The sequence below is a fragment of the Pipistrellus kuhlii genome, unplaced genomic scaffold (assembly GCF_014108245.1).
Source record: "Pipistrellus kuhlii isolate mPipKuh1 unplaced genomic scaffold, mPipKuh1.p scaffold_m20_p_18, whole genome shotgun sequence".
Lineage (NCBI taxonomy): Eukaryota > Metazoa > Chordata > Mammalia > Chiroptera > Vespertilionidae > Pipistrellus > Pipistrellus kuhlii.
Genome location: NW_023425493.1, coordinates 4,336,220 through 4,475,897, shown reverse-complemented (window position 1 = coordinate 4,475,897; position 139,678 = coordinate 4,336,220). Strand labels below are relative to the sequence as shown.

Genomic DNA, 139,678 nt, shown 5'->3' with positions numbered 1-139,678 from the left:
TCTTAAAGAAAGACGGTTCTCCTAACGGCCATTTTGTATGGAGGACGCTGGACATCACAAACCCTGGCAAATTTTTCATACCAACACGTACTCACGCTTACAATGAAGAGTATGTTTAGGGCATGCAGATTCACTCAGTATTTACTGAGACACACACACGTGGATTCAAGTTCCAAATCTAACACTTTCCAACTATGTTGCCATAGACAAGCCACTTACCCTCTCTGAACTTCAGTTTTCCCATCTCAAGTAATATATTCAAGTTGCACAGTAAACATTTACAAATACTAATTTCCCAAAGCCTTTATCATTGATTCCCTATTGAGATCCTGGTGACTACACTAGGACTTCTCTTTTGTAGAAAGACCTAAACATTAAGAACTGACATTTGATATGCACAAAGGAATATACATGACAGATCTATGTATATTTGTTATAAAACATAATTTAAGAACAAAAACTCAAATCAATCTTTTTAAACAGATATCTTCTTATTGATTTCAGAGAGGAAGGGAAAAGGAGAGAGAATCATTGACCAGCTGCCTCCTGCACACCCCACACTGGGGATTGAGGCTGCAACCAGGGCATATGCCCTGATAGGGAACCAAATCGTGAGCTCCTGGTTCACAGGCCAACACTCCACCACTGAGCCATGCTGGCCAGGCTTAATCACTCTTTTTACATGAGAGCATTTCAGTGCCATCCAATCTATCTGCGAACTTTTCACAACTGTACACCCCTGCTGTTCTAGAACATCTAAACTCTTTCTAATTGCCCAGTCCATCCCCACCTTGAGTTTTAATAAATGACAGCTCTGCTCTACAGAAAAACTAAAAAACCATTTGAAATGAAATTCCCCAGAGAATTCTACTTCACTATAAGCCACCTCTTTCAGCTCCATATTCTCTCCCCTCTCCGAGGAGAACCCTAAGTCTTGAGCTAAGGACTTTGAACCGTGACCAGTAAGCAAGGGGCATTTAGGGTTTTGATACAAAGGTATAGGGGCTGACATGATGAATACAGGTTGCCTCTTCCTTTGAGACCCGTATGAAGGGTGAAGGGTGGGGTTAGGTTCCTGGGTTGCTAGTGACCTTCCAGACCCTGATAGTAATCTTGGTGAGAAGTGATGGTGTTCTGGACCATAGTCACGATGATGAGATAGAGAGAAGGGAGCAGGATTTAGGTGATTTAGAAAGTAGATGCAATGATTAGATAAGGGAGATGAGGTGAGGAAGGTTGAAGGAGCGAGGATTACTGCCACATTTCCCCTTGATCAAACCATCTTGCTCATTTCCTGATTAATCTTTCTGTAATTCTGCCATGGCTTTGTCTCTCCCTCCCATCCCCAAGAACCTGCCATTGCTCTCCACCGCCTTCAGGAGCTTAGAGCTGACCATGAACTGTCACCACTCTGTATTCACTGCAGGTCTTCCCCCATACACTCGCCTGGGCCCATACCTGTAGCCCATAGCTTCTTCCCTTCCTTAGGGGCTATTTGAAATGTACATTTACTTATCACATGGCTTTTAGAGGCTGAACTGAGCTAAAATGTGAAGTTTCTTTGTTGTTGTTTTTTTCCAATATGTGTATCAACTCAATATGGTAATATCGGTTACTGATTAGTAGTTAAATATCTATGATGAATGAAAATGGGGAGATAATTATTTTGGGGCATTGTAAATAAAAACCTCTCAAAACATGAATCCAGGGGTGGCAAGGTGAAGAAAAAAAAACACAAAAACTCGCAGACACAGACACTAAACAATACAGGGATGACCAGAAGGAGAGGAGGGAGGGGCAGGTAGAAGTGGGTAAAGGAGGGGTACGTGGTGATGGAAGGAGACTTGACTTTGGGTGGTGAACATAGAATACAATTATTATACAGAGGATGTGGTATAGAATGGTACACTTGAAACCTACATAATTTTATTAAGCAATGTCACCTCAATAAACTCCATAAAAACAAACAAACAAAAAAAAAAAAAAGAAAAGAAAACAAAGCAAAACCCACACAGGAAAAAGCCATGAATCCAGGTGAAGAAAGAAGTTGGAGATGAAAAGGTTGAGCACCACCACTCTGTCTAGTCCAACGGGCTGGCCGGTTGCTGCATTATCCCAAGCAGACTTGCATTCCGCTGTCCCCCCAGGGTTTTGTGAATGCAGTTCCCTCCGCTCTAAACGCCATCACCTCCTAGTCTTCCGCGTTCTTTAGTTGTCACCGGGTCCTCTTAGGTCTGTTGGGACCCCTAAGTGGAGTGATCTCTCTCCCTGTCTGCCGCCTCCAGCGCCTCATCTCTCTGCCCTGCCCCAGCTGCTGCAGGTGGGAGGTGTTCTGTGCATCGGCATCCAGGACCACACCCGGTGCTCAGAGGCAACGAGCGGCCTGGACCCTGAGCAGAAATCCCGGTAACCCGGGATCCCCGGCGCACAGCCCCCGTCCGCCCCTCCGGGCAGCCCTGAATTCATTTCCAGCTCAACAACCCGGCCCGGCTCGCCCCGCCGGCTGGCGCTCCGGTCCCCGCTCGGACACCACCGCCTCCTTCCTTCCCTCTCGCTGTCACCTTGCCAGCGCCGCCTCTATCACCGGGCGGATCGTCTCCGTCTCCCCTTCCCCCGGGCCTGTCTGGCTCTCCGGCTTTGGGTGCTGCGCTCCGCTCCGGCGTCTGGGCTCTGGCTCCCTCCGCCCCGCCCCTCCCCGCGCTCCTCCAATCCCGGCGGCGCGGGCCTGGCGCTCCACGCTCCCATTGGCCCGGCTGCAGCCCCCTCCCGCCCGGCCCACCCGGTCCCGCTCCGGGCCCTCCATTCACACCAAGTTTGGCTCCCGAGCTGCGGAGGGAGGGGGCGGCCCGGACCGGCCCAGCTCTGCCCCCAGCGGCCCGACCCCGGCCCCGGCCCCCAGACCAGCCCTTATCTGATCCGGGCTCCGGTTAAGAGTCCGGCCCTGCCGTCGCGCGGCTCCGTCCTCACTCCCGCCCGCCCGCCCCGTCTGTCCGTCTGTCCGTCCGTCCTGCTGCGCATCTGAAGGATCACTCAGCACGGACCCAAGGTAAGCCGCTGGCCCTGAGGAGGGAGGGATGCTGCCCACCTCCCTCTCCATAGATGTGGGGGGCGGAGGGGGCAAGACCCTGGCTGGTCTCCATGGTATGGCCCTGCTCCTCAGCCCCCCCCCCCTTTTTAGGCGGCCATATAGGGGACCCCCCTGGAAGATAAGCTAAGGTGGTCACCTCAGCCCTTCAGGCTAAGGAAGGGGCTTTCCTGGTGCCCCTTCCCATTGGGCAGACCTGCAGTTACATCACAGCTCCTCTAACAAGTATAGCCATGCACCTCCACCCGGGCCCTCCAGACAGCGCCCCCTCTTCCCAGGATCCTCAGGTTACTCCCACTCCCGTGCCCAGCCCTGCCCCTGCCCCCTACCCGCTTCCCACACAGTGACACCCACTTAGCAGGATGGGAAGAAAGACACATAAGGCTTAGGTGGGGGGACCTCAGGAACCGGGTCTGCCTGGGGCCCCTACCCCACCCGTCCATTCTGACTTGCAGTCCACTTCAGACACAACCTCCTTTGCTGCTCCTCTCCCCCAGCGCTTCCCACGGAGACCCCAGGAGGGAAGCCGAAAGGAGGGGGAAGGGCAGGCAGGGCTCTGGTTCACCTTCAGATGGAGACGCCCATCCATCCCTTCTCCGCCGGCACTCACCAAGGGCACCGGTGCTGGGAAAGAAGTGAGGGAACTTCCTGGTCCGGGGGAGGAGAGCCAAGGCCTGGGATGGACAGAAGGACAAAACGGGAAGCGGGGCCGCTCTGATGGTGAGGTTTCATTCTTGGCAATGAAGCGCCCAGGTGGAGTGAGGGAGATGGGGAGCTGGGGGCGCGGAAGAAGGTCAAAGCTTAGGGCAGACCAATGCAAATTGTGGCTGAAGCTTTTTGGCCGGCCTGCCTTAGTTGTGGGGTTTGAGTCTCCCCTCCTACCCTCCCCCCCACACACACACCAGGGACGCTTTTAGGCTGTTCTGGATGAGGGAGATGGTGATGGGAGATGCGGGCGCTTCTGTGAGGACAGCTGCTTGCTGAGGGTGCTGAGGAGGGCTGGAGCGGGTGTCCAGACCAGCCTGCCGAGGGGCCTGCAGCCAGGGCTGAGTTTCATTTAGTTTCATCCCCAAACCCTTTTCCAATCTCCAAGGATTTCTGAACACGTTCCTGGCAGGATGGAGGGCGCCATCCTGTGCTGAGGGGCAGGCTTCTCCATTCCTAAGGGAATAGGCCGGGTACGGGGGACCAAGTGCAGAGGGAAGCAGGTGTCCTGGCTCAGAGCTGGTTTTCCTGGGAGGAGGAAATGAGGAAGGAGAGGGAGGGAAGGCACTACCCCAGGCAGAAGGGCCGGGGCTGGTCTTCCGAGGCAGTAGGCATGGCCTAGGCAGTGCCAACCCCCCACCCCCTCAGCCCTTTGGTGGTGGTGGCGAGGGAGGGAGAGAGGGGGTGTTGGGGGGGTGATCTGGGCCAGTCCAGCCTCCCAAAGCCCTTGCCAACCTGGGTCCTGAAAGGAGCTGCTGTTTTCTGAGCCATCCCCAGCCCCCACCCGGAGCCCAGCAGCCAACTTGTCTCAGTGGATATCAAATGGCAATGACTCCACTGCGTGGAGGGGGGAGGCTGGACGATGGTTCCACTCCTCCTGTGGTTCTAACGCCGAGTCCCACTGCTGACCCCTGCCCCGAGGAAAAGCTTTGTCTCCCGCATCACCCCCGCGTCCAGTCCATGGACACATATGTTTGTGTGGGAGGATCGTTGTCTGCCCTCTGGCATCCCCTTCTCCACCCTGTGACCTGTTGAATGCCATCCATGCCATCCATGCCCCTCTGAGCGCGTTTATAGAGCTAGCTTCGTTGGATTGGGCTATGAGGGAAGCGTCTGGCAGAAGACCCAGGGGCCTTTCCCCCAGGGACCAGAGAGGCTGGGTCAGCAGGGTCTGAGTGGGCTCAGATGTCCCCTGGGGTCACCCAGGGGGCGGTGGCGGGGTAAGGGGTTCGGGGCTCTTTCTCCGAAGAAAAGGGCCTTCTGGGTCTCCTAGCGAAATGTGCACAAGATGGAAGATAGGCTGGGCCCCAGGCATCGGTGGGAGGAACAGAGACATCGGGCAATGGAGCACCTCAACTTTCCTGCCAAGAGCTATTTAGGACGGAAGAAAAAACCTCCCTCTCCCTCCCCTCCCTGGCCTAGATTCTCCTCTCGCCTGACTGGTCCGTGTTACTGTCCGGCGAGGCCAAGCTGTCCAGGACAGTGGTGAGGCCCTGGGAGGGGCAGAGAGAAGGGATCGTACGAGGCACACCGTTGAGTTGAGGCAGCAGGAAGGCTGGAGAGAAGGAGGGGACTGGAATCCTAGTGTTTTAGCGCCCGGCGAAGGGAGGTTGCTGGGGCGGGCGCCCGGGAAGCAGAGCTTCTGGTGTTTACACGTCACCTCGCTCTGCCACAGGCCGAGTTCAATGCTGATCTTCCTTCATGCGAGCTGAATATGTGTGTTGCCACCGTTCTTCATGGAGATGGTGCATCTAGGTGGCCCCCCGCCATCCCCTCCCCCATCAGAACCTTGAAAGGGCAGAGAGAAAGGGATTGTGGGAAAAACTCTCCCGTGGGTGTCTGCTAGCGTGGAGCTGAATTTGAGGTGGTGGGCAGGCGGGAGGGGCTGGCTCTGGAATGTGGGAGAGAAGTGGGAACTGAATGGACTGTGTGGTTTGCAGAAAGAGGTCGGAGAAGCAGGACCCTGGGAGACACGTCGGGCCTCCAAAACGGAGTAACGTAGGAAGGGGGTGTGTGTAAGGCCACCTGCTCCCCTTCCAATGGCAGGAGACCTGGGAATGGCGTGAGGCTGGACGTAGGTTAGAGTTCAAGAAGCACGTCTCACACAAAGAAAGAAATCTAATTAAAGATTGGGAAAGAAAGAGAGACCACCTTCTGGACCAAAACCAACCAACCAACCAACACACCAAAAAACCCCAAACGAGAAAGCCCGTGGTGAGGACTTCTGAGCCGCTCTGTGAAGCCCAGATAGGCCCAGGGGTTTATGATGCAGCTAAGGGGATGGCAGCCCATGCCCAGGGCGGCTCCCTCTCTGTCCTGGCTGTGCCCTGCAGACAGTCCGCATTGCTTAAGAGCACAGCCTTGGGGTCAGACTTCCTGGGTTTGGATCCTGGCTTCAGCACTTAGCTACACAAGTGTCCGCATCCTTGCGATGGGCTAATATAATAGGTGAGGGGTGAAGGAGTCAGAATTTGTAAAGGGCCTGGAATGGCGCTTAGCCTGGGGAAAAGGGTTCTGGCTCTTTCTCTCTGTCCTTTTTTGCTGGCTCTCTGTCCTTTTTTGTTGCCCCAGCCCTTGACTGTGGGTTTTCTGCAGTCCTATCAATAGATCCCCATCCCTCCACCCTTCTAGAGTTTGGAAAGGAGCATTTTCATGTAGTCTAACATGGGAGAATTTTCATGTAGTCCCTGAACACGCCTGATCTAAGATGAGGTTCCTGTCATTCCAAGAGGTTGACCGGCACCAGGGCCTGGGTCCCCACACCCACAGCCCCTTCCCCCCAATGTTTTCACCAAGCTGATGTCCTGTCCTCAACTCAGATCTAATGACAGCTGTTGAACTTCTTCCTGAGTCTCTTCCCCCATTCTGAGCAACTTCTCTCCCCCAACTTCTCTCTATCCCACCTCTCACCCCTGACCCCGCTTGACCTGGCTTGTTCCTCTCCCTGCCTACGTCTGCCCCGCACCTTCTCTTTGGTGTGTGCTCACTCCTCTTCTTCTGTCAGCCTCTCCCCCTCATCAGCCCGATGCCCATGCAATGACCTCCCTACCTTCAGCCAGGCCCTCTCCTGACTCCCTCTCCCACAGAACTGCCACTGACGTCATCACCGGGAAGCATCCGTTTGATCTTGCTCCTTTCCTCCTGGATATCGCTGTTGATTCTCAGATGAAAACTCCCAATCAGAGCCTTTAAGATATTTTAGTAAGCCTTTACCCACAGTCCCCTCCGGCACCCCCATTTCTGGGGACTGCTCCATTCAGACCTTGTTCTAGGGCAGTGGTCTGCAAACTCATTAGTCCACAGAGCCAAATATCAACAGTACAACAATTGAAATTTCTTTTGAGAGCCACATTTTTAAAACCTAAACTTCTTCTAATGCCACTTCTTCAACATACACTCACTCAGGCTGTGGTATTTTGTGGAAGAGCCACACTCAAGAGGCCAAAGAGTCGCAAGTGGCTCACGAGTCGCAGTTTGCCGACCACAGTTCTAGGGGAATATACTGGTACTCAATGGCAATTCTGAGCCATGCTCCTTCTTCCACTCTGGGCCTTCACATGGGCCACTCCGAGTCTCAGCCCTCCTGCCAACCTCCATTCCCCTGTGTCCCTATCGGCTCTGTCATCAGGTACCCCCGCCTCCTCAGCATCCTGCTTGTCCCTTGTCCCTTGTTTCTGTAACTTTGCCCAGGACACCCAATGCAGGGGTGATGTCGGAGGGGACATCCTGTCCCCCTCATTACACGGGGGCTCCTCTAGGGTTAGGCCTCTGTCTGTGTCAGGTAGCAGGCTCCCCGAAACAAAGGCCTCTCTTTCTGCCTCAGACCCTCGGCCCCAGCGTGCCTGCTGACCAGCGTGGCTCTCACGAGGAAACCTTTCTGATTGCTGATTCCGAGGGGAGGGCCCTGGCCTTAGAGGCCACAGAGTTTTGGAGTAGGGCATATGTAAGACCCTCTTACCAACTCTCAAGGGAACCTCGAGAGAAGTCCCTCTCTCATCAACCACTGGCCCCGTGGAGACACGAGATGATAAGCATCAGACCCGAGAACCCCCAATGTCCAGCCCTTTCAGCACTGTGGGCCCCAATGCAAACACCCGTGTGGGTGTTCAGGCCCCTCAGAGCCTTTGTCTCCTCACCAGGGAGGTGAGCTCTGCCTGATGCTGGGCTTGTCAGCAGGTTTACAAAGTGGAGTAAGGGCCAAGGTCAGAGCCCCATTGTCTTGAGCATCCTTCTGAGCAGGGGCTTGCAAGCTGGGAGACACTCAGGGAAGTGGGATGTAGCCCTGACATCTTAGTCTTATATTACGCCTGGGACTGTCTCCTCATCTCTACCTTTACCTCGGGACCCCAGCACATACCTCCTCCCCACATCCAAATCTCCCTGTTTGACCCTCTAATAAAAAAGAAAAAAGAAAAAAAAAGACACAGCCTGGCAGCCTGGCTCAGTGGTTGAGCGTCGACCTATGAACCAGGAGGTCATGGTTCAATTCCCAGTCAGGGCACAGGCCTGGGTTGTGGGCTCCATCCCCAGTGCAGCCAATCAATGATTCTCTCTCATCATTGGTGTTTCTGTCTCTCTCTCTCTCCCTCCCCCTTCCTCTCTGAAATCAATTATGTGAAAGTCACAGGCAACTGTCAGGCAGAGAGGGTCAGTATGTCTGAGTCCAAGCTGTGCTTCTCAAACTTTTTGACCTCAGGACCCTTTCACACTCTTAAAACCTATCGAAGATATCAAAGGGCTTTTGCTTATGTGGGTGATAGCCATTGATATATTAGAAATAAGAAGTGAGGCTGTAGCTGGTTTGGCTCAGTGGATAGAGCATCGGTATGCAGACTGAAGGGTCACGGGTTTGATTCCCCCTCATGACCGGGGGTGCGGGCTTGTCCCCAGGAGGGGAAATGTAGGAAGCAGCCACTCAACGATTCTCTCTCCATGACTGGTGTTTCTATCGCTCTCTCCCTTTCCCTTCCTCTCTGAAATCAATAAAAATATATATTAAAATAAAGTAAAAAATAAAAAGCATGTTGTAAAAAACTAAGAACGGAGGAGACTTAAATAGCTATTAATTTAAAAATAACAACAAAACCATTGCATGCCAATGTAAATGCCGTTTTTAATGAAAATAGCCATATTTAAAAAAAAAAAAGTTTAGCCAGACTGGCATTGTTTCACATTTTCACAACTCCTTTTAAGGTCTGGCTTAATAGAAGACAGTTGACTTCTCATGTCTGCATCTTAATTCAACATGTTGCAGATCACATGCCATGTAGCTTCTGGAAAACTCTGAACACGCATGAGAGAATAAGTGAAGGAAGCAAACATCACATCAACATTGTTGTGAAGACAGGTTTGACCTCCGAGAGCCTTTGAAAGGGTATCAGGAACCTCCAGGGGCTGCAGACCACTCTTGAGAATGACTAGTCGAGAGGCCCCTTGGCCAGCCTGGCTGTCCGGGCTGGTCTCCCCCCCGCTGCCCATGGCCTTTTGAACGTGTCACTGGGGATGGGTCACGAGGCCATGGTTAGTCACGTGGGTTCCGGAGTCAGGCTATCTTCCTGAGCTTGCATCTCAATTTTGCCACCCACTCACTGTGTGACCTTGGGCAAATTATTAACATCTCTGTGCTTCCGTTTTCTTATCTTTAAAGAAGCGCCTGCTTTGTAGAGCTACCAAGAACTAAATGACGGAACACTAAAAAAGAGCTTAGCAGAGAGTGGAATGAGGTGAGCTCTTCGTCAACCCTTACCCCCGGGGGCACTGCCCGTCGGCCCAGAGAGCAGGATGAGGAGATTCTCTCTACATCCCAGATGGGGCTTCTTGGCCCAGAGAGGGGACGTGCCTGTGCCAGGCCCCAGGGAGAGGCACCAGGGTTCTAACTCTGAGCCCTGTGCTCTTCCGCCAGACTTTTCCGGGGGCAGGGGGAAACCCCGGTTCCTGAGACAGGAAAGAAGCAGGCCTTACCTTTCCCCAGCAATTCAGGAGAGCCAGCCAGGGCCCATGGGGTACATAGGGGAGCCTTGAGGGCAGAGAGCAGAGGGCTTCCTGACCTCCCAGCAACCTGAAGGGGAGAAAGCCGGAGACAAGCTCACACCCAGGGATCTTGCTGTCTTGCCTGCAGGAACAGTTCTGCGAAGTGGCCCCGCCCTCTCTCCTGGGGTCCCTGGCCCTGGGGACAGAGGAGTCTGGGATTGGGCGACACTACCTCTCCTGTGGTGCCCCCAGCTCCTCCAGGGCATCATCTGCTCTCAGCGCCCCCCCCCCCTCCAGACCCCCTCCCTTTCCCAGGCTCCCCTGCACCGGGGAGAGGCAGCTGGTGGGGCTGAGGTGATCCTGGGGTGCGGAGGGATTGGGCGTCCCAGGCAGAGAGGAGGAGCCTCCCCCATGGCGTAGAGAAGGGGTTGAGGCAGATGGGGAGACAGACAGATGGACACGGAGGAAGAGCTAGTCCTGGCTCTCTCGCCCTACGCTGGGCTGCAGGCACCCCACCTTCCTTAGAAACCCAGGACCCCCGCATCACGCACACACTTTCTGGAGGCTCAGCTCCCACCCAAAGCCCCCAAGCTGACAACTCTGAGACAAGGTGGCCTTAGGCTTAAGGTCTTGCTGTCTGTGGCTCGTTTTTTCCCCTGCCCACAGAATTCCCTTGGATAAAGGGTAAAACTGAGGCAGAAAGTGGGTGGCCTAGATGCCCACCGCTTCTCTCCGGAGCCTGCCTGGAACCCGGGGGCCTCCCCCGGCCCGCCCCCACCCCGCCAGTCCCCGCAGCTTTTTCCACTTGGAAGGTCCTTCCTGGCCGGTGGCAGGTTTGGGGACTCGGGTCCAGTCTCCCTGCCCTGTCTCCTGGGTAGCGCCCCCGCCTCCCCCCCTCCCACCCCCTGCGGGCTAAGACCAGTTCAGACCCAGCCCTGCCCCCCCCCCCGCCCCCCCTGGCGTGGCCAGCAGCCCCTACCTCCCGCCCTGGGCTGTGGGACAGGGAGAGGGCCGAGGGGCTGGCTCTGCATACTAATGTCCTGCCCATTGTCAAAGCCCCTTTGTGCCAGCCAGCTCCATTGAGGCGGCTCAGGGGCGGGCACAATGGGGGCTCTGTCCCCAAGTTCCCCCCGAACAGTCACCTGCTTTCAGAGCCTCCCCGCCCCGCCACCCCCCACACGCCCCAGTGTCCGGAGGGCCCGGAGAGCCTGGGGGAGTGGGCCCGGGGCTGGTGGGGGGAAGGGTAGGAAGTCCCCGCCCCACCCCCTGGCTGGGGAAATGGGCACTTGGAGGGGAGAGGCCCGGCTGGCAGGGCCAGGGCAGCTTGTGGATGGAGCTGGAATGCAGGTTCAGTGCAGCCAGCGTCGGGGAGGAGAAGGGACACAGCCTGCCCGCACCTCGCTCCTCGGTTCGCAGTGCCCAGCTGGGCCTGGCCGCTGCCTCTCCCCCTCCACCCACCGCGGGGCTCATATATGCAGAGGCACACAGGCACACACTCATCTATGCAGCCCCACACATGGCACGGGGCAGGGGAGGTGGGGGGGGATGTGCCCAGACACAGCAGCTGCCCCAGGCCCACAGACCTGCCTCCTGCCACCATCCACTCGCAGATGCCCCTGCACACCCCCACCCACCCCTCCTTTCCTCCTGTACCCCCTCCACCAGCCTCAGCCAGCTCAGCAACCACTCCACCCCCACCCCCCCATGCCCTCTCTGGCCCCTGCTGCTCCAACACAGGTTATAACAAGTTTTCACTTGTTGTGACCTCAAGAATGTGGCCCTGGGGCGGGGAATGTCCCGTTGCCCCAAACCCACTTGCTTATTCGTTAACTACAGACGCCGCCTCTGCTGAGCTCTGAGCACAGTGCCCCCGTCTGACCACGGAGGAGCTGGGTGGGCCAGGGCCCCGTCCCCCACCCCCAGCTGAGCTAAGCATTCAGGAGGCGCTCTGCAGGCCTGACCGGACCCTGGCTGCCACAGCACAGGCCCAGGGGGACCACCCTCGCACGGGCCCTGTGCGTGTGCCTATGTCACAGCCCCTCATGGCCTGTGAGGTGGCTGGACAGTTGTCACGTCCCCTGTGAGAGATGACATGATATGTCCAGGTGGAAAGCCTGGAATGAGAGAGGAAATTTCTTGCCTCCAGGTGGTTTTTGGTGATTTGTGAGGGCCCTTTTGGGCCCCCGCACAGTGTGGTGCAAGCAGCCTTCAAATCTTGGGGTCCTGGTCAGCCCTCCATCTAGCTCCCTTTCTAGGGCACCTGCTCTGGGCTTCCAGAAGATGCCCCAGACCAGAATGGTGGGAGAGGCACAGACAGCCCCACAGAACCTTGCACAGAGCTTCTTGGCTTCACTCAGATGACCCTCCGTGGAGTTTTCATGCAGCTTTCTTGGGAAGGAGTGGGGGTATGGCGGGGTGGTGGGATGGGAGAACAGGTACAGGAGCCTTAACTAGGATTCTGGGTCTAGAAAGAACCTCGAAAGGTCACCTTGACCCTCCCACTGTCTGTAGGTAGGGTAAGCCTAGATCTCCGCTCCTGATTTCCCCTCTAGCCCACTCCTCTCCAGACTCGGGGTGGCTGGGGAGAAAGCCCCACTGCCTTCTTGCCGGGGCTGAAGAGCCTGCGATCTCTATTGAGTACACGGCCTTCGTGATGCCGGCTCTGACCCTCCCTGCCAACATCCTATCTCTGTGCAAGGTTCTGTGGGGCTGTCTGTGCCTCTCCCACCATTCTGGTCTGGGGCATCTTCTGGAAGCCCAGAGCAGGTGCCCTAGAAAGGGAGCTAGATGGAGGGCTGACCAAGACCCCAAGATTTGAAGGCTGCTTGCACTACACTGTGCAGGGACCTGGGGTGGTGGATGGGGTCACAGCTGCAGAAACTCCGCCAGGGATGGGGGTGGGGGTGGGGGAGAGCTAAGCAGATATTGGTTTGCTTATCTGCTAACACTATCGAACATTGAGCTGCAGCTCCGGGGTGTTTTCCTCACATCAGAATGGCACACACCCTGGCAGGGCCTTCCACTCCTTAGCCCTGCTCCTCACCTGGCATGCTCCCTCTGTGGCTGCAGGACTTTGCTGGAGGCACCTCACCCAGAACGCACTGCCCCCACCGCCATGCCCTGGTGTGGTTCTTCTGCCTCCAGTTGCCCCTTCCAATGCCCCCTGTTGGAGAAAGAGCCCGCCTGATACATAACTCCTACCTCTCCAGCTGCACTCAGGCATTGGCTGCCGAGAGAGGGAGGGCAGGGATAGAGTCACCTCTGAGTCACTTCTGCATCTAGTCAGTGTCTTCATGCCACTCCTATCCCATCCTTCTCTTAAAACAAGGAAACCGGATAAGGAACATGTAGAAAGGTGGGGAGGGGGTAGATTCCTACCAGGATGACCCCTTAGAATACTCTGTGTGAGGGTCAGAGGTTGTTCCCCACACATGAACCAGGAGCCCTGAGAAAGAAAGGAAGTTGAGAGAACCCCTATTGGGGAGGGTGGCTCAGTTTCCTGACCATGCACCTGAGTATGAGGTCCCTATGGGTCTCTAGCTCCACCAAGGTCAAAATTAGGCAGCAGCAGGTAGTTTTTGACTTAAGAGGAAGCGTGTCCAGAGTGTCAGATATTACTAGGCAAAGGGGAAGGATGGAAAGAGAACTCACACATCCTGAACAAAGGCTGGTGGCGAGGCAGGGGGATAGTTCCAAGGCTCAGAGCGCCTGGAGGCCGTGGGATCTCCAGCTGTTTCCAAGAAGTCTCCTGCCCATTTCCACACTCTCAGGCGAGAGCATCATTCAATCTGCCCCCTCTCTATGGGTCAGCTCCTTGCCATTTTTTCATGATCTAGATGGTGTGTTTCTGGGCCAGTTGCTACCAGGGTGAGGAGGATTCCTGATACCTGCCGGTGGGTGGGGCACACTGGACACCACCTGGGCTGTAGCTGTGGCTGGACAGGGGAAGAGTTCCATGGATAATGTTCCAAGGTTGGCTCCCCACCGCCTGGCTCTTCAACTCCACAGGGCCAACAAAGGATCTTGTGGGAAGAGGGAGGTTGGGACGAGGAAGAAGGCCAAGGTTATTGCCCTGATCCTGATTGAAGTCACATGTGCTACCAGCTGGCTGTGTGGTCAGGGGCAAGTTACCCAGCTTTTCAGACCTGGGCTTCTTCTTCAGTGAAGGGAGGGACTGAATGGGATCACCACAGGTGCCTCCCAGCATGGATGTTCTGTGACAGTGTGTTGGCTAGGTGAAAAGCATGGGCTTCTGTTGAAGCAGACCCGGGTTCAACTTCCTATGGTCTTTCTGTAGTTTCTGAGTCTGGTCTCCACACCAACAATATGAGGGGAATGGCACTACCCACCTCTCAGGGAGGATAGGATGATGTGGTGCACACACTCCCAGCACAAGGACTTTGTAGGTGGAAGTCCCTGGCACTGTGGCAACACAGAGGAGGGGCCTCACATCCTACTGGGGGGGGGGGCACCCAAAAGGGCTTCCCAAAGGAAGTGACATCGAAGCTGAGGCCTAAAGTGGGGGTAGAAATTAACCAAGCAAGGTGAGAAGAGGAAGAGAGCTCCATGGAAGAGGCCCTGTCATTTGCCAAGAACTGTTGTTGGTAAGAGAAAGCAGAGCCTAGTCGAGAGCTGAGAGAAGCTTAGTGAGGCCGGAAGACAGCGTTGTGAGGGGCAGGCAGAGGATGGACAACACGGGCACTGGAGAGGCAGTGGAGGTCAGGTGATTATGGCCTCTGTCCCACCCACAATCCTAGGGGCTTCAGAGCTGGTGCCCCTTTACTTCCCCTCCATCTGCCTTTGCCTACTCCTCTTTCTCCTTTTCTCCCAAGTCTCAGTCCTCCTGTCCTTGATCACTGGGTATGAAGAACCACGGGGCTCCTCAGAAGGACCTCATCGGTCCAGGGAGAAGCTCAATCCAAAGCTGTCCTACTCTGGAACAGTTTTGGGCCCCTGCCTAAAGTTTCTGCCCCTCTGACACTATGAAAGAGGGATTTATCTCCCACAGAAGACTGGATTTCTGGCATTGAGGCCCTACTGTTAAGTATTGTGCCTTGGTTTTCCCATCTGGACCCCTCATTACAGAGAACTGGGAGAGGGCAGTGTGGAGTGAGGACTGAGGGAAACTAGAGAAAAGATGGCTCTTCAGCTTGGAATAAAGGCTGATGGAGAGACCAAATTGGTGACCCCAACTGTTGGGAGGTTGACACTTCAATTGGACACTAAAAAGGGATGCAGACCAACTCTACAGGTTCTTTTAGTCAAATATATATATAAAATAAAATTATCTAAAGCTCTGTATTAGGCACCAAAGAGGATACAAAGATGAACAAAACATAGGTTAAGAATCAGTTCAGCCAAAACTGGTTTGGCTTAGTGGATAGAGCATCGACCTGCGGACTCAAGGGTCCCTGGTTCGATTCCAGTCAAGGGCATGTATCTTGGTTGCGGGCGCATCCCCAATGAGGGGTGTGCAGGAGGCAGCTGATTGGTGTTTCTCTTTCATCTATGTTTCTAGCTCTCTCTTTCCCTTCTTCTCTGTAAAAAATCAATTTATATATAAATATATATATATATATATATATATATGTATATATATATATATATATATATATATATATATATATATATATATATATATTTTTTTTAAGAACCAGTTCAGAAAATATTCTATTTGGGAAGATGGGCAAGATTCTTTTTGGAAGGAGTGGGAAGATTACTCCTATGGGAGCTGCTCCTGAGCGTCCTTCCACACTGGGGAGTGACTCTCCTGCCTCCCCACTACACTATGTCTTGGACCCCCACCAATGGCCCAAGCCCTCCCTCCCCACGAACCAGTGCAACCTATAGGATCACAGAGAAGAAAGTGTAGAGAGGAGAGGTCTTGAGCTGGGATATAGTCTTCCTGCCTCTCCTCTCACAGGTAAGGAACCCCACTAGTCCCAGGACCCTAAGGAGCAGGTCCCATCAGCTTGGCCCCTCTCTGGTTTCTCAGATTCTGGTAGCATATCTGGTGACAGCTCAGTGGCTCACTGGCCTCCACCCCAAAAACCTTATCTCCTGAGGCCTGGCCATACAGGGCTTTGAGAAGCCTGCCAGCTGCCTGGAGCCACTGAGGCTGGGGACAAGAAGGAGGGCAAGGGGCCAAAGGGCAGGGGCCGAGGAACTTAGCTCCAGGCAGCTCCCCTCACTGTGTACCACTCAGCAGGGGGCGGGGAGAGTTTTGAAGGGGGCCTCCTCTTGGGAATTACAGGGAGGTGGGATGAAGCATAGGGGTTGGAAGCCTCCTCCAATTCCGGGGCTATGGTAAATCCTACCCCACAAATCACTGGTCCCCTAGAGAAAGGAGAAAGAAGGCATTATCAATCCCACCAGGGTGTGGAAAAGCACGTGACGAAGTCCCTGGGACTTGAGACAGAGGTTCCGGCTCAGCTGTTAACTGTGACTGTCAGCAGGTGACTTTACCTGTCGGAGCCCTTGTTTCTCTAATTTAGTAGATACTTTCCTTCATGTGCAAAGTAGGATAAGAGTAATATCATATATTTGTCTAAGGGCCTTGCAGATTTCACCTACTTTATCTCCTGTAACCCGGACCACAATGGAAGGTTTTATGGCCTCCTTAGGTGAGGAAACTGAGCCCCAGAGAGATTAAGAGATTGACTGAAGTTCCCAGAGCTGGTAAATGACACAGACCAGGATTGCAAATAGTGGGAAAGAAAAATAGATAGGGACTTTGGCTGTGACCCAGACATGCCAGGATAACAAATAGGTTTCATCTGTTAGGCCAACTCCATTTGATTGAAAATGGCTCTCGGTATCACCACGTTGAGAAAGATTCTGGGGCTCAGTGAGAAAGAGCACTGTGATGAACTAGCGATAGCTGTAAAGGACAAGGGGAAGGGTTAGTGGTGGCCCATATGCTGTCTGTTAGACATTCCTAGCCCATAACCAGAGCAAGGATTTCAAATTCAAGTCTTTTTTCTTTTCTTTTCTTTTTTAAATATGTTTTTATTGATTTTAGAGAGAGCAGAAGGGGGAGGGGTAGAGAAATAGAAACGGCGATGAGAGAGAGACATTGACTGGCTGCCTCCTGCCTGGCTCCTACTAGGGATGGAGCCCGCAACCCTACATGTGTCCTGACCGGGAACCGAATCAGGGACCTCTTAGTTCATAGGTTGACATGGGTTGACACGGCACTCAACCACTGAGCCACAGCGGCTGGGCCTAAGTCCTTTTTTTAGTACTAATCAATTAGGCTAAATTAAAAGGTATCAGCTTAAAAAGAAAACTAAGATGTAGTCTCTGCCCTCTAAGAGCTCACAGTCTTTTGAGAAGGACAAAGGTGCTACTTGGTGATGTGGCAAAATGTCCTAGCAACATAGAGGAAGAGGAAGTCCTTATGGCGGGCATTCCGGGCAAAGGGAACTGCATAAGCAAAGGCCTGGGACACCAAGTGGAGTGCAGCCATGTTGGAAGAACAAATGGAAGTACCAAAGGAGAGGCTGTGAAAATTAGGGTGGGATCAGATGATGGAGGGTTCTATGCCAAGAGTTTGGGCTTCATTACAAAAGCTGTGGAACTCATTAAAGGATTTAAAACGAGAGCAGTGGGAAAGGCCCCCTGGCAGCTGAGGTGGGTGGAGATGAGGAGGAAAGGGAGGCAAGAGCAGGAAGAGCAGATATTGCAACATTTCAGGGGACAGAGAATATATGCTGCCACAAGGGAAGCCTCCAAGGAGGTGGAGAGGAGCCCTTAGAGGCAGAATTGATAAGACCTAGTGACCAACTTGACGAGGGGCAAGACGGAAAGTCAGGGCACTGAATGGATGGTGATGCTGTGGACAAGAGGGAAGCAGAAGAGATCTGAGAAGACAGGACATGAGTCTGAACATTCAGCTGGAATGACTCACATAGAGGGAGCATGTCAATACTTGGACAGACAGGCAGAGATGGGGTGGAATCCACAGAAGGGGCTGAAACAGCTGAGGAAGGGAGGTAGAATGGTTAGAGAAGAGAGCCAAGGGTGGCTCCCTGAGAAATACCAACAAGTAAGCGTCAGAGCAAGAGATATTGATTAAAAAAAATAATAATAATAGAGAGGGGCTGTAGCCAGTGTGGTTCAGTTGGTTGAATGTTGTCCTGTGCAGCTGAAAGTCACTGGTTTGATTCCCATTCAGGGCACATACCCAGGTTGTAGGCTCTGCATGCAAGAGGCAGCTGATGGAGAAACATCAATGTCTGTCTGTCTGTCTCTCTCCTCCCTCCATTTCTCTTTTTCTAAAACGTCAATAAAAACATATTTGAATTAAAAAGTAATAGCAAGGGAACCTGGAGGACAAGGTCAGAGAGTACCACTGAGACTCTTCTCCTATTTAGTGCTTCACACAGCTCTTACATGTATGCTTTCTATGCATTCTCCCACTGCCATTGTGGACAAAGTATTATTAGGTCCTTCTTGCAAACAAAGGAAGTGGGAACTCAGTGATTTGCTCCAAATCATGCAGCCTAGAAGTGGCAGGGCTACGCAATGTCTATTCAAGTTCTACAAAATCGGTGGAGGCCCTGCGTCGCCGGATGAGCCAAACAAAAGTGTCACAAACACAGGTTGGTCATGAGTTTCAAATGCTATAAAGAGCCTGCTGGGACCAAGGACTGAGTAAACAACCTTGGATTTAATGACTGGAAGGTCAGCTGTGACCTTGGAGGGAGCTCTGTGCTGTTCAACTGCCACCCAACCTGGCTGTGTGCATCAAGTGGAATGATTTCCCAAGTGCTTTGTAGACTGCAGAGCCTCATGGTCCACAAGTGGCTGGCGCTCCTATTTTTACTGTCATTAAATATTGGCAGATTGAACCATGTGATACTGTTGAATGGGATGCAAGTATTTAAACTGGTGATTTCATATGGTTCAACCTAATAGTTGTAGTAAAAGGAGTAGGCTGAGGTGGGGGAGTCAATGAGAGAAGGCAAGCTACAGAGCCAAGGCCTGCCCTGTGGGGCTGGGGAGCCCTGCCCTCTGGTGGCAGGGAGGCAAATCTTCAGAGCTGGGCAGAGAGGGGCAGATACCTGATGAAGTTTCAAGTCTGTAGGAGTTCCCCTAATCTCCTGGCTACCCTTGCCCCCATCTGTAATCTTATCAGCCTCTTCTGCTGTAATAGCTGGCCGGGGATGCACTCTCTTTAGGGAGCTCTGTCGGAAGAATACTTCTAATCTATAAACTGGCATGAGCCCCTCCATCAGTATCTTCGGGAATCTGTTGGATATAGATTCCCTCTGCGGGGAGTCTCAGGAGCTGAGGCCAGAGGACGAGTGATTAGAGGGCCAGGGAAGGCTGGCACATGAACAAGAGAGCCTGAATAGACATCTTGGTCATCGCCTTGTTTCCTCCCTCACTCAGCCCAGACCCTCTGAGGTCTCCCCATGTCCTTGGGAACCTCCTCAGTGTCTCCTGTCTTACTGAGAACAATAGAATAGCAATGACAATAGGCGTTGTTACTATTCATGCCATTGCGTCCAGCTATATCATAGCACTGATACAGATTTTTCTAGCTCTTCAGTGCAGGTAAGGAGGGATAGGTTCACATCGGGTGGATGTTCTTCTGAGATGAGAACCCAGATGGGGCCAGGCCAGAGGCTCAGAATTGCCAGAGCTGGGGCTGGGGTTGGGGAGGCAGCGGTGCATCCTTTGTCCTAAGCTGAACTCTGCCCGGTGCCAAGCACCTCACACAGGACCGGATGTGCAGCCCGCTGCCCCAGACAGCCGGTAGGAGCAGACACCGTGGCCCAGGGATGACTTGGGGTGGGGTTTGCTGTGAGTGGGGTGGAGGGAGTGGGCAGTGCTCATGTGCTCATGTGCCAGGAAGTCATCCTCTCTCTCTGCTGGGGACCGGGTGGGGCAGGGGCTCCTGAGATGCCCTTCTGGTCAATCTGAAGGCACTGCCTGGGATTGGGGCAGAGGAAGGGGCAGTGGTCCTGGTCAGCCCAGACTAAGCAGGCGTGGTTTCTGGACAGAAGAGAACATCTGACATGGCCCCATCGCTGGGTCCCTCCCTCGTACGTCTGGAAAACACGCAGGGGGATCCAAAGGGCCAGATAGAGGTCACGGCTCCCAGGAAATGCTCTGAAGGCTTTTATCCTTTCTTTTGATCAGACTATGAGAACGTTCCAAACGTTGACACAAGGGAAGAAAAGCCTATTCTTCCCCGGGCCAGGGCTGTGGTGTCAGGCCGAGGCCAGAGGATGGGAGGGAAGGGGACGGAGACCTGAGGGTTGGGGGCAGAGGCTCAGTGACTCAGCCGGCCAGGCAGCCCCGGACACACACACTGCCCTGTTCCCCCGCCTCAAGATGTGTGTGTCTCTGGCTTTATTTCTGTTTGTTTACTTCTCTTCAGGGCAGGACAGGAGGGAGATTAATGAAGAAAGTCATCAAGTTTGGAAAGAACCCCAAACCCAACTCCATTCGTCTTCCAACCTGGAGGCCTTACATAATCCTGCGGGGCTTTTCTTCCTGCCCTACTCTCAGACCCTCCTTCTCATTCCTTCCTCCCTCTCTCGCTGGAAACCCCAGAAATACTTCTTTTCAGTCTGCAAGGCAAGCTGACCTCCTTCTGGAGGCTTCTAAGGTTGCTATTCAAGTTGGGCTCCATATCCAAAAAAGAGATACATGGGTGGAGAAAGGAGGCCGAGTTTCCTCTCTCCACTGAGGCCAGTGAGAAGGATGGGACCAAACTACAGAGGGCGGGACCCAGGCTGGGCAGAGAGTTTTCTTTTTCTTTTTTTTCTTTCTTTTTTTTTAAATAATTTTTTATTGATTTCAAAGAGAGGAAGGGAGAGGGAGAGAGATAGTAATACCAATGACGAGAGAGAATCATTGAGCGGCTGCCTCCTACACACCTCCCTCTGGGGATCGAGCCCATAACCCAGGCATGTGGCCTGACTGGGAATCAAACCATGATCTTCTGGTTCATGGGTCTAAACTCAACCACTGAGCCACACCAGCCCAGCTGGGCATCGAGTTTTAAAGCAGGAAGTGACCTTGATAATCCTTGAACAGTGTCTCCCAAACTGATCCAGAAACTAGTTCTGAAAGGCAGAGAAGAGAGAATTACACTCCAAAGGATATAGGAGGTATGCCATAAACTGGACATCTTTAAAATCTGTTTTGCCTTACAAATTATGCAATTTTTTATTCTACTCTATCGTATGTCATTTAATATTAAAATAACACTTCAGTAACAGCATCTTTGAGTAAAAGTGACATTTCTGAAAAACACATGAAATTGACTCCTGTGACTCTGATTATGTCCTGGCACACTAGTCGGAAGCATGTGAAACTAACACAATGCCTTTACCCACCAGGAAGGAAACAAGGACCTGTGAGGTTCAGAGACTTGCCCAAGGTCACTGCTAGCCCCCAGCAGAGTTGAGATTGGCTCCGGACTCTCGTGCTTTTTAGTCCAGCCCACTCTCGTCAGGCGATGCTGCCTCTTAGCTCCTGGCAGGGTCCTCACACATCCTTGTGCCTGATTCTGTCACTTCATCTCGAATGTCATACTGGGCATGTACCTTGCTCAGCCGTCTGAGGTGAGGGTGGGCTCAGAGACCAGTCTGGCCTCAGCTTTTGAGGCTGACAGCGCTTCAGACGCCTCTGTTTGCACACAGGGCTCTCCCAACATACAGCATTTGAGTAGGGTGGGCAGACACTGGCACAGAGAGTGAGCTGGGGCATCCCTGTTTCTATCCACCTATTCATTATCTGTACTTCACCTTGATTGGTTCAGAAATACCTTCAGCCTAAAACCATTGGACTAGCTGTGAAAACTGCCTATCTGGCCCTATTTCCAAGTTCCTAGGTTGAGAGACTGTTTGCTAGAGGGAAGAATTAGGGAGAAGAGGAGGCTGCGAGGCTTAGAATACTTCTATTGATGCAGACAACTGGATGGAGATACAGCTTGGTACAGAATCTGAAGGTCAGAGTTGTGATTAGATGGATAGCATACTATTCCTCCGTATCACCATCTTCAAAAATCAGCTCTCCAGGATGCAATACAGGAGACTGAAGAAACTATGAGAAGGCAAGTCCAGACAAATGTGTAGTAGGGAATGAAAAGACAAAGAGGAAGCTGGAAAGGAGGACAGGAGGGGGAAACACTGCAGTATCAGCATGAACTATCAGAGGGGTCGAGCTGGGCAGCACAGATGACAGGAGATATGAGGAGGGAGCTGGGAGCTGAGCCCAAGGGAGGGAAACAGGGAGGATAAAGACATGCTATGCAAACCCAGGAGAAGGAACTCGAGATAAAGCAATGGCAAAACCTCACCAAACTGTCAGACAGCCTGGCATCATTGCCGCAGAGCTTTCACACCGGGCTGGCTCCTGCTCACCTCCCCGTGCGCTGGGTGTCATCTCTGGCTGTCGAGTGCTGGATTTGCTCAGCGGAGGCAGATTCACCGTAGGATTCATGTAGTAAGGGACTTTGTTACGCAGCCAGAACCAGGTATGAATCTCAGCTCTGCTACTTAGGAATTGTGCTACGAGGGCTCTCTGAACCTCGGTTTCATCAGTAATCATGAGGAGAAAAACTGTTCTGCAATTGTTGCAGCAATGAAATAGGAAGTGCTGGTCTAAAGCAGACATCATAAACAGCACTTCCCACCTTCTCTCTCATCCCCCTGGCCGGCCCTGGATTTTCTCCATTACCCCTTTGCTCACACTGCTCCCTTCCCTGGAAGGGCCTTCTCTATGACCCCTAAGCCCCATTCTCCAAGGGTCCAAATCTTGCTTATCCTTCAGGCCCAGTCCCATGGCCACTTTTCTCTATAAAGTCTTTCCTGCTTGAGACAGTCAGATATGCAGGAAAAGCTCAACTCCCGGTAGTTACCTTGTTTCCTGGTATAGACGGTGGGTTGTTTGGGGAATTATATGAATTAGCATTAAAAAATCACCAACAATCTTGCCCAATGCCTAGCACAGAATAGGTGTTCAATGAAGGCCTGCTAATTTCCTTCCCAGCCCTGCCCCCTTAAAGCTAGATGTCGCTTTTCCGTTTGCAGACTTCCCTAGCACTTCTTCTACGGCACTTATCACTTCATGCCTCTTTTATGGTTGCCTCCCTTATTAGATTAGGTCCTCTAGGTCAGAATCTATATCTAACTCATCTCCATACTCCAGTGTCTTGTTTCAAACCTGGCACCCAGTAGGTGCTAAAAAAATTTATGAAAACACAGTTGAAACTGCATGGGTCTTTCTGGGTGGTAGGAAACATCATTACAGATGACAACCTTTGGCTCATTTGTATATCCATTAGTATTGATAATAATTATTGGGTTTCCCTGGGTATAAGGAAAAAGAGAAAACATAAGAAAAATCAAGAGAAGACACACACAAAAGGGGAATAAGAAGGCCCCAGAGTGAGAGAAGCCCTGGACTAGAGGAAGTTCAATTCGTCCTACCCAAGACAGGCACTCCCACACCTCCTTGCCCTACTGTGAAGTGAAGTCCATCCTCAATTCTCTTAGATTGGCCCCTATAGCTGGAGCCCCCTTCTTCTCATTCATTCACTCACAAAATACTTCTTGAGCACCTACTATGTGTCATACATTGTGTGACTCATACATCAGGCTAATCAAAATGGACACATGGATCCTTATTTCAATATGCTTATCTGTAGTAGAAGATGCATGATGTGCCAAATAGATGTGCCATAAACAGTGCAGCTGGATATACAGTTGACCCTTGAACTATAACTGGAAGCCTTACTGATAACATAAACAGCCAACGTACACATATTTTGTATATGTATTATACACTGTATCTTTACAATAAAATAAGCTAGGGAAAAGAAAATGTTAATATATCATAAAAGAAATTACATTTACAGTATTTACTGAAAAACATTCATGTTTAAGTAAATCTATGCAATTCAACTCCTGTTCAAGAGTCAAATGTATTTCTTCTTTTTTTCCTCACCTGAAGATATTTTTCCATTGCTTTTCAGAGAGAGTGGAAGAGAGTGAGGGAAGTGGGAGGCAGGGAGAAAAAGACATTGATGAGAAGGACACATCAACTGGTTGCCTCCTACAAGCGCCCTGACTCAGGGGTGGCAGTGAACTTGCAACCCAGGCACATGCCCTTGATCGGGAATTGAAACTGCAACCATTCAGTGCGAGGACCAATGCTCTACCCATTGAGAAACACGACCAGGGGCAGATTTCATTTTTTACAAAATCTTTATTTTGTTGAAAGTAGTACATATGTCCCTTTCCCCACATTGACCCCCTTTAGCCTGCCCCTACCCTCCACCCAGAACTTCACCATCCTATCGTCTGTGTCTATGGGTTATTCATATATGTGTACAAGTTAGTTGGTTGGTTACTTCCCACTCACCCACCCTTTCCTGCCTTCCCTCTGAGATTCCATAGACTGTTAGATTTCCTTTTTTACAGCTGAGTAGTATTCCGTTGTGTAAATGTACCACAGTTTGTTTGTTTTTTAATCTACTCATCCACCTATGCACACGGTCTGCTTCCAAACCTTTGCTATTGTAAGTAATGCTGCAATGAACACAGAGGTGCAAACACTCCTTTGAATTAGTGTTTCGTGTGTCTTTGGATGTCTTCCTAGAAGTGGAACTCTGCGTCCATGATGATGTTTTAAAATAGGAATGTGTACAAGACCTTGCTTAGTAAATCATGCTGGGCTAGAGGTGAGGAGAAAGAGAAGACAAACTCTTTCTTTGATGGTCAGGGGGAAATTCAAAGGGGCAACTAACACTTGAGTTTTGCAAGGTAAATAGGTCATCAGATAGCCATGAAACGGGCGGTGTGAAGGCAGGTCCAGAGGCAGAAAGGATGAAAGTAATGCTCTTTCAGGGCTGGAGTCCAGGGTCCGTGGAGAACAGTGGTAAAGCCAAAAAGCAGAGACTGAATCAAGAAGGCCTAGGATGCTGTGCTGAGACTTGCAGCTTGTCCTAAAAGCAGTGGAGAGCATTGGGTCACTTTTAGTCTCAAGACATCAGAGCAGACCTGTACTCAGGAAAGGTTGATAACCCATTCATTCTGGAGAACAAATGACTCACCAGCTCTCAGGTAAAGAAAGTGAGCTCTGGGTTATCCACAGGCAAAACGCAATAGGTGCAGATGGTATTTGCTGAGGGAGAAGGCTAGATATCACTGCAGGCTCGACTGGCCTTTGTTTCAGGGAGAGTCATTTTTTAGAGGAGAGAGAACTAATGTCTCTATTTCTGTCCGTCTTCAGAATTCTTCAGATCTCTCTGGCATCTGACAGGGGCCGTTTTGGGGAAACAGCACCCTCTAGAGGACAGAGTATGGGTGTTTCAGGTGGGACAGTAACCACCATTTCCCCAGCTTTGGCCTGCTCCCTTCCCAGGGGTCTGGCCAGCTGGGAGTGGAGTGTAGCTGATTGTTTATCTGCTTCTCACTCTTCTCACTGCTGAGAGCAAGGCTGCTTGGCTGTGGGTGGTGGCAAACAGCTGGCAGCTGCAGATAAAAGCCGGAGGAGGCAGATCTAAAGGCTGGCAACAGCGGGCACAAAGCTGGAGGTGGCAATCACAACAGTGTTAGCCATAGCCCAAATCTCCGTGCCCACGTCAGAAGTCTTAACACCAGCCTCTCTAGAAGCTCCGGGCTCTGTCTCCTCTGTCTCAGCTGTGATTACCCATACAGCTGTGATTACCAACAGAGGCACCTCCTAAAAACACAGACCCGTAAGAATGAACCTGGGGAACACAGAAGCAGTTGCTATGACAAAGTTCTGGACCAGGAGCCAGATCACCTCTACCATTAACCTACTTGGGGCAAACCTCTCTGAGCCTTAATTTCTTTCTTTTAAAAAAAAATATTTTTTTTTACAGAGAGGAAGGGAGAGGGACAGAGAGCTAGAAACATTGATGAGAGAGAAACATCGACCAGCTACCTCCTGCACACCCCCACTGGGGATGTGGCCGCAACCAAGGTATATGCCCTTGACCGGAATTGAACCTGGGACCTTTCAGTTCACAGACCGACGCTTTACCACTGAGCCAAACCGGTGTCGGCAACCCTCTTGATTTTTACTTGGCCGTTTAACAGCCTCTTGCACTATCACCCCTCACACATCTGAAAGGTCCCAGGTTCGATTCCGGTCAAGGGCATATACCTTGGTTTTGGCTGAGCCTTAATTTCTAATGAGGCCTTTCCTACTTACCTTATGGTGGGGGGTGGATGAAATGACATAGTTTATAAATCATAAAGTGATCTGTAATCAGAGGCTATTATTTTGGGAACGATAAGCAAGGTTTTCCTTGAGTTCCAGGAGCTTCCATTCCCCCAGATATGTAGAATCTCTGCTCAGCACAAACAAAGCTGGACTTGGATAAAGAATCTCCTAATGTCACCATAGGAAGTGTCTGGGTAGAGATGGGCAGGCATCCTGATCCTCCATGAGTGGAAGCTTAAAGACAATCTTTCAATCTCCCGACCAAAGCTTTCATCTCCTCTAAAGAATCTCTTTAAAGCACTCAGCTAATGTATCCTTGAACACCTCCAGGAATAGTGCAATCACCACCTTTTGAGAAGCTCTTTCTATATCTGGCTGCACGGATTGCTGGTGTTGTGTGTCATAGCCATATAGAATCTTTCCCCTGTGGATTGAACTCCCTGCTTCTGTTGTTTCTCTCGGAGCTCAAAGAAAAGTCCAAACCCGTTCATGTAGCTGTTCAAACAAAATATTTGCACACAGTCATCATGGTCCTCCGATAATTTATTTTCCCGATTAAACTTCCATTTCCTTCAACCATTTAATATATGATGGGTTCTGAATCCCCTCCTATTCTGATTGTCCCTTGATACTTGATAGTGCAGGTGTGGGATAAACAGAGCAGAGCAGAATCACTTCCTCATTCTAGATACTTTAATTAAAAAAGTGGCCTAAGGTTGCATTGCTTTTCTGGCAACCGAAGCACCTAGGTAGTTCATACATGATTATTTTCTGCCAAAATTTATTTCTATGGTTCTGCTTTCCAGTCCAGAACTTGCTCAGATAATTTTGGACACGAATATGTAACCCAACATTTATCCTCTTTTGTTAGATTTGGCCCATGCATCTGTCTTCTTTTGGATCCTAATTCTGCCCTCGACTTTGCAGTTGAGATCTGCCCCAGCCTTGTGTCATCTACATAATTGATGACCATGTGTAAAAGGGCAAGTGCGAAGATAAAGTGTTCTGGTATATCACCAGAAAACTGATTCTAGGCTATCATAATGCACTCACCAGTACCATTTGATTTTTTATTTTTAACTCACCTACTAGCATACTGTTCATTTTTCTCTGTCATATCCCCAAGGACATAATGAGAGATTATAGGAACTCTAAGAGTATCAAAAATCTTGCTTAGATATGCTTTACCTATCACAGTTATCTGATTTCCAATCTGGTAACCTTGCTATAGAAGGAAATTAGGTTAGCTTGATGTGACTTTTTCTTAGTAACCCATGGTTACTGAGCCTACTGATAACCACCTTTCCTCTACCCTAGCCAAGTAGTCACAATCTTAGTGCTCCATCTAGAATCTTGTCTAGGATCAGTATCTTACCTGTTTGTCTGTGTAGTCTGTGAAATGTACCTCATTTTTCTTTTTTTTAAATACAATTTTTTGTTGTTGATTTCAGAGAGGGAGGGAAAGGGAGTGACAAAAACATCAATCAGTGGCTGCCTCCTGCACACCTCCTACTGGGGGATCAAGCCTGCAATCTGGGCATGTGCCCTGACTGGGAATTGAACCGTGATCTAGTTTAGGGGTCAATGCTCAACCAATGAGCCACACTGGCCAACAACTCCCTCCCCCCCCCCCCCGTTTTCTTATTGAAAGTTAAAATTATGTTCACTCATCCACAGCTTTCCACCACTTCCTGCTAAGAGTTCCTAAAAATCTCTTATAGAGGTTTCACACCTTTTCGAGATCCTGAGGATCAAATGAGAAGGCATACTAATGTATAAACTTTAAAATATATAAATTTAAGCATTGTGGAGATTGTTTCTTTTAAAAAAAATTTTTTTTATTGATTTTTACAGAGAGGGAGGGGGAGAGTTAGAAACATTGATAAGAGAGAAACATCTGTCAGCTGCCTTCTGCATGCCCCCACTGGGGATCGAGCCTGCAACCAAGGTACAAGTCCTTAACTGGAATCAAACTTGGGACCCTTCAATCCGAGGGCCGACACTCTATCCACTGAGCCAACCCAGTTAAGAGTGTGATTGTTTACTACTACTACTAAGTATTGAATGGGACTTTACTGGGGACTCTACATAATTCTTCAAACTTCAGAATTATAAAGCTTTCTTTTTGCTCCATAGTAGCCAGGTAAGCATATTGAGGAAGTGGATGACATGCAGGTCTGGCTGAGAAGTGTCACTTGGGCAAAAGTTCTAAGTGAGTGGGGGCTGGTGAAATGGGCTCCTGATTGCCGCTGAACACTCTGGGATTCCCTCCATTGTAATCTCTAATTTAGTACCTCCTCGGGTGGATACATGAATGGACCCAAGTAATTGGTCCTCAAGGCATAAGACCATGGAGAAGATAGAGTAGTGTGAAGAATGATGAAATGCAATGGCTCAGACTCCTCAGAGAGGAGAATGTGATGAGCCCTTCTGTTCTCTAAGGACCAAACTCTGCAGAGACCACTCTCTCATTCCAGAAGATCTTCTCATCAGCTTCAGAGTCAAAGGGCTGTGATTAAAAAATTCTCTCTCCCTCTCTGAAATCAATACAATGTATTTTTTAAAAATATATATTTTATTGATTTTACACAGAGAGGGATTGAGAGGGATAGAGAGTTAGAAACGTCGATGAGAGAGAAACACCGACCAGCTGCCTCTTGCACATCCCCCGCTGGGGATATGCCCACAACTAAGGTACGTGCCTTTGACAGGAATCCGGGACCTTTCAGTCTGCAGGCCGACGCTCTATCCACTGAGCCAAATCGGTTTCGGCAATACAATGTATTTTTAAAAAATTCTTTCTATGCTGGAAAAGCATGTTAGTTTTGGGGCAGGGGTGCCAGAAGCTTTAAATTAAGTGATCTGTCTTCTATTTCAGAGCCTGTCCCACTTTCTACTATTGGGACATATAGTAATCCCGAATTTAAGCTTGTGCAGACATAGCCACTCACACACACTCTTAATCCTCCTACTTCACTCAGTCAAGGCAATTTGCCACCTCCAATCTGGCATTTCTCCCAGTCCTTGGGAAACTGGATTGTTGCTTCTCCACCATTGCTTATTTCTTCTACTCTTTCTGTCCTGCCCGTGTTCTTCCTAATACTATCCCAAACCCCAGCCCAGAACAAAGTTCACCAGATGATGCAAACAGATGATGATACTAATAACTAATACATAGTGAAATGGGCTTGGTGCTTAGAGATCATCTTAAAGGGTAGAAGAATGGGCAGTTTCTGCTATTTTCTGAGCCAGATGAATAACTTAGCATCAACATTGACTATTGACTTGTGGCTAGGAGGAAAAAATGGAGAGATTAAGGGTATGCGTGTGTTAAGGGGGATTGGCTTGCAAGGATCTCAACAGAATAGTTGTTCTTGCTGATGTTATTCATGAGGGTGAAGAGGAATTTCAAAATGAGATCTCCACAGAATTGGTTTTGTGATGGAGACCAGTAGAGGCCCCATCTTCGAGGAACTGTGAACTTACTACTCTTTCCTCTCTGCCTTTCCTAATTACAAATATTAGATTGTATTGTAATTATTTGTTTACTGAACAAATCTTCCTCACTAGACTGTGAGTTTTTGGAGAGCAAGGATGATGTTGTTTTCATCTTTGATTTACCAGCATCTGTATCTGGCATATAGCAAGTGCTCAATAAATATTTGCTAATAAGACAACAAATCAGTGGTATCAAATGAATGTTACTTCTTCCTTTCCATGGGGTGGTGGCCAGGAGTTGGCTGGATTTCTGCAATAACCTCCATTATACTGTCTTGCTTCCTCCAGATGACATCAGTTGCCAAGGTATATTACAGTCAGACCACGCAGACAGAGAGCCGGCCCCTCATGGGCCCAGGGATACGACGGCGAAGAGTGCTGACAAAAGATGGCCGCAGCAACGTGAGGATGGAGCACATTGCTGACAAGCGCTTCCTCTACCTCAAGGACCTGTGGACCACCTTCATCGACATGCAGTGGCGTTACAAGCTTCTGCTCTTCTCTGCGACTTTTGCGGGCACCTGGTTCCTCTTTGGCGTGGTGTGGTATCTGGTCGCTGTGGCCCACGGGGACCTGCTGGAGCTGGGCCCCCCGGCTAACCACACCCCCTGTGTGGTACAGGTGCACACACTCACAGGGGCCTTCCTCTTCTCCCTGGAGTCCCAGACCACCATAGGCTATGGCTTCCGCTACATCAGTGAGGAGTGCCCGCTGGCCATCGTCCTTCTGATTGCCCAGCTAGTGCTCACTACCATCCTGGAAATCTTCATCACAGGCACCTTCCTGGCGAAGATTGCTCGGCCCAAGAAGCGGGCCGAGACCATCCGTTTCAGCCAGCATGCGGTTGTAGCTGCCCACAACGGGAAGCCTTGCCTGATGATTCGAGTTGCCAACATGAGGAAGAGCCTTCTCATTGGCTGCCAGGTGACAGGCAAACTGCTTCAGACCCACCAGACCAAGGAGGGTGAGAACATCCGGCTGAACCAGGTCAACGTGACTTTCCAAGTTGACACGGCCTCGGACAGCCCCTTCCTCATCCTGCCCCTTACCTTCTACCACGTGGTAGACGAGACCAGTCCCTTAAAAGACCTCCCCCTGCGCAGCGGGGAGGGCGACTTCGAGCTGGTGCTGATCCTGAGTGGGACGGTGGAATCCACCAGTGCCACCTGCCAAGTGCGTACTTCCTACCTGCCCGAGGAGATCCTGTGGGGCTATGAGTTCACACCTGCCATCTCGCTGTCAGCCAGTGGCAAATACATAGCTGACTTCAGCCTTTTTGACCAAGTTGTGAAAGTGGCCCCTCCTAGTGGCCTGCGAGACAGCACTGTGTGCTATGGAGACCCCGAGAAGCTCAAGCTGGAGGAGTCCTTCAGGGAACAAGCCGAGAAGGAGGGCAGTGCCCTTAGTGTGCGCATCAGCAACGTCTGACATCCTCGTTTCCCAAGTCCCTGTCCCTCTAGTGTTGCTTCCTTTTTTTGCACTCTGGGTGAGGATATTACCCAGGCTTACTGAAGAGTTCCAGAAGCACCCATTCTCTACTCGCTCTCCTTCAACCTAGTGGCTGTGGGTAGTCGAGGCCAACTGGAGTCCATTTTTTCCTCCCACTGTCCCCTTTCACCTCACTCCACTTCCACTGCATTATTACCGCCCTCCCTGCCCCTCCCCGCCTTAAGCCAGGATGGGGAGAGAGGGAAGATTAAGCTGAAAGGCTTAGAGGCTTCTGGCATGCTTGGAGACTCACATTAGAAGGACCATGCAGTTGGATGGACAGATTCCCTCTAACCTACCACCACCAGCAGAAATTTTGGTCATTTGAGGCTGGAGTCCCCTCCTTCTCTAACTTTTATCTTACAAGTTCCCTAAGGCAATACTCTGATGGTCCTTTTAAGGTCTGTGTCCTCAGAAATGTAGGAATCCAGAATCAACGTATAATGGGGTCTCCACCAACCTGTTGAAAGAAGTCATGGTTTTTCCTGGTGCCTTTCTGTTGGCAACTCCTGACTTAACCTAGGATCTTGGTCACAACCGTTTTTGCTTTTTCTAGTTTCTAAAGTGAACTGTCAGGGTACCCAGCTATTTCATAGATACCTCTGCTTCCAGGGAATTGGGATGACCCAGGAAATAGAAAAAGTATAGTCACACCCACCACCTGTACCTGTCCTGGATTCTGAACTCTTCAGTGTGGAGTGACCACTGCAAGCTGTTGTCCAAATCCTTGAACCTGTCCTTCAGGCAGCCCTAAGAGGACTGGTTTCTCTGTGTCCTATGAATGGGATGCCCCTCACCAATATGTTCCCCTGAAAAAAGCCAGTGCCTGGACTCCATGGGAGGTCTGGAAATGGTGTTAAAATTACACTGTCCTTGGCTTCTCTTCTTCCCTGCCCAACCCACTCTTCCCTTAACCCCAACACTTCAGAGGGAGGGACAATGCAAGAGCCTCCCTCTCTCAACACTGATGTTTGACAAAAACTAGACTCACAGAGCAGAGTTCCCAGGAAAGTTAAACCAACCAGACCAAGCAGGATGAATAAATGATCAGATTTCCAGACAGTTGTATAGACCCTCTGGGGATTGGGGATGCTTTGTTAAGGTTTGGACAGAAGCACAACTAGGCTGGCAGAGTTACCCTTCCCAGTTCCCTTCTGAGAAGTGCCAACTATTTCATTAGGTAATGCTGGGAAAGAAGGAAATTAGACCTCCCGATTAAATAACCAAGGTCTCCCTCAGTCAGTCCTGAGACTTGTTATAAAATGAGTACCAATCTCATTTTTACTTTCCTGTGCCATGAGGCCAGTTTCAGGCAAGTTAAAAGGCATACTTTCAGAGATCAGACTCAGGCCATTCCTTGTTTCCTGCTGGGAACTGTGGCAGGGGTCAGGAAGGGCATATGGGCACCAGAACTTTTTCTGATACCCCAAATCCCAAGAGTGCTTCCTTGCCTCATTTAGGACAAAGGAACACCACCCCCAACCTCAATGGTTTGGTACAGAGTCCCTGTAGGAATCAAGTGGCAGTTTTTTTAAGATGGACTCAGCCAGTTGTTACAAGCTCTACACTTCTATGGAATATGTACATACATCTATGTGCAGAGCCTTGCAGAGAAAATCACAAAATCTTGAGGTGGACTTATGGCTGGCCACCAGTTACTACAACTGCATAAGATTCTCTTATATTGATCTCTTCTTGAACTCTAATTATATCTTTAAAATGAAGACCCTTTGTTCTCCATTTACTGTAACCCCCCGCCCCACCCCCCACTATTCCCTTGTTCTTAAGAAAGAACCAGAAAAACTTGAAAGTCTAAGCAGAATAGAAGGCAAAGAGCCAGTTTCTGGGCTCTCAACTTCATTCAATGCCAGACTTACTGGCTTTCTTCCAATGGGTAAGGGCAAAAAGTACCACAGCTTGTATATATATATATATATATATATATCTTCTTATCCATTACAAGTTAGCCTCCATCCAGTTTCCCCTGCACACAGCTGCTTCCCTTCCGAGGGAATCACTCTCTTCCCACCCCCTGATGTCTATGCTAAGCCCCCAAATTCTCCTCTCATTGGATAACAAAATGAGAATGTTTTCTGACTTTTTAATTTTCCTCTATGATCCAGACTTTGCTCTAAATTGCACTTTAAATCATACTGTCCTTTTAATACAACCTGCTTTATTCTCCCATAAGCCCACTCCTTTGCCCTCCAGAACAACACCCCCATGGTCAACCCTAAATGGTCCTTTAGACTATAGCCCCCATCTCCTCTGAGCTGCAATCGTCTTTTAGGCTCTAGAAGCAGCCAGGTCTGGTGAGAAATGAGGCTCTTAACCACACCAACCATGGACCTGGCATGTCAGGAGAGCACTAGGCACAGATGTTAAGGGGGGAGATTTTAGAAGATGGGCAAAACAACGGATGAGAGAAGAACAAAAGATGAGAAAGTGCGCTATTGAGGAACTTAGTGAAATTGATGAAACCCTTGAGTTTTACGTGAGCTAGCAAACAAGAGGCAGGTGGAGGCTCAGGAAATTAGAATATGATATATATGAAAGGTTTATCTAGAGAAACAGATCATATATATATATATGTATATAGAGAGACGTATGTATATAGAACCAAATATATTGAATGTACAGAAAGGAAATGTTCAGAGATTTTAGCACTGGGCAAATATCTTGCTCTGGTTTTGGGGTAGGGCTCCCCAGATTTCCAAAGTTAACAGGGATGCTAGTTTTAATATGAAAGTGATTTGAAGAAGGCTTTCAGGTGTGATTATGGCAGAGTGGTGCAAGATTCTTTTCAGAAACAAGAGGCATCCACTGAGGCTTCTGATAAAGCCCGTGTTGCTTATAGGACCAGGGAAACAGGAGGAAAAGGGAGACACTCCATCCATAGAAATCTAGGAGAATCCCTACTTATACTGTGTGCTCCTACCCCATCCTGTCTTTGTGCACTTTTAAAATTTTTAAATAAAAGCATCCTTCTGTTTCCCTCTCTTGAAGTACACTGAATTTTCTCTTTTTCCACAAGGGTGGGGCAAATGCAACTCCTCTTCAACTTGGAAGCTGAACCCTTTGGTGCGTGGAGGCGCTACAGAGGAGCCTTGACCCTAGAATCCAAAGGCCAGCATGAAAGAGGTGTTGGGTCCAAAGGCAGAGGCTCACCCTCTTTGTGGCTATAAGAAGCCCAGAGAATGCCGCCTGTGCTAGGGGTATCCTGAGTCCCAGCCCTGGCATTTGGGCATGGGGGTGGAGTGCTTTGGCTCTGATGCTTGGGGTACCAGCTGCCCTAGGGGATTGTGCAGTTACATGAGAGGCTTCTGAGATCCCTACTCTGTGCTTCACCTCCTCATTCCCTCCATCTCTGTCAGCTAATAAGACCATTCTGGGATTTCCGTAAGACCTTAGCAGAGAGAGGAAGACAGTTTTACTAGTGCTACAAGCCAGGGACACCGCCCCCTCCCCAAGGCTGCTACCCTGGTGCTTTACCCGTGCTATTTAACCTAACTTATTTGTAAAATAACACACGATGTTTGCGGTAAAGTTGGCATGGGCCAACTCTACTGAAGCAAAAATATCTAGGGATAGTTTTCCCATCCATTGCATTCAAGACTGAAGTAGGTCAAATTTACCTAGAATTTGACCTACTTCAGTGTGTGAGATTTTTTTGGTTTATTTTTGTCTGTTCAGAACAAGCTACTAAATAAAATGGATGAATCTCTGTTCTTCACTCCAGCTTCTTTTGGAAATCCAAACCAATCTATGATTAAGGCCGGAACTCACAGGCCTGCCTGGAAAGAAAACTAAATGTAGCTGTGCTGGAAGAACTTATAACCATGTGGCCACACTCATTCCCTTTGTTGCTAACATCCATTCCCTCATTCACTTTAGGGTTCTTTAGTAAATACATTTCAAATTCAGTTTTTAAAGGACAAGATTTTTTTAAGACCCAGAAATCTGAAAGTTGGCTCAGCTTAATCCAGGAAGTCAAGTTGCTTTGGGTCCTGGGCACTATCCCTTTGTCAGTGAACACATGCCTGATTTCCATACCATGTTACCATAGACATTCTTCAAGGCTCTATAAGCCCATTCAATTAATTGTTGGATATTTCTTTACCTAACTCTCAAAGAAATGGATTTCCCTCCTATTCATATCTGTCACTAACCTGGTTCAATATCTAGTCCTAAATTCTCTGACAAAAGCAACAGATAACAGTCACTGACTCTTGTTCCCCAGAAATGGAAAGGCCGAGGAAAAAATTGGGACTCCTATCATCATCAATAAAATACTTACCTACAGTTGGAAAACACTAGTTAACAGATGAATCATACGACATAAATGATATATAAGATATATGAAATACAGTCCCTTAAAATTTAAGAAACTTGCTGAAGCCGGTTTGGCTCAGTGGATAGAGCGTCATCCTGAGGACTGAAAGGTCCTGGGTTCGATTCCAGTCAAGGGCATGTGCATTGGTTGCGGGCACATCCCTGGTGGGGGTTGTGCAGGAGGCAGCTGGTCGATGATTCTTTCTTATCAACGTTTCTAGCTCTCTATCCTTCTCCCTTCCTCTCTGTAAAAATTCAATAAAATATATATTTTTAAAAAGTTTAAGAAACTTACAAACTTGTGAGGAGGGCAAGCTAAAATAACAAGTAGCATACACTAAGGGCCAGATATACCATTAACAACATTTTCCAAATAGTGAGATCTCTATGTAAAACATTTCACAGGGACAGGTACTAGGCAAGAGATGGTAACAATCTAATCTGGTTAGAACACATTTGACACAAGATTCAAGAAAAACCAGTAAATACTGAGTTCCTGTTAGGTGGAAGTAACATTCAAGTAATAAAGAAATAAAAGACACGATACACACCATACAAGAATGTACAATCATTAGAATTTGCACCTGCTTCTATGGAATGATCCCTACTGCTTGCCAACCCTCAACCTTGGTAACGATTACTATCCCATTAAAAGCTATGATTACACCCTGTATTCCTCTTTCTTTTTTTAATTTTTTATTATTATTTTTTAATATTCAGCTCTCTAGAGACAAATTGGCTGAGGCCTTTCTACCACACCACCTACACCAACCTAGCCAGTGGCACCCTTACTTATGTAACCCTCAAATATCTACTTCCTATATCCTCTACTTCTGGGACTAAGTCTCATATTTTTGGCAAAGGAACTGAATAAATCAGAGTCACAGAGAAACTATCAAAAAGATTCAGATAAGAGATCAATAAGAGGAGGCAGAGAAGAAAATCAGAATTCATCAACATTTGCAGGTTAGTTACATAGTGATTAAGAATAGTCTGGGGGGTGATGGTGGGGAGAATAGTCTGAGCCAGACAGACCTGTTTTTGAATCCCAGCTCTGTCAGTAGTTCATTATGTGACTTAGGATCATTACTTAATATCTATAAGCCTTAATTTCTTCATTTGTAAAGGTCAAAATATCTATCATACATTTTAAGTAATTAGCACAATGCCTGGCACATTGCAAATAATTCCTCAACAAAGCTGGCTATTAGAAATCATCATCACCATTATTATTCTTTAAATGGTGATATGGTGTCCTCATATATATGGCTATTATAATGCAAAAAATGATTAAAAGTAATTATCAATATAGGGCATATAACTACATGAAGGCACATAAAAGGGCAGACATATAAGAATATGAATAATATGGAATATATGGTTCTTTTAAAGTATAAATTGTATGATGGATGAGTGGAGGGTATTCCTGCGAACTGCATGCTCAGAATATTCTATTTTCCTTATCCTCGTTTAGAAGACTTGCCCTAGGAAATAGGATGCCTGTAAAATCAAGTAAATCGGTATTTACTGAACATGTACCATCTGCCTGAGACAGCAATGAATAATTGAAAAATTAAGGATAAGATATAATTCCTAACCTCAAAACCCCTACAATCTCATTCACAGGGTTATGAATACAATCTAAAGTAAATTATGAAATTCTACAATCTATAAAAAGTGTAATATGCAAATTGACCAAATGAATGGCCGAACAGCAGACTGACCATCTGGACATCAAGCTGACACCCACTGGCTCCAGGCCAGCCAGGGCAGGTGCGATGCAATTGGTTGGCGGCTCAGCCATCCACCCCTGATGCCCTGCAGAGGGAGGCCCAGGCTACCCCATGGTGGTGCTGCTGTGGTGGGTGGGCAGGGCCTCCCTCTGCCAGCAATAAAGGGCGGGGCCTACATCTTTGGAGGAATTGATCTTGGGGCTCCAAGACTGTGAGAGGGCACAGGATGGGCTGAAGGACAACCAGCCCCTACCCCAGCCCACCCCCAGTGCACGAATTTCGTGCACCAGGCCTCTAGTAGCCTGTAAGTGGAATGAGTGCCCACAGAAGGGAAACAGCTAAAGGATTAAAGTCCTTAGTGAGAAAATCATAGAAGCAGGGTTGAAGTGGGTGGGTGAAGGGGGCAGAACTTGAACTAGGTAAAGGATATTTCAGAGAAAAGGACTGGGAGTTGGGAGCATTTCTAGGATGTCACTCTAGAAGTATTTTGGTAATAGGAACATGTGTTAGATGCAGAGGTACATAAAAGGACAAAATAATCTCTTGACCTCAAAGAATTCAAAGTGTCCTGATGGAAAACCAGGTAGGCAAAGTACAAAAAATCTGTTATCATAAAGCAATGTGACAAATACTACAGTGAAGGCTGGTCATTCCAAAATGGAGTTCTGGAGCCCTGGGACAGCAGGGACTGGACAAGACTTTTATGTGGCAGGGCAGGATCGTCTGTGTAAATGATTTTCTAGAGCTTAGATCCCCTCTGTCCTTGTCCATCTACTCTCAGTTAACAGAGGACTGCCCTTCAAACAATATTACCTGGCTGAGAGCCAGGATATGCCTTTAGGAGGCAACACTTGAGTCAAGGTCTGAAAGATTAAGTAGTGACAGGGAGTCAGGGTTTGGCTCAGTGGATAGAGGGTCAGCCTGCGGACTGAAGGGTCCCAGGTTCGATTCCGGTCAAGGACATGTACTTGGTTGTGGGCACATCCCCGGTAGGGGGTATGCAAGAGGCAGCTGGTCGATGTTTCTCTCTCATCGACGTTTCTAGCTCTCTATCTCCCTTCCTCTCTGTAAAAAAATCAATAATATATACTTTTTAAAAATCAATAAAATATATTTTTTAAAATGTAGTGACGGGGAGGGGAAGGCAATCTTGGTGGAAAGAATAGCCAATACGGTGGCGCATAAGAGCCTGACAGTTTAGGAAGGACGAGGACTCCCCGTTCTTCCCACCCTTCCATCTAGGGTTGCCTAAGTTCGAATTTAGATTAAAAAAAAACAAAAATCGATAATTTCAAAATACTTATAAGTATGTCCAAATACTGCGTGGGACGTACGCTCCTCCCGGTCCTGGGGCTCACAAATCCCGGGGAACTGTGAGAGGGAGGAGGAAAGCACCAGGAACTAGCACAGGTTTAACGCTCCCTCACTCCATCTTCCACGCTCCGGCTTCCTGCCCAGGCCCAGGAATTCAGCTACAGCTCGCCCGCTGCGGTGGTCTGGCTCCGCCGGCTGAAGTGAGGGCGGGAAGAGAGAAGGACTCACTCACACATGAAACACCAACTCCGGACTGCCCGGCGGGAGCCCACAGCCTAGCGAGCGGAAGTCCCTTTCTCCCAGGACCAGAAGTCCCGCCCCTTCCGGAGGAGGGCATAAAGCAAAGACAGCCAATCCAGAGGAAGGAAATACTCCGGCTGGTGTGACTGAGAACTGAGCCGGGGGCTCGCGACCGGAAGCAGCCCGGGGGCGGGTCTCACGCTGGACTTGCTCGCCCGGCAGGCTGGTTCTACCGCTTGGGTGTTGGGAGATGCTCGGGCGGCCGCGGGCGGGGAGCCGGGTCGGAGGCCAGCAGCAGTCCCGAGGCAGTTCGGCTCCGGGGCGGAGCTGCTGCCCCGCCGTCAGACCATGGTCCCGACCAAGCCTTCCGGAGAGTGGATGTTGAGCCCGCCGGTGACCCCCGCCGGGCTGTTCGGCGTGGCCTTCCTCGCCCGCGTCACCCTGGTCTTCTACGGGGTCTTCCAGGACCGCACGCTGCTCGTGAGGTACACGGACATCGACTACCACGTCTTCACGGACGCCGCGCGCTTCGTCACCGAGGGCCGCTTTCCGTACCTGAGGGCGACCTACCGGTACACGCCCCTGCTCGCGTGGCTCCTCACCCCCAACATCTACCTCAGCGAGCTCTTCGGGAAGTTCCTCTTCATCAGCTGCGACCTCCTCACGGCCTTCCTCGCGTTCCGCCTGCTGCTGCTCCGGGGGCTGGGGCGCCGCCAGGCGTGCGGCTACTGCGCCTTCTGGCTGTTCAACCCGCTCCCCATGGCGGTGTCCAGCCGCGGCAACGCCGACTCGCTCGTGGCCTCGCTGGTGCTGGCGACCCTGTACCTCCTGGAAAAGAGGCTGGTGGCGGCCGCCGCGGTGTGCTATGGGGTCGCGGTGCACATGAAGATCTACCCCGTGACCTACGCGCTCCCCATCGCCCTGCACCTGCTCCCCGAGCGCGGCCGGGACCCAGGCCCGAACCCCCTCCGGGCTGGGGTGTGCGCTCTTCTCAAGAGGCTGTGCAGCCGGGCCGTGCTGCTCTTCGGGGCCGTTGCCGGCCTCACCTTCGTGGCCCTGAGTGTGGGCTTTTACTATCAATACGGCTGGGAGTTTTTGGAGCACACCTACTTCTATCACCTGACCCGGCGGGACATCCGGCACAACTTTTCTCCGTATTTCTATATGTTGTACTTGACCGCGGAGAGCCCGTGGAGCTTCTCCCTGGGCATCGCCGCCTTCCTGCCCCAGGTCATCTTGCTTTTAGCGGTGTCTCTGGCCTATTCCAGAGACCTCGTCTTTTGCTGTTTTCTGCACACGTCCATTTTCGTGACGTTTAACAAGGTCTGCACCTCCCAGTACTTCCTCTGGTACCTCTGCCTGCTGCCCCTGGTGATGCCGCGCCTGAGGATGCCCTGGAATAGGGCGGTCGTCCTCCTGATGCTGTGGTTTGCGGGGCAGGCCCTGTGGCTGGCACCCGCCTACGTTCTTGAGTTTCAAGGGAAGAACACCTTTTTGTTTATCTGGTTAGCTGGCTTGTACTTCCTTCTTATCAACTGTTCCATCCTCATTCAGATCATTTCCTACTACAAGGAGGAGTCCGCGGTAGAGAGACTCAAACATGACTAGTGTATGCTCCAGTTCTCCCGCCACCTCCATCTCTTACATTCGGATTGTTCTGAATGGACCAGAAGAGAGCTTTGGAAGAATTTTGAACATCCTAAGCACTCCAGTGAAAGTTTAGTTTCAACATAATACCAGTTCCAACAAATTAAGATAAATGTTTACCTTATGTACAAAGGGAACTGAGTAATTGGGGTCCACCTTTAGAATGGAAGGGCTAATTAAACTTTCTCATATGTTGAAAGGTTTGTTTGTTTTTTTAGAAAAATACAGGAATGTAGTCAAACACATAGGTCTAAGCCACTATTTGTTCCAGTTATACTATGCTACTGTCAGAAGCAGTCTATCTTTTAACCCCCACTTTTTCCACCTAAAGTTCTCACGATAGCTGTGAAAACTCACAAAATGTTCCTAGAGTACAGATTTTAGTACAGATACGAATTGTTAAGTACCGTGTTTAGGTTGGCAACGTTAATTCTTATTAATGGGGGTTTAAAATATGAAGAATCCAAAGAATTTAAATTGTAATAATTTCATGTACACGTATTTTTTTTATAGTTTAGTTTTTCAACATTTAGTCCCCGTGGTATTAGATTACATTTTGGTTTTATACTAAAGGGATTAAATTTAAATTCATTTTTAAATTGGAATTATTACATATCTTAAAATAGTCTTTTGTTTTTGAGGTCTATAAACTATTAGGACATTTTAGTGTCCTCTAGTACCCTTTGTTTTTAATTTTCTGATTATTAAAAAATATTTTTCATTTAGAATTTAAGCCTTGCCTATGTTGTAAAAATGAACATTGGTAGATTTTAGGTGTTAAAAATCATATTGTGAGCAAGACACTTCCCAGCTTAAAAGTACCCCAATTATGAGAATTCCATAATAGAGACCTGCATGAGAGGCTCCTGGAAAGTATAAGAAGCATCCTAAGTGTCCATTAGTCTCAGACCAGGAAATTGAGGGACAGATAGTGGAAATGAGGCTTTGCAGATCCATTTCCCTTATTACTACATATTTCTGGGATAAGAATGCTTTCTGATTTCAACCAATCACCCTTAAAAAAATTTTTTTAATTAAGGTATTACATGTGTCCCCATCTCCCCCATTCCCCTTCTTATGCCCTTGGTGTTGGCTATGCTTACATGCATGCATACAAATCCTTTGGTTGATCTCTCCCCCCAATTTTTTTTTTTTAAACATAGCCCATTATGTTGGGGATTCCCTAACACTAACCTGCAATGGTAATTTTGAGTTTGATTTTATGATTGTGATTTTAAAAGATGAGTATTTTAACAACATTGTTCTTTCACAGTAGACAACAACAAACAAAATCCCTCCAGAGTAGTATATTGTATGTCAGGCCAGGCCTAAAAAAGCCTTTGAGAACAAGATGTCTGTAGGCTGTCACAACTAAGAATTCTATTACTAGCAGCGTTTTGATGAATATCTTTTGAGACCTGCTATTAGAAAAAGGGAAGAATGTTGGCTTTGTATGGGTTGTTTTTGTGAAAACAACAGACAACCGAGGACTGTGACCTTTCTTATATCTAGTCTTATATCCCACATTAAGTATTATATTATAGTCTCTTAGTATATGACTGCTCACTAGTGACCTTCCAGCCAGGTCATTTTTAACTTCTTCTTTTTTCATTCTTTTATATAGTAATTAAAATATTTTTGGTAGCACTAGCAGGGAAAGGGGTGGGTAACAGAATTTTAACATTCTAAAATAATCATCTTTTTGGTATTCCTGACTTTAAAAATAGTCATATTTACTTATTAATTTTCGTTTTACTTTAACATTTTAAAAAATATATTTTATTGATTTTTTTCAGAGAGGAAGGGAGAGGGATAGAGAGAAACATCGATGAGAGAAACATCGATCAGCTGCCTCCTGCACACTCCTTACTGGGTATATGTGGGCAACCAAGGTACACGCCCTTGACCAGAATCGAACCTGGGGCGCTTGAGTCTACAGACCGATGCTCTATCGACTGAGCTAAACTGCTTAGGCTACTTCAACATTTTTATTATGGTTTATTCTTCATAAATACATTGAAATGACAAGGAAGTTAACCTTGTAAATGCATCATCCTTATACTATGAGACCTCTAAGATTACTTTTAATATTCTAAGAAAGACTTTAAACATTTTTCACATTCTTAGAAGTCAGTAGAGTTCTGTCACGGTCTTTGAAGGGAACTTCAATTCCAGATCCTGCCCTGCAAGAAATTCCCTACCAAAGAACTATAGGCATTTCTTAAAAGGTGCAACGAGTGCGAGTGCCCAGCCAGAATGGTTCAGTGGTTGAGTGTTGACCTATGAACCCGAGGTCATTGTTCAATTCCCAGTCATAGCACATGCCCAGGTTGCAGGCTTGATCCCCAATATGGGGCATGCAGGATGCAGTCAATAAATGACTGTCATCATTGGTGTGTTTTTTTTGTTTTTGTTTTTTTTAAAATATATTTTATTGATTTCTTACAGAGAGGAAGGGAGAGAGAGAGAGAGCTAGAAACGTCAATGAGAGAGAAACATCCACCAGCTGCCTCTTGCACACCCCCTACCAGGGATGTGCCCGCAACCGATATACATGCCCTTAACCGGAATCAAACTTGGGACCTTTCAGTCCGCAGACTCTACCACTGAGCCAAACCGGTTTCGGCCAACATTGGTATTTTTATCTCTCCCGTCCTTTCTGAAATCAATACAAATATATATATATATATATATATATATATATATATTAATATATTTTATTGATTTTTCACAGAGAGGAAGGGAGAGAGATAGAGAGCTAGAAACATCGATGAGAGAGATACATCGACCAGCTGCCTCCTGCACCCCCCTCACCGGGGATGTGCCTGCAACCAATGTACATGCCCTTGACCGGAATCGAACCTGGGACCCTTTGGTCCGCAAGCCGACGCTCTATCCACTGAGCCAAACCGGTTTCGGCAATACAAATATTTTTTTAAAAAAGGGGGGGACTCCCTTTTAAGTCTAGAGTTAAACCTTTTCCCTTAACCTAATGGATATAGGAAAAGAACCTGGATTTGTACTAAATAATTGTTTTAACTACCTGTTGCTATTAACTTTATTCCTTCTGATCTCTATCTGGTTCTTTGAAATGGTAGTAGTTATACGTAAAGATGTATGTAAAGATTTCTCAGATGTCTGGTTCCAGCTTGACAATTTTGTATTTGTGTATTCCTGCCATAAATTAGCTGACTCTAATGAGTGGAGGTTTGGCTCACGCCCACAAATTACACAGCATTTCTTTTCTCCATTATGTTGAGGGGACATCCAGGGATTGATGGAAGCACATGTCTTCTGCCTGGATCAGAATCATCAGAGTAGTACAAGCATTTATTCAGCACTGACCCAGGAGAACCATTCATTAAGTCAAAACAAGCATTCATATTCATTATCCTGAATAAAAACCATACTAAATGGGAATGTTTCTAGCTGCTCAGAGACTTTGCTAATTATATCTGCTATATAAAATGAAATGACACTTATAGCAACTAACTATTCTCATAAAAGGGTAATATGCAAATTGGTCAAGATGCCCTCACAGTAATGACCGAACAGCAGGCTGTGTAGGGTGACAAGGCCGGCAGAGAGGTTAGTGAGGGATGACCAAATGACCGAACACAAATTGCATGGGGCAACCTAGCCAGCAGGGGGGGCAGTGAGGGCATCAAGTGACCGAACAGGCTGTGTGGGGCAACCAGGGCAATGAGGGGCAGCCAGGCCGGGGTTGGGGGGGAGGGCAGTTGGGGGTGACTAGGCTGGTAGGGGAGCATTAGGGGAGATAAGGCTGGAAGGCAGAGGTAGTTAAGGGTGATCAGGCTGGCAAGGGGGGCAGTTAGGGGTGATCAGGCAGGCGGGCAGGTGAGCAATTAGGAGCCAATGGTCCTGATTGTGAGAGATATGTCCGACTGCCAGTTTAGGCCCAATCCCCAAGGGGTCCCAGATTGGAAAGTGTGCAGGCTGAGCTGAGGAAACAACTCCGCCCCCCCCCCCATGCACAAATTTTGTGCACCAGACATCTAGTTTAAAAATAAGAGTATGAATATTTGAAGCTCAGTTCATTTCACAAAGGAAATTTTTATACTTCTCGGTTGTCCATCCTTGTGGCAATTATTTATACTGTAGATTTAGGCCCTGTGCTGAGTCTTGTAATAGATGAGTAAGAAAATGTCCATGCTCTTGACGAATTAACACTAAAGACTAACATACCTTATTAGTAAAATGCTATACCTGTTAGCCAGTTTTGCTCAGTGGATGGAGTGTTGGCCTGCAAACTGAAGGGTCCTGGTTCCATTCCAGTCAAGGGCACATGCTGGGTTGTGGGCTCGACCCCCCAGTGGAGGGTGTGCAGGGGACAGCGAATCTATGATTCTCTTTCTTTTTTTTTCTTTCTTTCTTTTTTTTTTAAATTATCATTTTCCATTCTTTTATTTTTTATTTTTTGAAGCATAATTTATCCTTTATTTCACTTCACCATTTACATTGAGTTTTATTATTATATTTTTTACATTGATGATTTTTAATTTAGGGTTTATTTTATTTTATTATTATTATTTATTTTTTATATTTTATTGATTTTTTTTTTTGCCCCCTCCCTCTCTCCCTCCCACACATCCCCTCCCTCCCCAGAGTTTTGTGTCCATTGGTTGTACTTACATGCATGTATAAAAGTCCTTCGGTTGATCTATTATCTCCCCCAGATCTTCCCCTCCCCGCTGTAATTTGACAGTCTACTTGTTGATATACTGTCTCTATATCTTTTGGTTCATCAGTTTATAATGCTCTTTATTATCCACAAATGAGTGAGGTCATGTGGTGTTTCTCTTTCATTGATTGGCTTATTTCACTCAGCATGATGTTCTCCAATTCCGTCTAGGTTGCTGCAAATGATGAGAATTCCTTCTTTTTTATGGCAGCATAGTATTCCATTGTGTAGATGTACCATAGTTTTTGGATCCAATCATCTGCTGACGGGCACCTAGGCTGTTTCCAAATTCTGGCTATTGTAGATTGTGCTGCTATGAACATAGGGGTGCATATATCCTTTCTGATTGGTGTTTCTAGTTTCTTGGGATATATTCCTAGAAGTGGGATTACTGGGTCAAATGGGAGTTCCATTTTCAGTTTTTTGAGGAAACTCCACACTGTTCTCCACAGTGGTTGCACCAGTCTGCATTCCCACCAGCAGTGCACAAGGGTTCCTTTTTCTCCGCAACCTCGCCAACACTTGTCGTTTGTTGATTTGTTGATGTTGGCCATTCTGACAGGTTATGATTCTCTTTCATCACCATTTCTATCTCTCCCTCTCCCTATCTGAAATCAATAAAAATAAAAAAATGCTATATGAGAGAGACCCTATTCCACAACAGTAATATAAAATGGTGAAGTAGAGAATAATCTTACTAGTTTACAATTTAGAAAATTGAGGCTCATAAACAAGTGGCTTTCCAAGGGCAAGCACCTAATAAATGGCAAGACTAACAATTCTACTGTATTATGCAAGTCCTTAATTCCATATGGTTACAATGAAAAACATTTACCAAATGTCACCTAGGAAACTACCTAGTAAAAGGCTGCATCTTCTATGAGCCAGGTATTGTTTTAGGTATTTTGGATCAGCTGTGAGGCACTCCCTTCATGGAGCTTATGTTTTTATGGGACACAAAAGATGAGCAAATACATGATTGTGGTGATTGTCATAAAGAAAAACTAAGGCAAGCTAAGGAAGTAGAAAGTGATGGCAGGAGAGGAGCGGATGCCGTTTTAGATAAAGCACTTAGGGGAGGCATCTTGAGGTGGCATTTGAGCAGAGACCGGAAAGAAGTGAAGATAACGATATTCATGTAGCTATCTGGGGAAAAGAGTATACCTTGCTGAGTGAAAAATAGTGTTAAGGGCCTGAGAGAGGAATGAGGTTGGTATGTTTAAAATACAGCAAGGCCAAGCAGGCGTGGCTCAGTGATTGAGTGCTGATCTATGAACCCGGAGGTCAGGGTTCAATTCCCAGTCAGGGCAAATTGCTCGTGTTGCATGCTTGGTCCCCAGTGCGGGGTGTGCGGGAGGCAGCTGATCGATGATTCTCTCTCATCACTGATGTTTTATCTCTCCCTCTCTCTTCCTCTCTAAAGTCAATTAAAATATATTAAAAAAATAAAATACAGCAAGAAGGTGAGTATAAGGAGTTGGAGTGAGCAAGTTGGAGTGAACAATGTAATTCACAGCATACAGTAGAACAACATGAATGGGGGTTGAAAAATACATTTCACTAGTACCTTAGCATTTTTACCACCCTGTAACAATAACTTTGGGCTCAACCTATTTTCCCCATGACTGAGCACATATTAATTTGTACGGAAGATGAAACATAGAACAATTTATATTTGAGCAGTACTACAAAATGCTTTCATATTATTTTGAGATGTGAGGATTTTTTTTTTATAAATCCTGGTTTTATAGATGAGAATCCTAAGTCTCAGACTATATGCATTTTGCCCTTGGTTAGAGTTAGTACATGAGATGGGGCCAGAATCCAAAGCCAAATTTACCACTGTTTCCGTTCTGCCCTTGTCATTTAGATATGGTGAGAAAATGACACCAGGGGCCCTAGGAGGCAAGAAATTCAGGAAAAAGTAGTTCACCAGATCATTCATTTAGTAAATACTTAAGAGCCAGGCTGTGTAATTTGTGGGCGTGAGCCAAACCTCCACTCATTAGAGTCAGCTAATTTATGGCAGGAATACACAAATACAAAATTGTCAAGCCAGAACCAGACATCTGAGAAATCTTTATATACATCTTTACGTATAACTACTACCATTTCAAAGAACCAGGTCGAGATCAGAAGGAATAAAGTTAAAAGTAACTGGTAGTTAAAACAATTATTTAGTACAAGTCCGGGTTCTTTTCCTAAATCCATTAGGTTGGGGGAAAAGGTTTAACTCTAGACTCAAAAAGGAGCTCCCTTTTTTTATTTTTTAATATTTGTATTGATTTCAGAGAGAACGGGAGAGATAAAAACATACTACTTAGTGCTTGGAGTATGATGATTGTGATTACAGTCCTGGCTCTATCCAATGGAGGACACAGATGGAAAGTGATAACTGTGACAATGGCTAGAAAAAAATATATGAAGTAGTTGGGAGCACCTCACTAATGCATCCACTGGACAAGGCTAGCACAGAGGCTGGTACACACTAGTGTTAATTACACGATGGTGGTTCTAAGGCAGCCTACGCATGCAAACCCATGCTTGTAAACGCCTCAAGGTTAAGAGATTGAAACCTACGGACAATGAATCACCAACAGCCAAGTTGGCTTTCCCAAATGACACAACAGCACGTTGGTATAGGGGTGAGCATAGCTGCCTTCTAAATAATGCAACAGCTTAACCCACAGCCAGCCAACAATCCCCTGGCTTTGCTTCTGCCTCTTCTCTAGAGAAGTCTTGGTTCTAGCTCCTGTGGGTGGCACACCCCGAGTCCCCTCGAGTTTGACTTGCTCAATTCAAATCAAGTTCTCTTCAGATACATTCTTTTAAAATTTCATATGGCCGAAACCGGTTTGGCTCAGTGGATAGGGTATCAATCTGCAGACTGACGGGTCCCCGGTTCGATTCCGGTCAAGGTCATGTACATTGGTTGCAGGCACATCCCCAGTAGGGGGTGTGACAGAGGCAGCTGATCAATGTTTCTCTCTCATCGATGTTTCTAGCTCTCTATCCCTCTCCCTTCCTCTCTGTAAAAAAAAAAAAAAAATCAATAAAATGTACTAAAAATAAGAAGTTCATATGCCTCACTAGATACTGAGATGTTATTTTTTAAAAAATATATATTTTATTGATTTTTTTACAGAGAGGAAGAGAGAGGGATGGAGAGGTAGAAACATCGATGAGAGAGAAACATCGATTAGCTGCCTCCTATACACCCCCCACCGGGGATGTGCCCGCAACCAATGCACATGCCCTTAACTGGGATTGGACCTGGGACCTTTCAGTCCACAGACAGATGCTCTATCCACTGAGCCAAACCGGTTTCAGCTTGAGATGTTATCTGTTTTTCTTCCCTACTGAGTGAGTTTTGGGGACTTTCTTTGAAACTTTCTTGCTGAAAATCACTTTTACGACCTTTTATGACCTGGCTCTACATGCCTAGTTTCACCTTTCCCCTCACCCCACCCTACAGTCATATCAGATTGTGCCACCTCTTCATGCCTTCGCATCTGCTGTTCCTTCGGCTGAAATATCCTTCTCATCTTCATGTCTTTCTGAACAGCTCCTATTCAGTTTAAAGACGACCTTCACAGAACATCGTCTGATTCAGTACCTCATTACTAGTATGTAGCGCAGATGACATCGTACTGTATTTCCCACTTGTGTGTCTCTCCATCTAGACTGGGAGTGCCCCAGGGACAGTAATTATTTCTTTTTCATTGATCTTTTCCTGGGACTTTCCCAGAACCGAGCACGGACAGACAGGTGTAACCAATGTCACTGAGCTTGTGCGTGTGCCCCATACTTTCCCAGGTTTGCTGAGTTGTACACGAATATGTCAAGTGAAAGCTGGAGCTAGGGGGCTCCTGTGCATAGTTAATGTAGAGCTGTGAAAAAGAAGAGCAGTTTCAGGGTGTCTGCCATTTCTAAATGCTATGGATACCCACCAAGTTTTCTAAGAATCTTCTAATCACCTTTTATTTCTTCTTCATTTGCTATCCTCTTCCCCATCGAATCAATCACTGAACCCTGTCCGTTCTCGCTGTGAGTGTCCCCGAGTGTACTGGCATCTTGCCATCGTCCTTGCCAAGCCTACACTTCGGGCCCTTGTTATCTCTCATCTGGAAGGGATCGCTTCTGACTGGTCGCCTTGCTTCCCATCTCTGCTGCCCTTCAGTTCACCTCTCATTTATCCTCCCCGCTGCTGTCAGAGTGTTTCCAAAGCAGGTCTGATAAAAGTGTCCTAGAAGACTCTGTGACTTGTAAGAAAAATCCAAATTCCTTACTCTCCTTCTCCTTGCACTGATTTCTCCTTCTCAGCCCCACTGTAGCCCTCTGGCTAACAGTTTCCTGATGTTACCACACTGTGAAGACTTTGCTCCTCTGTTTCTCTGATGAACTGCCACTCCTTTTAAAAATATATATATATTTTATTGGTTTCTTACAGAGAGGAAGGGAGAGGGATAGAGAGCTAGAAACATCAATGAGAGAGAAATGTCGACCAGCTACCTCCTGCACACTCCCCACTGGGGATGTGCCCACAACCAATGTACATGCCCTTAACTGGAATCGAACATGGGACCTTTCAGTCCGCAGACCAATGGATACTCTATCCACTGAGCCAAACCGGTTCCGGCTGCCACTCATTCTTTTTCGAGACTCCACTCACTGTCTCTTTCCTCTACCAGGAGGCATGCAGGGTGAGATTACGGAGAGAGATTATCTATTAGGAACATAAAGGGAAATGGAGCCATGATTTTGTATGACTTGGCAAATGATGTTTATCGGTGCACATGGTCTATTATAGCTGTTTATTGGTCTCTTGCAAGGTGTGTTAGCTCTTGGAGGATAAGGATTCTTTTGTGCTTATGGCCTTAGGATACAGCGTAAATACACAATAAAGGTTTGTTAAGTAAAGGAAGCTGGAACGGGAGGGAACAAATGTTTACTGAGCACCTGCTTGGAACCTTTCACACGTTTCATTTCACTTCATTCTCAAAACAACGCGGTGAGGTAAGTCTTATTTGCTGACAAGAGAACAGGCTCAGATACATGGTGTTTTTTTCAGGTCACATGTAGGCTTAGGAGGGATGGAGCTGGGGTTGGACCTACATTTGTCTGACTGTGAACCTTTCCTCTATGCCGCAGTGTTTCCCAAACTTTTGACATATGTACCCCTTCTATAATTTTTGTAACATTGAGTACCCCTCATACTCATGAGAACGTAGAATTAGGCGCAGCTAAGCACAGTGCAGTGCATATCCCCACCAAGCTCCGGTGCAACGCGTACCCCCACCAAACTCTTCCCATACCCCTGGGGGTACGAGTACCACACTTTGGAAAACACTGCTCTATGGAGTGAGTCTCAGCCAGGGGCAATTTTGCTCCCCACTTTGGGGGACATTTTTGATTGTCACAACTGGGATATGTTACGGCATCTAGTGAGTAGAGGCCAGGAATGCTGCTAAACATCCCACAATTGCCGAAACTGGTTTGGCTCAGTGGGGTAGAGCGTTGGCCTGCAGACTGAAGGGTCCCGGATTCAATTCTGGTCGGGGACATGTACCTTGGTTGTAGGCACATCCCCAGTAGGGAGTGTGCAAGAGACAGCTGATCGATGATTCTTTCTCATCAATGTTTCTAACTCTCTATTTCTCTCTCTTCCTCTCTGTAAAAAATCAATAAAATATATTTTAAAAAAATAAACATCCCACAAAAACAGAATCCCCCTGCCCCCAACCAGCCCTAGCTGGTTTGGCTTAGTGGATAGAGCATCTGCCTGCTAACTGAAAGGTCCCAAGTTCAATTCTGGTCAAGCGCACTTGCCCAGGTTGCAGGCTTGATCCCTGGATGTGCAGGAAGCAGCCAATCAATGATTCTCTCTCATCATTGATGTTTCTCTCTCTCTCTCTCTTCCTTCCTTTCTGAAAGCAATAAAAACATATTTTAAAAAAGAATAATCTGACCCCAAATGCCAAGGTTGAGAAACCCTGCTCCAGACCATGCTGACTCTGTTGTAAAGTATATAATCAAACAAAATAAATGTATCCACCAGGAAGCTGACTGGGCTGAAGAGAAGTGTTAGGGGCTTGAGGCCAGTGGTGAGTCACTGGCATTGGGAGGCGGAAAAACACACAAACCTTTTCCTCTCCAATCTCTGACCTGCCTCCAATCAATCTATGGTTCTTTCTCTACTGCATCCACCCTGCCTTTCTTTCACCCTCCCCCCATTTTCCTCTCCACATTTTCTTTTCCTCAGTTGACTCTCATTTTGTTACAGAGAACCGGAATAATCAAATAATGCCAGAGAGTTTAGAGTCACACTTTATTACACACGGGCCCAGAGGAAAATGTCTCTCAAATTCTGGGCCCCAACATGGAGGAATTTTCCCTATTTATATGTTTTTACTTTCTTTGACTTCAAATATGGGATGTTTGCGGCCCCTTTTGCAAGTCCTTAAGGAGCCCCTGTGTGCTGGGGCCTTGAGACCTCAACCAAAGGCCTGGCCTGGCCTGGCGCCAGCACTGATAATTTTGTCCAGGGAATGTCTATGGCCTCTCTGAAGTGGGAGTAGTCTTATTTTCCTTATTATTTAAGCAAGCTAGCACTTACAGAAGCCAAATAGCAGGGTTAAAATGCCAAACAGCAGTTTTCATATAAGATGGATGCTTCAATTTAGCTTGGAGAAGATAACCCCGAGGGTGCCAACGTGTTTAGACTTCTTTCTATGAGAAGGCACAGTTAGTGCATAAGAAGCTGCAGGTTTCCAATGGATGACAGCTCTAGGACCCCAGTATCGGGCCAACCACGTCACCTTCTTAAACGGACCACAAGTAATGAATGAGATAAATCACTGTGATAATCTTCCTGGGGAATAATCCACTTAAGTAATTCTTTAAAAAGGCATTTTTATTGATTTTTTAAAGAGAGAAGAAGGGAGAGGGAGAAAGAGAAGCATTGATAGAGGAACATTGCACACCCCTCAGTGGGGACCAAGCCTGCAAACGGGGCATGTGCCCTGACCTGGAATCAAACCAGCGACCTTTTGGTGCAAGGGATGATGCCCAACCAACTGAGCCACACTGGCCTGGGCAGAAATTCTTGGTAAATGTGCTCCTGCCAAGATGTGGCTGTTTCCTAATCTCAGTCAGGGCCCAAGAATGCCTTCCCATCAAGGAACCCATTTAAAATGTATCTTGTGTGACATAAACTATGATCTAGGACAATGTAAAATGTTTGTCCTTGGGGAAGTATTCCAAAGGGGGAAGCTTTTTAATGACTCATATGTATAACTGTAATTGTTAGAGAAACTTTTCTTTCTTTCTCTCTTTCTTTCTTTCTTTCTTTCTTTCTTTCTTTCTTTCTTTCTTTCTTTCTTTTTCTTTCTTTCTTTCTTTCTTTCTTTTTTTTCTCTTCTAAGCACAATAAACTGAGAGGGAGGAACCAAGTTTAACTTATCAGTGTCTTTGGCAGTTGAGGTGTCAGAGAAGGGTGGGAATTAATGGTGGTGTGTGTATGGTTATAGAGGGATGTCACAGAAGTACTGTTCCTAGATAAGTGATACTTAGAAATCCAAGAACTTTTGCTGCATGCAAAATTGTGTATGTGTATGTGTGGACATGTATGATTGTGTGTATGTATGTGTGTGTGTGTCTAAATGTCTGTAACCTTTATCAAAGGGGTCCCTGGCCTGCAAAAAGTGAAGCCCACTACCCTGCAGATTGAAACATAGCTCATGAGAGCGATGAAGCAGAAACACAATAACCTAGGGAAGGCAAGGGAAGTGGGTTTCTCCTAGGAGACAGAGGTTTCCCTTTCAGAGTTAGGTTAATTGATGTGAGAGACCTCTCCATGTACATGTATGAGCCCGCAGTGGAGAGGTGAACTGTGAGCAGACACCAGGGCAGGACAGAATCTAGCTTCAGCCTCATGGATGCTGGAGAAAATTTACAGAGAGTAAAACTTTAGCCCGGTGTGTGTGTGTGTGTGTGTGTGTGTGTGTGTATGGAGGATGAATATGAAACTGTTCTGTGTACAGTTCACTGGTTTTGGATTCCACAGATGCCCATAGTTCCCAGTAAAAGAAAGATTCTGTGAGGCTGAGTGGTGGGAAGCAGACTAGAAAATGAAGATGGAGTCTTTCATTGTTTCAGTTGTAAGCTACAGAAGCCACCTTCAGATAAAGGGCTGCCTGAAGCACATTGGGTAGTTCATAAACTTCAGAGCAGAGCTGCATGAGGGAGTCTGGGAAAGCAGAAGTTAGGCCGTTTGGGGACTTTGCACAACAGGTGACCAGCTCCGGTGACCCCATCTGTGGACTCAATGTCTAGGCTCTGAAATTCCCAGAGAGAAGTTAACTACTGGGACTAGTCCCTGAGAAGAGGAAACCACAAGCCAAAGAACCTCCTCAGTTGCTGTTGACCCCAGTCATGGTTGTCATTGGTTGGGGGTAAGTGTAATATCTTGAAAATAGGGGGACTCAAGTACCCACGTCTTCTGATGGCCAGTTCCACACTGTGTGCCTTCAATGCATATTCTTCATTTTAATATATATATATATATATATATATATATATATATATATATATATATATAATTGATTTTTTTTACAGAGAGTAAGGGAGAAGGGTAGAGAGTTAGGAAACATTGATGGGATAGAAACATCGATCAGCTGCCTCTTGCACACCCCCTACTGGGGATGTGCATGCAACCAATGTACATGCCCTTGACCGGAATCGAACCTGGGACCTTTCAGTCCGCAGACTGATCGATGCTCTATCCACTGAGCCAAACCAGTTAGGACCATATTCTTCCATATTCTTCATTCTTTACTGATTTAAAATGAATGAATGTGGGTAGAGAGGGAGTGAGGTGGGGGACCTATCAGGCAGAGGAAACAAAGTGCAGTTGCCTCTGTTGAATGAACTTGGGATCCCGGAATCAGAAAGAAGGCCCTTGTGGCTTTAGAACACTTTGCAAGGAGTAGGAGCATTCGTACAGTATGCAGGCCTAGTTCAAGGTTTTCCCTAGGTTCGCTAGAGAGCCACTAGAGGGCTTTACACACACACACATTAAATTTAAAAAATCACTGGCAACTACCTGGGAATGGGTTCTAGAAAGAGCAAGTAGAAGGTTATTGCAACAATCTAGATGAGAGATGAGGGTGGCTTGGATCAATGTGGTGAGAGGGGGTGAGAAGGGGTGAGAAGGGGGTGGGTTTGGCATGTGTTTTTGTGTTGTGGAGAGAGAAACTGGCAGGACTTGCTGAGGATTTGATGTTGGGGGGATGAAAAGGGAAATCTAAAATGAATCTTAGGCTTTGGGCATGGGCAGCTAGGAAGATACTAATGCCCTCTATTGGGTCATGAAGACAGAGGAGAAGATATAGGGAGGAGGACAGTTTAGAATAGACCTGTCAAGTATGAGATGTCAGATGTCTTAGTGGGAAGTCCCAGGGGCAGACACATATACATCTGGGAGTCAGCCACCATATTTACAGATGCTTCTTAAAACGAGGGGCAGGGTGAGGTGGCTTGGGAGGGCAGATTGAATCCTGGGTGATCTCACCGTAGGAAGCCTTGCTGGGCAGCAATGGTAAAAGGAAAAAAGGAGTGGTCAGGTAGGTCAGAGAAATGCCTTTTTATTCTAAAGCATGGATTCTGAATTTGTAGCTTCTAGTATAAGTACCACTCAGTTTACATTACTGTTTATGAACACGGTCTCAGATTCAACTAGTAAATGCCACACCCTTCACAGCTCCACGTTTTCCTCGCCTAAACCATTGGCAGAATCTTTCTAGCTTCTCTTTCCATGTGTTATAGGGACTGGCAGGAATTCACTGTTAACTGAGCCCATAAGGAGGGCCATTCTGCCAATAAATCTCTCTCTGGGCCTGTAAATATTTGTATAAAGCTCATTAACTGCATGAAATTGCTATGGATAAACCAGGTACTTGTAGGTAACTAATAACCACATGTGGAAAATCCACTTTGTGGCTTATTTGCAATAAAATGTTAATTTTGCAGAGGGTTAAGTTAAAGCCTGCTAAAGCTCTTTTCTGGCATTTTGTGTAATTCTGGGGTGGCTCTCTTTATCATAGTTTAGCATATGATCTATTTTAAAAGCAGTCCAAGCAAAACATAAGTAGGAAGGTGAGCCTACTTATTTATATTCAGTGTATATATTTATACATATACACACATTCAGAGCAAACTAAACCATAGAAACTACATTTAGATCTTTCTAACACAGCTAAATAATTGCAATAATGAGTCTTCCTGAGGAACCTAGCTTTCTTTATCTTTAATTAAAAATGAAATTTTCCTTTGTGTTATCCAAATAATGTGCTCATTATAGAAAAACAAAAACAAAGTGGTAAAAAAGGAAATTTGGGATACAATAATCATAACTCCACATCCAGAAATAAGTACTTGGGTGGGTATTTTTTTCTGTTCTTTATATATACCGTGTTGTTTGGAGTCACACTAATTTAAAATTAAATTTAGTATTAATTTTTAATTTAAAATAAATGTTAAAACCCTCAGCAATGTATTATTACCTTTCAATAATAATAAATGTTTTTCAAGACTTTCTCAGATTTCGCCGAAACCTGTTTGGCTCAATGGATAGAGTGTCGGCTTGGGGACTGAAAGGTCCTGGGTTCGATTCCGGTCAAGGGCATGTACCTTGGTTGCAGGCACATCCCCAGTAGGGGGTGTGCAAGAGGCAGCTGATGGATGACTCTCTCTCATCGACATTTCTAAATCTCTCTCTCCCTTCCTCTCTGTACAAAATCAATAAGATATATTTTTAAAAATAAGACTTTCTCATATTTTAATGACTGCCAAAAATGTCACAGTATGAATGTTTTTATTTGGGTATTATTTTTTGAGAGACAGAAAGATACATTGTAATATGAATGTATTAATTTAGGTATTTTTTTCATCAGAGAGAAAGAGAGAAACATTGATATGAGGGAGAAATATCCATCGGTTGCCTCCCATAGGTATTGATCAGGGATCAATGATGCCTGCAACCTAGGTATGTACCTTGACTGGGAGTCAAACTTGCAACTGCTTTGTGTATGGGATGATGCTTCAACCAACTGAGCCACCCAGCCAGGGCTAATGTAGGGGTTTTTTTTGTTTTGTTTTGTTTTGTTTTTAATCAATCTTTATTGTTCATATTATTACAAAGGTTCCTCATTTCCTCCCCCCTCCACCAGGTTCCCACCCCACCCTCTGCCCCCTCCCCATCCCCCATTGTCCTCATCCATAGGTGCACAGTTTATGTTCAGTCTCTTCCTCCCTCCCTTTCCCCGATAGTAAATCCCTTTTCAGATAGTAAATCAGTTACTTAGCATTTTCTCATATCAATAATACCTCCACATGCCCAATGATACACTTCACACAAAAGACATTTCCAAATAGGTCAACCAGCCTCATCCAGGCCCCACCCAAGGCACTCACAGATCAACACCCCAGTGCTATACTAACTCAACACATCCAGATCTAAGTCTTCATCACTTGATTCAGCAGACCCTCAAGTTCCCGCAAAAGTTTCCAGCCATGTCTGAGAGGCAGCCGTGCGGCAGGGGCAGGCGAGGAGCGAGCTGTTCCGGGCCTGGCTGCTCTGGGCCTGGCCTCTGTTGCTCTGGTTCATTCCACAACCAGCTGCTCCGGGTCTGGTCACTGCCGCTCCCGACCTAGTTGCTCTGGACTTTGCTGCTGCTCCGGGCCTGGCCGCACTCGACCCGGCTGCTTTTTCTTTTTCTTTTTTTTAAAAACTGATTTTGAGAGAGAGAGAGAGAGAGAGAGAGAGAGAGAGAGAGAGAGAAGAATGAAATGTAATTGGCTGAGATTGTCATTTGGACTGGAAGCACTGCCTACGCCTCTCCAATGGAAAGGTCTCTGGTGCATTAGGAGGTCTCTCAGCACTGGCGTGAGGGCAGAGATGGCTAGACGTCTTTCATTTTCCAATCCAAACCCTGAGAACATCACAGCCTATGCAGCAAGTTCCAAGGAAAACCACCTGAAGGCCACCTGGAATTTACAGCCACCTGGGCGATACACGTTTACTTCTGATGTTGAATTAGATAGTCTTTTCTTCTTCGCTTCTGGACAGGAGAAAGGGAAGCTGCCCAGGATATTGAGTTGTGCGGTTGTTTTTGTTTGTTTTGTTTTGTTTTGTTTTGTTTTGTTTGCTTTAAGGGCAGTCCTTCTCTCTGATCCTTGAATCCTGAGACTTCCTTTTCAATGCCACTTACGTCTTTTTAGTCCGTGTTTGAAGGATGGGGCTGTCTTGTGATCACATAGATATTTTTTATTGTCTTAAGGGCCTAACAAATCATAGATGTCTTCCCCTTGAGGAAGTCTCCAGCTAAATTCCCCTCCGGGCCTGAAGCCCCCCTAATACTAATCACTGAGATTTCCCCTTTTCCTGGAAAATGAATGGGAGACCTGAACTGTGACTTTGTGTATTATAGGCACTTTCCAGAGAAGATAAGGAAAACAGTACTATGACATTCCTTCGAGAAGGCCTCTTTGTTCTTTGCTTGCTGCATACCCTACATCAGAGCAGACCCGTCCATTCAGCTGGTCTAAGACGTCAGTGAATTATGATTGGGAGTCTCCAGCTTATCATTCTGCTATTAGGGAGATAATGAGATGGTGAGAACATTTCCTGTTGGGAGTTATCTCTTGGGGCGAGGCTGTGGTCTTGTGAGGATGGTGCTGGGAGAGGAGAGGGATGGTGGTCTTAGAGTTCCCAGATATTCGAAAAGAAAACATCTCCAGCCAAGATCTGGAAAAAACATATATCACAATCAAGTATTTCTTGGAGAGAGAAAGGGGGTAGTAAAACAATTCTTTGATTCTTTAATGCCTGTTGGAGTTTTGAGACTTTCATTTTTGCCTTTGATAGCATCCAAGTGGGCCCAGTGTGAGAAGGATTAGGTAATTCTCCTTTATCTCATCTAAAGGAGGATTAGATGAGATGAGTCTAATCTTACCAAATGTAGGTTTGCACAGCATGCTGAGAGACAGAAACAGGCTCAAAAGACTTGACACTCTCTTTTCAAATTTGCTTTGCTTACCGAACATACGCTAAGCAATATTCACCCCCTGCCACTCAACAAAGTAACCACAGGCCGGGGGTGGGGGTGGAGCTAGTCTGACTTCCTTCGTAACTTTCTTAATGGCAGGAAGTCTGAATCAATGGTGTTCACCAATCATAACTTTCTTAGTTATTTATTAACTCTGTGCCTCAGTTTCCTCCCCTGCAAAATGGTGATAAAGGTACAATGTACTTTCTAGGGATGTTGTGAGGATTAGAACAGTTTCTGGGCCAGAGTCAGTACTTAATCAGTATGAATTATTCATGATATTATTACCTTATTTGAATCACCGAGGAGTAAATTTCTCCCTATTCTTTAATAGAACTGTTTAAAGATTAAAAAACAAAACAAAACAAAACAAAAAAACTTGATCTAAGTGAAGATGAATTTTTAATGGGAAATTCACTATATCTTACATATCTTCCCTTATTGCAATTATATAGCCTGTTTTTGGGGGGTTTGGGACATACAGAGCCTTGTATAATTTGCTGGAGAACAATAGATAATACTCACGAAGTCTCTTCATCTGACCCACTTCCCTTGGGAAGGAGCACTGTTAGCTAGCAATGACAGTGGATCTCAGCTCCATCACAGGTTCTTCCCCAGAGACTCCTGACACGCTGGGTGCATAGCAAAGATACCTTCCAGCAAGACTGACTGCAAAAAGAATTCTCTCTCCCACTGCATTGGATTATAAAATCATAGGCATAATCACATGGAAAAATGTCACAATTGATTTGACAGAAATGCTTAGTTAAGGCAGTTTGTTTTACCCCACAACCACTTGTAAGTTCTGTAGAAGGATTGGGAGTCCTATTTTGTAGCTCATAAAGAGTTAGTACAGTGCATGAGGCTCCCTCTTCCCTCCCACCCCCACTTTCTCTCCAGCACTTGTTATTTGTTGACTTATTGATGATAGCTTGTGTGCTGCTGGTAGGATTATAAATTGGTGCAGCCACTATGGGTGACAGTATGGAAGTTCCTCAAAAAAAATAAATAAATAAAGCTACCATATATATGGTCCAGTAATCCCTCTTCTGGAGATTTATCTGAAGAAAACAAAAACACTAATTTGAAAATAGATATTTAATCCTATGTTCACTGCAGCATTACTTACAGTGGCCAAGATATGAAAGCAATGCAGGTGCCCAGCAATAGATGAGTGGAAAAAGAAGCTGCAGTACACATCATATAATACAACGAACGGAGTATTACTCAGCTATAATGAAGAGTGAGACCTTGCCATTTGTGATGACATGGATGGACCTAGAGGGCATTATGCTAAGTTAAAGAGAAAGACAAATACTATATGACTTCACTTATATGTGGAACCTAAACAAAACAAAACAAAACAAAGCAAACAAAAACAAACAAACAAAACAGAACAGAAGCAGATTCATAGTTACAGAGGACAAGCTGACAGTTGCCAAAGGGGAGGAGTTGGGATGGGAATAAAAAAAGAGAAGAGTAAGCCAAAACGGGTTTGGCTCAGTGGATAGAGCGTCGGCCTGTGGACTGAAAGGTCCCAGGTTCGATTCCGGGCAAGGATATGTACCTTGGTTGTGGGCACATCCCCAGTGGGAGGTGTGCAAGAGGCAACTGATCGATGTTTCTAACTCTCTATCCCTCTCCCTTCCTCTCTGTAAAAAATCAATAAAATGTATTAAAAAAAAAATAGAGAAGTGTAGTGCAGGACCTTCACACACAGTAGGCACCGTAAATGCTGACACTGATTGGCTAGGCCTTTATGGTAGAAATAAAAATTTTAGAAGCTTTAAAAACAAGCTGTGGAATTATTTTTGAAAACAATATTTAAAAATTCTATAAAATAAAAGGCTAATATGCAAATCGACCAAACAGTGGAATGACCAGTTGTTATGACATGCACTGACCACCAGGGGGAAGGTGCTCAACACACCAGTGGTCAGTGTGCTCCCACAGGGGGAGTGTCGCTCATCCAGAAGCCCTGAGCTGGGCTCACAGCTGGCGAGTGCAGCGACAGTGGCAGGAGCCTCTCCTGCCTCCCAGGCAGGGCTATGGGTGTCTGACTGCTGGCGTAAGCCCACTCCCCATCAGCTGGACATCCCCTGAGGGCTCCCAGATTGTGAGAGGGAGCAGGCTGGGCTGAGGAACGCCCCCCACCCCCAAAGTGCATGAATTTGGTGCACCGGGCCTATAGTCAGTATATGAAGAGGTAAAGAGAGAAGTGAATAGAGTAGAGGGGAGGGGAGGAGCCTCACTCTCCTGCCTCCAGAACAAGGCCCCAAGGGTGCCCTTAGCGCTTTGGGCCACAATAATAAGGCCCCTGAAATGGCATGATCCTGTGTGATTCAAGATGAAGCTTCTGGGGCTAGGATACCAAGTGAAGTAACCAAGCCTGTACAGCTAATGATGGCAAAGGCGGGATCAGTACTTGGGCCTTTAACTAGCTGTCCTGGGAAATTCCAAGGCCTCCTTTCTGTGCCCTCTGTGTAACAGGAATTTCTCCTATTTTGATTTATACCGAAAAATGAGTAAATTAGCCTTGACCAGTTCCTTTTATTTTCTATAAAAAGAAGTTGAATAGAATATCACAATTTGCCATTAGATGTCACTATATGCCATGCTATTGTGCACAGTCTCCTGCCTGCACTGCACTTGGATTTTTAAATTCTGGGTCTGCAGACTCCTGGGAATCCTTGGGTCTATGGATGGGAGGCTGCTAGGGTGGGCAAAAGAACTATGAAAATTTTAAAAACTGTGTTTTAATCATGATGAAAATTTTTAAAAAAAGTTATTTGACCAGATGTAATGGCAGAACGCTCAGTTGAAATTCATTTTTATAGAAAAAGAAGGTGGTTCTTAAATTGGATTTCCAGGATGAGAAGTAGTGTGAGTGAGGCTTTGACCTTCATTTCGGTCAGCAAAGCCCCCTTCTTGGCTTCCTAGAGAGGGCTTTCAGAGGTTCGAGTGCAGAGATTTGAAGTGACACAGAGTGGGTTTGAATTCTGGCTCTGGTGAGCTGCGTGATCCTGAGTACATAACTTCACCTATTCTAGACTCGGTTTCTTCCATTGCAACCCAACGACACTGATCATGTGATGTGGTGAGGATAAAACGAGAAGATATGTGAAAACACAAAGAGTAGCTGTCATTATTAGCCATATTTCAGTTGGTAAAAATGTGGCATGTTGCCGAAACCAGTTTGGCTCAGTGGAAAGAGCATTGGTCTGTAGACTGAAGGGTCCCAGGTTCGATTCCGGTCAAGGGCATATACCTTGGTTGAGGGCACATCCCTGGTGGGGGGTGTGCAGGAGGCAACTGATCAATGTTTCTCTCTCATTGATGTTTCTAGCTCTCTATCCCTCTCCCTTCCTCTTTGTGAAAAATCAATAAAATATATATATTTTTAAAATGTGGATTTTTTTTTTTTGTAGTTAAAATTGTTTAAAAAACTACTGAATAATCCAAGCTGCCATCTCAAAGATGTGGGAACTGGGACTTGAGAGGCTGAGTGATTTGGTTCTCTGATTAAATTTCACAATTTCATAGCACAATGCAATTATTTATGTAAAACAAGACATGTTCACGCTAATCTTTTCCAGGTGTGTCCCTCCCGCTTGGGAAAACTTGATATGCCACCACTTGAATTTATAAAACTTTTGATGAAATGCAAAACAATCCTTCACCTAATGACTTACCATGCCAACTAATTCGGTTTATTTTTAAATTTAAATTTTATCTTTAATTTGTTTTGTTTACAAAAGTAATCCAGAACAAGTTTGCAAACTTTCGACAAATGACATGCTTAAGCAATGATTTTCTTAATGGAGTGTAAACATCGTTTAATAAATAAATATAGCTGATTTCGTAACTTGCAGCCACAGATTTAATGCTTTAATTGATTCATTGGGTAGGCAAATATTTTGGTTGGGAACTTTTACAACCGCTGTGTCAGCTGCATTAGTGAAATGGGATTTATGGATCTGTGACCTTGTGAGATTGGCTGCCCTGATAACTACCAACAGCAGGAATAATTTAGTGTTGTAAAGTAAATTTAGTTTTACCTTTTAGTGAAAATCCACTTGAACACTAACATTTAACTTCTGTTTCCCTGAATTCCCCAGGTTTCCAAATAGTTTTTTTTTTAAATTATGTATTTTATTGATTTTTTTTTTTTTACAGAGGGGAAGAGAGAGGGATAGAAAGTTAGAAACATCAGTGACAGAGAATCATTGATCAGCTGCCTCTCACACACCTCCTACTGGGGATGTGCCTACAACCAAGGACTGGAATTGAACCTGGGACCTTTCAGTCCACAGGCTGACACTCTATCCACTGAGCCAAACCAGTTAGGGCGAAATAGTTGGTTTTTTTTAAGGAAATGCTGTTTTATGACAGGATCCCATTGTTTATTATCCAGAGTTAGAGAACCCTCTGGATCCTGGAATCAACAGCTCAAGGACTGTGGTTTTTATCAGACTCATGAAGTTCCAGCTATATTTTTTTTTGTAGGAGTTTTTCTTAACTTTTTTTTAATTTTAAGTTTGTATTTCTTTTCCATGTACATTTATTTATTTTTTTAATTAAATTATTATCTGTGTACATATACCATTGCCCCCCCCCCTCCCATACATGCCCTCCTCCCCAGAGTTTTGTGCCCATTGGTTGTACTTATATGCATGTATACAAGTCCTTTGGTTGATCTCTTATCTACCCCAGATCTCCCTCCCCTCCCCGCTGTAATTTGACAGTCTGCTTGTTGCTTTACTGTCTCTATATCTATCATTTGTAATGTTCTTTATTATCCATAAATGAGTGAGGTCATGTGGTTTTTCTCTTTCATTGACTGGCTTATTTCCCTCAGCATGATGTTCTCCAATTCCATCCAGGTTGCTGCAAATGATGAGAATTTTTTCTTTTTTATGGCAGCATAGTATTCCATTGTGCAGATGTACCATAGTTTTTGGATCCAATCATCTGCTGATGGGCACCTAGGCTGTTTCCAAATCCTAGCTATTGTCGATTGTGCTGCTATGAACATAGGGGTGCATATATCCTTTCTGATTGGTGTTTCTAGTTTCTTGGGATACAGTCTTAGGAGTGGGATTACTGGGTCAAATGGGAATTCCATTTTCAGTTTTTTGAGGAAGCTCCATACTGTTCTCCACAGTGGTTGCATCAGTCTACATTCCCACCAGCAGTGAGTTCCAGCTATTTTAATGGTTGCCCCATCGTAGTCAGGGTCAGGCAAAGAGGCCGTTAGAATCATGGTCACCGGTTCCTTAAGTAAAAAGCACCCTGGGCTTCTCCAGCACCCTGGGTACTCTGTAGCGGCCGCTGCCCACAGAGGGTGCAGGCGGCTGTGCCTTGGTTCCCATCCCTGTGGGACGTGGGGCTCCATCACAGTAGCCACCATCGTGGGGTCAATGTGGCCAGTGTCTAGGGGCCATGACACTTGGGGTGCATCAAAATGTTTCCATTTCTTTTGAATGAATGATTCAAGTGCATCCAATAGTAAATCTAACCTAGATTACATTGATCACTATACTAACAATACAATTAAACATCTTTTTTCATGGGGAAATGGGCCCACATTGGCCAGGGTGCTCAGGACCCACAAAAGTCAGCACCTAAGCCTGAGTTACACTGTCGTATCGTAAATCATCGACTGAGATACAAGGCGCCTTCAGGAGCCCGTTAATTAGGAGTCATTTATTAACTAGGAGTCATTTATTGTGCGGGGCCCAGAGGGAGGTGTCTCTTCCCAAATCTCTGAGCCTCGACACAGCGGAAGTGCCTCCTATTTATACTTCTCGGGCCTCTTTGTTTGCAGGTATTACAAAGGGCTCTGTGTGAGTTATTGTTACAGGCCGTTGTAATCCTGAATGCATAATGAGTTTGTACCTGGCATAATTATTATCAGCATTAGTCTATTACTTTGGACGGCTAGCTTGCAAAGTCAGACAGCTAAGTTTATCTTTTTCTATTATTTGAACTAGAAAGAAAGAAAAAAGTCATTTGACAGAATAACAGACTGTCTTAAAGTGACAGAGTTTACAATGACCGAGTTTACAGGACTAGGGCCTAACAATAGCAGAGAATTCAAACAGCAGTTTTCTGTTTTTTGTTTTTATACAAGATGGAGGTTACTATGCTTCAGTACGTCCAGATCCGGGGTCCTACGTTTACCGCAGGAGGGGGGCCGGAGGGAGAGAGCTGGAGGAAGAGGGACCCTGCACTGGGGACTGGGGCTCTGATACCGAGACTGCTCTGATCTCATAGCCGTGAGCTCCTAGCCTCCGGCCTGCCTCCCACATCTTCACGAAGGGACCATTTTACCCCCCTTGCCGTGGCCTCGAAGACGTGCTGCGGTCTGTACAACATCACAGGGCTGGACGGTACACACAGGAGGTGTGGCTGGGCCTTCTCCGCAGCCTTGGGGACAATGCTCAGGCAAACGCAGCCTGAGCCCACTGTTCCCGCCGGGGGAGGTCCCCTCTGAGATGCCCACGCAGGATTCTCCACCGGGACGTCCGGGGCGACAGGAGACCACAGCCTGGGGAAGAGCAGGCCTCTGGTTAGCTCAGAGGAGAAACCCGGCAGGCCTGAGGCCGATTCTCTTCCAGCCTGCGGCTTCTCGCTCCCTCCAGATATCTCTCCCCCCCCCCCCTGCCCCCCTCCACCCCCAGGATTCTATTGTGCCTGGCCTCATAGGTGTGTCTGGCTGTACCCTCTGGGCTGCAGATCCGTGTCTTTTTTTATTTTATTTTTTATTTTATTTTCTTCAGAGAGGGATAGAGAGTTAGAAACATCAATGAGAGAATCATCGATCAGCTGCCTCCTGCACATCCCGCACTGGGGATGTGCCCGCAACCAAGGTACATGCTCTTGACTGGAATCGAACCTGGGACCCTTGAGTCCGCAGGCCGATGCTCTATCCACTGAGCCAAACTGGTTTCTGCCAGATCCGTGTCTTGAGGCCTTCGAGGGCTTTGTTCCACCTGTGTGAGGATGAGGGTGGGGGACTGGGGAGGGGGAAAGGGGACCAGCTTGCCAGGCAGGGAATGCAATGCAGATTCTGATTCTGACCACCAGGGGGCACAGGGAGGCCCCCAGTGGTGGCTCCCATCCTAGAAAACACCTAGATTCCTGGGGCGGGGCTAACGGGCTCCCTCCCTCTGGTCAGGGGCTGGGTCAGGTGAGAGTTTTGGTTATTTGACTGAGGGGTGTCCTTCACTAGGCTGACTCTGCTTGGGCAGCAGAGGGAGGGGCCACTCCCACATTAATTTCTACGTTCCCTGATGGCTTCATTCAGCTTTTATGGAGCCAGGCCTGGGGCCACAGATGAATAATATATGGGCCCTGCCTTCCAGGAGCTCAAATATGCAGGGGAGACAAAATGCAAATAAATGCCTCTGGTGCACAGTGACAAGTGCTGGGCTAGAGGTCTGCGGGGTGGCCAGGCTGGGCCAGGGCAGGTGTGTGCAGGGCAGCGGGGCGGGCCTCCCTCCCTCTCATGCCTCTGTGGCTCTGGGGCATCCTGCAGAGGTGGTCCACACTGCATGGTCTCCCCGGAGGGTCTCTCTCCCTCAGTTTGCAAGGCCTTTCCCTTGGCTTCTCCTTCCCCCTCCCCAGTGGTATTATGAAAATCACTCTGTCAGGCAAGAGAATATGAGGAGGTCAAAGTTATAGATGGCAGTGATGTCAGTCAATACCCAGCAACTGCTCAGACACTGTCCAAGGGCCTCTCATATTGCAGTGCTCATTAAACTATCAGGCATGTTGTTCTTTTTTTTAATTTTTAATTTATTTTACTTTATTTTTAAATATATTTTGATTTTTTTACAGAGAGGAAGAGACAGGGATAGAGAGCTAGAAACATCGATGAGAGAGAAACATCGATCAGCTGCCTCCTGCACACCCCCTGCTAGGGATGTGCCTGCAACCAAGGTACATGCCCTTGACCGGAATCGAACCTGGGACCCTTCAGTCCACAGGCTGACGCTCTATCCACTGAGACACCGGTTTTGGCTCAGGCGTGTCTTTCATTCCTTTTTTTTTTTAATTGATTTTAGAGAAAAGAAGGGAGAGCTAGAGCTAGAGCTAGAGAGATAGAGACAGAGAAATAGAGATAGAGATAGAGAGAGATAGAGATAAACACCAATGTAAGTGAGAAGCATTGATTAGTTGCTTCCCACACGCTCCACAACCAGGGGTCAAACCCACCACCTTTGGTGTATGGGACAACACACCAACCAGCTGAGCTACACTGGCTAGGCCTGGGGTGCTTTTAAAATAATGACTTCCGAATGCCACCCCCAGGTTTTTTGACGGAGTTTTCAGCACGTACCCCAGAAGACTCTGATTCCTTTGGCCCTTAGGCCACCTGGACCAAGAGCCTCCCCCGGAGGCCCAGAAGCCCCTGCTCACTGGGAGGGCGGATGGTCTGGCTCCCAGCCCCGCGCATATGGTGTCCGGGAGGACCCAGCCCCTATGCAGCCTCTCGGGCCTTGTCTAGCATCTCAGCCAGGACCAATTCTGATGGTTCCTCAGCCAGGACCAGTGGGGAAGATTCTTGGTTTAATATAGAGAAGTTCAGGCTTGCCAACAAGGATGCAAAAAGTCATTTAAATTGTATTACAGCAAATTAAATCACTTCCTGGCTGCCTTCACCTGAGGCCTTTTCCTTCATTTTCCATCTTGTCTCCTCTCCAAAGCAGTTAAACCTGTGTTAGTCAAGGTTCTCCGGAGAAGCAGGCCGGCAGGAGTTGATATATATGTAAATAAAATAGGAATTGGTTCACACAATTATGGTAGTGGAGACATCTGCTATCTGCAAGCCAGAGAATCAGGAAAGTGTAATTCACTCTCCGAGTCTGAAGGTCTGAGAATCAGGGGAGCCAAGGGTATGAAGCCCCAGTTCAAGTCCAAAAACCTGGAAATCGTGAGAGGGTGGGGGTGGGGGGGCGGGCTGATGGTATAGGTTTCAATCTGAGGCCTAAGCACTGATGTCCAACGTCAGGAGAAGATGATGTCCCATCTCAAGCAAAGAGAACTGGGGATCGAGCCCACAACACAGGCATGTGCCCCTGGCTGGAATCGAACCTGGGACCCTTCAATCTGCAGGCCGATGCTCTATCCACTGAGCCAAACCACCCAGGGCCACAGGCATTATTTTGCAAATGTCCTGCATAGATGATAGGAAAAAAATCTGCCTAGAATAAACACACACACACACACACACACACACACACACACACACCACCTATTAATGACCCACAAAGAGAATAATCTACATCATCAACTGGAATGAGATGAAAATTGATGGGAATCGTCTTAATCACTGAATTGATTCACCTGCTCTACACTCTTCCAGGCCGAGCGAGTTATCAGCAGTGTTGGGTGTCCAGCCTGCCTGGGCCTGTGGCCATGGGCTTCCGCCCTCAGAGAAGGAGCGGAGGTTTTACATGATCAGCCTTTGTGAACTGACTGCTTCCCAAGCAGAATGTATTGACTATAAAAACAGCATCTGACCCTGAGTTACTCACCATCTTTTTTTCCAGGACAGACAGGGCAGGTGGTGAGATAAATGGGTCTGAGTCAGGCGCCCCGGGTTAGTATTTCAAGCTGTGTACACCACGCTAATAACTTCTAGCTGGACTCGGACGCTCAGCAGTGTGCTGTTTAGACTGTGACAATATCCACATGCCTCTCCCATCATGACGTACCTTCTAGACTCTTCTCTGTTCTCATCTTTCTTCTTCTCTGTAACGGGAGTCTGTGAGTTTCTTCTTTTAAAGCAAAAGTGTGGAGAATGTATTTTAAGCAGATTTAGTATTCCAGAAAGGGGAGGGGGCCCCCAAAATGGCTGCCAGTGAAAGCCTTGTAGTCCAGGAACATATATTTGCTACAAGCCTGCTCCATGTCTACTTGAGTTGTCACCTGACTGTGGAGTCTGTGAATTTCTATCACCCATCAACCCTGCCTCCTGAGGCCTCAGCCCTTCTCACCCAGCCAGCCAGGGTGGTGGCATTCCTCTAGGTCGGTGGTCGGCAAACTCATTAGTCAACGGAGCCAAATATCAACAGGACAACGATTGAAATTTCTTCTGAGAGCCAAATTTTAAAAACTTAAAACTATATAGGTAAGTACATTGTTATTAACTTCATTAGGGTACTCCTAAGCTGGTCTTTGCTAAAAACTCAAGGGGCCAAAGAGCCGCATGTGGCTCGCGAGCCACAGTTTGCCGGCCACTGTTCTAGTCCCTTCTTCAAGGGAATATCATATTGTTTGGGGCTAAATGGCTCCAAAACCTGAGCCTAAGTGCTAATACTTAGGGGAAAAATATACATATATACATATGTATGGGGTGGATGTTTTTACAGAGAGGAAGGGAGAGGGAGAGAAAGTCAGAAACATCGATGAGAAAGAAACATTGATCAACTGCCTCCTGCACACTCCCTACTGGGGATGTGCCCGCAACCAAGGTACATGACCTTGACTGGAATCGAACCTGGGACCTTTCAGTCTGCAGGCCAATGCTCTATCCACTGAGCCAAACCGATCAGGGCAGTGCTAATACTTTTGACCCGGTATTCACACTGATTAAACTGTCTCCTTCCTCTTCCATCCTCATCCCAGTCCCCTCCGCCTGTTTAATGATGGAGACCACCCCAATGAGAACCCCCTGCAGGATTCTCAGTGTAGTTTCTCCGCTGTATAACCACACTTTCATCTCACCCTTGTTCTCTGCCAAATTCACAATAAATGGAGAACTTGACTAATTACATCTGTAAAGACCCTATTTCCAAATAAGAGCGCAGGCTGAGATTTTGGGGTTGGCATGAATTGGGTGGGAGGATGCACTTCAACCCACAACGCCCTCCCACCAGAGTAATTACATCGTCCGCACATTTCATCTCAGCCTCACAGTAGACTCTTCTTCCTGTACGTTAGGTAGACAAATGACTGACATAAATATTTTTGAAAAACTAAACATCAAGATTGATAGATTTTATAAAATTTTATACCCGATTAAAATTCATGGGCCATGAATCTGGCCAAATGTCTACACATGTGATTAAATACTGCCGAGAGGCAACTGGAGGAATAAATCCAGGAAACACGGTGTGGATCCAGGGCAGACTTCATCCACATTTGGAACCTAAGGGTCCTGGTGATCCAGGCTGCTTAAGTGACTGCAAGACACCCTATTAGCAGACATCGCATTACAACTATACTTCATGGCCTTATTAGGTTACTGTTCTTCACCTTTTTTTTTGGGGGGGGGTGATATTAAGAGCTAAATATACAAACAGACCATAGCTAGACCATCTATGATCATAGCATTCTGACCTCAAACATTGGTACAGCCAACCTGGGAAGTCAAACCCGCACTTCTGCGACCATCCGCCCAAAAAAGTCAGGACTTGGGCCGTGATGGCTGGCTCCCCAAACATCTGCCCCTGATTCCAACTCAGGACCAAGCAGAGAAAGCCCAATATGCTCCCCATACACCAGCTGCATAGGTTTTACTTTTAAATTCACCCTCTATCTGTGTAGTTTTTAAAAATATATATATTTTATTGATATTTTACTGAGAGGAAGAGAGAGGGATAGAGAGTTAGAAACATCGATGAGAGAGAATCATCGATCAGCTGCCTCTTGCACACCCCCTACCGGGGATGTGCCCGCAACCAAGGTACATGCCTCTGACTGGAATCAAACCCGGGACCTTTCAGTCCGCAGGCCGACGCTCTATCCACTGAGCCAAACCAGTTTCGGCTACCTGTATAGTTTTAATCTGTGGGTATAACCTATCATTCCTAATTTGTTGCATTTTTGTTTTCTTTTTTCTCTCTGTATAGTACAGACTTGTGTTTTTGCAGTTTGGCTTTTCCCCTGAGACAAAGACTGGAGTTCAGGAGTTTGTTTGGGTGGCGCGGGAAGACACTGCAGGGAGCAGGGAGGTGACCCGAAACACCAGGCAGCCAATAAAGGATGAGTTGTTCAGCCAGACACCACGGAGGGACTGGAAGGGATCCTGAGGGTTCTGGGGAGGAAGGTACATCTCTGAGGGGTCCCCCTGGAGGGCGTGCAGGGTGGTTACATACAGCCCCTGGCGGTTACTATGTGAGTAGGTGGGTTGGGTTGGGGATGTCAGGGTGTTCATTGCCTGTGCTTTGTAGCTTGTCTTGGGCACACACAGAAAGGCATACCCCAGTCTCAGAAGAAGCAGTGTATCATGTAAAGGAATGTAGACCTGACACTGGAATATTTTTGGAAGATACCAAAGTGGAGAAGGGACAGGGCAATAGCTTCTGCCACATACAATCTCTGTGGCTCTTTTTTCAGTTCTGCTCTTTTCTAGGTTTCTAATTAATGTCATATTTATTTATTTATTTATTTACTAGAAGCCCAGTGCACAAAATTCATGCACTGGGCTGTGGGGAGGGGGATCCCTCAGCCCAGCCTGCACCCCTCTCATAGTCCTGGAGCCCTTGGGGGATGTCCGACTGCCGACTTAGGCCCACTCCCCCTGGGAGCTGGCAGTTGGACATCCTTAGCGCTGCTGTGGAGGTGGGAGAATGGGCCTAAGCTGGCACTCGCCAGCCATGAGCCCAGCTCAGGGCCCCTGGCTGAGTGGTGCACTCCATGTGGGATCACACTGACCACCAGAGAGCAGCTGCTATTATATGTTGAGGACTGCCCCTAGTGGTCAGTGCACATCATAGCAACCAGTTGTTCTGCCATTTGGTTGATTTGCATAGTAGCCTTTTATTATATAAGATTTATTTATTAATCATATATATTTTAATTGATTCAAATAGAGAGAGGGAGAAAGAGATAGAAACATCAATGATGAGAGAGAATCATTGATCGGCTGCCTCCTGCACGTCCCAGGCTGGGGGATCGAGCCCGCAACTCCGGCATGAGCCCTTGACCGGAATGGAAGCCAGGACCCTTCCGTCCGAAGGCCGACACTCTCTTCCCCTGAGTCAAACTGGCTAGGGCTCATCTTTGAGCTTTATTAATATGTGCTCTGATTTTAAGTTTTCATTTAATGTTCCTCTTTTTGACTTCTTGAATTGTGTTCTTACTTTATATATTTTTACTTCCATATTTGCTAATATAATAAAAGTATTTCAGATTGGTTATGAGGAACTGCCTGTGAAAGTGCTTAGCATAGTGTTTGTCACAGAGTAAGCACTCAGCTAATGTTAATTATTATTTTCAGTGAAATCTTTGAAGCTGCTCTGATCACTGCGTGGCTGTCTCCTCTGCATGGTGCCCATTGGTGCTGCCCCATCATTATTTCCCCCGGGTTCTGTAAATTGCCGTTTTGGGTTCCTCTTTGATCCATGGATTATTTTGAAGAATGTTTTCATACCAAGTAGTTGAGAGATTTTTTTTTTGTTTGTTTACGTATTTTTTCCAATTTCTATTTTTATTATATTGGGGTATAGGATGCAGTCCTATGTAATTTCTGGGTTTGGAATTCAGTTAGAGTTTTTGGAGGTCTACTATGTAATCAACTTTAAAAAGGATTCCATAGGCACTAACAAAGATAGTGTTCTTTCCTATTGTTCTCACATTTTAAGTTTTTACTTAAAATGTGCTAAATGAATCCAGCAATGACTTTGTCAGAGGTTCTACACGATGTGTTCATTTACTTGATCAGTTAGGAACTGACAATGTCTCCACAGCAATTGCGATTTGGCCATTTCCCCTTGTCATAAACTGAAGGCTTATGACAAACACATCTTCATTGCAGATCTTGGTTCTTACGAATTTTATTTTTAAACACCTGAGCTTAACACTTTGTTTTAGGTTTGCCTCTTGTGGACACTCTGTGGTCGGATGAAATATAAAAATCTCTGTCACTTAAAAGGAGACTACAACTTGTTTAGATACAGCAGGTCACAAGTCAAGTGCTTGATTTTCTGATGGATTTGCCTGGATTTCTCGGTGTGGTATAATAAGAAAAACGATTTTATCTTCACCCCTGATTGCTGGCACAGAGCTCCTAGAGTGATAGGGTGATAGGAGGATCTTTTGTTAATCATAACCAGCCCTTTCAGCCATATCTGAGATTTTGCTAATGAGGTGACTCTTGGCTGGCCCTGAGATAGCTTCAGGAGGGGGGCTGGAGCCAGAAAGATTAAGGCAGGATTAGAAACTTGCAACTTTTCCCTCCACCCTGCACCTCTGCCCCTCCTCTCCCCAGCCTCTCCCCTACCCCACCTCTTGGAAACTGAGAGGGGCTGGAGATTGAGTTAATGACCTCCTTGTTGAATTAATTAAAGATAATACGTGGTAACACTACATATAGAATTTTTCCGGAGTTCTGTGAATTGTTCTAGCAAATTATGGAGCCTGGTTGAAGGGCAGGGTGTGGGAACCCCTGACTTTGTAGCCAAGATGGATAGAAGTGGGAGTCGCCTGGGGACCCCATACTTAACACTGGCATCTGACGAGAGGTCAGTCACATGGGACTGATCCTGAAATGGTGAGCCTGATGCTAATTTCATGTACTTAGTGTCAGAATTGAGTTGAATTGAGTGATAGGACGTCCAGTGGTGTCAGAACATCAAAGAAGTGGCTGGTGTGAGAGGGAAACCCTCACTCTTGGCAAAGAGAGAAATCTACTTTCAGTGTATATGTTTGTTAACATTTTTTAAATATTGGCTATTTTGACTGTAGGGACCAGACCCTTCTCTGCCAGCCTGCTGATGGTGGTGCCAATGAAAGGGCAGGGTGGGGCTAACTCCTGATCCTCCATTTTGTAACTGGACCTTAGCCCTCACCCAACCAATCAGGTCAGCCAAAGCAGTGACATCACCACCCTATAAAACCCTTTGATCTGTTGAAGCTCGCTGTCTTCCACTACGCTGCTATTGGTGTGAGTGGAACAGAGCCCATGCTAGCATGGAATACAGGCTTTCTGCTATTGCATCGGACTCGGCTCCCTGTTGGTCCTTGGGGACCACGAAATCTGGGCACAACACCACACAGAAATGAGACATGATTCATGTTGCTTTGCAATAAGGCTCTGCATTGCTGCCGCTGCTGCTGCTTTTGTGTGTAGTGGTTCCCACCTGGCTTCCCACAAAGCTCCGAGCTGCAGCATCTGGAAGGACCCGTGGCCAGGAACTGCCCCGGGACCTGGCCTTGTCTCCAACCTTTGCCTTGCAAATCTCAAGATGTTCTCTTCTCTTGTGGCGGAGCTGTGGGAAGGTCCATGCTTCTTCAAATCCTTCCCAGTTCTCTCTTCAGTCTGGTCCTCTCTGAACTTCATCCAGTGTGAATGCGTTAACGTCTGGCATGTGGTTGGCACACTTTTTTTTGGACACTGATCAAAGTATAACTTAAAAAGAAAGGCAAAAGCCTAACTCTCACACAAATATAAAATGCATCCTGTTGCCCTAGCCTGTTTGGCTCAGTGGATAGGCGATGGCCCGTGGACTAAAGAGTTCTGGGTTCGATTCTGGTCAAGGGAACGTACCTCAGGGTGTGTGCAGGAGGCAATCAATTGATGTGTCTCTCTACATCAACATATCTCTCTGACTTTTCCTTTCCCTCCTACTCTCTCTAAAAATCAATGAAAAAATATCATCAGGTGATGATTAACAACAACAACAACAAATACATACATACATACATACATACATACATAAAAATTTTATTCAACTAACTCAAGAATTAGTGTGGGAACCAGTGAGATGTTAAAGCTGGTTCAAGAACATTTGAGAAAGTGAATATATAGGGTTTCCCAGGAAATGTGTACACACACGTTGAATAATTATAAAGGCAGTGTTTATTAAAATGCTTTTCATTTTCAAAATTGAGCTATCAGTTGTTAATGTGAATATACATTTTTTGGGACACCATGTAATATTTAATAAGGATATGTTAGATTCAGATTGCTGGGTTAGATGCAAAACAGATTAAAGTGTTACAGCCAAAAAAAAAAAAATGGTATCATTTGAGGTTACAGTCGACATGACAATAAATTATTCACGTTTTTATTGAACAAAAAGCTAAAAGTTAATTTCTTAAGTCAATAGAAATCGAGCCTGGCCTTCTCTGAAAGAACACTTAGAAACTCCTTTTGCCTAGTTCCAAGTTACAGATCATTTCTGTGGCAGACATACTGTTCCTCACTTTTTAGGAGTCATCACTTCTGGATGCGTGAAGGTGACGGATCTGGACCCATACCTGTGTTGTCATCTCACTCAGAGACCAAAGGAAATAGTCCTATTGTGTTCTGCTGCAGGTCCCTCCTGAGTCTTTCGATTCTCTCATTAATGGGTTATTGGCAGGATCAATATAGTCCTGGCTAAACGAGGTGTCTTAAATTATTAAAAAATACCACTTTCTAAATTGATCACATATCTTATTAATTTAAAAATGCAAACACAAACACTCAGATAAAGTAGGATTACATTATATACTTGTTTAACATGGGTACATTCAAGAGAGCAGTTTAGATAGCAAGGGAATTTCCACCTGCTTTTCTATTTAATGAATACACACTCCAGAACGAGGGCTGGAGGGAGGCACAGATCTGCTGCCTTTATAAATCTCAGTTTTCTTTATGAGTATCTTGGTATGCGGAGTGTGATCCTAATGTTTAAAAACACATGCATTTTGAACCACACATTCCCTAAATGCAAGTCACCTACTTCAACTAGTATCATAAATTCCAACGCAGAAGGAAAAAACCTAGCTGTGAGCATCAGCTCTCCTGAAGGAATATCATGGCTAACTTTAACACTGTGTTTAATTTGCCTCCTGCAAAGTCTGCAGACGTTGGATGAGTTTTCTATTGCCGCATAGCTAATTGCCAAACACTTAGCAGCTTAGCCCAGTTCCCATGAGTCATGAGTTTTGTGTGACTCAGCAGAGGGCTCTGCTCAGGGTCTCCTGAGACTGCTGTCCAGGTGCCAACTGGGCTGCATTTTCATCTGGAGACTCAACCGGGGGGAGTCTCCATGCGAGATAAGGCCTACAAAATGTTATGAGCTCATTCAGGTTGTCAGTAGAATCCATGTTTTTGTGTGTATGGGTGTAGGACTGAAGGCCCCAGTTTTCTCTTACTGTCAGCAGCCCTCACTGGTTTGGCTCAGCCTTCGGATTGAAAGGTCCCAGGTTTGATTCCGATCAAGGACGTGTACCTTGCTTGCTAGGAGGTGTGCAAGAGGCAGCTGATTGATGTTTCTAGCCCTCTATCCTTCTTCCTTCCTCTCTGTAAGAAAAAAAAAAATCAATAAAATATATTTAAAAAAATAAGACAGAAACCACTGGATTGCACAAGCCAGTCCTCAGGCCTTGTGGGCTTCCTTAATGCGCCATGCACCCCATAAAGTGAAAGCACTTCAGAGAGGGACTAGGGCCTCTCCGACATCAGAGATGCTCTCTGCTGACTCAATGACTACTTCCATGACTACTTTTGTGTACCAATTCCTGGTTATGACAGAATGTCCCACTCCATTGTTAGGAAGAGATATTTTAAGCAGAGTTAAAACCTAAGTGGCTGTTTTCAACAGAGAGTCCCATTCTAATTATGGCCTTACTTGTAAAAAGATTGAAAGGTTGAAATAAATGACAACGTAAATCAGGCACTTAACCACCAGGTCTGAGCCATGGGACCTTCAGGCCAAGCCCATAGGACAAAGCCTGCCATGATCAGGCTGAAGGAACCTGACAAATTTCCAAATAAATGGCAATGTCCTGTAAGTCCCCATGCGAGATAAGGCCTACAAAATGTTATTAGCCAAAACCGGTTTGGTTCAGTGGCTAGAGCATCAGCCTGTGGACTGAAAGGTCCTGGGTTTGATTCTGGTCAAGGGCATGCACCTTGGTTGCGGGGCACATCTCCAGTGGGGGATGTGCAGGAGGCAGCTGATCGATGTTTCTCTCTCATCGATATTTCTGGCTTTCTATCCCTCTCTCTTCCTCTCTGTGAAAAATCAATAAAATATATTTTTTTAAAAAAAAAAAAGGAAAAAAAGTTATTACAATATTCTCTGTTCATTGACTGCTGGTTCCTTGGAATTCCCCCTGCAACACCCCTATCCTACCCGTTAGGAAAAAAGATAGAACATATAGGTTGGTCCAAGATTTGTGAATTATCAATGAGGCTGTAATTCCTATACCTGCCATAGTACCAAATCCATATACAATTTTGGGAAAAATTCCCTCTCAAACTCAATAGTTCTCAGTATTAGGCTTGAAAGATGCTTTCTTTTGTATCCCATTGGGCCCAAATTGCCAATTCTTGTTCTCCTTTGAATGTATAGACACCCAGGGACATAAACATCTTACACAGACAGCTCTCCCCCATGGGTCAGAGATGGGTCACCCTCATTTGGACAGGCCCTGGCAGAGGATTTAAGAGACCTATCACTTGAGGGGGGTGGACAGGCCATCTGATACATGGATGACCCATTAATCTGTTCTCCTGCTGAAGAATTAGGGCGCAAACACGTAATACAAACCCTAAATTTCCCTGCTGAGAGAGGATAGAAGGTCTTTGAAAACAAGGCTAAGGGAATTGAAGGAAAGTTTGTAAAAATGAGTCTTTTTAAGTCCTCCTAAATCCTCCTTCTGAAGGCCCAGGGGCAGCTTTAGTCCTGGGAATGATTGGGAAATGAATGCCACCCCAAAACCTTCCCTGCTCAGGCTTGGGGACCAGCAGGGCGACTGCCCTACCTCTGAGTGAAGGGGGGACATGGTGCTTTTAAAACATAACTGCAGCCCTCACTGGTTTGGCTCAGCCTTCGGATTGAAAGGTCCCAGGTTCGAGTCCGGACAAGGGCATGTACCTTGCTTGCTAGGAGGTGTGCAAGAGGCAGCTGATTGATGTTTCTAGCTCTCTATCCCTCTCCCTTCCTCTCTGTAAAAAAATCTAATAAAATATATTTAAAAAAATAAAACGGAAACCACTGGATTGCACAAGCCAGATATTTCCTAAATCTCCCCCGCCTGCTTCCATCCCCACATTCTCCTCCAGCCTCCTGAAAATGGTCAAGGAATCTAGAGAATGAAACAGCTCACTTTTAAACATACTAAAGGAATGATTCATGTTATCCCTGTTATGCCTCTGGAAAAAAAATGTGAGTGTATTTGCCAAAAAATGTGAGTGTGTTTCTGAATGTAATGTATTGCCTTTAGTTGTCACTACAAATTAAGGTTTCTAAGAATCCTAATTAAATTAGGGGGGAAAGTGTATGGTAATATAGAATTGAAAGTAGGTTGGCCCTGGCCGGTTTTGCTCAGTGGATAGAGCCTTGGCCTTCAGACTGAAGGGTCCTGGGTTCGATGCCAGTCAAGGGCACATGCCTGGGTTGCCAGGCTCAATCCCATTGAGGCAGCCGATCAATGATTCTCTCATCACTGATGTTTCTATCTCTCCCTCTCCCTTCTTCTCTGAAATCATGAATATATTTAAAAATATATAAAAAGAGAAAGAAAGAAGAAAGAAAGAAAGAAAGGAAGGAAGGAAGGAAGGAAGGAAGGAAGGAAGGAAGGAAGGAAGGAAGGAAGGAAAAAAAAAGAAACTTGTTCTGAGGGTAGTTTACTGGCCTAGCAACTGGTAATGGAGTTCTTGGCTGCTACCCTTTCTAGGCCCCCTGCCTTCCCTGCTGCTCCTACTTCTTTCTGGACCCTATATTATTAATACCCTAGTCCATTTTATATCTTCCAGGCTAGAGACAGTTTGCTTACAAATGGTCATCCCAACTAGGATATTTGAGTGTACTGCTCAACCCCCTAGATCCGGCTGCTGGAAAATTCTATACAGAACCCTAACCCCACCTGCCCAGAAAGGGGACAGTGATGCCATCCAGAACCAGCTCCATGTCCTTCATCGGTGGGAAGTAGAAACAAGACTGGCCATTGACCCTCCAGCTCCAAGAGCATCTAGATAGTATCGCTTGAGGGAAAATGTTAATAGGATAGAGAGCTGTTTCTTATGGGAGGCCTTGGAGATATCCCTCCCGACTAAAAACACTCCAGCTCTGTAGAGGGCTGCCTGAGAAGGCACATGGACATCCTTTACATTGTCAGCTGAGCCCGAGGCACTGTCAGAGTACGTGTCCTGGTTACACCCCCTCAAGAGGGCTGGGGTGTTATTCAGTTTCTGACTTACCTTTGTCAGGTGTCAGCAGGGGCAGGTCTAGATATCTAAATCAAGTAATGCTAGGGCCTAGTTAAGAATGCAAATAAGCTCCTTTGACCCTATAAATAAACTTGCTGCTTGGCTCAGCTGCTCGATGCCTCTCCATCAGAGAGGATGGCGCCAACCTAGTGCCCAGTTTGGTGAATCTATTTCTGCCTCTTGGTCTCTTTCTTTCTTTAATTTCTTAATCCCCAGCTCCTCCACTCAGGAACCTGGCTGTTTCCTTTAAGGCACATGTGTCAAACACAAGGCCCGCGGGCCAAATCCATCCCACCAGGCCTTGCAATGTGGCCCGCACCGCACTGTCATCACTGCACTCCGCTGCGTTTCCATCACAATGACAGTTTATGACTGTTCAGTAAACCATTCGGCCCGCGATTTAGGCTGGATTTTAGATTTTGGCCCCTTCTCTGATTGAGTTCGACACCCCTACTTTAAGGTGATGAAGATGGACACGGAAAACAGAGAAACAACCCCCCGCGCCTTTCCCCCCCCCCCTTTGCAAACTCTAGCCAGTTTGGCTCAGTGGATAGAGCGTTGGCCTGTGGGCTGAAGGGTTCCAGGTTTGATTCTGGTCAGGGGCACTTGCCCGGGTTGTGGGCTTGATCCCCAGTGGAGGGTGTGGAGGAGGCATCTAATCAATGATTCTCTCTTATTGATGTTTCTATGTCTCTCCCCCCCTCTCCCTTCCTCTCTGAAATCAATAAAAATATATTTAAAAAAAATAATAACACTCCACAGGTTCGTGTTGGACCAGCCAGTTCCACACCTCCATCCCTCCTACCAGCCTCCATGTGCTTTCTTCTTTCCTTCTCCATGTGCAGGACTTCCATTCAGCCAGGTTTCAGGTGGTTCTGAATGATGGTTGTTCCATATTTTAATTGTAATTTTGATGTGGCTGTGGGAGGCGGAGAGTACTGGCATTTACCTACACCTCCATCTTGGGTCTCCTGCCTTTTCCCAAGTGTATTCTTAGTAAACTAGAAGCCCTTTGCATGAAGAGATTCATGCAATAGTCCTTCCTTCCCTTGTCTTCCAGCACCGGTTTTCCTCTGACACCCGGGACCCAGACCTTCACTCTGGCCAGAGTCTGCCATCTTGTCTTCGCTGCAGCACTCCACTCTTGTAGATCCCTCCACCCACCGCCCTCCCTCTCATAGCAGGTGTTCAGCAGGTGTTCTGCCCCCCCTGGCAACTCTGCACCTGGAGCAGCTGGGCGGCCTCCATCTTTGGTCTTCTAATTTGCATACTCACTCTGATTGGCTGAGGGCATAGTGGAGGTATGGTCAATTTACATGTTTGTCTATTATTATGTAAGATTTGCTTGCTTTGCTTTCTTAATAATTTGCTTACTTTGCCTCAACAGTCACTCATCTGAATTCTTTCTCATGGGCACGACACGAGCTAAGGAGGAGTTGGGTGGCTCTCTGGTAACACAACCACAGGACAGCTCAGGGACACAACCCTCGAGAGACCATTGCTCTCCAGGGGACACCGTGTGATGCTAGAAAACTGTATCCTTAGGAACATCTCTTCTGGAGTCCTGTTGAATATTCCTACTTTCTGTGGGAGAAAAGGGGCCACAAACTAAAGCTGACAAGCTCCGGGGAGGCCTGTGTGGCGGTCTTACCAACTCAGAGACCAAAAGTAACCACATAGGATGGTCTGAAATGAAAACTTTTAAACTAAAGCACTTTATGGCTGGCAGTCACATTCTAGGCTAGAATCTTCGGTGACAAAAGTCAACCTTGACCTTAATTCAGCCAGTCTATTGTCTCTTTGCATCTAGGATAACAGGCCCTTGGAATGTCAAGGGAACTTCCTTTTACCCGGGCCCCCTCAGGGCACAAAAACAACACCAGAGCAGAGACCAAAAATACCCTCATTGTATTATTATCATTTTATCATGTGTTGTTGCCAACTATTAACTATCCTGTACTCACTTATGTAGAAAAAGTATATGTCCATCATTTTACTTGTTATCCCAATCCTAGAGTTTCCCCCACACACTTTGCTTTCTCCAGCCTCCCTAATCTTTCACCAATAGATTTCATGTAACTCACTTATGCCCTCCACCCCCTTTTTATTGTAATATACAACATGAAGTGTAAAACTGCCATTTCCTAGAGCATTTTCTCAATCTGTTGAGATTTTGCTTCCTGGCAATTGTGGTCAATTTGGCTCAAATAAACTCATAAAAATTCTTATAGGTTTTAGACACTTCTTACATCAACAGGCTAATGATTTTCAATGAGGGCAATCTCCCCCCACCCCACTTTGAGGATCTCTGCCAGAGCAAGCCCCGGTTACCTATCAGAACATATAGCATTCTTTTGCGTTTTAAGGCTGCAAAGTGAGCAATAAACACAATTTTAAAGGATTTTGAGTAGAGAGAAGGATTTTTTTTAAGAGGTTTTCCCCACAGGAAATCTTTTTCTAAGCCCAATATGTAAATAGAAGAAACTCTCACCATTCTGTTGGAAAGTCCTGGAATGCCACCTGCCCCTGCTGCCTTGTTTCTTTGCCTCTGCAACCCATCAGCTGAGGAGCTCCACAGAACCCCTAGGGCTCTAAGAAGTTGCCTTGAGGCTTAAACTCAGGGGCACACAGTGTGGACCATGCTCATGGAAACTATTATAAGATATGGCTGCCAGTCAGCTCTGCAAAGGTGGCGGTCCCCGCACGGGACCAATGACCCCTGGGAGCACACCTGTCTGGGAGAAAGCCGCCCCCACGTTCCCTTCCTGATGTCAGACAGTCCAGTTCCTCCCCACATGTCCCTGGATTCCTCCAGCTTCCACCAGAAAAGTCCGTTGTTATCTACGTCACATATCGGGTTGGTTGTAAGATTTCCTTGGAGGAAAGGGCCGTGTGGATATTCTCTCAAGTTCAGAAGTCACTGTTGTAAAGGAAGGGCTGGACTGCAGAGCCTTTAGGTAACGCCTCTGTCAGGTGAGCTTGTGAGAGAGCTATACCCCTGGCCCCTCACCTAGCCCCTCCCAGTGCAGCAATTCACGCCCAGTCAAACTGCCCACCCCTGGTGCCAGGAGCGGTCAGTTCTAGGGAAACTCTCCTCTCCGCCACTGCTTCAGCCAGCTCACAGAGGGGTGGTGGTGGCTGCTCCTAGATCCTCAATCTCTCCTCCGTTCCTCTAGTTCCTCTTCTCTGGGCCAGGGGAGCCCCAAGGCCTTCCCCACCTGTTAGCCATTTTCATAGATCGGGAGAACACATGGCTGTTCTTGGTGTTCTGTTGCCAGGCCGCTCTCCTCTCAGAGGGGGGAACGGCTCAGTCCCAGGAGAGCCTGTCCCACATCCGATGGTCTAACCTCCAGGCCACCTTCCGTGCTCTGAGGTCAGGACGCCAGACCGCCTCTCTGTCCTCTAGCGAGAAGGACATGACCCAGAGAGCAGAGTGCCACCAGGAGTGTCACAAAAATCTCTGTAAGTGCTAAGCTCTTTGGGGAACTTGACAGGGAAAGAGGGTATTCACTGGTGAGAACAATTTGTTTTATTTATTTTTAAAAATATATATTTTAAAAATTGATTTGAGGGAGGAAGGCAGAGGGAGGGAGAGAGAGAGAAACATCAATGATGAGAGAGAATCATTGATTGACTGCCTCCTGCAAGCCCCCCATTAGGGATCAAGCCCACAACCCAAGGATCTGCCCTTGACTGGAATCAGACCCAGGACCCTTCAGTTCGCAGGCTGACACTCTATCCACTGAGCCAAGCTGGCTAGGGCTCTCATGTTTTTAATTTGGAAAATAAGGAGTTGGACAAGATCAGTAGGTCCGAACTATTTTTTCTTTGAGCAAAAGCACCCTGTTTTCAGCACCTGCATCTATCAAGGGATAAAATCTGAGATCCTGGCCTCACACCTGCTTCCTGCCCCCATCCCCCCCTTCCAGTCCTGGTGGATTCCCAGGAGGAAAGTCTCAAAGCCCCTCTCGGCTCTAGGAAGCCCAGCTCACAGAAGCAGCTGTCTCCCTGTGCTCCTCTGGGGGAAAGAAACGCTTTGTGCTCGGAGACAAAGGCCTGGCGGCTGCGGAACTTCCTCTCTGCTTCAGCCGAAGGGAGCGGCAGGCAAGGCGGCATTCTCAGACGTTAGTGCACACTGAACCCCCCCAGGATTTGCCTAAGCAGGTGGGTTTGTAGGCCTCTGCTCTGCTGCCCCTGTCCTGCTTCCCTGGGTCTGGAGTGGAGCCAAGGAATTAGCATCGTCAACCGGTGCTCCCGGCGATTTTGAGGCAGACAGCACAACACCTGCTTTTTGAGAACTATCAGCATGAAGGAAGCAAAGGACATGCAATCTGGGAGGCTGATTTCAGGAAAGGAGAGCAGACAAGTCATGGCTAAGAGAGAAGCTGAGGAGAAAGAGAGAGAGAGAGAGAGAGAGAGAGAGAGAGAGAGAGAGAGAAACCACCATTTTGGGATCTGTGATATGCTGGAGAGACAAGGAACCAGTCATTAGAGTGTCAAAGGGCCCAGCTTAGTGTGCTGAGCCTCTGTGTCCATACTGGGTGGAGCTGGTGAGGAGGTAGGCCACCATGCTTGAAATCAGGGGGCAACTTTATTTTATTTTATTTTTTAATAGATCATTTTATTTTTAAATATATATATCTTATTGATTTTTTACAGAGAAAAAGGGAGAGGGATAGAGAGTTAGAAACGTCGATGAGAGAGAAATATCCATCAACTGCCTCCTGCACTATTCCTCCCCCCCCCCCCCCCACACACACACACACACACTGGGGATATGCCTGCAACCAAGGTGCATGCCCTTGACTGGAATCAAACCTGGGACTCTTCATCCGCAGGCCAACGCTCTATCCACTGAGACAAACCGTCCAGGGGTAGGGGACCACTTTATAAAGTATATGATAGTCTAACCACTATGCTGTACACCTGAAATAATATCAAATGTAAAATGCAATTGAAAAAGAAAATTCAATTTAAAAATACAAAGACAGAAGCACACAAAGCGCCAAGCGGGGCTGACTGTCCTGGCAGCAGTGCCTGCGGTCTCCTCAGTCTCGGGGCTGATGGGTGCTGCCAGTGGGCACTGCTGTGTAAACCCCTGCCGGTGTCTTATTCCAGAGTTGTCCTGCCCATTCTCCTCATTAGCCAGACATTCGCCAGTTACAAAGGGCCCGTCTTTATAATGCCAAAGCACATTATATGATCCTGACGCTTCACCGGCCTCCAGTCATGACAATGACTTCCTCAAGTCCTCACCCCGCACCAGGCCCTGCGAGGTGCTTCCAGGCACCGTTTATGTTTACAACAAGCACCCGGTAAAGTTGTGAGTACCCGTCCTGCTGATGAAGGGGCCCAAGCAGTTTGGTTCAGGATGCCTCCTCTTATCTCCTGTCCATCCACCGACTCCCTCCAGGTCTCCAGGGCAATGTGTGGACCTGAAAAGCTAAGGATGGTCTTGGACTCTTAAGGCTCAGCCGTCTTACTGTGAGCCCTTAAATAAGGGCTGTATGGATATTCTACTGTTCCTGGGTAACCAAATAATGTATCCCATAACTCAGAACACTTCTTAAGAGTGAAAAGGAACACTACTAGTATTAAGAATAAGGCCAGGAAAACAGTCTTAAACTGGAGTTATCCCAAGAAACCTGGACACAAGTCACCTCCCCTGTTGAAGACTTTGTCCATCTTCCTGAAACACTTGTTTTTCACACACACACACACACACACACACACACACACTCACATACACACTTAAACTTTCAGGTTCAGCAGATAACTTGGCCTCTTGTTTAGGAGAAAATATTTATGGCCACATTTTAAGGAATATAGAATATAGATTCTCCTCAACTAGAAATCTTTGATATGCTTGCTAAGGATAGTAAGATAGGTCAAACGTCACAGCATGAAAACTCTGGGGTACCAAGATGAATTGGGTGTTGTTCACATCAACATCTGTACACCATCTAAGGCTGGAGATGTTGCCGAATATCCCAGCAAGTGAACGTCTGGTCTTAGCTTGAATACCAGGGGCCAAAACTACCTCCCAAGGTCACCCAGTGTGTCCTGGACAGCTCTGACCGTCAGAGATATTTTTTTATTTCTTACACTCACCCTCAGTCTGATTTGATCCACGTTATATCCTCACAGAGTGATTTAAAGATTTCCTGTAACATTAACAACTGGATCAGCAATCTGGTACAAATTGCTTTAGTAAAGAGGGTCAAGTTTTCTTCTGCTGAATAATTGCTCAATTGGAATATAACCAGCTTGAAATAGAAAGACTTCATTCATTCATTCATTCATTCCAAAAATATCAGTGGAGCTACATGTGTCTTGCATGGGAGCCAGAAAACAGTGGGACATACAGAGATGTCCCAAAAGATGGGGTCTGACTCTAGGAGATAAAGACGTTTATAAGATCAAATGATCACAGCTCCATAGGAGCTGCTGAGGCTGGACAGAAAGTTTTCTAAGAGTTTGGGAGAGGTGGTATGTCTGGGGGGTGGGGGTGGGGAGATCTGGACACACAGTAGGTGGGGAGACTCGGAAGGCTTCACTTAGGAAGTGGGAGCTGAGCTGATGGACAGGAAACATGAGTTCATGGGTAAACCATCTTTCCTACAAGGTGCAGAGAGAGACATCTTCCCAAGGAGGGGGAGGGGCTTCGTGAGAAAGGAGGAAGTTAGGGGCTAGAGTTGGGGTGAAAAGTGTTTCCCTCTCCTCAGGACTGTCAAAGAGTCACCGCCTGTAGTAGCTTGCCGTCGGAAGGCTTGTTCTCCTCAGCCTTCGGCACTGGCCAGGTCCACCTCCCGCGCACCAGGCTGCTGACATGGGGGCCCTGCCATGGCTGCTCCTGCTCTCACTGCTCCGGGAAGGTGAGAGCCACTGCAGCGGGCACAGGAGTGTGCCCTCCAGCCTCTGTTTTCAGCGGCTGAGCCTGGGGCTAGCAGGTCACTTTCTTTGGGGCCAAAGGAGTGAAGAGGAAGAGGGGAATGGCTTCAGGGCAGGACCAAGAGAAGAGGAGACTTGGGATATGGAAGGAGAGTAACCCCAGGATGGCAAACAGAGCAGGTCAAATTGGGAGGGTGAGGGCATAGATGGAAGCTGAGCGCTGGTAGGTGCCCCAGTCAAGCTGGGCAGAAAGCTGACGCCGGAAGGGGCAGAGGAGGCCAGGGCTGAGGGCTGGGCCAGAGCAGTTAGTTGCTCGATGAGAGTGAGGGCACAGTCCTGCTGCCGGTCTCAGCAGCCCAGATGCGCCAGCTGGTCTGTTTGCACCCCTTTCCTGCCCGTATCTGCAGCCAAAGGAGGTTCTGGAGACGGTGCGGACCCCGAGGAGGTGGTCGCAGCCCTGCAGGAGTCCATCAGCCTCCCCCTGGAGATACCGTCTGACGAAGAGGTTGAGGACATCATCATCTGGTCTTCCCACTTCAGGCTTGCTACCGTGGTGCCAGCGAAAGAGGGGCATCTAGCTGCCATCACGGTGACTGACCCTCGCTACGAGGGCCGAGTGAGCTTCCTGGGCCCCAGCTACTCTCTGCACATCAGCAATCTGAGCTGGGAGGACTCGGGGACTTACCAGGCTCAAGTCAACCTGAGGTCGTCCCGGATCCCCTCCATCGTGCAGCAGTACAACCTGCGCATCTACCGTGAGTTTCGTCTGGGAATTGCACACCCGCTCTGGCTGGCTCTCCTGAGCTTCCCATGCGCAGGAGGAGGGGCCTCGGACTTGGGGTTATGACTAGAGGGGTTGGGACTGGAAGGCAGACTGTCCCTAGTGTACCCAACCCTAGCATCTGGGCTGCCTGGCTACCGCGGGTAGAGTGACCCGGAGCATTCAAGTAGCACTGGGCATGGAGCTGTTCCTGTGGAGGTGCCTGACAGAGCTCAGGGCTTTGTGGGTAGATTTCTGGGAGACCTGCTGAAACCGGTTTGGCTCAGTGGTAGAGCGTCGGCCTGCAGACTGAAAGGTCCCAGGTTTGATTCCCGTCAAGGGCATGTACCTTGGTTGCGGGCACATCCCCAGTAGGGGGTGTGCAAGAGGCAGCTGGTCGATGTTTCTCTCTCATCGACGTTTCTAGCTCTCTATCTCTCTCCCTTCCTCTCTGTAAAAAATCAATAAGATATATTTTTTTAAAAAGAAAGATTTCTGGGAGACCTTCTGTCCCCATGAGATTCACAGTGGTTGGGTTTGTGTGAATGCACCTCCAGACTTGAGCATTTTTTTTTTTTTTTATCTTTCTGCATGATTTGAGGGCTACTAATCAGTGAATGCAAGTTCCTTCTTAGTGCCTGTTACATGGACTGATATTCTACCTTGAGCCTTGTTAGGTCACTGATTAAACTATAAATGTTCCTGAGAGAATAACAATGTGTTCTGGGATCGAGGAGGTAGAATGGGGTTTGGAGGAAGGTGGGGTGCCAGAGAGAGAGAGAGAAGCAAGGTATAAGGGGAGGTGGGAGACGCCACAGGCAGCTCTGCCTGCCACGGCAGCTGCCCGGGGATCCCGGGCTGTAGGGTGGCTGAGTTTTGTTAGTTTCTGCCTACTTGTTTGGGTGGAGGGGCCCTCAGAGGACAGCACCCACACCCCGTGATGAGGGACTTAGGAAAACAGACCCACCAGGGCCCTGGTGACCTAGCAGGCTTTTGTGTTCCTCCTTCATGCAGGTCGGCTGTCGGAGCCTTCCATCGCTGTGAGCTTTGAGACCTCTGGGGACGGTCCCTGTAACGTGTCCCTGACCTGCTCTGTAGCACAGGCAGGCCTGGACGTGACCTACAGCTGGCTGTCCCGGGAAAACGCGGTTGACACGGCACACGAAGGCTCTGTCCTCAGCACATCCTGGAGGCCCGGGGACAAGGCCCTCTCCTACACCTGCAGGGCGAGCAACCCCGTCAGCAACAGGAGCTCCTCTCTCATCCCTGCTAGGCCCTTCTGCACAGGTACCAGGACCCGACAGCCCTGAGCTGCTCAGGGCCTCATGTGTCAATTCTTCCCAAGAGAACACATGGAATCTAGAACCTAACTCTCTCCCTGCCCCCATAGGGACTTGGCCCCTGGATTGGGTGGGGGACTCCCCTCTTTCCCTAGAACGCCCAGCTTCCAAAGGTCTCTTCTAGTCTCTTGCTCAGCTTGAGATTTCTCCCCAGATCTCAGTTCCTGAGCTTCTGTGAATAGAAAAAGTATTTCAAGGGACACTTGCAAGGGAACATCAGCGGACTGAACTTGAGACCCCTCTGTGGGATTTGGGGTGGGTGTCTGCAACTCACCTCTCCCTTTGGTAAGCCCCCCTCTCCCCCTGCCTCCTTCCTTCTGTTCCAGATCTCAGATACCCTTCAGATAAGGCCTCAGCTTCCTTCTGCCTCCTGACCAAGGCCTTGCTGCTCCTCTTGCTCTTGGTAACTCTGGCTGTGGGGCTGTAGCTTGCTCGAGGCCAGAAAGAAAGCAAGACACCAAGGGTGAAAAAAATCAGGAGAAACAGATTGAAACTGAAAAAGACAGACAAGCCTGGCCCAGCTGGCTTAGTGGTTGAACGTTGGCCTAGGAACCAGGAAGTCACAATTGGATTCCCGGACAGGACACAGGCCCGGGTTGTGGGTTCAATCCCCAGTTGGGGGCGTGCAGGAGGTCTGTGATTCTCTCTCATCATTGATGTTTTTTTCTCTCTTCCTTTCTCTTTCTCTGAAATCAATAAAAGCATATTAAAAAAAATTTGAAGCTGGTTTGGCTCAGTGGTAGAGCGTCGGTCTGCGGACTGAAAAGTCCAAGGTTCGATTCCGGTCAAGGGCATGTACCTTGGTTGCGGGCACATCCCCGGTGGGGGGTATGCAGGAGTCAACTGGTCAATGTTTCTCTCTCATCGACATTTCTAGCTCTCTATCTCTCTCCCTTTCTCTCTGTTAAAAACCAATAAAATATATTTTAAAAAAATAAAAATAAATAAATAAAGGTGAAGCAATTTAGAGAGAAAGAGAGAGAAAGAGAGAGAGAGAGAAGAAGAAGAAGAAGAAGAAGAAGAAGAAGAAGAAGGAGGAGGAAGAGGAGGAGGAGGAGGAGGAGAAGAAGGAGGAGGAAAAGGAAGAAGAAGAAGAAGAAGAAGAAGAAGAAGAAGAAGAAGAAGATAGAGGAGGAGTCGGAGGAGGGCGGAGGAGGAGGACGTGGGCGGAGGAGGGGGAAGAAGACACCCTCAGGGGGGAGGAGGCTGAGGATTACTTTCCTTGAATGACGGACCGCCCTCAGAAGCCGTAGACTCATCCTCCGACAATCCGTCCGTGACTAGCCTGGTTCCTCTCCTGTGTCTGATAGTTCTTTAGGGACCCCCATCCTGACCACCGTTTCTTCCCAGCTGCAGGAAACCCTCCCTCTTCTCCCAAAGCTCTTCTTGTCCCAGGGGTGGAGGATGGATGTACAAAGGTTCTTACTGTCCCAGGGACAATGGAATAAAGTTGAATTAGGTGACTGCCATCAGGAGAAGCTTGTTTGGTCCCTCACTGGATGACTTTGGTAAGCCTACATCTCTTCCCTTCTTCCCCAGGTGCTCCCTCCAGCCCCTCTCTTCCTCCCCAGGTGCTCCCTCCAGCCCCTCCCTTCCTCCCCAGGTGCTCCCTCCAGCCCCCCCTTCCTCCCCAGGTGCTCCCTCCAGCCCCTCCCTTCCTCCCCAGGTGCTCCCTCCAGCCCCTCCCTTCCTCCCCAGGTGCTCCCTCCAGCCCCTTCCTTCCTCTCCAGGTGCTCCTTCCATCCCCTTCCCTTCCTCCCCAGGTGCTCCCTCCATCCCCTTCCCTTCCTCTCCAGGTGCTCCCTCCATCCCCTTCTCTTCCTCTCCAAGTGCTCCCTCCAGCCCCTCCCTTCCTCCCCAGGTGCTCCCTCCAGCCCCTTCCCTTTTACTCAGGTATCCTCTCATATTCCCGCTTCCTTCCACTCCAGGTGCCCCCTTCCCAGCCCATGTTTTCTCATGTCGGCTTTGGGGATAGGAGGCTTCACAATGTAGTGTTGGCAAATTATTCTTCACCACCTATCACCTTCCCCATTAATTTACAGTGTTTACACTTTAAATGGGAGAAGTGAGAGATTTCCTCTAATTTACCTAATTTGTGACTCTTCAATGGGCACATTGCTGGCACTGAGAACCCTGTGAGTAGGGTTGTTTCTGCTCAGATCTGCTCTCACAGCCCTACTTTCACCCTGGCTGCAAGTTCACCTCACTATTCCCATGCACCCCACCCCAGTCTAGAGGCTGGGGTGTCAGTGAGACAGAAACTCCTCCCCGCCTCAACCCCTCTCAGTGCTGATCCTCTCTGGGACTGAGCGAGCCTGGAGCCTTCCAGCCATTTCCCTGATGCCAGCTGCTCTGACCCTCTGGTGCCTACCCCATGGGGATAACTGCTGGATCAATAGCTGCGGTCTGGACCCTTAACCCTTAACCATTTTTGGTTGGTCTTTCTGTCCTCTCTCTATAGATTTCCATGGCTCACACCTCTCTGGATTCTTGTCCTGGGTGAATGCCTACCTCTTACACACCACTCCTCTTGGGCAAAGGCCCTTAACGCTGTGTTCCTGTTCTTTCCTTAGTCCAAAGATTAGCCCGAATTCCTCATCCAGGCCCCATCAGCCAAGCCTTGGTCATCCTCCAAAGTCATACCTTGTGAAGCTGCCATGGGTAGGGGAATTGGGGAGAGACTTGGAAGTTCCCCAGGTGACAGGACACGTGTCAGGAGTGAGTGAATGGCAGGGGGTATGGAGTCCAGTGGGGAGAGCACTGGTGAGCTCTCAGGAGATCTGGGCTCTGCCCTGCCACTCTCCTCTAGCTTAGGGCAGGAAGTGCCCACTGGGGTACAGCTCCTCCCACAGAGAACGCACACTGAAGGAGAGGCAGGCACTGGTACAGCTAATTGGCGCGTTTACAGAGATACGGCTAGGAGAGTACTGGGCTCCCACAGAGGCTGGAGGAGCTGGGCCCCGGGGCGTTTAGGAGTCTGAGGAGCTGGGAGGGGGCCACGTGGCAGAAGCCATTCCAGACATTTGTCTGGACCTCCCCCTCCCCCTCTCGCAGTGAGGACAAAGGCACTGACCTCCAAAGTGTCCTCCAGGAGAAGGGATCCTGGGCTGCGAAGGGGCTTTGGCATGTACAGGGGATGGTGGAGGCGAGGACACTGCTTTGGGGAAACCTGGACGTGTGGGCCAGGTGCCAGGGACCTTCTGAGCAGCATGGACAGAAGCTAAGAGCCAGGCCTCCCGGACAGGACGGAAGCGGGGCCAGGAGGTGAGGGGGGGGGCTTCCTATCTAGGTTTATGTGCGGGACAGGGAGCCCTGGGGGCTGGGGCAGGTGTGGGGAGGGTGGGAAACCAGTCCCCAAAGAGCTCCCATGTCTGGCCACATCCACTCTGCTCTCTGAGGGCCCCAGCCCGGGGTCTGCAGGAAGGCAGTCCCTGGCCTGACGCTGATTTTCCACCCCCCCCCCCCCCCCCCAGGCCTAAGCAGCCCCACTTCCTGCAAGGCCTGAGCTCGACATACCCATAGCCCCCGTGCTCTTCGGTTCCTCTTCACCTTCCTGAGAACTGGGGGAGGTCAGCAGGTTTCTATCTATAGCACCCAAAGGGCAGCTTCTTCCTCTGGCAGCCCAGAGACAGCGAGTAAATAAGGGGTGAAGGGAGCCTGTACGGCTGGCCCAGGGCTCTCCCTGCAATTTGGGTCTTGTCCCTTCTTCTCCCACGCAGTCTCTGAACACGGAGAGGAAAGGGGACCTGGAAGAAGGGGGCTAAGACCCTCAGAGGAGCGGAATGTAAGCTCAGAGAGGCCACACCTCCTCCTCTGCAGGGAGCACTCTGCAGCTTGCAAAGTCTGCTCAGTCTTTGGAGCAGGTGAGAGCACCTCCTGTCTGTCTGGCACCAGGCTAGCACCGAGAGGAAGTGACACTGTCTGCCCGCCAGGGGCTGTGTGGGGTGTGTAAAGATACAATCTCAGTGAAGGTGACACGGGTGCGGGTGAAGGCAGGTGCGGGTGAAGGCGAGGGTGTGGTGGGAGGAGTCAGGCATGCATGGCCCTGAGGGAGGAGGGAAACAGTTTGACCAGTGATTAGCAGGGAGAGTCCTGGGAAGGGAGAAAGAGGACACTGTGGCCAGACAGCAGATAAGGGAGCAGACGCTGCGTGAAAAAGCACAGGGGATTCCAGGGACGGACGGCCAGGCCCTGCCAGGCGCCTGGTCCAGGGGTAGGTGACAAATGAGTCTGGAGAGATGGGCAGGGCCCCTCTGAGAGGCGAAGGGTTCCGGGGGAATTCACGGGGGAACAAGACGGGCTCCACACGCTCACGGGCCAGTCTCATCAGGACAGGAGACAGCACACCAACAGTTACATGGCAATCTGGGAGAAATCACACTTTTTTTTTTTTTTTTTTTTTTTTTTAAATCACGACAAGATTTCATCAACCAAATCCCTGGAATCGACAACCTTTTCACAAAGTCATACCTTGTGAAGCTGCCATGGGTAGGGGAATTGGGGAGAGACTTGGAAGTCCCCAGGGTGACAGGACACGTGTCAGGAGTGAGTGAATGGCAGGGGGTATGTCAACAAGCTGAAAGTAAGTTCCTTTGGTTAGGCAGAATCCTAGTCGGCTAGATACACTTTCCCAGAGAGTAATGATTATTGGTTGAGATCAACCGGAGGAAAATCTTTAATTGTGAGCCTCAGGGACTAGTCCCTCACCCACAACCCCCATTTATTTTGGCATAGGGGTGAGGGGACGAGTTATAGGGCTACGCTCCCTTTCTTACCAAAAAGCCATCACGATACAGCAGAATCACAGCAAAATAACCACAACAAGACACAAAATAAGCTTCCAGGAAAAAAAATGACCATATCATACATAATCTTTAAAAAATGGGAAATCATTTAAATCCCACGTTTACAAAAGAGTGATTTTAGTGTGCAAGTGAGATCAGCTTATCCTCAAGAAAACACTGGGGCCCGCAGGAATGCAACCTTTGGACCAGAGGAGGAGCCCATTGCCCTGCAGGGAGGCAGCGATCTCTCGCTCTTGGGGAGGGGCCAAGAGGAAAAGATCCTTCAGCCGTTGTTCCTGGGCACGCTGCCTGGCCTGGCTTTCCTGCGTGCCCACCAACACGATTTCATTACATCCCGTCACTGTTCGCTCCGTCCGTTACCCTGTGTATGGCCGACACCTGCCACTTTGGGAACATTTGCTGGAGCGATGGTGGGAGAGAACTCCTGCCTCCCCTCATCCTCCGGGGCCCCCCCTCCGCATTGCCATCTCAGGTACCCAGACGTTTTACGCTCGCGCGCGCGCGCGCACACACGCACACGCATTGCCTCCCAGACGACTTTCCTGGGAGGACTTTCCCGCAGTGAGAGTCCCTACAGGTGGATTGGTCCCTGGTGGTGAGCTTCCTGGCCCAGGACGTGGTCACATGGGGCTGGCTGCTCACCTGGAGGCGGAGGCAGGGACACAGGTGAGCACAGTGCTGAGACCCATTGTAGGGTCGTCTCTCCTGACGTTGAGGCCACGATTCCGTGAATCAACGCTTGTTGCACTAAGTTTGAGTCCCAGAACTTCATACTGGGGGACGATCAGTGTTCTGCCTTCAGGAAAGACTTCCGGAGGGGTGATAGGACCGCGTACACCTGGCGGGGAGTGCATGATCACGCGGCCTCCACATGGAAGGCGGCACAGAGCTGAGGAGTGGAAGGCCCAGAGGCACAGACATGCAAGATGTCTCTGTGCCCGAGGCTGCCATGCCCCAGGGCGGGCTGATGAAGCCAGGGTAGGGCTCTGCCAGGTCCTAGATGGGGAGCCCTGGGCAAGTCCCTTCCCCTGGCTCCCTGAGTCCTGGCTTTCCCATCAGTAACCAAACCCACTTCCCAGGGCTTCCGTGCGGCTTGCATAACAGTTACAAACGCAGAGTCCCCAGTCTGGCACCGGCGGGGGCTCGGCCAAAGCTCACATTCCATCAGGATGCCTCTCTCTCCTCTCTTCTGGGCCTGCTCCTCTGGTGGCTGGCGCGGGGCACGGGGCGAAGTGGACTTGGCAGCCTCCGCACGGGCGGCGGGCAGTGCCCAGTGCCCAGCGCCGGGCGGGACCTGGGCGCCGGCCAGGCGCGGACAGGTATTTCCAGTCGGGCCGGAGGAGACGTGGGCGGAGGTGCGATGGGATGAGGGAGGAGATCAGAGGGGCCCGGGAGCCAGGTGGATCCCCTGGGAGGAGGGAGGGAGGGAGGGAGTCCCGCTCCCCGCCGGGCGCTCCAGCCCCAGGCTCAGATTTCCACTCCTGCTGCGGGGTGGCGGAGGGAGGGGTCGGACTGAGCGCACCGGGGAGGGGGACGCGCGGAGCCAGCCCAGGGCAGCGCCCGCCACTCCCGGAGCCCAGAGCCCGGAGCCCCGAGCCCCGAGCCCCGAGCCCCGAGCCCCGAGCCCCGAGCGCGGCCCCGGCCCGCCGCCCGCCGGCCTCCCCGCCCGGCCACGCCGCTCCCGCCAGGACCTGCCCACGTGCGCGCCCCGCGCCCGCCGAACTACAAGTCCCAGGCCGCCCGGGTCGCGCCCACCCCTCGCCCTCCGCGGCCGCCGCGGGCGGGGATTGGCGGTCTCCAGGGCGACGGGAGGCTCCCGGGGCCTCGGAGGCGGGAGGCGGGCCCGCCCCCTATTGTGTCGCGGGTGGAGTGGAGCGGAGCGCGAGGAGCAGGTGAGGGCGTGGGCGGCCGGAGGGGATGGGGGGAGTGTCCGGGGGACCGAGGGAGGCGCGGGAGTCCGGGGGGCAGAGGGAGGCGCGGGAGCCCTTTGGCGAGAAGTGGGGTTTCCTGGGGCGCAGGACTAGGGGAGTGCTGGGGAGCGAAGTGGCATTCTCTTCGGGGTGGGTTCCCTGGGCACTGGAGGAGTTCTGGAGGCAGTGCGTGTGTGTGTGTGTGTGTGTGTGTGCGCGCGCGCGCGCGTGCAAGAGTGTGTCATGAGTGTGTGTGTGCATTAGTGTGAGTGTGTGTGTGCATGAGTGTGTGTGCATGAGTGTGTGTGTGTGGGGGGGGGGAGGCTGGTTCTGGTGGGTCCCCAAAACAAGGAGTTCCAGGGGTCCAGGGAAGGCGAGGACGGAGGAGATTGGGGGGCATGAGAAGTGTATGGTGGCTGGAGCATTGTGGGGATACACCCGGGTCTGGGCACATAAGAATCGACCGATGAATGCATAAATAAGTGGAACAAGTCCATGTTTCCCTCTCCCTTCTCTTTCTTTCTCTCCTCCTCCTCCTCACCTCCCTCTTTCTCTCTCTTAAAAAAATCAATAAAAAAATGTAAAGAAGTGTATTGGAAGCAGAGTCACGGAAATTCTAGGGGGGAAAACTCCGGGGGAGTCGGTGGGAGAAGCCCCGTGGGTGTGGGTGTGGGTGGGGATTCTGGAAGAGCCTGGGAGAGTTCCTGGAAGTGCAGGGGGCCTGATGCAATTGGAGCTCAGGTTCCAAAAATGGGCATTTGTGTGTGTGGGGGTGGGTGGGGGGGAACTGGGGCGAGGAGGGTGCTGTGAGAACTAGAGGCGTCTGGAATGGGGATACTGGGAGAGTGGAGAGACCAGACAGGTGAGGACACGCTGGGGGCAGAGGCGTTGATACAATTTTAGGAAAAGCAGAGGGGTTCTGGAGAAACCTGGGTTACAAAGGTAACTGAATTCTGAAGAAAACTGAACCAGGAGGGAACTGAGGGTTCTTATACACTTGGGAAAAAAATTACTGGGGAAGTGTGGGAGAGCTGGTAAGAAGCAGTGGGGAGCAAGGGGAATGCTCCCCATGAGGTGCAGGACACGGGGCCATGAAGCAGAGGCAGGGGTCAGGCTGAGAGACGGGGGTGTTTTATAGCCAGGGGGGAAACCGGGAAGCTGAGAGTGGGGTGGGGGCCTGGAGCAGAGTCCACTTGGATTTGCCAGGCCCAAGGCAGGCAGCACCCTACCCACCCCCAGGCCTCGCTCTATGGACTCATGGCGCTTTTGGCTTTTCATGGATCATGCCCCTGGGGGGAGGAGGGGCGTGGGTATTGGAGGGAGTGGGTGGCAGGATTGGGGAGAGGCACTTGGGTCAGGGTGCCTGGTGGAGGGAGGCTTCCTGGAGGCATCGAGAAGAGGAAGTGGGGCCAGATGCCAGCTCCGGGGACCTGCCTAGACCTGGAGGATGCTGCCCGGGCTCCCCATTCCAGCCTGGGGGAGAGGTGCCTGGCTCACTCCCTGCTGAGGCAGTGTTGGGAGGCCGGGTGGAGAAGGAGGGACTGGTCCCCAGCTTCCAGGGTTTTCCGAGGTTGGGGAAACAGGACAGGGAGTTGTGTGGGGCCCCCTGGGGGCCACGTTCTGGGGGTTTGTATCCACGCTTTGCCCCTGACGGGCTCTGTGCCTCTGAGTGAGGCTCTGAGTCTCAGGGTCCTTGTTTGTCACTAGGGGAGTGGAGACGGTCCCAGTCCTACCTCCTCTCTGCCCCCTTTTCGTTCCCATCAGAACGAAGGAAAGAGAAGGAAGAGGAGGCTGGCCTGGGAGGGCTCACCTTCCGTACTCCCCTGAAAGCAGTTTTCTGGGTGTATAGGAACCCCCAGTTTCCTCCCGCTTCAGCTTTCCGAGAACCTTAGTAACCGGGTTTCCCAAGAACCCCTCGGCGTTCTCTAAGATGCTCCCCCTAACGTATCCCGACCTGCCTGGTCTCCCTCCGCCCTCACTCCCTCACCCTCCTGTGCTCTGTCCAGGTCCCGTTCCCCAGGGCCAGGCGTCAAGATCTCTGGTCTCCTGCGTCCCTCCCTCCTACCTCTCTCCTTCCCTGCCCTGGGCTCTCCTCCTGGCTGGTCTCTGACCGTGGGAATTCTCCTGGTCTCCAGGACCAGCCGCCTCTGGACGTCGCCTGCATTTGGCATTCGGAGCTGGCGGTGCTCCGGAGAACAGCTTCTTCGGGTGTTTCCTGAGCCACGTCCTTACCGTCCAGCGGACTGGGAGCCGAAACCCGTTACCTGACCAGAAGGATTGGCCGGGCTTGCTGGACGGTGGACATCCCAGGCCCGTCCCCCCGGGCCCCTGTGGACAGGGCGGGGCCGGGTGAGCAGGCAGCCAGGCTATGGTTTGGTGCCTCAGTCTGGCCATCCTCAGCCTGATCCTCAGCCAGGGGGCTGACGGTGAGCTCGATTCCGGAACTCCCTGTTAGCTCCCGGCGGGGTGGGGTGGGTGGGGGGTGGGTGTGTTCCCCCGGGGTTCTCGGTTCTCGGTGGGCACGCGAGGGTTCTGGAGAAGCTGAGGGTTCCCTCAGCCCCCGGAGATGCGGATGGGACCTGCCCTCTCAGCCCTGACCTGGGCCCTGCTGTCCCCCGGGCCCCCTCTGCGCAGGTCACGGGAAGCCTGAGGTGGTGTCGGTGGTGGGCCGGGCCGGCGAGAGCGCCGTGCTGGGCTGTGACCTGCTGCCCGCCGCTGGCCAGCCCCCGCTGCACGTCATCGAGTGGCTGCGCTTTGGGCTCCTGCTTCCCATCTTCATCCAGTTCGGCCTCTACTCGCCCCGCGTGGACCCTGCTTACGTGGGTAAGCCTGAGCCCCTTAGCCCCGGGTCAGAAGGTCAGCCTGAGCCCCTGAGCCCCTTAGCCCCGGGTCAGAGGGTCAGAGGGCCGGCCTGAGCCCTGGGTCAGAGGGTCAGCCTGAGCCCCTGAGCCCCGGGTCAGAAGGTCAGCCTGAGCCCCTTAGCCCCGGGTCAGAGGGTCAGCCTGAGCCCCTTAGCCCCGGGTCAGAGGGTCAGAGGGCCGGCCTGAGCCCCGGGTCAGAGGGTCAGAGGGCCAGCCTGAGCCCAGGTCAGAGGGTCAGAGGTTAAGCCTGAGCCCTGGGTCAGAGGGTCAGAGGGCCGGCCTGAGCCCCGGGTCAGAGGGTCAGAGGTTAAGCCTGAGCCCCGGGTCAGAGGGTCAGAGGTTAAGCCTGAGCCCTGGGTCAGAGGGTCAGAAGTTAAGCCTGAGCCCGGGTCAGAGGGTCAGAGGGTCGGCCTGAGCCCTGGGTCAGAGGGTCAGAGGTTAAGCCTGAGCCCCTGAGCCCTGGGTCAGAGGGTCAGAGGTTAAGCCTGAGCCCCTGAGCCCTGGGTCAGAGGGTCAGAGGTTAAGCCTGAGCCCTGGGTCAGAGGGTCAGAGGGCTGGCCTGAGCCCCGGGTCAGAGGGTCAGAGGGTCAGAGGGCCGGCCTGAGCCCTGGGTCAGAGGGTCAGAGGTTAAGCCTGAGCCCTGGGTCAGAGGGTCAGAGGGCCGGCCTGAGCCCAGGTCAGAGGGTCAGAGGGTCGGCCTGAGCCCTGGGTCAGAGGGTCAGAGGTTAAGCCTGAGCCCAGGTCAGAGGGTCAGAGGGTCGGCCTGAGCCCTGGGTCAGAGGGTCAGAGGGTCGGCCTGAGCCCTGGGTCAGAGGGTCAGAGGTTAAGCCTGAGCCCTGGGTCAGAGGGTCAGAGGGTCAGAGGGCCGGCCTGAGCCCTGGGTCAGAGGGTCAGAGGTTAAGCCTGAGCCCAGGTCAGAGGGTCAGAGGGCCGGCCTGAGCCCGGGTCAGAGGGTCAGAAGGTCGGCCTGAGCCCGGGTCAGAGGGTCAGAGGGTCAGAGGGCTGGCCTGAGCCCGGGTCAGAGGGTCAGAGGTTAAGCCTGAGCCCTGGGTCAGAGGGTCAGAGGGTCAGAGGGCCGGCCTGAGCCCGGGTCAGAGGGTCAGAGGTTAAGCCTGAGCCCTGGGTCAGAGGGTCAGAGGGTCAGAGGGCCGGCCTGAGCCCGGGCCAGAGGGTCAGAGGGTCAGAGGGCCGGCCTGAGCCCTGGGTCAGAGGGTCAGAGGTTAAGCCTGAGCCCTGGGTCAGAGGGTCAGAGGTTAAGCCTGAGCCCTGGGTCAGAGGGTCAGAGGTTAAGCCTGAGCCCCGGGTCAGAGGGTCAGAGGGTCAGAGGGCTGGCCTGAGCCCCGGGTCAGAGGGTCAGAGGGCCGGCCTGAGCCCGGGTCAGAGGGTCAGAGGACAGGCCTGAGCCCTGGTCAGAGGGATCGCCAGCAGAGAAGGGCTGGGTCCGGTGGGGAGGGGGTGTCTCTTCACCTGCTGTCCCCCCTCAGCTCCGCGGCTTCGAGTCTGCTTCATAGCATGTGCTCCAAGCTGCATTTACGTGCATGCATGCGAACAAACACACCACACACATACACACTGTTTAGAACTCCATTTAGTCTGTTCCCAGGCAGATCCTGCAGCCCTGTTTCAAGTATCCGACTTAATTCTCAAACCGCGTTTCTAGATCTCATCTCACAGCTTCCCAGACTCCATCCTGATCTTCCCTGGTCTCCCCACGGGGCCCCGTCCTGGTCCCCTGCCCTCTCCCTCCCCCGCCGTCTCGAACGCCAGGGCCTGGACTGATGGGGCAGCAGGCGGGTGGGTCTGTGCCTGTCTGCGTGTCCAGTGGGAGCTCCGCCTGTGTGCAGAGGTGAGCTGGGAGGGCCGGGCTCCCAAAGGGCCAGCGAACGGAAGGGGCCGGGCTGGTTTCCGCTCTAAGGGGCTCCCGCCTGCCCGGACTGTAGGAGCCTGTGTAGGCCTCCCTGGGCCTTCGGACGGCTCAGCGTGCTCCTAATCCTGCTGGAGCCTTAGCCTGAGGGGTCAGTGCAGGTCTCAGAGGGCAGGGTGTGGGGGCCCAAGGCGCGGTCCTCTGTGGACTAAGGGCCCCCTGGGCGGCCCTGGCTGGCTGGAGGGGCTCTCCCTTTCCCGTTTGAATTTGAATCCCGGAGAGGCCCCAGGATTGGCGGAGCCCTCTCCGAGGGGCCGGCTGACAAAGGGGAGGCGGCTCAGGCAGGTGCTGCCCAAGGGGGGAGTTTCTTTTCAAACTGGGGGCAGTTGTTGGCAAACAGCCGAGTGGGAGCATATGTGTCTGCACAAGCCCCCTGGGAAGTGAGGAAAGCGGGCTCTGGTAGGGACACGCGGGCAGAGAGGCAGTGCCCACCCCCCTCCTCCCCGCCTCTGCCCCCGGCTGGGAGGGGTGTGGGATGCCTGACTGAGGCAGAGGGGGGACATGAGGGAGAAGAAAGGCTTTTCCTGAGACTCCACCAGGCAGATGGGCAACTCTTCTTCCCTCTGTCCCCCCCTCTCCCCCTCCCCCTGCTACCTCCTTCCTCCCGCTCCCCCACCCCCCAGCACCATCCTGTTTTGAGGTCTGACCTGTGGGATTTCTGTCTGTCAGGGCCGTCACCCATGGGGCTTTCTTCCCACCCCTACCCTTTGTGTGCACCCTGCCCAGTCTGGAGCCCCTGGCTGGGCCAGACCGGTCCTGAGTCCGGTCCCAGGCTGGAGGGTGGGGGTTGGTCCCTGTGCCCATTAACTCTCTTTTCTGCCTCCCAGCGTGGAAGGGGCCTCTCATCCTTTGTGCAGGGGACTCTGGACTGCCGTTGCTAGGCAATGGGAGGTAGAGGTTGCTAATGACTCTTCTGCCCTGTCATAAACCCTCTGGGCAAGTGAAGGGGCCGCGGCCTGGGACTGTGTGAGGCTGGTGCCTAGCCTGTGGGAGGGACCGTGAAAGAGACGGAGCTTTAGGGCGTGGAGCGAAGGGGGGAAAGCTCCCTCCCAGCCGCGGAGGATTCCAGAACCAGTCTAGCGGAGGAGACGGGATTTATAGACTAGGCTGGAAGTAGTAAAAGGCCGTATAAAGCCAGCTGGTGCTAACTACCAGGATTAAGTGACACGGTGTGAAGGGCGGGCATGGAGCGCGCCTGCGTGGTGTGAACGTGGCCGGGCGTTGGGACAGAGGCGTGCCTTATTCCGCTCCACCTTTCCCCGGGTGGGTCTCAGGCCAGTCCCTCCATCCCGTGGGACCTGATTTTGGTGTTTGACTTTTGTGCTGTCTTTCTTGGTAGTTTCAAGGCGCACCAAACAGCAGGAGGGACATGAGTTTTTTTTCTCTGCCCTGACTTGTTTGATACAGTTATCTTTTCTTTTTCTTTTTTTTAAAAAAAATATTATTTTGATTTTTTACAGAGAGGAAGGGAAGGGATAGAGAACCAGAAACATCGATGAGAGAGAAACATCCAACAGCTGCCTCCTGCAAGCCCCCCCCACTGGGGATGTGCCTGCAACCAAGGTACATGCCCTTGACTAGAATCAAATCTTGGACCTTTTAGTCCGCAGGCCGACGCTCTATCCACTGAGCCACACCGGTCAGGGCTACAACCAGTTATCTTATTCTGCTTTAGAATGCCCCCGAGCCCTCCAGGCATCTCCCCTCACTGCCTTTTGTCCCCCAAAACCTTCTGCATGGGCACAGCTTTGAGACCTTCCCTACTCCTCTTTGCGTCATAGTCTCTTGGAATGTCTGAGCTCAGTTAGCACCATTGTTTGGAGCTGTGTGTACGTGAACTTGCACGTGACCGTGAGTGTGGGTCCCCTGCCTGCTGAGAGCTTGCGAGAGGGGGGATGCGTCTCCTGTTCCTTTATCCCTGCAGGCAGGGAGGTCTTGAGTCCTTCAGGCTCTGGCCCCCTGGGTGGAGGTGGGCCTCCGGGAGGTGGACCAAGGACTCAGGTGGACTCAGCACTGCCCGCCCTGGCCATCTTCCTGTTCTGCGATGGGTCTGGCGGTCCATATCGCACGGAAAAGTTAGGACATGCCGTGCCTTGGCTGATTGGTGTTCTGGTCAGCACAGTAGGAACAGCTACCTCTGGCTTCTCACACCCGGAGCGAGCACCCTGAGCGTGCTCCGTGCTGGTGCCTAGCGCGTTGCATGCTCCTGACACTGGTGTGCGGCGAAGGCATGGCCGTCTGAGAAAGAAGGCCTGGCTTGGCACGAACTAGTCATGTGATTCTGGAAAGAAGCTTCCTGTGTCATGGAGTTTTGGGGAGGATGCAATTCGGTGACAGCACTTAGCACCACACAGCCCATGTTCAGCATTCAATTTCCCTTCCTCTTCCGCCTTCTTTGTAGAGATGAAGATCACCACAATGAAAAGTTACTGTCTCAGGGCAGTCAGAGGAGGTGGGGCTGGGCTGGGCGGGTAGATTAGGGTTCCTGAGGAATGTTATGGTGGGTGGAAAGGTGTGATTATGTTAAATATTTACCTGCAGGTCCTAGGCTTATCTCCTAGGTGGGGATTTCAACACCCAGCCCTTCAAACAGGCCCACCCTTCCTAGAGAATCCACACCCCTGGACTTCATTCCTGGGCGGGGGGTGGGGGGGGGGTGGGGGGGGGTGGGGGGTGGGGGGGGGTGGGGGTGGGGGGGGGGTGGGGGGTGGGGGGGAGGTCCCCGAGCATGATCCCCCCCTCCCCCCCTCCCAGCAGGATCCCCGTGCATGATCGCAAAGCTGGCCTCCATTTAGTCATTCTCTTCCCAGGTGGCAGTGGGCGCCCTGGGTCAGACTGTAGTTCAGGAAGGTCACCTCTCTAGGGGAGGGAGGTTAGAATGGAGGCAGATGGGGCGGGGTGACTGCACACACAGCTTTAGGATTTCTAGTATCAGGCAGGGCTAATGTGGGGCACAGTCTGGTCAGAGTGGGCACAGTGTCTTTTTAAAAATATATTTTTATTGATTTTTTAGAGAGGAAGGGAGAGGGATAGAGAGTTAGAAACATCGGATGAGAGAGAAACATTGATCAGCTGCCCTGCACACCCCCTACTGGGGATGTGCCAGCAACCAAGGCACATGCCCTTGACCGGAATCGAACCTGGGACCCTTCAGTCCGCAGGCTGACACTCTTTCCACTGAGCCAAACCGGTTAGGGCCACAGTGTCTTTTCACCACATGGAAAGCCCAGGCGGGGTGGGCAGCTGATGAATGCAGAGGGCTCAGCTGGAGGAGGGAGACCTCGCTGTCAGGATCATGCAGGTGACAGAGACCCGGGACTAAACTAAGGTGAAGGAGGGAGGGAAGGGACAGCTGTGCGGGTAGAATATGAGAGATTTCCTGGAGCGGGAGAGGGAGACGTAACGGCGAGAGGATCAGGCGATGCTGGGTCTCTGGGAGGGGGCCTGGTGTCCGCGGTGCTGTCACCGCTACAGGATAAGGAAAGTGGGGGAGGGGGCGGTGCATTAGGAGGCGCGGGCCGGGCCAGGATTGAATGCAGTTGCCGATTTCAAATCTTGAGCTCTTTTATTGGCTCACCGATCTTTATGTGAGCGCCCGCTGGTGCTGGGCGCCATGCTGCCTACCTTCCCTACCCGATCGCTCCCCTCCCCTCCCCCCGGGAGGACGCTGGAGTTGACAGAGAGTCGGGTGTGTGCAGAGCTGCCATTCTTCCCGCATGCCCTGCCAGGGACCCATGCTGTCTGGGGTGCAGCGCTGTCCGGAGTCCCTGAGGGATTTGGGGGCACACTCTGTCCCTGGCGGGGTGGTGTAGTAGATGCCGAGGGGTGTGGGGGTGCAGCGTCTGCCTGGCCTGGGCTGCGTGGCCCCGTGGAGCTCTCTGTGGTCAGCTGGGGCCTGGGTGCCCCGGGGTTGGGGGGTGGGGTGAGGAGGCTGCTGACCTGGCTGCCTGGCTGGGCTGGACTCCGGCCACCCAAAGGCGCTTAGGCCGCTGATAATAGCCCGAGAGATTAGGGCCTTTGAGAGAGGAGGTCTGGGTCTCTGCTTAGGCTCCTGACACTGCTGAGCTCCAGGACAGAGCCCTGTGGCAGGAGGAGTGATTGCTCATGGGATGGGCAGATCCTGGAAGAATCCAAGGATACTCCATGTGGGCTCTTCGGCTGCTCCCCCAACTGCCCTGGAAGCTGCCCACCTCTTTAGTTCTGGGTTTCCCTTTGTCCAGACTGGTCCCCACTGCTGATGCAGGAGCAGCGAGAGGGACTGATGAGGGACCTGCCCTCAGTGGTCCTCTGTGCCTCTCTAGACTAAGGTGACCAGACATCCCGCTTTTTAACAATTTGTGCCACGTCCCGAGGCGTTTTAAAAAAAAGTCCCAATTTTTGGAAAGATTCGGGACTTTTTTAAAACGTCGAGGGACGCGGGACAAATGGTTAAAAATCGGGACTGTCCCGCCCAAAGCGGGACGTCTGGTCACCTTAAACTCTGGACTCCCTCCCTCAGGGGAACTGGGAGAGCCCGGGCCCAGTGATGACGGCTGAGAATGATGGGTGTGACTAGGGTTTGGGGCTCCCCTGGGCCCCTGCAGCACCCTCACTCGGGGCTCCTCCTCCAGGGCGAGTCCGCCTGCAGAAGGGGGCGTCTCTCCAGATCGAGGGGCTCCGGGTGGAGGACCAGGGCTGGTACGAATGCCGCGTGCTCTTCCTGGACAAGCACCGCCCAGAAGACGATTCTGCTAACGGCTCCTGGGTGCACCTCACAGTCAACTGTACGGAGCTGGGAGCGGGGGGGATGGGGCCCCTGGCTGGGGGGGGGCGGGGGGGCGGGGGGGGGCCCCTGGCTGGGGGGGGCGGGGGGGCGGAGGGGATGGGGCCCCTGGCTGGGGGGGGGGCGGGGGGCGGGGGGATGGGGCCCCTGGCTGGGGGGGGCGGGGGGGCGGAGGGGATGGGGCCCCTGGCTGGGGGGCGGAGGGGATGGGGCCCCTGGCTGGTGGGGGGCGGGGGGATGGGGCCCCTGGCTGGGGGGGGCGGGGGGGCGGAGGGGATGGGGCCCCTGGCTGGTGGGGGGCGGGGGGATGGGGCCCCTGGCTGGGGGGGGCGGGGGGGCGGAGGGGATGGGGCCCCTGGCTGGGGGGCGGAGGGGATGGGGCCCCTGGCTGGGGGGGGGCGGGGGGCGGGGGGACGGGGACCCTGGGTGGGGGGGGGCGGGGGGGCGGAGGGGATGGGGCCCCTGGCTGGGGGGCGGAGGGGATGGGGCCCCTGGCTGGGGGGCCGGGGGTGATGGGGCCCCTGGCTGGGGGGCGGAGGGGATGGGGCCCCTGGCTGGTGGGGGGCGGGGGGATGGGGCCCTGGCTGGGGGGGCCGGGGGGCGGAGGGGATGGGGCCCCTGGCTGGTGGGGGGCGGGGGGATGGGGCCCCTGGCTGGGGGGCGGGGGGATGGGGCCCCTGGCTGGTGGGGGGCCGGGGGTGATGGGGCCCCTGGCTGGTGGGGGGCGGGGGGGATGGGGCGGAGGAGTATGGCAGATTCTTGGCCCCACCCTTGCTGACACCCTTATTTGCTCTCATTGCATTCACCTTGTTTGCATTCTGCCCCTCCCACCCCCACGCCTGCCCTTTCCTTCCGCTCTTGGAAATCCAGTGTTTCTCTTCCCCTCTCTCCCCTGCTCCTGCCTCCCTGGCCAGGGGAGAGTCATGGGTAAGGGGGTGGGGGCTCTTGGGCCCTGAGTGAAACGCAGGTCACAGATCTACAGCACCGTTTTACAAAAGTAGCGTTTAACCCAACGCCACATGAATTCTTCCTCAGCCCCGAGAGGGAGGGAGGTCCTAGGTATTCCCGTTCTGTAGATGAGTCGACAGGCGCACGGGGAGGCTGGGTCATGCCACTGATTTAGGGGCAGAGTGGAGTATAGAGCCCTGGACTGGTGCCCAGAACAGTGCCCTTCCAGGGGGCACCTGGCTCTGAGCATCAGACCCCACTGCCAGCTCTGCAAACCAGCTTCAGGCTGGGGTGGTGCAGTCCTCATTCAGCCCCCGAGAGGAGCGGACAGGGTGGCCCTGGGCCGGGGGTGTCCGCGAAGCTGGGCCGCCCCGGTCTGTCTCCCTGCCTGCAGGCTGGTAGCTCCCTTGCAGCCCCTGATGCCGCTCTGTTTGCAGCGCCCCCCCAGTTCCTGGAGACGCCTCCTCAGGTGCTGGAAGTGAAGGAGCTGGAGCCCTTGACCTTGCGCTGTGTGGCCCACGGCAGCCCCCAGCCTCACGTGACCTGGAAGCTCCGAGGTCGGGACCTCAGCCAGGGCCAGGACCAGGGCCAGGGCCTGATGCAGGTGAATCCTGTTGCTGGCTGGTGGGAGGGGCGGGTGGAGGGGTGGGAGCGGGGCTGCAGGACAGAGCCGGCAAAGGCCAGAGGGGGAGGGGGAGGGGGAGCTTTCCTTTGGTTTCTCCACCCCGGGGTGCTGCCTCCCTCTGCTGGCCAGCCTTGGGAATGCAGGGTCTGAGGCCTGCCGGAGGGGCCTCCCCCCTCCACTCCCACCCTAGGTGCAGAACGGGACGCTGTGGATCCGGCGGGTGGAGCGAGGCAGCTCTGGGATCTACACCTGCCAGGCCTCCAATTCCGAGGGCAGCGCCACCCACACCACGCAGCTGCTCGTGCTAGGTGCTCTGGGCGGGACGCCTGTGTGGGAGGCCTGGTGTGTGGCTGGGGGGTGCCTGTCTGGAATCTGGAGGAGACTTAGGCCTGAGGACAAGGACGCGCGGGGAGTGAGCGAACTCCCAACACAGGCTGTTCTTCTCAAATCAGCACCTTAATTTTTTTTTAAAAATACATTTTATTGATTTTGTACAGAGAGGAAGGGAGAGAGATAGTTAGAAACATCGATGAGAGTCAGTCATCGATCAGCTGCCTCTTGCACACCCCCCACTGGGGATGTGCCCGCAACCAAGGTACATGCCCTTGACCGGAATCGAACCCGGGACCTTTCAGTCCCCAAGCCGACGCTCTATCCACTGAGCCATACCAATCTCGGCTCAGCACCTTAAATTTTAAAAGGGCTGGTAAACAGACAAATAGACAGTGACGGCAAAGTGCTGCAGGATAGAGGCCAAAGCCTGGTGCTGGGGTTGGTTCCTGAGCCGTGTGGCCCCCGGTTCCCTCATCTGTGTAAAGAGGTTCCTACCGACTGCCACGCCTTCCAGGGCGGTGACAAGAATTGAATTGTCGACCAGCACATAGTAATTCCTGGCCAAGACCTTCCCTTTAGGAGGAGAGCTGAGCAACAGAAGGCAGAGGGGAGCGAGCGGAGAAGGGAGCGGCAGCTGCCGGAGCGGTGGCTCTGTGGCTTGGCCAGGCCATCAGGAAGTGCTCCCAGGATGGGGGGGATGGGGGTTCAGGAAGCGAAGGCCTGGGACAGGAACGAGCCTGGCCCAAGGCACGGCGAGCGGCCTGCACGTGCCTGACAGGGCTGTTCATAGGCGCTGACCTGTGAAGAGGAGGCTGGCCAGGCGGGAGGGATGGGACCGGGAGGGCGGAAGGAGGTCTGAGCTGCCCCTGGTAGGCGACAGCAGCTGCTCTGGTTCTTGAGGAGATGTGCTCTGTGGCCAGAGAATAAATAAATGGCTGCTTGGTGCATGGATGGCTGTCGGAGGGGGAGAGGTGAGGACCTGGGCTCAGGATCCCTGTAGCATCCGGGGGTCAGGTACTCGGTACCTGGATTAGGGGAGGAGACATAGAGAGGATTGAAGGGGTGGTAGGCGAGGGGTATAGAGGGTGAATGAGTGGAGAGTTAAACCTGGTACCCTTCCCCTAACACACACACACACACACACACACACACACACACACACACACATGGTTTTGGGCAGGAGGAGCGGGGGGAAGGAGTGTTCAGAGGGCACTCCGAATGGTGAGAGTGAACTCAGGTGTCTGGGGGAGACTGTGGCTGAGGCCCCTCCCCGCCCTGTGCTCCCACAGGACCCCCAGTCATCGCGGCGCCCCCCAAAAACAGCACGGTCAACGCCTCCCAGGACGTCTCCTTGGCCTGCCGGGCCGAGGCGTACCCTGCCAACCTCACCTACAGCTGGTTCCAGGACAGCGTCAACGTCTTCCACATCAGGTGGGGCTCTGGGGGGTGGGGGTAGGGTGGAGACTGGTGGGCAGGTGTTGGGGAGCCTCTTGGCCGAGCCAGGCCTGGACTCCCCCTGCCCCCCATGTGCCGTGTTGCAGCCGCCTACAGTCGCGTGTGCGGATCCTGGTGGACGGGAGCCTGTGGCTGCAGGCTGCCCAGCCCGACGACGCCGGCCGCTACACCTGCGTGCCCAGCAACGGTCTCCCGCGCCCGCCGTCCGCCTCGGCCTACCTCACGGTGCTCTGTAAGCCCGACCCCCGTGCCCCTCAAAGCCCCTCCCCCGGGCCAGGCCAAGCGCCTCCTGCATAATGTGCCCCCGTGTGCCCTCAGACCCAGCCCAGGTGACGGCGATGCCTCCGGAGACACCCCTGCCCATCGGCATGCGAGGGGTGATCCGGTGCCCAGCTCGTGCCAGCCCCCCGCTGCTCTCCGTCAGCTGGACCAAGGATGGGCAGGCCCTGCAGCTGGACAAGGTACAGGCGTCCAGGCTTGGGGCAGCTTGTTCTCCTGGTCGGGACAGCGGGGGCGGAGTTCGTTCAGTCTGATTTCGTTCACCGACGGGAGCGTACACAGTTGCCGGGTGCTGTGCAGGGTGCTGTGCAGGGAGCCGAGCAGAGAGCCCTCCCCTAAGGAGGGCACAGCCTAGACGCGGGAGGGACGGCCCCGGGGCACTGCTGGAAGGCCCGTATGGAGGAAGTGTCTTCCTGTCAGACACTGGTCCAGGACAGAGCCTTGTGGCGGGCCTTGGAGGGTGGACAGACGTCCCATGCCGAAACCAGGGCCCGAAGGCAAAAGGCACCCCGTGCGTCTGTGACCCGGGAGCCGCAGTGGGGGGAGCGCCTGGGAAGCCGGGAAGGCAGGCAGGCCGGCGGGTGCCAAAAGGAAGACCTCTGGGTGCAAGGTAACATGACCTCATCCCAAGGAGACTGGGATCTTTTGTTCGTCTGCAAAGACTATAAATTCCTTGTGGGCTAGTATTGCACCTTTTAATCCTAGTGTCCCCAGGGTTTGGGCAATCATACTTCTCAGCGCGTTTTTTGTTGCATGTTGTGGAGAAAAGTCTAAAGGCGGTTGGAGGCAGTGAAGCTTCTGGAGTGATGGTGTGGTAGCATCTTAGCTGTGAGCAGGAGTTGCGCTTGTTGGATGGAATGGAGGGGGGACAGGGGGCAGGGAGGGGGTTCAGGGGCTGTTGAAGTGGTCCGGGTGGCGGCTGTGTAGCTTGAGTTAGAGAGGAGGACCCGGAGATGGATGGGCTCACGTCTAGGCAAGAGGACAGACCTGGTGAGTATGTGGACGGGGAGTGAGGGCAAGGGAGGAGTTAGAGGTCAGCAAGGACAGGGCGGCCTTTAACGGAAACAGGGAAGCCAGGAAAAGGGTCTGATGTGGGGTGGGAGACACTGAATTTAGTCCTGGAGCGCTGGGAAGACAAATAGCGTCCACGCAGCTCACCTTCAGGGGCGCCATCCACACTGCATTCCCTGGAGTTGTGCGGTGCTGGCCTCCATGCCCGTGGGAGTGGCCCCTCTCTGGGAGAGGGAGACAGTGGTCAGGCCTGGAGAGGGAGCTGCAGGGTCCTCTGCAGAGCCGTGGGCTTCCTCCTCCCTGGCGTGGCCTCTCTCCGTCTCGGTTTTGCCTCTGTGACTTTCTCATCGTCCTCTCCTCTTCCCCCAGTTCCCCGGCTGGTCCCAGGGCGCGGAAGGCTCGCTGGTCATCGCCCTGGGCAATGAGGATGCGCTGGGAGAGTATGCCTGCACCCCTTACAACAGCCTGGGCACGGCAGGGCCCTCCCCGGTGACCCGCGTGCTGCTCAAGGTGAGGCCCCGGATGGCCACAGCATGGGGGTGGGGGGGCGGCTGGAGATGCCCCATGTGGACACCTGGCTGGCAGAGAGGGGTGTGTGAGTATGTGTGTATGTGTGTGTGTGTGTGTGTGTGTTGGGGGGGGGCGCTTCCACATCTCTGTATGTTGTGTGGTCAGATGCCACCCCAGAGTCCTTCTGCAGAGGAGAAGGGCCATCAGTCACAGGGCACCTCCACAGTCAGATACTCCTTCCACCCCCTCCCCCGCCCCCCCAATGACCTTGACCTGTGCACCTCCAGAGAGGCCTCCCAGCGCCCAGTCTTCCCTGTCCTCCAAGAGCACAGAGACACAGAGAGAGGTGGGGGGGGGGGGGGGGGGAGAGAGGAGCCTGAGGTGCGGAGGGACTGGGAGCCCCAGGACGGGGACACAGTGTGAGAGAGGCCCTCCCCAATGCCAGCTCTGGCTTGCAGGCGCCCCCGGCTTTTCTAGAACGGCCCAAGGAAGAATATTTCCAAGAAGTGGGGCGGGACCTACTCATCCCCTGCTCTGCGCGAGGAGACCCGCCTCCTACGGTCTCCTGGGCCAAGGTAAGGCCCCTCTGCCGCGCAGCCCTGCCCTCCACGCCCCTGGCCGGCCATCGGTGGCGAGGAGGACGCGGGGTGGGGGGAAGCTGGAGCTGCCAGGGAGGGAGAGGAGGGGTGCCCGTGGTGAGGGGTGGCTGCGTGTGTCCTCAGGGCTGACCAGTGGTTCTGTAGGTGGGCCGGGGGCTGCAGGGCCAGGCCCAGGTGGACAGCAACAGCAGCCTCGTCCTGCGGCCGCTGACCAAGGAGGCCCACGGGCGCTGGGAGTGCACCGCCAGCAACGCCGTCGCCCGAGTGGCCGCCGCCACCAACGTCTACGTGCTGGGTCAGTGGCCGCGTAGCCCGCTGGGGCTGTGAGACACCACGTGGGGGGAGACAGGGAACCGGTCTTGAAGCTCAGATGGGGTGGTGGGTGGGGAACCCCTGGGGTGATGGGTGGAGGGCAGAGGCCCTGGGTTCCTCTTAGTTCTTCACATCCCTTTCGGGGCCCTGACCCTAACCTCTCCCCCCACCCCCCCACCCCCGCCCAGGCACCAGCCCCCACGCTGTCACCAACGTGTCCGTGGTGCCCGTGCCCAAGGGCGCCAATGTCTCCTGGGAGCCTGGCTTTGACGGCGGCTACCTGCAGAGATTCAGCGTCTGGTACACCCCACTGTGAGTGCCCCGCAGGCCACCCCTCTCTTCCCCACCCTGGCTCTCTCTGGCCCTCTGCCCTTTCTCTCACTGTGAGTGCCCCCTCTCCGCCACCCCCACTCCCCCACTCTGCCCCAGCCCTGCCCACCTCCGCGGCTTCACTTACGGAGACTCCCCGGTGGCCCTGGCTGATGAGGCCCCGTTCCCTCGTGCTCTAGGGCACATGTGTCAAACACAAGGCCCGCGGGCCAAATCCGTCCCGCCAGGCCTTGCAATGTGGCCCGCACCGCGCTGTCATCACTGCACTCCGCTGCGTTTCCATCACAATGACAGTTTATGACTGTTCAGTAAACCATTCGGCCCGCGATTTAGGCTGGATTTTAGATTTTGGCCCCTTCTCTGATTGAGTTCGACACCCCTACTCTAGGGCCAAGCGTGCTGACCGAGCCCACCACGACTGGCTGTCCCTGGCGGTGCCCGTGGGGGCCGCTCACCTCCTGGTGCCAGGGCTGAAGCCCCACACCCAGTACCAGTTCAGCGTCCTGGCTCAGAACAAGCTGGGCAGCGGGCCCTTCAGCGAGATCGTCCTGTCTGCCCCCGAGGGTGAGAGGGCAGCCCATGAGGGGGGGAGGGGCTGGCAGGAGAAGCTGGATCTGGGGGTGGGGGGGCCTGGAGGGGAGGATGTGAAGGTGCTGAGCAGCTTGGGGTCCAGAGGGATTTGTGGAGCATGATCCAGGCTTGTCTTAGGGCAGTGGTCGGCAAACTCGGCTCTCTTAACGAGTGAGTTTGCCGACCACTGCCCTAGACTCTCGATTCCAGTCATTACAGGCTGTTGTTGTTCCTGGTGACTCAGCCCCTATCCCAGCGGTCGGCAAACTCATGTGACTCTCGAGCCGCCGTTTTCCGACCGCTGCCCTGGGGGCTCTGGGAGAATGGTGGGCACAGGCGGCCGGGAAAGGCCCGGGGCCGAGGGGAAGGCGCTGGACATGCTGTTCCTGCCCCGCCTATCTGTCCCATCCAGGGCTTCCTACCACCCCCGCCGCCCCCCCACTTCCTGCCACAGAGATGCCGCCGGCCCTGTCCCCACCCCGAGGCCTGGTGGCGGTGAGGACGCCCCGGGGGGTCCTGCTGCACTGGGACCCCCCCGAAATGGTCCCTCAGAGGCTGGATGGCTACGTCCTCGAGGGCCGCCAGGGCGCCCAGCGCTGGGAGGTGCTGGACGGGGCGGTGGCGGGCGCCGAGGTGCAGCTGCTGGTGCCCGGCCTCATTAAGGTGAGAGTGGGGTGCAGGCCAGGGGCTCTGTGGTTCTCGGGGGGGCCCCCCCTCTATTCCCAAACCCAGACAGGACCGTCTCCCCGGCTTCCCCCTCCCCGTCACCTCCCCTTCTCTGTCTTCCCAACGGGGCTGGTGCGGGGGGCCGGGCCGGGCCCTGACCCCCGGAACGCCACCCCCAGGACGTTCTCTACGAGTTCCGCCTGGTGGCCTTGGCCGGCGGCTACGTCAGCGGGCCCAGCAACTCGGCCAACGTCTCCACTTCTGGTGAGAACCGGGGGGCCGGGCCGGGCCCGGGGCGCGCGGCCCGCTGCCTCTGCGCACGGCCTCCCTCCCTCTTGGCTCCCCGCAGGCCTGGAGGTGTACCCGTCCCGCACCCAGCTGCCCGGCCTCCTGCCGCAGCCGGTGCTGGCTGGCGTGCTGGGCGGGCTCTGCTTCCTGGGCGTGGCCGTCCTCGTGAGCGTCCTGGCCGCCTGCCTCGCCGGCCGCCGCCGGGCCGCCCGCCGCCGCCGCCACTGCAAGCGCCTCCGCCAAGGTAGGGCCAGCCCCCCTCAGCACCCTCCCCCAAGACAGGGCCAGCCCTCCCTTAGCACCCCCCTCCAAGGTAGGGCCAGCCCCCCTAGCTCCCCCCTCACCAGCTCCCCCCCAAGGCAGGGCCAGCCCTCCCTTAGCACCCCCCTCCAAGGTAGGGCCAGCCCCCCTAGCTCCCCCCTCACCAGCTCCCCCCCAAGGTAGGGCCAGCCCCCCTCAGCATCCTCCTCCCCAGCTCCCCCCCAAGGCAGGGCCAGCCCCCCTCAGCACCCTCCCCCAAGACAGGGCCAGCCCTCCCTTAGCACCCCCCTCCAAGGTAGGGCCAGCCCCCCTAGCTCCCCCCTCGCCAGCTCTCCCCCAAGGTAGGGCCAGCCCCCCTCAGCATCCTCCTCACCAGCTCCCCCCCCAAGGTAGGGCCAGCCCTCCCTCACCACCCTCCCCTCCAAGGTAGGGCCAGTCCCCCCTCAGCACCCCCTTCACCAGCTCCCCCCACAAGGTAGGGCCAGCCCCCCTCACCAGCTCCCCGCCCAAGGTAGGGCCAGTCCCCCCTCAGCACCCCCTCCAAGGTAGGGCCAGCCTCTCTCAGCTCCCCCCCTCCAAGGTAGGGCTAGCCCACACCAGCCCCCCCCCCCAAGGTAGGACCAGCCCTCCCTCACCACCCTCCCCTACAAGATAGGGCCAGCCCCCCCTCAGCACCCTCCCCCAAGATAGGGCCAGCCCCCCCTTAGCCCCCCCCTCCAAGGTAGGGCTAGCCCACACCAGCGCCCCCCCCAAGGTAGGGCCAGCCCCCCCTCAGCTTCCCCCCCCCAAGGTAGGGCCTGCCCCCATCAGTCAGCATTTCTTTCTTGGAGGAAAGCCCCGCCCCCAGCACCCTTCCTGCACCCAGCACCCTTCCTGCCCCAGCCTTGCCTACACTGCTCCCATGTGAGGCCCGCGGTGAGGTCTGTGCCCGGGCCCTGAGAGCCCTGTGAGCCTGCGTCACCGCTGGCTCTCCTGCCCTTACAGACGCGCCTCTTCTCTTCTCTCCGCCCGGGCTGTCATCTCCACTGTAAGTCCTCCTCCTCTGGGCTTCCTTCTGCCCCCTGCCCCCAGGGTGCCCCTGTTCTCTGCTCCTTCCCTGCACCCGGGGTAGGAGTTGTGAGAGGGGAGCAGAAACGGGAGGAAGGGGAGGATGGGTGCAGAGCCCAGCCTGGGGTGCTCCGGGGCTGCCTGTGCCCCCTCCACCTCCGTGTGGGTCCTTGCTCACTCGCTTTCCTAGCTCTGCTCTGTCGTGTACCAGACCCCTCCAGGCCCAGCCACGGTTCCCTGACCACAGGCCTGCTCTGTCCTCCCCAGCTCCGCTCCCGGCTCGGGCAGCCCTGACAGCGTGGCCAAGCTGAAGCTCCGGGGCTCCCCGGCCCCCAGCCCGCGCCACAGCCTGCTGTGCGGGGAGCCCGCTCGAACCCCCGGCTCCCCTCCAGGCCCACCACCCAGCCAGGGGCCCTTACCCCTGGAGCCCATCTGCCGGGGACCAGATGGGCGCTTTGTGTTGGGACCCAACGTGGGGACCCCCCAAGAGAGGCCAGGCCCTGAGCAGGCCGAAGCTCGGACCCCAGCCCGGCACCAGGCCGGGTCCTACGACTGCAGCAGCAGCAGCCCCACGGGGCTGCCCCGGCCCCTCTGCATTACAGACATCAGCCCCGTGGGGCCCTCCCCCGCGGCCCCGCCCAGCCCCCTGCCCGGCGCGGGCCCCCTGCTGCAGTACCTGAGCCTGCCCTTCTTCCGGGAGATGAACGTGGACGGCGACTGGCCCCCTCTGGAGGAGCCTGCCTCTGCTGCACCCCCAGATTACAGGGACACCCGGCCCTGCCCGCCCTCCTCCCTCCTGCAGCCCCTGGACTCCCCTCCTGCGTCCCCCCGGGCGGGGCTTCCCGGGGCCGGGGTCAGGGCCGGGGCTGCCCCCGAGGGCCCGTGCACGGCGCTGGCCAACTGGGCCCTGCGGGAGCGGCTGCTGTCCGGCCCCCTGCCCGCCGCCCCCCGGGGCAGCCTCACCAGCCAGAGCAGCGGGCGGGGCAGCGCCTCGTTCCTGCGGCCGCCCTCCACCGCCCCCTCGGCCTCGGCCGGGGGCAGCTACCTCAGCCCTGCTCCCGGAGACACCAGCAGCTGGGCCAGCGGCCCCGAGCGGTGGCCGCGGAGGGAGCACGTGGTGACCGTCAGCAAGAGGTGAGGCAGCCGAAGCCGGTTTGGCTCCGTGGATAGAGCGTCGGCCTGCGGACTGAAAGGTCCCGGGTTCGATTCCGGACAAGGGCATGTGCCTTGGTTGCGGGCACATCCTCAGTAGGGGGTGTGCAGGAGGCAGCTGGTCGATGTCTCTCTCTCATCGATGTTTCTAACTCTCTATCCCTCTCTCTTCCTCTCTGTAAAAAATCAATAAAATATATTAAAAAAAAAAAGGGGGGGGGGGTGGGGGAGGTGAGGTGGTCCCTGCCTGTTCCTGCCGTCATCTCATCTCCGACTGTCTCCCCAGCCTCTCCTGACACCTGCCTTCTCTGCTCCGCTCCCTCTATGGCTGGAATTCGGGAGATGGCCACCCTCAAACCCCCCACCTCCGACCCCCACATTTGTCTCTTTACAGGAGGGACACATCTGTGGACGAGAACTATGAGTGGGACTCGGAATTCCCTGGGGACATGGAATTGCTGGAGACCCTGTGCCTGGGCCTGTCGGGCCCCCGGCCCGGACCTGACGCGGAGCCAGAGCTAGGTGTGCGAGCCCTCCGGAAAGCAGGCGCTCCTGGCCTTGCCGTCCCACCACCCGCAGCCTCAGGACCCACCCGCTCCCGGTTGCCCCCTGGGGTCATGTGACCTGCAGGCCCTGGGGAGCCTCAGGGTGCCAGTGAACCTCAAGGCCGTGTCCCCCCCTTGTTCTGCCCCCCTCCCCCTCCGGCAGGTGCAAAGACTCCAGAGGTGGGCTGCCTCCTGGGCGCCGCCCCGGCTCCGGGCCCTGAGGCCCGCTGTGCTGCCCTCCGGGAGGAGTTCCTGGCCTTCCGCCGCCGCCGCGACGCCGCCAGGGCCTGGCTCCCTGCCTACCGACAGCCGGCCCCCCACCCCGAACAGGCCACTCTGCTGTGAGCACCCTCCTGTGGGGCAGCGGGAAGGCGCAGGGACCCCGCGAAGGAGGCCCCACCCAGACCCAGCTCCACCTGGAAACTGCCCCTGCCCCTGAGGCCCAGGCACACACCCTGATGGTGGGCTGGGGTGGGCGTGGTGTGGGATGTGTGTGCTGAGCCTGGGGACTAGAGCAGGGATCCTAGGTCTGCCGGTGGGCCTGTGTGTGTGTGTGTGTGTGTGTGTGAGTGTGGTTCGTGGTGTGGGTGAGGTTTTATACAGGTGAATAAAGAACGTCTGGAAAATGTTTTCTATGTTGTCTGACTTGGAATCTGAGAGGGAGGGGGGAATCTCGAACCCTTGAAAGGAGGGCATTCTTCCTAAATGAATGGAAGAGCATTCAACATCCATTCAGAAAGCACGTATGGAGCGCCTACTGACGTCGGCTGCCACAGAGCAGCCACCCCGAGAATGCTGAGAAAACAGAGTTCACCAAGTCAAGCCCTGCCCTTGGGTTCTTTCTCAGTCGGCGAGGCAGACGGGAGAAATAGCTAGAGCATGATGCGATGGGTGCCTGATAAAGCGAGGCCGTGGTGATTGTGGCGGCACAAAGGAAGGAGTGAACCGGAGCGCTTACAGCATGTGCGGGGACCGAGGCGTCCTGTGGGGGATCCTCAGAGCTTTCCCAGTGGGAACAAAGAAGCTAAAGCTGGGCACCCCGACCTGTAGGCACTGCTCTCCAAGCCGTGCTTGTAGCAGCTACCGTATTTTTCGGACCATAAGACGCACTTTTTTCCCCCCAGAAGTGGGGGGGGGAAAGTCCCTGTGTCTTATGGTCCAAATATAGCCTACACATATACTTTAAAAAAAAAGTTTTTTTTACTTGCCCGGCTCTGTGTGGTCTCTGTGTGCTTGCCCGGCTCTGTGTGCTTGCTGCAGCCACTGTCCATTCCTCCGTGCCCAGAGTGTCTGCCCGCTCTGTAAACCCCGAGTGGTAGAGGAGTTCCCATGTATGCTAGTCAGCCTCCATGCCCTCGCTGCAGCCATATCTCCATGTCAGCCCAGGTGCGGTGTACGGTCACTGCGTAATCCAAACCGTAATCATCGCCTGTACCCCTTGCTGGCCCGTACTTCGTGCCCGGAAGAATGCCGTGTCTATTCCCCCAATCATTCCTGTCCGCCCTCTGTTGCCATGCTTGACTACTGGGTAGGCGTACTGTAGATCTCCGCCCACCGGTAAACTCCGCCCTCCGCTGGATGCCCTGATTGATAACGCCGCTACGTCAGAATTTCTCTTCATACTATTATACCGGTAACTGTCAAAATGTTTGTACTGCAACAAACTCCATACCGGTATATTGTATGCAGAGACTTTCTGTGATACCAAACCAATAACATTTACCATAATGTAAAACACTCTCCAGCCTCTTCTCTCACCACTACAATGTGTAGATACCCATAAACTATGCAAAGAAAACATAGAAAGTCTCTGCATGATTTATGGGTTTACACATTGTAGTGGTAACACTGAACTTTGCTGACAGCTTTTAGCCTTGTGAGAAGCTGGAAAGTGTTTTACACAGTACCGTAAATGTTATTGCTAAATCACAGAAAGTCTCTGCATACGGTATACAGGCAATATTCTGACTCTAGCGATGAGGAGTTCTTGGGGTTCTCATAAAACAAGCAGAACCTTTACCATAAATCTTCAACTTTATTCTAATTTATTACTGAAGTCTCTCGTTATTGTGTTTTACAGTACATTTTGTCTTTTGCTGACTGTATTTGTTAATAATGGTTCTAAATGGTTCTAAATGCTGCTGTTTACTTTACAGGGTTGATTACATGTGTTTATGACTGTGATGTTGGGTTTTAATGCACATAAAATATTTTAGGACACTATTTCTTTCAGAATCTTTTTTTCTTCATTTCCCTTCTCTAAAAACTGGTGCGTCTTATGGTCCGAAAAATACGATACTTCTCTACACTGAGGGAGGCAGGGAGTCCTGTTAGACTGGGCCAGCGGTCGGCAAACTCTTTAGTCAACAGAGCCAAATAGCAACAGCACAACGATTGACATTTCTTTTGAGAGCCAATTTTTTTAAACTTCTTGCTGAAACCGGTTTGACTCAGTGGATAGAGCGTTGGCCTGGGGACTGAAAGGTCACAGGTTCGATTCCGGTCAAGGGCATGTACCTTGGTTGCGGGCACATCCCCAGAGGGGGTTGTGCAGGAGGCAGCTGATGGATGTTTCTCTCTCATCGATGTTTCTAACTATCCCTCTTCCTCTCTGTAAAAAATCAATAAAATACATTAAAAAAATTAAACTTAAACTTATAACGCCACTTCTTCAAAATAGACTCGCCCAGGCCATGGTATTTTGTGGAAGAGCCACACTCAAGGGGCCAAAGAGCCGCAGGTGGCTGTAGTGCCTTAGATTGCTGACCACGGGACTAGGGACCTGAAATGAACAAACAGTGAGTGTGGGGGGAGCAGGTGAGGATGAGTCAGGGAGGAAAAGCACCCCAGGCGGAGGGACAGCCTGCATGAAGGCACGTCGACTGGCTTCCAGGGAATGACCCGAGGCCCTGGAATGCAGGCCTGAGTAGGATCGGGGAGGAGAGCACAGATAGGTGGAAGGACGATGGTGGATGACCTTGAGAACCAGGTGAAACTGGCTTCTACCACACGGATGTAAGTGGGGACTCTGCCAGAAAGGGGGGAGCATTCTGTGAGCCCCCAAACTGCTCTCCTCCACGCCCAGAAGCACTGACAGCCATGGCCAGGTCTGAACCCTGGGTTGCAGGGCGGATGGATCCCACTCCTTGGGCACCACAAGCAATGACCTCACTGAGCTTTCCTGTCTCAGCTTGACGAGCCGGTGCTGTCATGGCCTGTCGGCCCCAGTCCTGTCACACCCCAGTCAGCGAGGGGGGAGGGATATTTTTCCGGTGCCTCGGTTTACCTAACCACCCTTTTAAATATATTTCTATTTCAGAGAAGAAGGGAGAGGGCTAGAGAGAGAGAAATATCGATGATGAGAGAGAATCATTGACCAGCTGCCTCCTGCACATCCCATCCAATGGGGATCGAGCCTGCAACCCGGACATGTGCCCTGATTGGGAATCCAACCGTGACCTCCTGGTTCATGGGTTGATGCTCAACCATTGAGCCACGCCAACCAGGTCATAACCACCTATTTTTTTTTAAAATTGTGTTTTATTCTTTAAATATATATATTTTAAACTTATTTCTGAGAGGAAGAGCGAGGTAGAAACATCAATGATGAGGGAGCAGCCTTCTGCACACCCCCAACTGGGGATGGAGCCTGCAACCCGGACATGTGCTCTTGACCCGAATGGGACCGGGAACCCTTCAGTCCACAGGCTGACGCTCTGTCCACTGAACCACACCGGCTAGGACCTAACCACCCTTTTTAAACCAAGAGGATTTCCCCCACATAAACTGGCCCAAGTCTTGAGCTAACCTAGGCAGTTAGCTCACTGTGGCACGCCCCTCCTGGCTCCAGGGTTGGGGTACAGGTGGTCCTGGGTGAAGGCCGCTGCCCTAGCTGCCCTAGGAGGCCCCGACTCCAGGATCCTGTAACCGTGGTCCCACCCACAGTCCTTCCTTCCCCTCTAACCCTGGTCCGAGGCTCTCGCTACTGCGCCTTTAAACCCTCCCTGGCCTCGCCCCGCCCCGGGTCCGCCCCGTCCGAGGCGGGAGCCGCTGAAAACCCCCGGCCCAGCCCCTGCGACCCATTCGCCCTGCAGCCCCGCCCGCGTGCGCGCTCTCCTGCCCGCCCGACGGTAAGGAGGTTTCTTTTAATGGGTTGTGCTCGGGGTGCAGGGAGAACTTTCTAGAAAGCGAGAAGCCCCGTTGGCGACCAGCTGCACGGAGGCTGAGGACCCGAGGCTGGGGGGCCAGGGTCCGATGGCCGCGTCGCCCGCGCTGTCAGGGTCTGCCCAGCCCCGGCCGGCATTGCTGGGCCATGAGGTCAGGCCTGTTGCGGTGCACAGACGAGGGGGTGGGGGGGCATCTGCCATGATCAGGGGCTCGGGGTGTGCACCCCACGCGCAGCTCCCCCCGGGTCTCCTCGGGGGCGGCAGGGGGGGGGGGCGTCTGAGACGGGTTAGCTGTCCAAGCGACGGCGCGCCCACCCCGGGCCCCGGGGCAGCTCCGCGGCCCCGCACTGGCCGCGCTTCCTGGTCCCGGACACGTGCGGCGCCGCCCGCGCCCCGGGACAGCCCTGCGGTGCCTCCTGGGGACTCGGGGTCACGGGCTTGCGCTCCGGCGGCCCCACGATGGCCTCTCCCTCCCGGGCGCGGGCGGGAGGGGAGCCCCCTAGCGCGGGCACCGGGGGGCTGCAGCCCGGACCGCGCCCGCTGGGTGCCCTGCCAGCGGGAGGGGCGGCCGCTCCCGCGCCTACGGGCGCCCAGGCCCGCACCCCGCGCCTCCCGCTGCTCGGGGGGCCGGCGGGCTGCCCAGACCGCTGCGTCACCCCCGAGCCGGGGCCTGACTCACCGCGGCCGCCGCGGCCCAGGGTGTGGCCTGGAGGGGGCCGGACCCGGGGCCGGAAGTGGCCGCAGCCTTCCCGCCCTGCAGCCCCCGGGAGGGAGCCCGGGCCGGGGAAGTCCTGGGGGAGCCTGGGATCCGGGGGCTTCCAGAAGGCAGGGTGGAGAGGAGGGGGAGCTGCAGCGGAGGCCGTGCAGGAGGGGGGCACCCGGGGAGGGGGGCTCTCCAGGGCACCAGACACAGGGCCATCGCCCTGGCTCAGTCCCCTCCCCCCGTGTCTACCCCTAGTGCAAGCGGATGAGCTAAGCTGCAGGGGAGCCCGAGGGAGGGCGGGCCAGCAGGGTCCGGGCACCCCAGAACCAAGCAGTCTCCCTGCAAACCCCCTCTTCCTTCCCTCCGCCTGCCTGCCCCTCGCCCCCCCCCCCCAACCCTCCCACCCCGGGATTGGCCCCTGATCCCTTCTCCCCGCTCCTCTCCTCCCCACCGGAGGGGTCAGGTGTGGGGTGTTAGCTCAGAGTCCAGCTCTGATCCCAGGGCATGTTTTCTTCACCGGAACCACATTGTGGAGCTGCTTCTCTGCCCCAAGCGCAGACTTCCTCCTCCGCCAGGTGCGCCCTGCGCCCCCAGCCGCCTGCTCGAGGCCCGGCTTGCACCTGGCTGTGCCCGACAGCTGCTGGGAGGCGAGGCGGCCTCTTTCGCAAGGACCCACCTCTGCCCGCTGCCCGGAGCCTTGGCCACGCCCCTGTGCCGGGTGCCCCCACCCTGACCTGTGCCTGTGCCTGTTTGGTACACAGAAGCTATGGCAACTTCCCCCACCCCCCCTCCTCCTGCAGGCCTTGCGGCTTCCTGTTTGTAAGAGCTTGTGTTCGCCCCTGCTCACCGGCTCCTGGTGAGGGGCTGACCCCCGCGCTAGGTTTCCCACCGTTCTCGCTTCTGCTTGTTCCACGGGGCACTTTGCTCTGGGGACAGGGACTCCCTTTGGAATCCTTTGTCCCACTTCTGAGTTGGGAAGTCCCCCGGCCTTATCGGCACCAAGAATGGAGAGTCCCTTTGTCCTGCCAGTGAGACCTCCAGGAACCCTGAGTCTCCCCACCCCCACCCCGCATCCGCCTTCTCCTTGGCATTGGCCTGGGAGGTGAGGTAAGCTTCCAGCCCGGGGTCTGGGCAGGGCTGAGGGCCTGTGGCCTCTGCTCCTTTCCCAGCGAACGTGCCCTCCTGCGTGGGGCTGCAGGGCTGCTCCCACAGATGTAGGCAGGTCTCCAGGTTAGGTTACTTGCAGCCAACCTCTTCCCCCCACTTCCCCTCCAAGTCGTGTTCTGCTGTCGTTTTTCCTTTGGGGCCTGTGCTTGGGCATCTCACCCACAGCTTCTCCCCAGCCCAGCAGGCATCTGGCCACCTCCCCTTCCTTGGAGGGAGGGCAGCAGTAGGGCCTGTGGGTGTCACCAGGGTGGGCCACTCCTGCGCCAGCAGCCACGGCCCATCTGCCCTCGCCTGCTGGTGTGGGGCGGGGAGGAGAGCCAGCTGCCACAGCCTGGCGCGGCTGGGCCTGCCCCTTCCTGGAGTTCTGCCCTGTGACTGGCACCTCAGGGTTCTAGGGCAGTGGAGCCTGGATCCTGTAGCTGGAGGCTGAGACCCTGACAGCTGTGTCCAGGCGCCAGGCTGGGGGAGGGGCCCTCAGAACCCACCCGTGTCCAGAAGTGGCCTGCGGTGGGAGGGTCAGGCTCCGGGCTGCTCTCCTCCCCTAACCCCGGGGTGTGGGTTGATCCTTTTTCTGCGCTTCTTCTCTCCGGGCCACTGTGATCCCCGGGCGTGAGGCCCGTGGAGACACAGCCTTGAGCGGCCCCCAAGTCATAATAGGGAAGCTGCCCCCAGAAGAGAGGTCTGGACCTCGGGCTGGGGAAGGGCGGATTCCTGGGCAAGGACAATAGCCTCCAGCCCCCTCCCTTCCTCCCAGGCGTCCCGTCCAGCCCTGCCCCCGGGCGACAGGGGTCACAGGTCTAGACTGAGTGGTGGCCGAGCCGATGGGGCTGGTCTGGGGGAAATCCAGGCTCCTCTCCACAGGCCTCGGCCACTCGACTACCTGCCCTCCCCCAGCGGAGTGTGTGTGTGTGTATGTGTGGTTGTGTGGGGTCAAGGCCCAGACTGACATTTATCTGGCCCAGCTTTCAGGCCGGGGGAAGTGGGGTGGGGTGGGTTGCTCGCCCTTAATGAGGTTTAAAAATAACTGATTTATGGGGAGGATCTCTGCCGGAAATGTGCAGCTGGATAAGCTGCAGGGGAAAGGAGCTGCCCTGTGGGTGCAGGGTGGGGGAGGCGAGAGGGGACTGGCCCCAGACAGGACAGGGGGGGGTGAGAGGTGTGAGAGGGCTGGGGCAGCTGCTGCCCCTGGGGCCTGCTGACGTGTCCCGTCCCGAGGCCGCGCCTTCAGCCCACGGAGGGGGTGGTGGATGGGGATTGTTCAGCCCGGGGTGCCTGGGAGAGGGAGCCGGATGACTTCATCCCTTAAGTCTGCCCTGGCCCGGAGCCCGATATAGGCGGGAGTGGCTCCTCCTCTCCCTGGGAACAGGTGTGGGTCCCGGGGACCCCGCTGGACCCCGAATTCGGAGCCGCCAGGCAGCTAGCTCTGTCTCAGGCAGCCGGCTGCCCACCCGGGGAGGGGACGGGGTCCTGGCACCGGTGGCGTTGCCGCGGGGCCCCTGGGGGTGGGACCCAGGCAGCGAGGAGGTGGATGGGAACACGCTGCCCACACTCAGCGAGGTGCTGCCAACTCAGGCCGTGGATCAGGAAACCACCCAGCTCTTCCCAACCTCAGACTCAGTTCCTGCGTGTTTCTCCGTTCCTCCCTCTTTCCCGGCTTTCTCTAAAAATACCAGCCAGGGCTCCTGTACGAGTTCCCTGACGTAACAAATTACTACAAACTCCGTGACTTAAAGCAACATCTGTTTACTGTCTTACCGTTCTGAAGTCCCACCCAAGATCTCACTGGCTGACATCAGGGGTGGGAGGGCTGCTGGGGGGGGGCTTAGGAGAGAGTCCATTTTTCTTTTTCTAAAATATATTTTATTGATTTTTGCAGAGAGGAAGGGAGAGTTAGAAATATCGATGAGGGAGAAACATCGATCAGCTGCCGCCTGCACACCCACCACTGGGGATGTGCCCGCAACCACGGTACATGCCCTTGACCGGAATCGAACCTGGGACCCTTCAGTCCCACAGCCTGACGCTCTATCCACCGAGCCAAACCGGTGAGGGCATGGGAGTCCATTTCTTAACCTTTCCACCTTTTCGAGGTCACCTTGCCATATTCCAGCCTCTGCTTCCTTCTCACTCTCCCAACTCGGACTCGGCTGTCTCCCTCTTTTGCTTACGAGGACCCTTGTTCCTAGGAGACTGGGCCCCCTGGATGGTGCAGGTACTCCCCTCAAGATTCTTGTTTCGATCACACCTGCAGAATCCCTTCGTACCATGCAAGGCCGCATTCACAAGTAGGACATAGACACCTTTGAGGGCACCATTATTTTGCCTAGTAGAATTTTATTTTAATCCTCACCGAAGATAATTTTTTCATTAATTTCTAGAGAGAGTGGAAGGAAAGGAGGAGGGGGGGAGGGAGAGAGAGAGAGAGAGAAACATCAATACAGGAGAGACACATCCATTGGTTGCCTCCTGCCCACGCCCCTATGGGAGCTGGGGAACCTGCCACCAGGGTGTGTGCCCTTGACCTGACTGGGAATGGACCCCGAGATCCTTGGGTCCGAGGGCTGCTGCTCTAACCACTGAGCAAACGGGCCAGGGCTAAAATTTGTTTTTATTGCCTAGCTTCTCCTGGGCAGTTGTTCCTTTTGCCCTGCTTCTTCCAGGAAGCCCTACAAGCTGCTCCTGCCCATACGCTTTTCTGCATTCCTACAACATAGGGTCTGGCTGTGTAGTTGGGTATTTGTCGTGTACAACCCTTGCCCTCGAATGTGTGCTCACTTTGTCTCTGGTGGTACCTGGGCAACGTCAGGAGGAGCGACTTCTGCTGTACAATTTCCGCACAGAGTGTGGGTGCTCAGTTAGGCTTCCCACGCCACTCTCCCTTCTTTCTCCTTCCCAAATCCTTCTTCCCAGGCCTGAAAAAAGCAGGGCTGCCCCAAGACCGGTTTGGCTCAGTGGATAGAGCGTCAGCCTGCGGACTGAAAGGTCCCAGGTTCGATTCCAATCAAGGGCATGTATCTTGGTTGCGGGCACATTCCCAGTGGGAGGCGTGCAGGAGGCAGCTGATGGATATTTCTCTCTCATCGATGTTTCTAGCTCTATCCCTCTCCCTTCCTCTCTGTAAAAAAAAATCAATAAAATATATATTTTTAAAAAAGCAGGGTTGGGATTAGAATGACTAGTTTGCCTTTGTTAAAACTTACCATCCCAAACCGGGGGCTAACCTCCCTCTCTTGACCTTGTTTTACCCCTTTATTCTATTCCCGTGGGCTTTACATTTCATTTTAGTAGTGGAACCACTTAAATGAAACTTAGTGGAAGCCTTAATAATAGACAGAGCGCATGGCACGGGGATGGGAACCCAAGGTGGCCTGGGTGGCGGAGCTCTGAGCAGTGATGAGCGCTCCCTCCCTCGGCAGCTGTCCTCACCTCCGGGAGCCGCCCCGGGGGTGTGATGTGTGTCCTGGCAGGCAGAGCCCCCCGCCCCACACACGGCCTTCAGAGCGCTGACCGAAGGCTTGGGTGTGCCCCCTTCCCAGCTCCCCACAGCCACCGCCGCCCTTCAGAATGGCCAACAGGGGGCCCGCCTACGGCCTGAGCCGGGAGGTGCAGCAGAAGATCGAGAAGCAGTACGACGCAGACCTGGAGCAGATCCTCATCCAGTGGATCACCACCCAGTGCCGCAAGGACGTGGGCCGGCCCCAGCCCGGGCGGGAGAACTTCCAGAACTGGCTCAAGGATGGCACGGTGAGAGCTGGGCCCCTCTGACCGGAGTGCTGGGAGAGCAGGGCCGGGCCTGGGGACAGGGATTGTTTCACCCGGAGAATGAGGGCATTCCCGACCCGACTTCTTCCTGAGCCTGGAGAGAGGATGCACACTCCCTCCCTCGCACTGAGCGGAGGGGAGCCTGTGTGTGTGCATATGTGTGTGTGTGCATATGTGTGTGTGTGCATATGTGTGCGTGTGTGTGTGTGTGTGTGTGCATATGTGTGCGTGTGCGTGTGTGTGTGTGTGTGTGTGTGTGTGAGAGTGAATGGGCCTCTGCCATGGAAGGCCCTAGGTGACACCAGATGCTCTAAGGGAGGAACTGTTGATATTAAGACATCGAGGTTTTCACTCTGACCGCAGAGGTGGCCTGGCAGGAGCCTGAGGCTGACTCGGGTGTGGTCAGTGGGAGAGAAACCTGTGGTCACTGCCTCTGGCCTGAGGGTGGAGCTTGCTGCTCTTCCGTGGGCGTGACCTCATCTCCACACCTGCTGCCTTCCCCTCCCTCCCAGGTGCTGTGTGAGCTCATCAACGGGCTGTACCCCGAGGGGCAGGGCCCCGTGAAGAAGATCCAGGCCTCCACCATGGCCTTCAAGCAGATGGAGCAGATCTCCCAGTTCCTGCAAGCAGCCGAGCGCTACGGCATCAACACCACCGACATCTTCCAGACGGTGGACCTCTGGGAAGGTGGGCGGGGCCACGGCGCCTCATCCAGGGGACCAGAGACCCGGCCGGCCATCTTAACCAGGGGGATGGGGCAGGTTCCTGGCGTTCTGAGGACACACAGGGGTGTGGCCGAGTAGACCTGTGTGCCCTCGCACGTGTGTTTTGCACGTGTATGCACTCACACGTGTGCGCCCTCGCACATATATGCATCTTATGTGGAGCTGACCATGCTGGGGGCTGGGGTGGGAAAAGGGATGGGGGTGAAGAGGAGAAGAATTTGGAAGCTGGGCCTGCTGGCTTAGGGGTGCAGGTGGAGCCCAGGCACCCAGGACCTCTGCTGAGGCCGACGCCCCCTTGTCCTCCCCAGGAAAGAACATGGCCTGCGTGCAGCGGACGCTGATGAACCTGGGCGGGCTGGCGGTGGCCCGGGAGGACGGCCTTTTCTCCGGGGACCCCAACTGGTTCCCTAAGTGAGTATGGCTGGGGCTGCCCACTCCTGCCCCCAGGAAGCAGCTGGCCCTTTACAGAGGACTTTATTTTATTTTTAAATATATTTTATTGATTTTTTACAGAGAGGAAGGGAGAGGGATAGAGAGTTAGAAACATCGATGAGAGAGAATCATCGATCAGCTGCCTCTTACACACCACCTCCTGGGGATGTGCCCGCAACCAAGGTACATGCCCTTGACCGGAATCGAACCTGGGACCCTTCAGTCCGCAGGCCGTTGCTCTATCCACTGAGCCAAACCGGTTAGGGCACAAAGTACTTTGACCTTCTTCGTTTACTTCATCCTCTGGTCCGGGACTCCATGGGAGGGGTGAGGAGGTGGCTTCAGAGAGCTCAAGGACAGAGCTGGCAATGCTCTCTGTCCAGGAGGACTTTACTGGGACAGCCTCAACCTCCTCCTCACCAACCCTCCCTCTCCACCTAGGAAGTCCAAGGAGAACCCCCGGAACTTCTCAGACAACCAGCTGCAGGAGGGCAAGAACGTGATTGGGTTACAGATGGGCACCAACCGCGGGGCGTCGCAGGCGGGCATGACCGGCTATGGGATGCCACGCCAGATCCTCTGATCCGCTCCCAGCCCTGCTCCTGCCCTCCCCGGATGGTTAATATATAGAGAGATATATTTTAGCAGTGACATTCCCAAGAACCCCTGCAGCCCTCCGGCTCCTCTCTGCCAGGGGGAGGGCCTGGCCTGGCCTCTCTCCTCTGGGGTGCCCAGTGGCGCCCAATGGCGGCCTCCCCCTGTGCTTACTAATACATTCCCTCCTCCAATCACACAGAAACTGGACCAACTGGCCTCTTCTCCCCTCCCTCCCCCGACCCCGGGACCAAAATTTAGGGCATCTTCCTCCTCCTCCATACCTCTCCTCCCCTGACCTCTCGATCATTCCATGGCTGGGGTCAGCGACGCTGCCTTTGGGCCTGCCTTCCACAAACATGCCTCCCCCCGCTGTGGCTGCAGAGACTTAATTTATAGGGAGGGGTCCGTGGCAGCTGCCACCCTGCCACAGCTGGCCTGGGCTCACCACACACTGGAGGCAGCCTGCCCTGGCAGAGGCCCTCCTGGCTTCTCATTTTCCATTCCCCTCGCTGTGGCTAAGGGGCGGGGGAGGGGAGAGGGGAGGGAGGGCTGCCCCCTCTGGGTTGGGGCTGGAAGAATCTGAGTGCTGATTTTGAATAAAGAATCTCCCTTTTTATGGACGGTCTCTGGCTGGCTGTGTGTGGGGTCCCTGAGCCCACTGTTGGAGAGGAATTATGGGGTGGGGTGGGGGGGACTGCAAGACTGAAGAATATCCGGGAGGTTTTTGAGTGAAAGCTTACAATCCTTACCCTCATCTTCGATTCCCTTCGTCTTTTCCTTTTGGTTTAGGTGAGGGAGGTTGGGGTTGAGAAGGGATAGGCCCTCTCAGCTCCTCTTGGGCGGGGAGCCATCATGCAGAGTATGTGGGCAGTGTCGGCAGGGCACGGGGCCTTGACCTACCCCAGGAATTGGGCAGTACGTCCAGGTGCTTCTGGCTGGGCTCCTGCCAGCCGGCAGCTTCTCGGGCACTGCAGGAGGGGGGCTGGTGGCTGGTACAGCCCTGGGTGCTGGCAGGTCTCGGGGGGGAGGCCACTCTTGCAGGCCCAGGGCAAGGTGGCCAGGTTAGCTGGGGGCCCTACCTGGGGTTTCCACGGTGAAATGGTGGGGAGCTGAGGAGTGAGCAGAGAGTTGGTGGTGACGGCTGGAAGGAGGAAGCCTTGTTGATCTATCCCATGAAGTTGAGAGCTGCAGGCTGGGGCCAGACTGGCAGCAAGCTTCCCTTCCAGACCAAGATGGTCGGTTTTGGGGTCAGGCTGTTCTGCACTCCTAGCTCTCCCCCAGGCGTGAATGTTCCACCCTTAGTTCCTAACCCCTGTGTACTCCATGGCCTTCCCAGCAGGCTCTGTGTTGAGAGACCCTGGGCCAGCCTCCCACATCAGGTCCCCCACCAATCAGCCAGCTCAGGGGCCTGGTCTAGTCTACACATCTGTTTCCTTAGGAGGGGAAAGCCCCCTCTCCGCCTAGTGTCTTCTCCCACCATCCCCCTGCCCCACTGTGGCTCCCTCTGCCAAGAAGCACCTACTGTGCGGAAGGCCCTTGCCAGGGCTGTTTGTGCAGGAGCAGCCAGCCCAGTGCCTCAGCCTGTCTGCCCACACTGGCTAGAAGATGGGATTTGCATGCCAACTGCAAAGACTTGCAAATACCTTATCCTTGGGCCATGGTGAAGATAAGATAGGCTGCCGCCTCTGAGCTGATTCCCTGGGGCTAGCCACCCCTCCACCCCCTTTATCTCCCATTCTGGAAGGTTTTGTGGAATGCCACCGGGAGTGACGTCATTACAGAAAAAGCATTGAATTCACGGATATTTATACTAAAAAAGCAGCCCATGATTGGCCACCTGCCACACAAGTTCATGGGACAGCATGGTACAGAGGCCGGAGAGAACCAGTCTTCTACCCTCGGATTCTGACAATAGTCCAGAGGTGGATGCTCCTGTATTTCCTCCTTTTGTTTCTTCATGAGCACACTGGGTCAGACATTTGCCCAAGGTCACTTAGTGGGGGGACAGGGATCCGAGCCCAGGTCAACCTGGCTAAATCTGTGCCCTCCTAGGCTCAGCAAGAAGAGAGGCTGTGTGTGTGTGTGTGTCTGTTGGTGGGGTGTATGTATGTGTGTGTGTGTGTGTGTGTGTGTCTGTTGGGGTGTATGTGTGTGTCGGTGTGTGTCGGTGGTGTGTGTGTGTGTGTGTGTCTGTCGGTGGGGTGTATGTGTGTGTGTGTGTCGGTGTGTGTCGGTGGTGTGTGTGTGTGTGTGTGTGTGTGTGTGTGTCGGTGGGGTGTGTGTGTGTGTGTGTGTGTCGGTGGGGTGTGTGTGTGTGTGTCTGTTGGTGGGGTGTATGTGTGTGTCGGTGTGTGTCGGTGTGTGTCGGTGTGTGTGTGTGTCGGTGGTGTGTGTGTGTGTGTGTGTGTGTGTGTCGGTGGGGTGTGTGTGTGTGTGTGTGTGTGACCAAAGGTGCTGAATGAATGGGAATCCCCCTGCGCTCCTGTGCCTGAGTCCCCTGGGCCGGTGGCCCACTGCCCTGCCAGCCCAGGGTCTCAGCAGCCCTCCTGCCTCAGCAACCAGTGCTTCCCCACATTACTTTCCAAAAGCTAAGAACCCAAGAGGCCAGCACTCCCTTCAGCCAGAGGAGCGGAGGTTGGGAAGGGGATGGAGAGGGGGTGTTGCCCTGGGCAAATGCAGGGTGCCCTGAGGATTTGGGGTCAGCGGGAGGAGGGCAGGAGGAAGAGAGAGGAGCCAACTTTGGCTCATTGACTCTGCCTTCAGCCTTGAAGCGGAAAATCACCGTAGAGGTGGGGAGAAAGTAGGCTCGGGGTTTTGTGGCTCAGGGAAAGGGGAGGGAGGCCGAGGGAGGGCTTCAGCAGCCCCACCTCGTTTGGCTGGCCTCTCTGTGCGGTTTACTCCTGCACCTGTGAGCGGGTGTCCAGGTGTGTGAGGTGAGTCTATGATGGCGAACGGAAGCTGCCTGTGAGCATGTGTTTACTGAGGACCGGGGACTGCGGGTGCAGAGAGGCGAGCGTCCTGTGTGGTGGGTGTGTGAGCATCTGAGATTGTGCGGGGAGAACAGCATGTCCCATTCCTACCTCGACAGCCAGCCGAGGGAGGCCGTTGAGAGCTTGGCAAACAGCCGAGGAGCAGTGAACAGGGAAAGGGCAGGGCCCCAGGGCCCCAGAGCGGGAACAATAAAGGGCCCGGGATCAAATTTGTTGCCCAGAAGGCTAAAGGGTAAATTAGTAATTGTCTCTCCTCACAAAGAAATCCATGTCAGTCCCAGGGGCTCTGGAGGCAGATGAGAAGAAAACTGCACTGAGGTTACACAGGGAGAAATGAGATTAGACAAAGAAAAATTAGCCTCTTGACTCTGAAGGTCGCTGGCCTCTGCAATCTCTTAAGGGTCAGGAGGAGGAGCTTTAGCAATAGAACAAGTCTGATCTTTTTAAGGTGGAAGATGGAAAGTTCTGCCTGGGTATGCTCAGATACACCCATTTCTTTCTTTTTTTAAAATTAAATATATATTTTATTGATTTATTTATTTATTTATTTATTTATTTATTTTTTACAGAGAGGAAGGGAGAAGGAGAGGGAAAGAGACTTAGAAACATCGATCAGCTGCCTCCTGCACTCCCCGCACTGGGGATGTGCCTGCAACCAAGGCACACGTCCTTGACCAGCATCGAACCCGGGACCCTTTAGTCCGCAGGCCGATGCTCTATCCACTGAGCCAAACTGGTTTTGGCTACACCCATTTCTTCATTTGTGCATTCATCCATTCAACAGTTTTTGGGTTCTACTCTGTCAGGCCTTATGGGGGGGTATGAAGATTCTTGTATGATCTTTTTGCTCCCATTGCCCAGTGCTGTGGGGGTGAAACGCAGATAGCAGTTCCGATAACCCAGAGGCCAGTGATACTCGTCTGTGGAGGAGTGCAGATGGGGCTCTTCTCAATGGACCGGCCCCCAACCGCCCAGTCCTGGGCCATCTCCAGAGGGGAGGGGAGGCTGGTGGTGGCATTTTGGCAAGCTGAGGGCACTTATCGGGGTCCTTTCCCCAGTCCGCCCTGGCAGTGGTGCTGCAGGTTAGAGGGACTCCTCCGGAACAAGGAGCAGCCACTGGCTGTGGTGAGAGATCACGTGTCAGGAGAGGGCGAGCGGACAGTTCTTTCCTGCCTGCGGTGGGGGTGGGCCCCGAGGCCTGAGGCCCAGGGAGGGACAGATCCACATCACTGGGCACGGGGAACGGAGGGTTGTACCAACATGTCCACACCAGGGCTGTCACACCTTTTCGTCCCCTGTCGCAGGACCTGACTTTGGAACTGTGTTTCCGCCGGAGAGAGGTGGCTCAGTGTGGGAACGAGCCATGCTGCTGATGCTATGCGTGACCACTTTCCTGCTGGTCCATGTGCTGGGAGCTTTAGCTATGTTTTTTCCTTCATTATTTCAAAACATGTTTCTTGCCGAAACCGGTTTGGCTCAGTGGATAGAGCATCAGCCTGCGGACTGAAAGGTCCCAGGTTCAATTCCAGTCAAGGGCATGTACCTTGGTTGGGGGTACATCCCCAAGAGGGGATGTGCAAGAGGCAGCTGATCCTCTCTCATCAATGTTTCTAACCCTCTCTCTTCCTTTTTTTTTTTTTTTTTTGTAAAAAAATCAATAAAATATATTTTAAAAAATAAAAATGTTTCTTGAGCGCCTATTCATGGCAAGACCTCTGCTGGGTGCTGGGGGATAGAGCAGCAAACAAGACACACACAGTCGCTGCCCTCCCCGGAGGAGCTGGAGAAGCAAAGAGCCAGTTGCCACACAGTGATATGGGGTGTGAGGAGAGTCGGACACTGAGGTGCTGAGCACAGGAGGGAGGGCAGGGAAGGCTTCTGGAAGCGGCCGATGTCTGAGCTGAGGAGTGAAGGACGGTGAGCAGCGTGAAGGAGAGCGTCGCGGGCTGGTGTGCGCATGTGCGCTGGCTGGACCTGAGAATGTCTGTGTTTATAGGTGCAAGGTGCTGAGCAATGCAATGGAGAAGGGGAGTCAGGGCCAGACTGCCCAAGGAACCTCAAAGTCAGAGGAATAATTTTGGACACTTCATTTGGGCATGGGGAGCCACGGGAGGGTTTACACAGGGGAATGAAGAGATAAGAGTTGTGCTCTAGCCCAAACCGGTTTGGCTCAGTGGATAGAGCTGTGGCCTGCTGACTTAAGGTTCCCAGGTTCGTTTCCGGTCAAGGGCATGTACCTTGGTTGTGGGCACGTCCTCAGTAGGGGGTGTGCAGGAGGCAGCTGATGGATGTTTCTCTCTCATCGATGTTTCTAACTCTCTATCCCTCTCCCTTCCTCTCTGTAAAAAAAATCAATAATAATAATAATTAAAAAAAAAGTTGTGCTGTATTTAGAAAGTTTCCTTAGACAGCAGGGTAGAGAGCAGTCTAGCGGAGGGAGGACTGTGAGGCATGCGGGCGTGAGGAGGGTATTGCCGTTGTCCAGGCTGTGGTGAGAGGGGCCTGGGTTAAGGGGAGGGCCAGGGGGATGGATTTCAAGATGGTGCAGTGCTCTCTGCTCGGCTGTGGAGCGTGGAGATGGGGGAGAAGGGTCTAGAATAGGGGTGTCGAACTCAATCAGAGAAGGGGCCAAAATCTAAAATCCAGCCTAAATCGCGGGCCGAATGGTTTACTGAACAGTCATAAACTGTCATTGTGATGGAAACGCAGTGGGGTGCAGTGATGACAGCGCGGTGTGGGCCACATTGCAAGGCCTGGCGGGACGGATTTGGCCCGCGGGCCTTGTGTTTGACACATGTGGTCTAGAAAGACAGGCTGCTGGTTTCAGCAACTAAGCAAATTGTGTTGTCTGTGGCTGGGATGGGAAATCAGGAGGAGGGGCTTGAGTTCACCCCAAATTACAGAGTGGGGCTAACATGGGGGCAAGAGCAGGTCTACAGTTGTCTGTGTGGAAAACAGAACAATAATTAATGCGCACACCCTGTGTTTTGAGTACGCATGACTGTAAACCTACGTTTGCCACGCCGGTATTATTCTCTCCCATTTTACGGATGAGAAAACGGAGGCTGAGGGAGCAAAAGGAACTTGCAGAACCCAGGCAGCGGCTGACCTGGGATTTAAACTTTGCGAAATAAGTCCAAGCTAATGGTTCTTCCTATCACAGGGCTCCCCGGGGCGGGGGCTGACCGTGGGGAAGGGTTTGGTCGGCAGCCAGCATGAGCTGCAGTTTTTCTGTGGGTGGAGGTCGGGCCACCGTGAGGAAGAAGAGGGCGAGCCTGAGAAGAGGTGCAGAAAGTCCAGTTTTGCAGGAGCCGCCCCTTTAAGGCAGATGAAGATCTGGCAGCTTCAGAAAGGACTGGATGGAGAGACCCCGAGGCCCAGCCCCTTGGATCCCACAATTTAGGATTTCTGTCCTCAAGGCTCCCTGACCTTTTGGAGCTCCCTGACAACCCAACTTCTCCCTCCAGCAATAAACGCCACCACCACAAGCACCAGGACAGTTCCGAGAGCTTTTCTTTCGGGGGAAGTCCATAGGAATAATCCCAGGGGCCTCGTCACCTCTTGGGGAGGTTTCAGTATTTGTAACTCTTTGGAGAGAAGGAAGAAACGGAAACCTAGAGGCTGTAAGGGATGTGCCAGGTCCCAGGGTTCTTGGGAGCAGAAAGCATACCTAGCCCGGCCAGTGTGGCTCAGTGGTTGAACATTGACCTATGAACCAGGAGGTCACGGTACAATTCCAGGTCAGGGCACAGGCCCGAGTTGCAGGCTCAATCCCCAGTAGGGGGCGTGCAGGAGGCAGCTGATCCATGATTCTCTCTCATCATTGATGTTTTTCTCTCTCTCCTTCTCCCTCCCTTTCTGAAATCAATAAAAGTATTTTTTACAAAAGAAAGCATACCTGTGTGTCTGCATGAGGCTCGGAGCAGTAGCGCTTGGCTCAGAAGGAGCTCCAGCAAGGTTTGTGCTCTTGAATTGGTTCTGTGTCTACTAGAATCCGGGTGTCTGGATGCCTATTACTCACTGGAAATTGAAAAGACCCGAAGTCAAGCACCCCTGGGGATGAGGCTGGCTGCAGACCTTAGCGGACCAGGGTGTTGGGGCTTCCCCGTCTGTCCTGTATCTTCCCCCAGCCCTGCCACCAAGAGTCCCAACTTGATGAAATGTATTCTGCTCTCTAAGTGCTGTCCTCAGACTGCACTGAGCCGCTTGGGGTGCTGGTTAGAAATACAGATTCAGCCCTGACCGGTTTGGCTCAGTGGATAGAGCATTGGCCTGCAGACTGAAGGGTCCCAGGTTGGATTCCAGTCAAGGGCATGTACCTTGGTTGTTGGCACATCCCCTAGAAGGCAGTATGCAGGAGGCAGCTGAATGATGTTTCTCTCTCATCGATGTTTCTAACTCTCAATCCCTCTCCCTTCCTCTCGGTAAAAAATCAATAAAGTATATTTTAACAAAATGCAGATTCAGGCTGAGAATCTTCAATGGAGGCCTGGGGGGTGGTGCCTTACGTTGGCACTTTAACCCCCCCCCCCCCCCCCATAATTTCCAGGCACTGTCTGAGGAGGCTGGAGGGAAGCTTTTCCAACATGAAAACCGAGGGCCCTGGCCGGAGGCCTTGAATGGGAGTTGCCCTACCCCTGACCTTGCACTGTTTGGTGACTGTAGCTGGGTTGCCAGGGGAACGTATAACTTCCTGGCGTTGGCGGTTTTCCTCTCCTTGGCCTTATCTCAGCATCTGACACCCAGTCCAGGCCCGTGCTGGTCTCACACGTAGGTGGGAAACGAGTGCCAGCCAAGTGGAGGTGAGTCCAGGCACCACTGCCAGGCCGCCCGCCGCCTGCCCGAGGACCTGGGCTGGGCTGGAGGGTGGAGGTGAGGTTTTGAAGGGGGTTGGAGGAGGCCGTAGATTCCTTAATGCCTTTTTTCTTGGCCTGAGGGACATCTAGCCAGTGGGAATGTGGCCAGGTTGGGGGAGGGGTGGAAGGGTGGGGAATACGTGACCGGCAATGGGGCTCTCTCTGTCACTTCTCTGGAGATTCGGTTCCTCATTCACTGGGTGGAGGGCACCACTACCAGGCGATATTGCCCTTCCGGCCTGTGTCCTCTCCTTCTCCCTTCCCCTTCACCCTGGATCCAGGGTCTCCAGCTGCAGGCACCTCCCAGGAGTCCCCACTTCTGCTCCCATCCCCATATCCCTTCCCCGCACCCCTCCTCTCTCCGCGGTGCCCACCGTCTATCTCCTGGGTCCCGAAATGCTTCGTTCCTCATACTCTCCCTGCTCCTGCCCTGCGCCTAGTCTCCCAGGCTGTAAGGATGAGAGAGGGAGTTTTGAAGAAAGAGGGGAGGCAGCAAATCCTTGGAGGGAAATGATTTAGGCACTTACATGTTTGTGTGTTCAGCCCTCCTTTGTTTTCGAAGGACGTGAAGGTAGAGTTTGAGAGTTCAAGTGTTCCAGGAAGAAGAGGGGGAGGAAAGTGACCTTCCCGGCGCCCTTGCAGCTGAGGATTTGCAGTCTGATTCCGGTGGAGTTCAGACTGCACAGCGGACCAAGCCATTTCCCCACGCCCACCCGACGCCCTTCACTCTGCAGGAAGGAAAAGGGAGGAAAAGCAGCAGGCGCCCTGTCCATTGGCTGGTGAGCCTGTCTTCTCTTCACAGAGCCTCTCTTTGGGGCTATCACCCCGTCTCCCAGACAAGCAAACGTGGGGGGCAGCCTGCCCAAGGTCTCTCAGCTGTGGTGGTGAGCCAGGGCTCAAACCCTGCTGGTCTGGCCCCTGCTTCCTTCCTCACTGGTTTGCCCCAGGCAGGCCACGCCTGGGGAGCTGCTAGGCTGAACTAGATGGAGTGACTGGCCGTGAACAGCCTAGAAGAATCCGTGCTTTTCTGAGAACTGAGCGGGCATCCCAGAATTCTCTCCACAGGCAACTGTAACCCCTAAAATAGGAGCAGAGCTGCCCAGGGCAAAGGAGGCAGGCCTAGAGGAAGGAGGTGGGGCTCTGTCCTGAAGAATTCCCAGGATGTGTGTAGCATGGAGTTCAGAAAAAACACGAGCAAAATAGACCATCACCAACAAAAAGTCACATACACGCAACACAGACTCTTCCATGGCAATGTGGCAGCCCCATCATTTTTGTTCATTCCACATATGGGGCCTCCTACCCTCATCCCACCGCACTCTCAGCATCTCTGATTCCTAGGTTCACTGGCAGGTTCCTAAATGCATTTCAAGGAGAGAGGGAGGGAGGAGGGAGGGAGAGAGGGAGGGAGGGAGGGAGGGAGGGAGGGACAGAAGGAGGGAGGGAGGAGAGAGCCAGGAATCAATCTTTCTTCTCACACAGGAGACATGCTCAAGTGAGAGTCCAGACTTGTCATTTTAACCAAATGGCTCCTCTGGGTCTTGTCTCCCAGACTCGTCCTATTTAAATGTGCTTATTCATCACAGAATCAAAATTCCGACCCCTCCCGCCTCAGCCAGAGTGTGGAGCACCTCAGACGGCCAGGCTGGCAGAGTGGGGCCTGCCTGACCAGCCCCCAGGAAGGCTCCAAGGCCCAGTGGGGTGAGGAGGGGCGGTGGGACCCAGGCCAACCCGGGGTTGCTGGGCTCTGCTCCCAGCTCCTCTCTTGGCGTGGAGCTCCTGGCTCCTGGCTCCTGGCTTCTGGCCCCTGGCCCCTAACCAGCAACCCGTGTTCATTCGGAGCCGTCTCTGGGAGTGGCAACCCAGAAGGAAGAGTCACGGAGCCACAGGGAGGAGGGGAGTGGTTAGGATTGGGCTGATAATCTAGGTAGATACCTGCTATTCCTCAGGCACCTTCAGCTTCTTAAAGCTTCTCCATTGTTCTCGCCTGTGGGGCCGTGAGACAAACAGATGAGAGTGAAATGTGAGTTTGGGGATGGTATAGAAGGAAGACCCCAAAGATGCCAGCAAGTAGAAATGAGAGGAAGAAAGGAAGGGCTCAGGGGAGAAGGTGAGAGAAGGCGGTGAGGGGATGAATGGGAACCCTCCCATCCCCACTGGATATGGCTGCAATATTTTTAAAAAAATATTTTATTGATTGATTTTTTATAGAGAGGAAGGGAGAGGAATAGAGAGTTAGAAACATCAATGAGAGAGAAACATCAATCAGCTGCCTCCTGCAAACAGCCTCCTGGGGATGTGCCAGCAACTAAGGTACATGCCCTTGACCGGAATCAAACATGGGACCTTTCAGTCCGAAGGCTGATGCTCTATCCACTGAGCCAAACCAGTCAGGGCATGGCTGCAATTCTGAGCAAAGATTTGCTGAGAAGGATAGGCTGCCCTTTTTATTTATTTATCCAATTTTGGAAGCCCCATTGAAGAGAAATAATACAAAATCATTGATATTAAATTGATTGCAGGCGCAAACATTTATTTAGAATAATAAACCACAATAAATTATAAAAAGTTAAAAACCTGGCAAGTACTTTAGACATAATATCTAGAAGAGTTAGATTTGTAGGAAACAACTCTCAAATAGTTCATCCTTTTGAATGGACTTTTTTGGCTGCTTATTCTTTGTCTCTTCAAATGACAATGGCTTTAAAATATTACTTTATATAGAAAGGATGATAAGTCAGTCTTTCCTCTGGCATGGATGGATCAATACCCTTATTATTATGTTGCATTTGAATGTTTCATTTTACAGTTTGTGGCTGGTAAAATCATATGAGTTTTTATGATGTCAAATTGGGAACATCTGTGTTGAATTTCTTATATGAGTTGTAGGATTTCAAGACATTGTTCAGTAATTAGTCTTAAATGTTCTTTGAATTGGTGGTACTCATTAACCAGATTTTCCTCATTTTTGTGTAATAATATGAGTTTTATGCAATATTCATCAATGTCAAATTTTTATGTCTAATGGAGAAATTTAATATTTCCCCCAGGTATTCATATCATTTTCTTCTCCTTGTTAATTGGATTATCAAACAACTCAAGTGCTTGTTTATTATATTTAAAATTTGTATATTCCTTTTACCTTTTTTGATAGGATCTGAAAATTTTTGTTACAATGTGCTTCTCAATTTTAAAAGATTTTCTACTGATTTCATGGTTAATTTTTTTTATCACTTGTTTCATAAGTTCATAATTTTTAAAAATTGATTTTAGAGAGAGAGAGAGGAAGGGAGAAAGAGAGAGGGAAAGAAACATCAATATGAGAGAAAAACATGTATTGCAACCTCCTGCATGTGCCTGACTGGGAATCGAACCCTCAACCTGGGTATGTGCCCTGACTGGAAACTTAACTGGCAAAAGGTGCTCGGGGTGATGCTCAACCAAGAGAGCCATAGCAGCTAGGAATAAATTCATTATTTTTAAAATTGAGATTATAATTAGCATATAACATATGAGTTTCAGGTGTACAACATAATTATTTGATAATTTTATGTAAATCGCAAATCAATCACCACAATAAGTGTAGTTAACATCTGTCACCATACTCTCGGCAATTTTCAGATACCGGTAGACATCACAGTATTGTTAACTAGTCACTGTCTGTACATTGTATCCTGAAGACTTACATTACAAACTAGAGGCCCAGTGTATGAGTTTTCATGCACTGGAGCAGAGGGTTCCTCAGCCCAGCCTGCCCCCTCTCTCAGTCTGGGAGTCCTCAGGGGCAGGAGGCAACACAGCAATAAGGGGAAGGCAATACCCCCATCACTCCTCTGCTGCTGCCACTGCTGGCAGCACAAGCCTCGGCCAGCCCTGGTTATCTGAGCCTTGGGCAGCCCTGGGAGGCTGGGTAGCCACCATCCAAGGCTTACCTGTTCCTGGGGGGCATCAGCTGGGCAGCTGCCATTTGAGGCTTGCCTGTACCTCGAGCCAAGCCTGGGCAGCTATGCAGCCACTGTCCAAGGCTTGCCTACGCCTTGGGCCAGCCCTGAGTGGCTGGGTGGCTGAGGGGACTAGGGGATTCCAGAGGCAGGTGTGCAGAGTGGCTGAGCCCACCCCCAGACCTGTCTTGGGGTGGGCCTGGCCGTGCCATCTGCCTGCTACCCTGGCAGGGCTGAGGGGACTGGGCACCACTATCTTGTGGTTGTGGGCACCACCATCTTTGAGGGCGTGACAGTCAACTAACATATTCCCTCCTTATTGGCTGTGAGGGTGTGATGGTCAATTAGCATATTCCCTCTTTATTAGATAGGATATTAAAAAAATAAAATTAAAATAGAGGAAGGGGATCATGAGTCAAGGGATATACGAGGCTTTTAGACTGTGAAAAGGATTGACTCTGGAGCCCCTGGAAGGAATGCAAACCTACTGACACCTCACTTTACCTCAGTGAGACCCGTGTCCAACTCCAGAACCGTAAGATAATAAATCTGTGTTGTTTTAAGCTACTACATATGTGGTGATTTGTTACAGCAGCAGTCGAAAACCAATACACAACGCTGGGATAGTTTTTAAGTGGAAAGATCATTTCATTATATAGAGAAAAATTCAAGTTTTAAAAATATTCTAAGTGTTTAAAATACTCAAGTATTTAAAATACTCTACCTATGACTGGAATGCTGTTGGAAAACTAGAACTAGTCAACAAGTTTGGGTCCTCTGGAGGCAGTGTGTTCTCTGCTGAGAGGTGTAATGTGTTTATAATTATACGTTTATTGGTCCTCTTCCTGGCCAGAAAGAACTTCGGTTATGATGGGCATTGATTAGAACAGAATCCCTACTTCTGATCAGACACAATGGAGGGTTAGAGGTTTTTTTTTTTTTTTTTTTTTTTTTTTCAAACTGGCTTCTGGTTTTGCTTATTTCAAGCTTGTTCTTGTTCTCCACTCTCCAAGCACTTTTGGTGCTGAGCACTGGCACACCTATTCAGACGGCCAGCACTTCGTGTCCTGACACCAGATGAAGGGGAGCGGTAGAAAGAGTGTGCCAGGCAGCCATTCCTGCACCGGGACAGTGGGCAGTGAAGTAGCGACACGTGAGTGATGGAGAGCCACACAAACATGTTCACTGAATCCAAAGTGAATGTGTCCCCCAACTTACCCATTTATGGGTAATGTTAACATAAAGACATTCATACCTGTAAAGAATTTTTATGAGTTTATTTGAGCCAAACTGTCGACATATTCCAGGAAGCAGAACCTCAACAAACTGACATAATGCTCCGGAGAATGGCGGGTTACATCTGTATTTATACATTGCAATCAAAGGAAAGGGACGTAGGTGGGTCACATGAAATCCATTGGCGACAGACTAGAGAGGCGGGAGAAAGCACAGTGGGGAAACCCCTGGGATTGGATAAAAAGTAAAATGATAGACACATATTTACCGTATTTTTCGGACCATAAGACGCACTTTTTCCGTGGGGGGAAAAAGTCCCTGCGTCTTATGGTCCAAATATAGCCTACACATATACTTTAAAAAAAAAGTTTTTTTACTTGCCCAGCTCTGTGTGGTCTCTGTGTGCTTGCCCGGCTCTAAAATGGTTCTAAATGCTGCTGTTTACTTTACAGGGTTGATTACATGTGTTTATGACTGTGATGTTGGGTTTTAATGCACATAAAATATTTTAGGACACTATTTGTTTCAGAATCTTTTTTTCTTCATTTCCCTTCTCTAAAAACTGGTGCGTCTTATGGTCCGGAGCGTCTTATGGTCCGAAAAATACAGTAGGTGGGTGCAGGAATAATTAACATGGTGGTAATGAAGGAATTTGTGGTCTCTGTCCAGGAGCCCAGGCACATTAGGCTGTTCCCCAAGGGGGTCCAGAAAAAGGGAAGTTACAAGTGA

General features: G+C 51.5%; 5 protein-coding genes and 1 long non-coding RNA gene across 9 annotated transcripts; all 6 read left to right on the top strand.

Moving 5' to 3' along the window:
• Window positions 1-2,803: 2,803 nt before the first annotated feature.
• On the top strand, window positions 2,804-30,901 carry KCNJ10 (potassium inwardly rectifying channel subfamily J member 10). Its single transcript, XM_036442725.2, has 2 exons — window positions 2,804-3,046; window positions 29,762-30,901. Exon 2 carries the CDS (start codon window positions 29,762-29,764, stop codon window positions 30,899-30,901), a length of 1,140 nt encoding a protein of 379 aa, XP_036298618.1. The 5' UTR covers window positions 2,804-3,046.
• A 7,799-nt stretch (window positions 30,902-38,700) lies between these two features.
• PIGM (phosphatidylinositol glycan anchor biosynthesis class M) lies at window positions 38,701-40,931 on the top strand. The gene has a single exon (XM_036442721.2). The coding sequence runs from the start codon at window positions 38,929-38,931 to the stop codon at window positions 40,186-40,188; it is 1,260 nt and encodes a 419-aa protein (XP_036298614.1). The 5' UTR covers window positions 38,701-38,928; the 3' UTR covers window positions 40,189-40,931.
• A 43,994-nt stretch (window positions 40,932-84,925) lies between these two features.
• On the top strand, window positions 84,926-87,753 carry SLAMF9 (SLAM family member 9). Its single transcript, XM_036442733.2, has 4 exons — window positions 84,926-85,065; window positions 85,489-85,836; window positions 86,856-87,128; window positions 87,508-87,753. Exons 1-4 carry the CDS (start codon window positions 85,020-85,022, stop codon window positions 87,606-87,608), a joined length of 768 nt encoding a protein of 255 aa, XP_036298626.1. The 5' UTR covers window positions 84,926-85,019; the 3' UTR covers window positions 87,609-87,753.
• A 5,080-nt stretch (window positions 87,754-92,833) lies between these two features.
• Window positions 92,834-115,004, top strand: IGSF9 (immunoglobulin superfamily member 9). 4 transcript variants are annotated; one of them, XM_045582978.1, is made up of 21 exons: window positions 92,834-93,305; window positions 96,032-96,322; window positions 96,531-96,719; window positions 103,292-103,444; window positions 104,829-104,995; window positions 105,207-105,324; window positions 106,639-106,780; window positions 106,891-107,036; window positions 107,123-107,265; window positions 108,464-108,604; window positions 109,063-109,179; window positions 109,348-109,498; window positions 109,704-109,827; window positions 110,234-110,409; window positions 110,828-111,078; window positions 111,261-111,345; window positions 111,431-111,613; window positions 112,615-112,657; window positions 112,945-113,811; window positions 114,224-114,351; window positions 114,538-115,004. In XM_045582978.1, the coding sequence occupies exons 2-21, from the start codon at window positions 96,265-96,267 to the stop codon at window positions 114,717-114,719; spliced, it is 3,564 nt and encodes a 1,187-aa protein (XP_045438934.1). In that variant the 5' UTR covers window positions 92,834-93,305; window positions 96,032-96,264; the 3' UTR covers window positions 114,720-115,004. The 4 variants fall into 4 exon arrangements, with proteins under 4 accessions (XP_045438934.1, XP_045438935.1, XP_036298596.1 ...); XM_036442703.2 differs by lacking the exon at window positions 92,834-93,305 and adding an exon at window positions 93,603-93,878; XM_045582977.1 differs by lacking the exon at window positions 92,834-93,305 and adding an exon at window positions 94,678-94,758.
• A 3,347-nt stretch (window positions 115,005-118,351) lies between these two features.
• Window positions 118,352-126,544, top strand: TAGLN2 (transgelin 2). The gene is made up of 5 exons (XM_036442734.2): window positions 118,352-118,504; window positions 123,947-124,154; window positions 124,685-124,859; window positions 125,206-125,308; window positions 125,771-126,544. The coding sequence occupies exons 2-5, from the start codon at window positions 123,975-123,977 to the stop codon at window positions 125,910-125,912; spliced, it is 600 nt and encodes a 199-aa protein (XP_036298627.1). The 5' UTR covers window positions 118,352-118,504; window positions 123,947-123,974; the 3' UTR covers window positions 125,913-126,544.
• Window positions 126,545-126,834: 290 nt separating this feature from the next.
• Window positions 126,835-131,063, top strand: LOC118721603. The gene is made up of 3 exons (XR_004988780.1): window positions 126,835-126,845; window positions 129,988-129,998; window positions 130,896-131,063. It is a non-coding gene; the product is annotated as an uncharacterized LOC118721603 (long non-coding RNA).
• The last annotated feature ends 8,615 nt before the right edge of the window (window positions 131,064-139,678 follow it).

What these genes read in the sequence shown, in the direction of transcription:
- KCNJ10 (XM_036442725.2), top strand. Translation starts at nt 29,762, where the DNA reads ATGACATCAGTTGCCAAGGTATATTACAGTCAGACCACGCAGACAGAG.
- PIGM (XM_036442721.2), top strand. Translation starts at nt 38,929, where the DNA reads ATGGTCCCGACCAAGCCTTCCGGAGAGTGGATGTTGAGCCCGCCGGTG.
- SLAMF9 (XM_036442733.2), top strand. Translation starts at nt 85,020, where the DNA reads ATGGGGGCCCTGCCATGGCTGCTCCTGCTCTCACTGCTCCGGGAAG. An exon ending in GCTCTCACTGCTCCGGGAAG is followed by an intron (nt 85,066 to 85,488) that starts GTGAGAGCCACT and finishes CCGTATCTGCAG; the next exon opens with CCAAAGGAGGTTCTGGAGAC. An exon ending in TGCTAGGCCCTTCTGCACAG is followed by an intron (nt 87,129 to 87,507) that starts GTACCAGGACCC and finishes CTTCTGTTCCAG; the next exon opens with ATCTCAGATACCCTTCAGAT.
- IGSF9 (XM_045582978.1), top strand. Translation starts at nt 96,265, where the DNA reads ATGGTTTGGTGCCTCAGTCTGGCCATCCTCAGCCTGATCCTCAGCCAG. An exon ending in CGTGGACCCTGCTTACGTGG is followed by an intron (nt 96,720 to 103,291) that starts GTAAGCCTGAGC and finishes CTCCTCCTCCAG; the next exon opens with GGCGAGTCCGCCTGCAGAAG. An exon ending in GTCAACGTCTTCCACATCAG is followed by an intron (nt 106,781 to 106,890) that starts GTGGGGCTCTGG and finishes GCCGTGTTGCAG; the next exon opens with CCGCCTACAGTCGCGTGTGC.
- TAGLN2 (XM_036442734.2), top strand. Translation starts at nt 123,975, where the DNA reads ATGGCCAACAGGGGGCCCGCCTACGGCCTGAGCCGGGAGGTGCAGCAG. An exon ending in GACGGTGGACCTCTGGGAAG is followed by an intron (nt 124,860 to 125,205) that starts GTGGGCGGGGCC and finishes TGTCCTCCCCAG; the next exon opens with GAAAGAACATGGCCTGCGTG. An exon ending in GACCCCAACTGGTTCCCTAA is followed by an intron (nt 125,309 to 125,770) that starts GTGAGTATGGCT and finishes CTCTCCACCTAG; the next exon opens with GAAGTCCAAGGAGAACCCCC.